This window comes from Molossus molossus, unplaced genomic scaffold, assembly GCF_014108415.1.
Source record: "Molossus molossus isolate mMolMol1 unplaced genomic scaffold, mMolMol1.p scaffold_m16_p_14, whole genome shotgun sequence".
In the NCBI taxonomy this organism is placed as follows: Eukaryota; Metazoa; Chordata; class Mammalia; order Chiroptera; family Molossidae; genus Molossus; species Molossus molossus.
The window spans coordinates 88,908,324-89,052,502 of NW_023425349.1; the positions used below are offsets into that span (position 1 = coordinate 88,908,324).

At 44.6% G+C, this 144,179-nt stretch overlaps 2 protein-coding genes and 1 pseudogene across 4 annotated transcripts; all 3 read right to left on the minus strand.

Annotated features, from left to right (window-relative positions):
* Positions 1-30,293: 30,293 nt before the first annotated feature.
* Positions 30,294-70,399, minus strand: LOC118629716 (F-box/WD repeat-containing protein 12-like). 3 transcript variants are annotated; one of them, XM_036261302.1, is made up of 10 exons: positions 70,273-70,399; positions 66,998-67,035; positions 51,232-51,389; positions 50,705-50,823; positions 42,181-42,390; positions 37,526-37,684; positions 36,522-36,729; positions 35,328-35,506; positions 35,116-35,243; positions 30,294-30,744 (listed from the first exon to the last, which is right to left on the minus strand). In XM_036261302.1, the coding sequence occupies exons 1-10, from the start codon at positions 70,360-70,362 to the stop codon at positions 30,558-30,560; spliced, it is 1,476 nt and encodes a 491-aa protein (XP_036117195.1). In that variant the 5' UTR covers positions 70,363-70,399; the 3' UTR covers positions 30,294-30,557. The 3 variants fall into 3 exon arrangements, with proteins under 3 accessions (XP_036117195.1, XP_036117198.1, XP_036117197.1); XM_036261305.1 differs by having other exon boundaries at positions 51,232-51,385; positions 70,273-70,342; XM_036261304.1 differs by having other exon boundaries at positions 30,644-30,838.
* Positions 70,400-73,409: 3,010 nt separating this feature from the next.
* On the minus strand, positions 73,410-82,225 carry CDK20 (cyclin dependent kinase 20). The gene is made up of 8 exons (XM_036262056.1): positions 81,945-82,225; positions 81,406-81,519; positions 79,048-79,236; positions 78,686-78,807; positions 78,446-78,508; positions 76,168-76,291; positions 75,571-75,726; positions 73,410-74,328 (listed from the first exon to the last, which is right to left on the minus strand). Exons 1-8 carry the CDS (start codon positions 82,017-82,019, stop codon positions 74,131-74,133), a joined length of 1,041 nt encoding a protein of 346 aa, XP_036117949.1. The 5' UTR covers positions 82,020-82,225; the 3' UTR covers positions 73,410-74,130.
* Positions 82,226-115,262: 33,037 nt separating this feature from the next.
* LOC118630285 lies at positions 115,263-116,964 on the minus strand (annotated as a pseudogene).
* Positions 116,965-144,179: the final 27,215 nt, after the last annotated feature.

Sequence of the window (144,179 nt, forward strand, 5' to 3'; positions counted from 1 at the left end):
AAAAGGAAAAAACTATTAAAAAACAGGAAGACAGCTTAAGAGAACTATGGGACAACTGGAAACGTAATAATATTCGCATCATAGGAGTCCCCGAAGAAGAAGAAAATGAGCAAGGGATAGAGAATATATTCAAAAAAATAGTGAGAGAAAACTTCCCTAATTTGGTGAAGGAAGAAGGCATTCAAGTTCAAGAAGCACAGAGAGTCCCAAGTAAGAAGAACCCAAACAGGCCCACACCAAGACACATAGTAATTAAAATGCCACAAATTAAAGACAAAGAGAGAATCCTAAAAGCAGCAAGAGATAAGCAACAGGTTACCTACAAAGGGAACCCCATAAGGCTCTCAGCTGACTTCTCACAAGAAACACTACAGGCCAGAAGAGAATGGCATGAAGTAATCAAAGTCATGAAAAACAAGAATCTGAATCCAAGACTACTCTACCCAGCAAGGCTATCATTCAAAATAGAAGATCAAATAAAGAGCTTCCCAGACAAAAAAAGGCCAAGGGAATACATTAGCACCAAACCAGCACTGCAAGAAATGTTAAAAGGACTGCTGTAATTAGCAGTAGAAATGGGAAGAAAAATAGAACCACACTAAACAAAAATGGCAATAAATAAGTACATATCAATAATCACCTTAAACGTAAATGGATTGAATGCTCCCATAAAGAGACACAGAGTAGCTGATTGGATAAGAAAGCATGACTCATCTATATGTTGTTTACAAGAGACCCATCTCTCAACAAAAGACTCACATAGGTTGAAAGTGAAGGGATGGAAAAAAATTTTCCAAGCAAATGGAAAGCAAAAAAAAGCTGGGGTAGCAATTCTCATATCTGATAAAATAGATTTCAAAATGAAGACCATAACTAGAGACAAAGACGGCCACTACATAATATTGAAAGGATCTATCCAACAGGAAGATATAACCTTGATAAACATATATGCACCCACTATAGGAGCACCAAAATATATTTAAAATCTTCTGGAGGACTTCCAAGGAGAAATCGACAACAATACAATCATAGCAGGGAACTACAACACCCCGTTGACACCACTGGATAGATCCTCTAGGTAAAAAAATTAGCAAGGAAACAGAGACTCTAAATGAAGCACTAGACCAAATGGATTTAATAGATATCTACAGAGAATTACACCCCAAAACTACAGAATTCACATTCTTCTCAAGTGCACATGGGACATTCTCAAAGATAGACCACATGATAGGACACAAACTAAATCTCTACAAGTTCAAGAAGATTGAAATCATATCAAGCATCTTCTCAGATCACAATGGCATGAAACTAGAAATCAATTGCAACAAGAACATGCAAAGACATTTCAACACATGGAGGCTAAATAGCATGTTATTAAACAATGAATGGGTCACCGAGGAGATCAAGGAAGAAATTAAAAACTTCCTGGAAACCAATGAAAATGAACACACAACAACACAAAATCTATGGGATGCAGCTAAAGCAGTTCTGAGAGGGAAGTTCATAGCACTACAGGCCTACCTCAAAAAACAAGAAAAATTTCTAATTGACTGTCTAACCTCACAACTTAAAGAATTAGAAAGAAAACATAAAGAAAACCCCAGAGCAAGTAGAAGGAAGGAAATAGGAAAGATCTGAGCAGAAATAAATGACATAGAGACCATAAAAACAATTCAAAGGATCAAAGAAACGAAGAGCTGGTTTTTCGAAAAGATAAACAAGATTGATGGACCCTTAGCTAGACTCACCAAGAAACAAAGAGAGAGAACCCAAATACACAAAATCAGAAATGAAAGAGGAGAAGTAACAACCGGCACCACAGTAATACAAAAGGTCATTAACAGCTACTATGATCAACTATATGGCAACAAATTTGACAATCTAAGCAAAATGGACAAATTTCTAGAAACGTATAGTCTCCCAAAACTGCACCGGGAAGAGATAGAAAACTTGAACAGACCAATAACAACTAAGGAAATTGAAGAGGTAATCAAGACTCTCCCAGCAAACAAAAGCCCAGGCCCAGATGGCTTCACGGGGGAGTTTTACCGAACATTCAAAAAAGAACTAACACCCATTCTCCTCAAACTATTTCAAAAAATTCAAGAAGAAGGAAGACTTCCAAACACGTTCTATGTGGCCAGCATAATTCTAATTCCCAAACCAGAAAAAGACACTACGAAGAAAGAAAACTACAGGCCAATATCCCTGATGAACATAGACGCCAAAATCCTGAACAAAATATTAGCAAATTAGATCCAGAAATACATCAAAAAAATTATTCACCATGACCAAGTGGGATTCATTCCAGGGATGCAAGGCTGGTACAATATTCGCAAATCAATAAACGTGATACACCACATCAACAAAATGAAGAATAAAAACCACATGATCATATCAATAGATGCTGAAAAAGCATTCGACAAAATCCAGCATCCATTTCTGATAAAAACGCTCAGCAATGTAGGAATAGAGGGATCATATCTCGACATAATAAAGGCCATATATGAAAGACCTATAGCCAACATCATACTCAATGGACAGAAACTAAAAACATTTCCATTAAGAACAGGAACAAGACAGGGATGTCCACTTTCGCCACTCTTATTTAACATTGTACTGGAAGTCTTAGCCACAGCAATCAGACATGAAGAAAAAATAAAAGGGATCCAAATTGGAAAGGAGGAAGTGAAACTGTCATTATTTGCAGATGACATGATATTGTACATAGAAAACCCTAAAGACTCCATCAAAAATCTATTAGACTTAATAAATGAATTTGGCAAAGTAGCAGGATACAAAATTAACGTCAAGAAATCGAGGGCATTCTTGTACATCAATGATGAACTCACAGAAAGAGAAACTGAAAAAACAATACCATTTACCATCGCGCCAAAAAAATTACGATACCTAGGAATAAACTTAACCAAAGAAGTAAAGGACCTATTTGCAGAAAACTACAGGTCATTGAAAAAAGAAATAGAGGAAGATATAAAAAAGTGGAAGCACATACCCTGTTCATGGATTGGAAGAATTAACATCATTAAAATGTCCATACTACCCAAAGCACTCTATAAATTCAATGCAATCCCCATCAAAATACCAACGACATATTTCATAGAAGTAGAACAAACACTTCAAAAGTTCATATGGAACCAAAAAAGACCCCGAATAGCCACAGCAATCTTGAAAAAGAAGAACAAAGTAGGTGGGATCACAATACCAGATATCAGGTTATACTACAAAGCGACTGTAAACAAAACAGCCTGGTACTGGCACAAGAACAGGCATATAGACCAGTGGAACAGAACTGAAAACCCAGAAATGGACCCAAAGCAATATGCTCAATTAATATTTGACAAAGGTGGCAAGAGCATACAGTGGAGTAAAGACAGCCTCTTTAATAAATGGTGTTGGGAAAATTGGACAGCTACATGCAAAAAAATGAAACTAGACCATCAACTTACACCATACACAAAAATAAACTCAAAATGGATAAAAGACTTAAATGTGACCCGTGAATCCATAAAAATTCTAGAAGAAAATGTAGGCAACAAAATTTCAGACATCATACGGAGCAGAATTTTCACTGATACATCACCTAAGGCAACAGAAATAAAGGAGAAAATGAACACATGGGACTACATCAAACTAAAAAGCTTCTGCACAGCAAAAGAAACAATCATCAAAATGGAAAGGCAACCCACTGTATGGGAGAACATCATTGCCAATGATGTATCAGATAAGGGGTTAATTTCCAATATATATAGAGTGCTCATACAACTCCACAAAAGGAAGACAAAGAACCCAATTAAAAAATGGGAAGAGGAGCTGAATAGACACCTCTCCAAACAGGATATACAAATGGCCAAGAGACATATGAAGAAATGCTCAACATCACTAATCATCAGAGAGATGCAAATTAAAACAACAATGAGGTATCACCTCACACCTGTCAGAATGGCCGCCATCAACAAATCATCAAACAACAAGTGTTGGCGAGGGTGTGGAGAAAAGGGGACTCTAATACACTGCTGGTGGGAATGCAGACTGGTGCAGCCGCTATGGAAAACAATATGGTGCTACCTCAAAAAATTAAAAATTGAACTTCCATTTGACCCAGTGATCCCACTGCTGGGAATATACCCTAAGAAGCCTGAAACACCAATCAGGAAGAATATATGTACCCCCATGTTCATAGCAGCACTATTTACAATAGCTAAGATCTGGAAACAGCCCAAGTGTCCACCAGTAGACGAATGGATAAAAAAGCTGTGGTACATATACACAATGGAGTACTATGCAGCGGTAAGAAAGAAAGATCTCTTATCCTTTGAGACGACATGGAGGGTCCTGGAAAGTATTATCCTAAGTGAAAGAAGCCAAGCAGAAAAAGACAAATACCACATGATCTCACTTATATATGGAATATAATGAACAAAACAGTCTGAGGAATACAGTACACCCAGACACATGGAAGTAGGGCACAGACTGACATCCCTCAGAAGAGGGGATGGGGGGTGGGGGGGTGGGATGAGATAAACCACAGAACTTATATGCATGTATGCATGACCAATGGACATGGACAACTAAGCCGGGGACAGGGTGGAGGGGGGGTGGGGTGGGCGGTGCCAATGGGGTAAAAAGGTAAAATATCTGTAACAAAAAAATAAATAAAAATTCATAAAAAAATAAAATAAAATAAAAGTTTATTCCTAGGTATCTGAATTTTTTTTGTGACAATGGTAAATGGGATTGTTTTTTCAGTTTCTCTTTCGGTGAGTTCATCATTGGTGTATAAGAATGCCATCAATTTCTTGACGTTAATTTTATATCCTGCTACTTTGCCAAATTAAATTATTAAGTCTAGTAAATTTTTGATGGAATCTTTGGGGTTTTCTACGTATAGTATCATGTCATGTGCAAATAATGACAGTGTCACTTCCTCCTTTTCAATTTGGATCCCTTTTATTTTTTCTTCTTGTCTGTTGCTGTGGCTAAGACTTAAAGTACTATGTTAAATTAGAGTGGTGAAAGTGGGCATCCTTGTCTTGTGTCTGGTTCTTAAGGGAAATGCTTTTAGTTTTTGTCCATTGAGTATGATGTTGGCTCTAAGTCTTTCATACATGGCCTTTATTATGTCGAGATCTAATCCCTCTATTCCCACATTGCTGAGCATTTTTATCAAAAATGGATGCTGGATTTTGTCAAAGGTGTTTTTGGCATTTATTGATATGATCATGTGGTTTTTATTCTTCATTTTGTTGATGTGGTGTATCACATTTATTGATTTGCAAATATTGTACCAGCCTTGCATCCCTGGGATGAATCCCACTTGGTCATGGTGAATAATTTTTTTTGATGAATTACTGGATCCGATTTGCTAGTATTTTGTTATGGATTTTGGCATCTATGTTCATCAGGGATATTGGCCTGTAGTTTTCCTTTTTTGTAATGTCTTTTCCTGGTTTTGGAATTAGAATTATGCTGGCCTCATAAAACGAGTTTGGACATCTTCCTTCTTCTCGAATTTTTTGAAATACTTTGAGGAGAATGTGTATTAGTTCTTCTTTGAATGTTCAGTAAAACTCCCCCATGAAGCCATCCAGGCCTGGGCTCTTGGTTTCTGGGAGAGTCTTGATTACATCTTCAGTTTCTTTTTTGTTATTAGTTTGTTCAAGTTTTCTATCTCTTCCCGGTCCAGTTTTGGGAGACTGTGTGTTTCTAGAAATTTGTCCATTTTGCTTAGATTGTCGGATTTGTTGCCATATAATTGTTCATAGTAGTTGTTAACGATCTTTTGTATTTTTGTGGTGTCGGTTGTTACTTCTCCTCTTTCATTTCTGATTTTTTGTATTTGGGTTCTCTTTGTTTCTTGGTGAGTGTAGCTAAGGGTCCATCAATCTTGTTTATCTTTTTGAAAAAACAGCTCTTTGTTTCATTGATCCTTTGAATTGTTTTTTTAGACTCTATGTCATTTATTTCTGCTCTGATCTTTACTATTTCCTTCCTTCTATTTTATTTACGGTTTTCTTTTTGTTTGCTTTCTAGTTCTTTAAGTTGTGAGGTTAGATAGTCGATTAGAGATTTTTCTTGTTTCTTGAGGTAGGCCTGTAGTGCTATGAACTTGCCTCTCAGAACTGATTTTGCTGCATCCCACAGATTTTTTGTTGTTGTGTGTTCATTTTCATTGGTTTCCAGGAAGTTTTTAATTTATTTGATCTCCATGGTAACCCCATTCATTGTTCAATAACATGCTATTTAGCCTCTATGTGTTCAAAAGTCTTCGCATGTTCTTGTTGCAGTTGATTTCTAGTTTCATGCCATTGTTATCTAAGAAAATGCTTGATATGACTTCAATCTTCGTGAACATGTAGAGACTTAGTTTCTGTCCTGACATTGTAGTCTATCATTGAGAATGTCCCATGTGCACTTGAGAAGAATGTGAATTCTGTAGTTTTGGGGTGTAATTCTCTGTAAATATTTATTAAATCCATTTGGTCTAGTGCTTCATTTGGAGTCTCCGTTTCCTTTCTAATTTTTTGTGTAGAGGATCTATCCAGTGGTGTCAACGGGGTGTTGAAGTCCTCTGCTATGATTGTATTGCTGTCAATTTCTCCTCAGAAGTCCTCCAGAAGATTTTTAATATGTTTGGTGCTCCTATATTGGGTGTATACATGTTCATCAAAGTTATATCTTCCTGTTAGATAGTTCCTTTCAATATTATGTAGTGACCTTCTTTGTCTTTAGTTATGGCTTAATTTTGAAATCTATTTTATCAGATATGAGCATTGCTACCCCAGCTTTTTTTGCTTTCCTTTTGCTTGGAAGATTTGTTTCCATCCCTTCACTTTCAACCTATTTGAGTCTTTTGTTGTTAGGTGGGTCTCTTGTAAACAACATATAGATAAGTCATGCTTTCTTATTCAATCAGCTACTCTATGTCTTTTTATCGAAGCATTCAGTCCATTACATTTAAGGTGATTGTTGATATATACTTGTTTATTGCCATTTTTGTTTAGTGTGGTTATATTTTTTTTCCTATTTCTTCTACTAATTACAGTAGTCCTTTTAACATTTCTTGCAGTGCTGGTTTGGTGCTAATGTATTCCCTTAGCCTTTTTTGTCTGGGAAGCTCTTTATTTGACCTTCTATTTTGAATGATAGCCTTGCTGGGTAGAGTAGTCTTGGATTCAGATCCTTGTTTTTCATGACCTTGATTACTTCATGCCATTTTCTTCTGGCCTGTAGTGTTTCTTGTGAGAAGTCAGCTGAGAGCCTTATGGCTTTTCCTGTGTAGGTAACCTGTTGCTTATCTCTTGCTGCCTTTAGGATTCTCTCTTTGTCTTTAATTTGTGGCATTTTAATTACTATGTGTCTTGGTGTGGGCCTGTTTGGGTTCTTATTTGGGGCTCTCTGTGCTTCTTGAACTTGAATTCCTTTTTCCTTCACCAAGTTAGTAATGTTTTCTGTCACTATTTCTTTGAATATATTCTCTAACCCTTGCTCAAATTCTTCTTCTTCAGGGCCTTCTATGATGCGAATATTATTACGTTTCCCGTTGTCCCACCATTCTCTTAAGCTATCTTCCTGTTTTTTAACCGTTTTTACCTTTTGGTTTTCTGATTGGTAGCTTTTTTCTACCCTGTCTTCTATATCACTCATCCGGTCCTCAGTTTCCTCTACTCTGATTTTTAGACCTTCCAATGTGTTTTTCTTGTTTTACTTTTTTTTATTAATTTGTTTTTGTTACAGATGTTTCTCATTTTCCCCCCATTGACACCCTCTTCCCCTTTACCCCTGCCCCATCTCCAGCTTTTTGTCTATGTTCATTGGTCATGCATACATGTATGTAAGTTCTGTGGTTTATCTCTTCCCCCACAAATCCTCCCTCCTCTGAGGCTTGTCAATCTGTACCCCACCTCTATGTCTCTGGGTTAATTTTGTTCAGCAATTTTCTTAGTTGAATATATTCCACAAATAAGTGCCACCATGTGATATTAGTCGTTCTCTGCTTGGCTTGTTTTGTTTAGCATGATACTCTCCAGGTCCTATTATGCCATCTCAAAGGATAAGAGATCTTTCTTTCTTACAGCTGCATAGTATTCCATTGTATACATGTACCACAGCTTTTTAATCCACTCATCTACTGATGAATACTTGGGTTGGTTCCAGATCTTAGCTATTGTAAAAAATGCTGCTGTGAATATAGGGGTACATATATTCTTTCATATATGTGTTTCAGGTTTCTTAGGGTATATTCCTAGAAGTGGGATCACTGGGTCAAATGGAAGTTCAATTTTTAACTTTTTGAGGTAACACCATAGTGTTTTCCACAGTGTCTGTACCAGTCTGCTTTCCCACCAGCAGTGTACTACAGTCCCCTTTTCTCCACACCCTCGCCAACATTCGTTGTTTGATGATTTGTTGATGACGGCCATTCTGACAGGTGTGAGGTGATACCTCATTGTTGTTTTAAATTGCATCTCTCTGATGATTAGTGACGAGCATTTTGTCATATGTCTCTTTGTCATTTGTATTTCCTTTTTGGAGAGGTGTCTATTTAGTTCCTCTGCCCATTTTTTTTTTTTTTTTATCCTCACCTGAGGACACTTTCCCATTTTTTGTTCAGGTAGAGTGGGAGGGAGAGAAAGGAACAGAGAGAGAGAGAGAAACATCGATGTGAAAGGAACACATCGAGTGGCTGCCACCCGCACGACCGACCAGGGCCGGGGACAAACTGCAACCGAGGTACGCGCCCTTAGCGGGAACCAAACCCGGGTCTCTCAGGACCGCAGGTCGACGCTCTAACTGCTGAGCCAAACTGGCCAGGGATCCTCTGCCCATTTTTTAATTGGGTTCTTTGTCTTCGTTTTGTTGAGTTGTATGAACACTCACATAAAAAAAAAGAAAGATAAAAACCATATGATCATATCAAGAAATGCTAAAAAAGTATTCGACAAAATGCAGCATGCATTTCTCTCTTTTTTTTTTTTTTTTATTCTCACCCGAGGACATTTTTTCCATTTTTTGTTCAGGTAGAGTTGGAGGGAGAGAGAGGAACAGAGAGAGAGAGAAATATCGATGTGAAAGGAACACATCGAGTGACTGCCACCCGCACAACCGACCAGGGCCGGGGACAAACTGCAACCCAGGTACGCGCCCTTAGCGGGAACCAAACCCAGGTCTCTCAGGACCGCAGGCCAATGCTCTAACCGCTGAACCAAACTGGCCAGTGCCAGCATGCATTTCTGATAAAAACGCTCAGCAATGTGGGAATAGTGGGATCATATCTCAACATAATAAAGCCCATATATGAAAGACCTACAGCCAACATCATACTCAATGGGCAGAAACTAAAAGTATTCCTCTTAAGAAGAGGAACAAGAGAGGGATGCCCACTTTCACCACTCTTATTTAACATAGTACTGGAAGTCTTAGCCATAGCAATTAGACATGAAGAAAAAATAAAGGGGATCCAAATTGGAAAAGAGGAAGTGACACTGTCATTATTTGCAGAAGACATGATATTATACATAGAAAACCCTAAAGACTCCATCAAAAATCTACTAGATTTAATAAATGAAGTTGGCAAAGTAGCAGGATACAAATTTAACGTCATGAAATCAACGGGATTCTTAAACACCAATGATGAAATCACAGAAAGAGAAATTAAAAAGACAATCCCATTTACCATCACAGCAAAAAACTTAAGATACCTAAGAATAAATTTAACCAAAGAAGTAAAGGACTTCTTCACAGAAAACTACGAGTCATTGAAAAAAGAAATAGAGAAAGATATAAAAAAGTGGAAGCATATGCCTTGTTCATGGATTGGAAGATTAACATCATTAAAATATCCATTCTACTCAAAGCAATCTACAGATTCAATGCAATCCCCATCAAAATACCAATGACATACTTCACAGAACTAGAACAAACACTCCAAAAGTTTATATGGAACCTAAAAATACACCAAATAGCCATAGCAGTCTTGAAAAAGAAGAACAAAGTAGGAGGGATCACATTACCAGATTTCAGGTTATACTACAAAGCCTCTGTAATCAAAACAGCCTGGTACTGGCACAAGAATGGGCAGATAGATCAATGGAACAGAATAGAGGACCCAGAAATTGACCCAAGACAATATGCTCAATTAATATTTGACAAAGGTGGCAAGAGCATACAGTGGAGTCAAGACAGTCTCTGCAGTAAATGGTGTTGGGAAAATTGGACAGCTATCTGCAAAAAAAAATGAAGCTAGAACACCAACTGACACCATACACGAGAATAAACTCAAAATGGATAAAAGACTTAAATGTAACTCATGAATCTATAAAAATTCTAGAAGAAAATGTAGGCAACAAAATCTCAGACATCATTCGCAGCTGGATTTTCACTGATACAACACCTAAGGCAAGAGAAACAAAGGAAAAAATGAACACATGGGACTACATCAAACTGCAAAGCTTCTGCACAGCAAAAGAACAAACATCAAAACGAAAAGAGATCAACTATATGAGAGACCATAATCACCAATGATTCATCAGATAAGGGGTCAATTTCCAAAATATAGAGATCTTGTTTGTTTGGGGTTTTTTTAGTTTATTTTTTATTTATTAATTTTTGTTACAGATGTTTCTTATTTTTCCCCCACTGACACCCTCCAACCCATCCCCCCACCTCATTTTTTCCTGTTTCTCTTGCCTTAGGTCTTGTATCAGTGAAAATCCTGCTGCATGTGATGTCTGAGATTTTGTTGCCTACATTTTCTTCTAGAATTTTTATGAATTCACAAGTTACATTTAAGTATTTTATCCATTTCGATTTTATTCTCGTGTATGGTATAATTTGGTGTTCTAGCTTCATTGTTTTGCAGATAGCTGTCCAATTTTCCCAACACCATTTATTGAAGGGACTGTCTTGACTCCACTTTTGTCAAATATTAATTGAGCATATTATCTTGGGTCAATTTCTGGGTTCTCTATTCTAGAGATCTTGTTTTTTAATGTAATATTTATAACTACAGATTTCCCCCTTAGCATCAGTTTTTGCTATATTGCATAAGTTTTGGTATGTTGTTTTCATTTTCATTCATCTATAAGTATTTTCAAATTTTCCTTGTGTTTTCTTCTTCAATCCACTGGTTGTTTACAGGTGTATTGTTTAATTTCCATGATTTTGTGAATTTTCCAGTTTTGTTAATGTTATTGACTTCTAACTTCATCCTGTATGGTCAGAGAAGATATTTTGTACGATAACTATCTTTTTAAATATTTAGGTTTAATTTGTTACCTAATATATTGTCTACCCTGAAATTTGTCCCATGTGCACTTGAGAAGAATCTGTATGCTGTGTTGTTGGGTAGAGTGTTTGCTTACATCTATTTGATCTGATTAGTTTATTGTGTTAGGTTCTCTAGCTCCTTATTTATCTTCTGTCTAGTGGTTCTATCCATTATTGTGAGAGGGCCATTGAAGTCTCCAACTGTTTTGGAAATGTCTATTTCTCATCAATTATGTTAGTTACTTTGTCATTAGATGTGTAAATATTTATCATTGTTCTATCTTCTTCCTGTATTGAAACTTTTATTAATATATAATATCCTTTGTTGTTTCTCATAAACTTTTCAAAATTTAAAATATATTTTGTTTGATATTAGTATAGTCACTCCTGTTCTCTTTTGGTTACTATTCACATGGAATAGCATTTTCCATCCTTTCATTTTTCAACCTGTTTGCTTCTTTGGATCTCAAGTGAGTCATTTGCAGACAGCTTATAATTGGATAATTATCTATCCAATCTTTGCATTTGATTTAGAGAGTTTAATTCATTTATATTTAAAGTAATTACTGATAAGAAAGAACATTCTTTTGTCACTGTGCTATTTGTTTTCTATATGCCCTACAGCTTTTTTGTTCCTCATTCCCTACACTCCTGACTTCTTTTGTATTTAGTTGATTTTTTTTTTGGTGGCAAAATATTTAAATTCATTCTTAATTTCATTTTGTTTATATTTTGTAAATATTTTATTTGTGGTTGCTCTGGAAATTACATTTAACATCATAAAGTTATAAAATTCAAATGTGAATTTATAACATCTTAATTTCAATAACATACAACTCTGCTCCTTTACAGTTCTCTCCACCCCTTTTATTTGTTGATGTTACAAAATTATATCTTTATACATAGTGTGCCCCAAAACATAAACTAATAACTTTTAAAATGCATCAGTTTCCTAAATTATGTAGAAAACAAGATTTGTAGTTACAAACAAAAGTTACAGTAATAGTAGCTTTTACATTTAATGACTTTTTTCTTTAAAAGTATAATTGGCCCAGAGGGTGCCAATGGGTGAAAAAGAAGAAACAACTGTTATAAAAATTAATTAATTAATAAAACAATTTTAAAGTATAGTTGGCCCTTTATACTTGTAGATTTCACATCTGCAGTTTCAACCAACCATGAATTAAACATAGTACTTTATCGACTCAACATATGCAAATCAATAAATGCAATACTCCACCTTTTTTTTTTTTTTTTTTTTTTATCCTCACCCGAGGACATTTTTTGATATTTTGTTCAGATAGAGTGAGAGGGAGAGAGAGAGAGAGAGAAACATCGACGTGAAAGCGACACATCGAGTGGTTGCCACCCACACGACCCAACCAGGGCCGGGGACAAACTGCAACCAAGGTACGTGCCCTTAGCGGGAACCGAACCCGGGTCTCTCCGGACCGCAGGCCGATGCTCTAACCGCTGAGCCAAACCGGCCAGGGCCAATACTCCACCTTAATAAAATGAAAGATAAAATCAACAACAAGCCCTGGCCAGTTTGGCTCAGCGGTTAGAGCGTCAGCCTGCGGTCCGGAGAGACCCGGGTTCGGTTCACGCTAAGGGCATGTACCTCGATTGCAGTTTGTCCCCGGCCCTGGTTGGTCGTGCGGGTGGCAGCCACTCGATGTGTCCCTTTCACATCGAGATGCTTCTCTCTCTCTCTTCCTCTCCCCCCCTCCCACTCTGTCTGAACAAAAAATGGAAAAATGTCCTCGGGTGAGGATAAAAAAAAAAAAAATCAACAACAATCATTTCAATAGATGCAGAAAAAAGCATTTAACAAAATTCAACACCTTTTTATGATTAAAAACTTTCAATAAATTAGTTATAGAAGTACTAAAATCAATATATGACTAGCCCACAGCTAATATTCTCAAAGGTGAAAGTTTGAAAGCTTTTCCTCCGAGATCAAGAAGACAAGGGTGCCCACTCTCACCATTCCTATTTAACATAGTACTGATAGTCTTCACCAGAGCAATTAAGCATGAAAAAGACACCCAAATTAGAAAGGAAGAACCAAGATTGTCTGTTTGCTCATGTGATTTTCTTTGCAGAAACTCCTAAAGACTCCACCAAATAAGCATGTTAGAACTAATAAATGTAAAGGTTCAGGATAGAAAACCAACATACAAAAATTAGGTGTGTTTCTATACACAACCATCCAAATATCTGAAAAAAGAAATAAAACCATTCTCTCTACAATTGCATCAAAAACAAGGAAATACTTTGGGATAATTTTTTTTCTTTATTAATTTTTAGAGAGAGAAAAAGGGAGAGGGAGAGAGAAACACTGATGAGAGAGAACATGGATTGGCCACCTCCTGAATGCTCCCCACTGGGGATTGGGCCCACAACCTGTGCATGTTCCCTGACTGGGAATCAAACTGGCAACCTCTTACTACATGGGTCAGTGCTCAATCACTGAACCACACCAGCTGGGCAACTTTTGGAAAAATTGAATCAAGGAGGAAAAGGTCGGTATGACAGTGATAAAAGAAATTGAAACTGACACATATAAATGGGAAAATATTCCATTTTTGTGGAAGGAAGAATTCAATTTTTAAATTTCCATAATACCCAAAGTCATCTATAGATTCTGTGCCATCCCTCTCAAAATTCCAATGGCAGTTTCCACAGAATTAGAAAGAACAGACATAAAATTTGTGTGAAAACACAAAAGACCGTGAAAAGCCAAAGCAATCCTGGGAAAGAAAGAACAAAGCTGGAGAACTCACACTTCCTAATTTCAAACCTTATTACAAATCTGTAGTAATCAAAACAGTATGGTACTGTTATAAAAACAGATACACAGACCAATAGAACAGAATAGAGTCCAGAACTAAACCTATGTATGTATAGTCATCTTATGACAAAAGCAGCAAGAATACATAGTGGAAAAAAGACAATCTCTCCAATAAATGGTGTTGGAAAACAGTAAGTCTTATGCAAAGAGTAAAACTGGACCCCTATCTTACACCATACACAAATTTAATTCAAAATGGATTAAAGACTTCCGGTCAAGATGGCCACGTAGGTAAACGGAGAATCATGTCCTACCACAACCACATCAAAGTTACAACTAAACTACTGAACAACCATCATTCAAAACCGCCTGAAATCGCACTGAATGGAAGTCCTACAGTTATGGAATTAAAGAAGAAGCCGCATCGAGACTGATAGGAAGGACAGAAGTGGGTGGGCTGGTCCCACACCCACGTGTGGCAGATAAAAATCAGGAGGACACCTCGGCTGGGAAGGTCCTCCCTGAGGACTGAGGGGTCCCCGTCCCACACCAGGCACCCAGCTCAGGGTTCCAGTGCCAGGAAGAGAATCCCCATAACTTCTGGCTGGAAAAACAACAGGAACTGAGGCTCAGGGAGGCTGAGGCGGCTGGAGCCCCAGGCAGCTCCTCTTAAAGGGCCCGCACACGGACTTATCAGACTCACTCCCTCTAAGCTTGGAGGGGAGGCAGCTCAAGGGGCGCCAGAGACATACAGGGAAGAACTGAGCTGTTTGGCATTGGAGCGGGGGCTGAAGAGAGGGCTTTCTCCGGGACAAACATGCTGTCAGAGGCCTTTGTTCCTTTGGTGAGTCATTCCCTGGGGCAGCAGACAGCTGCCATATCTGGGACTCCAGCAACCTGGTTCATACTGGTTGCCCCGCCTTGGTGATTCCCTGAGATCCTGCCCCACCCAACGTTCAGGCCCACCCAAGCTGTTGCTTAACCATAGGATTGGCCTGTCTTGGATCTTGCTTCAAGTTTTCCTAAATTCTTTCAAACAAGCAGCATCTGGTCTCAGCTAGCCCCATACCACTCATTAAGTAATACATATAGACAAACACAGGGAGACAGCCAAAATGAAGAGACAAAGAAACAGGTCCCAAATGAAAGAACAGAACAAAAGCCCAGGAAAAGAACTAAGCACAATGGAGATAAGCAACCTAACAGATGCTGAGTTCAAAATACTGCTTATAGCCCTGGCCGGTTTGGCTCAGCGGTTAGAGCATTGGCCTGCGGTCCGGAGAGACCCGGGTTCGGTTCCCGCTAAGGGCATGTACCTCGGTTGCAGTTTGTCCCCAACCCTGGGTTGGTCATGCGGTGGCAGCCACTCGATGTGTCCCTTTCACGTCGATGTTTCTCTCTCTCTCTCCCTCCCACTCTATCCGTACAAAAAATGGAAAAATGTCCTCGGGTGAGGATAAAAAAAAAAAAAAAAAAAATACTGCTTATAAGGATGCTCAATGAACTTAGTGAGAACCTCAGTGAACTTAGTGAGGGCCTCAAGAGCATAAAAAAGGACCAGTCAGAAATGAAGGAGGCACTAATTGAAATAAAGAATAATTTACACAGATTCAAAAGTAGAGTAGGTAAAGCCAAGAAGCAAACCATTGATTTGGAATCTAAGGAAGCAAAATACACCCAATCACAACAGCAAAAAGAAAAAAGAATCCAGCCCTGGCCAGTTTGGCTCAGCGGTTAGAGCGTCGGCCTGCGGTCTGGAGAGACCCGGGTTCAGTTCCCGCTAAGGGCACGTACTTCGGTTGCAGTTTGTCCCCGGACCTGGTTGGTCGTGCGGGTGGCAGCCACTCGATGTGTCCCTTCATGTCGATGTTTCTCTCTCTCTCCCTCCCACTCTATCTGTACAAAAAATGGAAAAATATCCTCGGGTGAGGATAAAAAAAAAAAAAAAAAAAAAGGCCCTGGCCGGTTTGGCTCAACGGTTAGAGCGTCGGCCTGCGGTCCTGAGAGACCCGGGTTCGGTTCCCGCTAAGGGCGCGTACCTCGGTTGCAGTTTGTCCCCGGCCCTGGTCGGTCGTGTGGGTGGCAGCCACTCGATGTGTCCCTTTCACATCGATGTTTCTCTCTCTCTTTCTGTTCCTCTCTCTCCCTCCCACTCTACCTAAAAAACAAAAAATGGAAAAATGTCCTCGGGTGAGGATAAAAAAAAAAAAAAAAGAAAGAAAGAAAGAAAAAAGAATCCAAAAAAATGAGGAGAGTGTAAGGAGCCTCTGGGACAACTTTAAGTGCGCCAACATTCGCATCTTGGGGATGCCAGAATGAGAAGAGAGAGAACAAGAAATCAAAAACCTATTTGAAACAATAATGGCAGAAAACTTTCCTAACTTGGTGAAGGAAACTGACATACAAGTCCAGGAAGCACAGAGAGCCCCAAACAAGATGAACCTCAAGAGGCCCACACCAAGACACGTCATCATCAAAATGCAAAAGGTTCAAGACAAAGAGAGACTCTTAAAAGCAGCAAGAGAAAAGCAGATAATTACCTACAAGGGAGTTCCCATAAGACTGTCAGCTGATTTCTCAAAAGAAATTTTGCAGGCCAGGAGGGAGTAGCAAGAAATATTCAGAGTGATGAAAAGCAAGAACCTACAACCAAGATTACTCTATTCTGCAAAGCTGTCATTTAGAATTGATGGCCATATAAAGACTTTCCCAGACAAAAAAAAGTTAAAGGAGTTCATCACCACCAAACCGTTATTATATGAAATGTTGAAGGGTTTTTTTGAAGAAAAAGATAAAATATATGAACAACAAAATGTCAATAAATACATATCTATCGACAATTGATCTACAAATGAAATGAACAGGCAGAACAGAAACATTCTCATAGATACAGAGAACATTTTGTTGGTTTCCAGATGGGAGGGGGGTTGGAGGAATGGGTGAAATAGGTGAAGGGATTAAGAAGTACAAATTGGTTGCTAGACTGACAAACCTCAAAGGGAAGGGGGTTGGGGGTTGGGAAGAAATAAACCAAAAAACTTATATGTAACCAATGGACACAGACAACAGTGTGGGAAAAGGCAGGAGGGGGGCGGGAGTGGGAGGAGGGGGTCAATGGGGGAAAAATGAGGAACATCTGTAATACAGTCAACAATAAAGATAAAAAAATAATAAAAAATAAAATAAAATAATGGATTAAAGACTTGAATATAAGACCTGAAACCACAAAACTCCTAGAAAAAAACATAGATGATAAGCTCCTTGAAATTGGTCTTGGTGATAATTTTTTGGATTTGACACCAAAAGCAAAAATAAACAAGTGGGACTACAGCACACACACACACAAAAATCAGCCTACACAATGGGAGAGAATATTTCTAAGCCATTTATCCAATGAGGGGTTAACACAATAGCAAAAAAACAAATAATCTGATTTAAAAATAGACCTGAACAGACAGTTTTCCAAAGACATAAAAATGACCAATAAGCACATGAAAAGGTTATATAACACTAATTGTCAGAGAAATGCAAGTCAAACCATGAGTTAATACCTCATACCTGTTAGAATGGCAATTATCAAAAAGACAGGAAATAAGTGTTGGTGAGGATGTGGAGAAAAATGGACCCTTGTGCACTGTTGATGAGAATATAAACTGATACAGACACTATGGAAAACAGTATGGAGGTTCCTTAGAAAATTAGAAAGTAGAACTACCATATAATTCAGCAATCACATATCTGGGTATATATCCAAAGGAACATGAAATCACTGTCTTGAAGTGATATCTGTACCCCATGTTCATTGCTGCATTGTTCACAATAGCCAGGACATGGAAACCATTGTCCATAAACAAATGGATAAGGAAAAGGTGGTAGTTAAAATACAATGGAATATTCTTCATCCATTAAAAAGGGAAGAAATCCTGCCACTGTGATAACTGGATGGACATTGAAGGCATCGTGCTAAGTGAAATATCCATCAGAGAAAGATATACACCATATGACCTGACTTATACATGAATTCTAAAAATAACTTCATAGATACAGAGAACAGACTGACAGCACCAGAGCGTGGGGGAAAGGTGTGTGCAAAATGGGTGGAGGGGGTCAAAAGATACAAACTTTCAGTTATAAAATAAGTCATGGGGTTGCATTGTACAGCATGGTGATTATAGTTAACATACTGTATTGTATATTTGAAAGTTGCTAAGAGAGTATATCTTAAAAGTTCTCACAAGAAAAACATTTTTGTACCTATGTATGGGTACAGATATTAACTAGAAATTGTGGTGATCATTTTGCAATATATACAAATAACAAATTATTATGTTGTACATATGAAATTAATATCATGTTATATGTCAGTTATATCTCACTAAAAACAAAATTAGTAATGTTATCCTGTTAGAAGCAAAAGGTGCCTTCCTATTTATTAGGAATGTTCTACATTATTCAGGTGTTCTGCTGATGATTAAAAAGGACTGAAGAATTACACAAGGTGAAAAGAAATAAAACAACATGATCACGGCTTAGGCGGAAGTCACAGCTAACACCCAAAAAAAGGGGCATAAAAGCTGTTGTCTGCCCATTCCAGAATTTTGTGGCCAAGAATAAATGGGGCTCAAACCATGTTGGGGAGAGTCACTAAATCCCAAGTCCCTAAGGCATATTTGGAGACAGTTTCTAGTGGGCCATTCTTCACAAGAAGTTATACTAATACATAGAGCCAAGAATTTATATTGATTAATAGAACCTCAAACTCATACTGATTCCTAGAACTATGCATTCGTACTGATTAATAGAATTATAAATTCATAATCATTTTTAGAACTGTGAGTTCATCTGATGCACAGAACCATAGATTCATACTGACATCTCCAATTCTAATTCAGTACCACAAAGTACATTATAGATTTCCTCCTTTCTTTTTTTTCTTTTTTTTTGGTAATTCTCACCTAAGGATATTTTCCCATTGCTTTTTAAGTGGAAGGGAGAGGTTGGGAGCAAGAGAGAGAGATACATGAATGTGAGAGAGACACGTTGATTGACCACCTCCCACACAATCCCTACTGGGGCCAGGGATCAAACCTGCAACCCAGGTACACGCCCTTCTCTGGGAATTGAACCCACAAGTCTTTGGTCCTTGGGCCAAAGCTCTCACTGCTGAGCCAAACTGGCCACGCTCCTTTCTTTATAGTTTCTCTCTCCAACAGACAGAACCTGGCTCTTGTTATCCACAGATACATTTACTTCTTGCTCAACCCCAGAATGCACATTAAAAGTAGGGGAGGTACCGCCAATCCATTTGATTTTAATAATTTTTGAGCACATGAAAAATTAACCTAGTTCTAAATGTAAGAACAATGAAAAGGTCTACGCAAAGAAGGGCCCCTCTTCCTGCTCTACCCTGTTCCACCCTGCTCCATGTTCCCACCCTTGCCCCTTGTCCCTTTCCATCTTGTTATCTCTTTTGTTTTTCACTCACTCTATTTCCTGAGGGGATTTGTGCACACATGAACAGATACATGTGTATTTCCCCACTTCCTGTCCTTTCTCCTTTCTCCTATAAAACAGAGAGACCTCATGAGGAAGTTCTTGACGTCCAATCCAGAACCTCGACAAATGACAAAATCTCAATTATTTAGCAACTTCAAGTGAATACGTATAGGAATGAAGAAAAGCTTCTAAAACTAAACTGAATTATTGAATCTACTTTCTATTTCTCTCTATCCATAAACAGTCTGGCCCTGATTATGAATACCTAAAGGCACTACCATTCAACCTAAGCGACTTACCCAACCTCAGTGTAAGCACAGAAAGGCAACAGGCACCCTGATGGCCATTCTGATCTATCAAAAGGCTCATCTGTTTCTAATCTAAGACTACATGCAAGCTTAAATTTTTCTGATCAGTCCTTAGGAAGGTCCGGGCTAAGTGAACCTCTGATGCCATTCAGCTCCAAGATTCTGTGAGTCTCTGTTCCCATGGTGCCATGGTGCTGACATTCCAAACTGCAGGACAGTCATTTCACTGAGGCCTTTACAGGCTGCCTCACTCTCATGTCTTGAACCTCCTCTGCCAAAGTGTGAACATGGGTGGAATGAGCTACACAGTGAAGAAAAGCACTATGAAAGCAGGAGACCCTTTGTACCTGCGGAAGGCCCTTGTGAACAACCTTGGAGAGGAGAAGAGGACCAAGCTCCATGTTCAAAAACTCCAGAAGGCTTTAAATATCCGGTTTAGGGAGATTGAAAAAGAAAAAACAGCTCTGAAGCATTTTCTGGGAAAGCTTCACAAGACAACTGGCTATTTTCCTCGACAGACTTTCTGGTGACCAGCGCCACTGACAGTGAAGAGTTCATGGAAAAGGTTCAACACAAAGCCCATCCGCATCTCCTGTTATCTCCATCCACCTAAGAAAGCAAGATAACAACCCACAGGATGGGTCAAAAAAGACAAAAAGACTATACAACTGAAGATAAAAATGGACCATCTACAGAAGAAGCAAAAAAGAGAATCAGGCGTTGTTTTTTCCCAGGTGACCACGTATCTTTACAACTTGAAGTGGTAATATGCAGTCCAAAGATTACTTCCTTTCAGACTTTCCTTCAAATAAAAATAAAGCTTAGCTATTACAAAGATATTTCTGATATTGATCATGAAATACATATATATGTCTTAATCCTGCTTTTGTCTCATTGATATTTTCTGTTATTTTTATAGTTTTAATAGCATGGATAGAGTTTGAGGCAAAAATTAGGATAAAAATAATAGTAGAAAATAAAGTTAGAATCGTGATTCTGCAAGGGAACTTGATTCAAATCTTGAGTTTGTCCTGTATTACCTGTGTGATTCTGGACCTATAAACTCTTTCCTTTTATTCAAGATGGAGATGATAATACCTATATAAAAAGATTGATTTAAGGATTAAATAAGAAATTATGTTTATACAGGGCATATTGCAGACACCCCCAAATTGATAATAATTAGTGTTATAATTGATTTTATTTTAATTATTATTTTTATTACTATATGATGGAGCTCAGGTTCTATTCCTAACTCTTCTGCCAACACCCTAGATCTCTAGGCAAGTCTGTTTCCCTTCCTCAGCCTTGTTTTTTCTTTAATATATTTTTATTGATTTTTAGAGAATGAGAGGGAGAGAAATATCAAGGTGAGAGAGAAACATCGATCGGCTGCCTCCTACACACCCCCTACTGGGGATAGAGCCCGCAACCTGGCATGTGCCCTGACCAGGAATCAAACCGGGACCTCTCAGTCCATGAGACAAGACCCAATCCACTGAGCCACACCAGCCGAGCAATCAGCCTTGGTTTTTACAAGGCTACATGAGAAGTGGACTGGATTATCTCCAAGGCCCCTTCTAGCTTTAAGTCCTTTGAAACTAAAACATCATAGTTCTACTTTGAAATGTGTTTGCAGGACACGAAAAGGGTCCAGAAATCCGAATTCATATCAAGGTGACTTTAGGGACTTGGGTATTTATTCCTATTTAGTCATGACTAATCTACCTATCTCATGTTTAAAGACACATGTTATGCAAGTATGATATATTTTTAGCAACCTCCCATGATATATTTGCTGGGTGAGTGCTGAGCAAATACAAGCCGTTTTTTACAAGACCTTGGGATTAAGTTTATGTCTTTATAACTTACGTAGGCTCTGCACTCAAACAGACGTGGGTTCTGCCAGATGTTGCTGTTTGACGCAACAGGCAAGTCTGCTAACATTTACAAACCTTTGTGTGTACTTCAAGTTACTTAGATTTTTCAGCTGTACAATGAGAATAACAGTACTTAACTCAGTAGACTGCTGTGATGTCTTCCTGTAATATCTCATATAAATCTGTAGAACTATGCCCCTGAAATATGTATAATTTTGTTAACCAGTGTCACCCTAACAAATTCAATAAAAAAGGGAAAAAAAAACATTATTTTATGTTAATTGTTCTCTTGCTTTCCTTTATAATTTTATTTCCAATATGTATAACTCTAACCAAACTATTTTACTCGTTTTATCGGTTTCTGAACTCAAATTTATATATTCCTGTAAAAATAAATAAATCTGTTAGCACAACATCTGATACACTAGAAATTCATTACAAGCGGTGGCTGTGGTTATTACTTTGGGGAACAGGCAACAGCTGGAGTTCTGAGCTAAGGACTGGTTTCATGGACCTGAGGTACAGTGACCGGCCTCACTAGATCTCAGCTACCTCTAACAGAAACGTGTATGGGTGTGTTCACAAAGGGGGTATAGAGATAGAATGTGGTGAGTTTGAGAATTTCAAGGTTGATCAAGGAAAAGATGTGACCAATAGATTGCACTAACACACGTGAGCTGTTATCTGGGTGGCCCTTTGATGGGATGCGTGAGAGGGAATGTCCCTCAGAGCAGGAGACCTTCCGAGACAGCAGCCTGGGACCACCGCCCACAGGGAAACGGGGCAGGAACTCCTGGAAGGAGCATAGGAGAGTCGGAGAAAGGGCTGAGGTGTCCAGGCGCTGCTGGTTGGCAGCAAGGAAGGGACTATGCTGGTTTGCTTGGGCTGCTGTAACAAAGTACACAGACTGGGCAGCACACACAATAAAATGTACCCTCTCCCTGCTGGAGGCTGAAATCTGAATCAGGGTGCCGGTAGGGCTGCTGGGCTCCCCTCTGTACACGTCTGTGTCCTAATCTCTTCCTGCAAAGACACCAGTCGGGCTGGATGGGGACCCACCCTAACAACGTCATTGTACCTTAATTACTTCATTAAAGAACCTCATCTCTGAATACAGTGCGATTTCACAGGGTATGCAAAGCAGGCAGAGTCTAGATGACTAAAAAGCGGGTTGTTGAGACAATATTTAAAGCAACTGGGTATGTAAACATATGGGTCGGTACCAGCAGGTTTCGGGCTGCTGTGAAGAAGGAGCAGCCAAGGGCCCACGCACAGGGCCCACAGCCTGCAGAGGCTTCCTCGTCCTGTGTGTACAGGGATCTATCCCCTGGCTCCAGCTTGTTTTTGAACCGTGTGTTACTTTGTAATGCCTGTGTTTGGAGTCAGTGATAAAGCATTGTAAGCTGTGTAAATCCTACACAGACACAAAGTAGAATTTCAAATCCCATTTGCAGCCAGTTGGCCCACTTGATGGGGGAAAACCAGAGAACAGATGAGAAAAGAAGACTGACTTGTTCAATCTGTTCAGTCAGTAGACCCTGACATTGTGGCCCCTTTGACAGCATGTCTCTGGCTGACTGTAAAACTTGGTGAGTGTCACCGAGCCACACGCAATGACACGTGTGAGCAGCTGCATGCTTCTCCTCCATGTCCCAGCTGAAGAGTCATCTAGGGCTGTATAGCACCATGGTCCCTAAAGTACACTGGGACTGCCCAGTCCAGTTCCTGAGCCATTTGTTCATTTCTGTGTGTGATTCCTTGGGTACAATTATCTGTGTTTCTTTTTGTTGTTGTGAGGTGTCCTGCACATAGTCTGTTCTCACTGTCCCCAGAGGAAATGGTCCTAGAGGGGTTAGTGCCAGGGGACTGCTGGAAGAGCTCGTTTGTGGTATTGGAGAGCCGCGGTCAGTGTGGCACGTGGAAACAAGTTGTTTGTGGTGGGCATGTCCTCTGTGTGTGCTGGGGCATCCACTGTGTGTGCTGGAGGCGTCCAGTGTGTCCTAGGGGCGTCCACTGTGTGTGCCGGGCTGTCCACTGTGTGTGCTGGGGGCGTCCACTGTGTGTGCTGGGGGCGTCCACTGTGTGTGCTGGGGCGCCCACTGTGTGTGCTGAGGCGTCCTCTGTGTGTGCTGGGGCGTCCACTGTGTGTGCTGGGGCGTCCACTGTGTGTGCTGGGGGCGTCCACTGTGTGTGCTGGAGCGTCCACTGTGTGTGCTGGGGGCGTCCACTGTGTGTGCTGGGGGCGTCCACTGTGTGGGCTGGGGGCGTCCACTGTGTGTGCTGGGGCGTCCACTGTGTGTGCTGGGGCGTCCACTGCTGAGAAGACATCTCCTGAGATTTTGAGCCAAATCCAGGTGCAAGAATATGTTGCCGGGTTGTTTGGGAGGGAAGCTTGTAATCGGGGAGGCACTTTGATTCTCTTTCAGGTGCACAGGCCCCCTCTATCATCTGTATACTCTGTCCCCATGAAAGGTGAGTTTGTGTGGCTTCGGTGCAATTTCAAGTGGTGGAAATAAGAACATATAGTGTTAGAGTCGAATGGCTTGGATGTTCTCCATCTCACACTCAGTACCTGGGTCAGCTAAGTAGGTGATCGCCCACCATTGCTCGCACATCTGTGTGACTAGCCTCACATAAATTCATGGGATTATCTGTGCTCTTATTGGATGTCTGTGGTGAGGGGAATAGGCTCATCTTGATGAGTGGTATTTACGAGAGAGGTCAGCTAGAGAGGTTTAATGCTGCTGAAATGAGGCCGTTGGAATCAAGCCCGGTATGCAGCCAGATCTGCACAGATGGGCATGGCTGTGGCTAAGGCTATATGCAGGATTGGCTTGCTGGGCAGTTGTGTCCCTTCTTGCTCGGATTGGTGTGCCTTCATGATTGAGTTTCCCTCCCATTGTCAATGGTAAGTAGCATCCGCATGTTCCCATGGGCATGGGATAGGTTTCACAAGTAATCTACGTGGTTTGAAAAGTAAAGTTCATTTAGCCGTACACCAGACTAGATCCTGAAATGCAGGGCACTCTCACACGGGATCCTCACAGGTGGCCAAGTTATTTCAAAAATGGACATCATACCCGGCCAGTGTGGCTCAGTGGTTGAGCGTCGACCCATACACCAAGAAGCCGCCAGTTCAATTCCCGGTCAGGGCACATGCCCAGGTTGTGGGCCAAATCCTCATTCAGGAAGCATGCAGGAGATGTCCAACTGATGTTCTCTCTCATCAATGTTTCTCTCTCTCTCTCCCTCTCCCTTCCTCTCTCTCTAAAAATCAATAAAGAACAAAAAAGGACATCACTGTACTTTGCATCTGGCCCATTTCTGTCCCTGTTTACTACAAAGTTAATTGTGTTTCACTGTGGGACCACCTGCTCCCTTGTCTCCATACTGAGGGAGACTTTTCTAGGGAAGACATTTATACAGCTTCCAGATCCTCAGGGATGGCCCCTTGAGAGGTAGTGACCACACCAATAAATTTCCTCCCAGGTTAGCTTCATTACTGGTCTTTTCATTATTGTTTCTATCTTCCGTAAAGTGAGATATATAGGTTTTTGTCAAGTTGAGATATAATTGACATATAACACTGTCTTGATTTTAGGTGCACAACATAATGATTTAAAATATGTGTATATACAGTTGAACTTTGAACAACACAAGTGTGAACTACATCAATGCACTTATATGTGGATTTTTTAAATCTCTAGTTTCTTAGAGGTGCCTAAGCCCAGGTAATGGTATGTTGTATACATTGCCTGCCTTGTACATATTGGCTAGCATCCAGGGAGGTGGTCTGTGGTAACGTGCCCTTAGCCACTTTGTTAACACAATCTCTGCCTCTGTAAATGAGGCTCATGCTGGAGAGGGAGAGAGACCATTGTAATGAATAGAAAGAAAGGCCAAGAGTTTTAAGAGCATATACATTGTTGGCAGGGTCTAAATGTATCATCATCTCAGGGATTAGTGGGAGACATAATTACTCTGTAATCCCATAAGATTTGTTGGTATTGGACTTCTGGTCAAGATGGCGGGTAGGTAACCGTGGTATCACGTCCTCCCACAAACACATTAAAGTTACAACTAAACTACTGAACAGCCATCATTCAGAACCGCCTGACATTGAGCTGAATGGAAGTCCTACAACTGCGGAATTAAAGCAGCAGCCACATGGAGACTGGTAGGAGGGGCGGAGGTGGACGGGCTGGTCCCACACCCACGTGTGGCGGATAAAAATCAGGAGGACACCTCAGCTGGGAAGGTCCTTCCTGAGGACTGAGGGGTCCCCGTCCCACACCAGGCGCCCCGCTCAGGGTTCCAGTGCCAGGAAGAGAATCACCATCACTTCTGGCTGGAAAAACCAGCAAGAACTGAGGCTCAGGGAGGCTGAAGCGGCTGGAGCCCCAGGCAGCTCCTTAAAGGGCCCGCACACGGACTTATCGGACTCTCTCCCTCTAAGCTTGGAGGGGAGGCAGCTGAAGGGGCGCCAGAGACATACAGGAAAGAACTGAGCTGTTTGGCACTGGAGCGAGGGCTGGAGAGGGGGCTTCCTCGGGGACAAACGTGCTGTCAGAGGCCTTTGTTCCGTTGGTGAGCCCTTCCCTGGGGCGGCAGACAGCTGCCATATCTGGGACTCCAGCCACCTGGCTCACACTGGTAGCCCTGCCCTGCTGACTCCCTGAGGCCCCTCCTCACCCAACTTTCAGGCCCGCCCAAGCTGTTGCCAGTTGCTTAACCATAGAATTGGCCTGTCTTGGATCCTGCTTCAGGTTTTCCTAAATTCTTTCAAACAAGCAGCATCTGGTCTCAACTAGCCCCATACCTCTCATTAAGTAATACACAGAAACAAACACAGGGAGGCAGCCAAAATGAGGAGACAAAGAAACAAGTCCCAAATGAAAGAACAGAACAAAACCCCAGGATAAGAACTAAGTGAAATGAAGATAAGCAACCTAATGATGCTGAGTTCAAAACACTGCTTATAAGGATGCTCAATGGACTTAGAACCTCAGCGAACTTAGTGAGGGCCTCACAAACATGAAAAGGGACCAGTCAGAAATGAAAGAGGCACTAACTGAAATAAAGAATAATTTACACAGATCCAATAGTAGAGTAGGTAAAGCCAAGAAGCAAACCATCGATTTGGAATAGAAGGAAGCAAAAAACACCCAATCAGAACAGCAAAAAGAAAAAAGAATCCAAAAAAATGAGGAGAGTGTAAGGAGCCTTTGGGACAACTTCAAGTGTGCCAACATTCGCATCTTGGGGGTGCCAGAAGAAGAGAGAGAACAAGAAATCAAAAACCTATTTGAAACAATAATGGCAGAAAACTTCCCTAACTTGGTGAAGGAAACAGACATACAAGTCCAGGAAGCACAAAGAGGCCCACACCAAGACACATCATCATCAAAATGCAAAAGGTTCGAGACAAAGAGAAAATCTTAAAAGTAGCAAGAGAAAAGCAGTTAGTTACCTACAAGCGAGTTCCCATAAGACTTTCAGCTGATTTCTCAAAAGAAACTTTGCAGGCCAGAAGGAAGTGGCAAGAAATATTCAGAGTGATGAACCACAAGAACCTACAACCAAGATCACTCTCTCCTGCAAAGCTATCATTTAGAATCGATGGCCATATAAAGAGTTTCCCAGACAAGGAAAAGCTAAAGGTGCTCATCACCACCAAGCCGTTAGTATATGAAATGTTGAAGGGTCTTCTTGAAGAAAAAGATAAAAAATATGAACAAACAAAATGTCAATGAATACATATCTATCAACAATTGAATCTATAAACAAAATGAACAAGCAGAACAGAAACATTCTCATAGATATAGAGAACATTTTGTTGGTTGCCAGATGGGAGGAGGTTTGGGGGAATGGGGGAACAAGGCGAAGGGATTAAGAAGTACAAATTGGTTGCTAGACTGACAAATCTCAAAGGGAAGGGGGTTGGGGGTTGGGAAGAAATAAACCAAAGAACTTATATGTATATATGCATAACCAATGGACACAGACAACAGTGTGGGGAAAGGCAGAAGGGGGACGGGAGAGGGGAGGAGGGGATCAATGGGGAAAAAATGAGAAACATCTGCAATACATTCAACAATAAAGATAATAAAAATAAATAAAATAAGATAATGTGTTAATTAAAAAAAAAAAAAATGTCATTGATATTATATACAAAATTCCCAAATACACATGGATCTGTTTCTTGATCTTCTGTGTGGCTCTTCATGCACTGACACCACTTTTTCTCAGTGACTAGTTTCATTTTGTCTCATAACTCACAGGGCAGTTCTCCTCCCCATCCAGTAGCCTTTTGTTTCTCCAAGATTGCCTTAGCTATTCTTGCACCTTTTACATACAAAATGTACGCATACATTTCATAATCATTTTTCACATTCTACTTTAAGAATTTTTTCAACCTTATTGCTATTGCTTTCAATTTACTTCCTCTGTAAAATAGTAATTTTATCCACAAACATGGAATATCTCCTATTCTTTAGAAAAGCTTTATGTGTTTTCTCCATAGTTTTTTGTTAAAGATAATGTCATGATATAATTTCTGCTGTTACTCTGATGGGATACTTTTCCTATCATATCTTCTAATTATTGGTACAGTAATTTTATTTTTTTTTATCCTCACCTGAGGACATTTTTGCATTTATCTTCAGACAGAGTGGGAGGGAGAGAGGGAGGAAGAGAGAGAGACATCGACATGAGAGAGACAGTGACTGGCTGCCACCCACACCAAAGGCACTCTTTTTTTAAAAAAGGAATTGCTGAATTATAATTAGCAATTCGGGTTTTGGAATTTGTAAAGACTTCACTTGTGGTCAATTGCTAGGGAGATTTATTTAATGTTTTATGTCTTTTTCATACAGAATATCTTGGGCTTCCTCAGGAGGTAGCAGAAGGACCCGAGGAAGGCTCAGAGACCTGTGTGCTTCCGTGGAACTAGAAGGCCACGCAGGCCATCGTCCCCAGCGGGCAGTGCTCACTGCGTGGCGCTGCAGAAGCCTTTCAGAGCTGCACTTGCAAGGCTTGCAAGCATGGCCTATTTCATGACCGCTCTTCGTGGGGCCTGGCACCACACCTCGGCAGACCACGCGTTTCTGGCAGGAGCCCATCTGCCAGACTCACAGGGGCTCCCAGAGCTTCCTGTGTTCCCGTGAAGACTCCCTACCAGGCCCCCTGCACCCCAGAGCAGGGATCGCTAGAGCTGCACACGTTCTTGGGTAGGGCCGCCGCACGGATATGACCTCAGCCTGGCGCTGCAGCTGAGAACAGAGCACCTGGACCAGACTGCTTTCCTAGTCATTGTGTCCAGACCTCTCAGGTGGACCGTACTCAGCTTTCCCTTATCTGATCCTAGTCTCTGGGCAAAACCCCAGCCCCTTTCCCTGTGTCTTCAGCAAAGCCCCTTGTATCTCCGCTTACCTGGATTTTTCCTTCATCTTCTTAACCTAACAGGCTTCCTTTCTTGCTGTGTGGTATTTACTGCAGCTCATTTCTCCTCTCCGCTCCTCCTCTGCTGCATCGGCACTGCGTCAGCACTCGGGCCGCGACTTTCAGGGTATCAAGCAAAACTGTGACAGACCCCGAGCTGGGACTTGAAGCCAGTTCCAGGAGCTAACAAACACCATGGGTTTTCAAAGGCGCTGGTTCTAAAAGTGTTAACATGAGGGGAAGTGGGTAAAGAGCAGATGGGAATTCTCTGTACTGTCATTGCAACTTCTGTAAGCCTGAATTATCCCCAAATAAACCTTATCTTTAAAAAAAGTCTGGATGTTCTCCTGGGGAAGTGACTGCCCCTGGTCTTGGCTCTGTAGAGCACTCTGGTCGCTGTTAGGGAAAGCATTGTTGTTAAAGTGCGGACATGGGAAGCAGTCTATCGGGGCCTTGGGCAGCCATAGTACTAGTAGCCTGGTACGGGATACCAGGAGACTGGTGTCCTGACGTTTCCGAGGAATCTGTCCTTCCTATTTTTAAAGGAGTTTTCACTGTGAGTCTTGGTTGGGAGCACCTACCACTGAAGCTGAGGGGCCAGACGCTCCCATCCTGGCCTTGATGTGGGCGTGTCACAGCCTTGGCAAATCAGAATGTGTACACACACACACACACACACACCTCTGGCATTCTGAGTCTCAAGAAGACACAGTCCCTCGGGGACAGCTGGGAAGGTTTCTGAGGGTGGCGGTGACAGAAGAACAGTGGGCACTGTGGCGGAGCCGGGGACGGTGCAAGCCAGACCTCTCTGGAGCAGGCTGTGGTTGCTGTCTGCTGCCTGGCTTCCCCAGCTCCACGCCTGCCTCTCCAGCCTTCCCCCGACCTAGGAGGCTACTTTCTACCTTCCAGTACATTCCTCTCCGGGTGTTCGTTAGCCAGCTCGCTATTCCTCTTGCATGCAATTAAAAACACTGCAGGATATGCCCACGACGCCATGTGGCCTGAGTCCAGGGGCACCACTGTCGAGTCACACCAGTCTCCTTGCAGCTAGGACGCGGTGCCATGAAACTCATTCACAGAACAGCGAGAACTATTTATTAATGTGTCTGAAGCACACTGCACAAGAATAGGAGGATAAGATATATTTACTTACATATTTGAACAAAACAATCATGTTACAATCCCAGCACTTTAAGCATGGGCCTTCCAGCCCCCCTCGTGCATTCTGCTTTCAGCACTGCCTATCTGAACAGCCCTGGCAGACGGCTCAGCTCAGCAGCTGGGACACAGCGACCAGTGGGTTACTGCCTCTCCTCTCACATTTCCTGTTCCTTGTCCGAAGAACAGAGAATATCACACCTGCTTCACTGGCTTGCTGCGACGATGCAAATAAACACATAGCACAGGGCCCGCCCTGGCAGGCATTTGAAAATAACTGCTTCCTTTCCCCGTGTTGATAGTAATTTTAGTCTTTGTATATATGCCGTTCACCAAGGCAAGCGGATCCTCAGCCAACGCGGTCCCCGCGGCCTCGCTGCACCTGGAAGTAATAGGACCTTAGAACACTCGTGCCGGCGCTTCTGGCTTCCACGCCTGCGATGCTCACGCTGTCACTTTCCACCTGGGTGAAGCCACTGCGAAGGGAGGGACATGCAGCAGGTTCATTTGAGACAAGGACACATGTTAGGCAGTTGGCCCTCCCACGCCACCTACACCTCTTCCACCACGTCCACCCAGCCACACTGGAGGACGTTCGCTTGTAACAATTAGCAAAGACGAGCACGTTCTGCGGGGAATGTCAGTTTTGGACCCTCCTATAGCAGCCTGAATCACAGGGGTCCCAGCTATGCTGGAAACGTCTCCGGGTACAGGAGGAGGGGCACCGAATCTGAACTTGGCAGATCAGGGTTGTTTCCCCGGAATTTAGAATCATCAGTTCCCGATCAGTCTCAGTGAAGACAGGAACACAGTGGCCAATGGGGTTGCCATGTCCCATGACGCCTAGACAAACGTACGGTGGGCTGCTCTGGGGCATGAGAGAAAAATGAAACAGGTATGTGCAAGCCAAACCAAACCGACCCCCCAAGAAAACCAGAGAAGGAACTTCTTGAGTTTCCCACAGAAACCCAGATGGGGGCTACACATCACTTCTGAAATCCTGCTGCTTTGGCCTCCATGAAATACCTTTCAGCTTAAATTCCATGCTGATTACTGAGTTTCTTTAAGTAGCAACTAAAGTTCTATTCAGCCTAGAAATTAACATGGAGAGTGGAACGTGGCTGTTTCCAGACTCTCGAAAAACTGCATCGTCGGCTGGTGAGTGGGGGTGAATGGGGCTGAGCGGGCGGTTGCTCCCTGATCTGCTCGGCGGGCCAGATGGATCACTGGGGTTTTTTTGGGCAAAGAAGGTTGAATTTGCATGTATTTTCCCTCTTTAGAGAATTCTTCCTCTTAGTTTTTTTTCTTCAGTTGATTTTTAGTAAATGTGGAGATGGTGCAGCCATCACCACGATCTAGTTCTGGAACATTTCCATCTCTCTGGAGAGATCCGTCTCACCTGTCCGCAGTGAACCCCACCCACTCTCGGCCCACAGACACTGCTTCACCTGTTCCTGCAGACCCGCCTTTCCTGGGTGTCGCATAAGTGCAGTCACATGGTACGAATGTTTCTGCAGTTCACCCATGTCAATGTATGTCCACACCATCCCTTTGTAGAGCTGAGTAATGTTCCCCTGTGTGGCTGTACCACCGTGGGTTTACCCATGAGCAGCTGGCACTGGCACTATTTGCACTGTGTGGGTGGAGTGACCTGCTGAGAACAGCCCCCACTCTCTGTGTAGATGTGTCCGTTTCTCTTGGGCAGATATGAACATTCACATACAGTCCCTGGGTACATATGAGCATTCCTGTCAAGTCTGCAGATGTCTGTGTGTCTCCTGGTAGATCCAACGGGGTGCTGCCAGGCAGCTGGTAAATTTATGTCTAATACATTTTTCTGGGGAGAATCAGAATTCACATTCAGAGATGACATTTTAGGAGCTAAAACACTCCTGGAAAGTGTTGGTTCTCTCTTGTAGCATTCACTAAAGTGCCAAAAGAGAGACAAAATGTTGCACGTTTGAGAACTTGCAGGGTCAAAAGCATGGAGCAAGACTTCTAGGTTTATTATCTCCAAATGAAGCTCCCAGAAAAGAAAGGACCACTCAACTCAGGGTTTCCGGAGGTATATGTTGTTAATCAGGAAAGGGGCAAAATGTGAGGCCATGATCCATTCATTCTGGAGTCCTGATTAAAACACGTTTTTGAGATGTGGCACTCACCTGCCACTCTGAGAACTGTGTCTTTCCCGCAGACGGATGTTTAGTTTTATAATGCGTGTAGTGCAATGATTAAAAGCACCTGTGCCCTGGCTGGTTGGGTCAGGAGTTAGAGTGTCAGCCCTCGAATTGAAGGATCGTGGATTTGATTCTGGTCAAGGGCATGTACCTAGGTTGCAGGTTCAATCACCAGCCCTGGTTGGGGTCGTGCAGGAGGCAACCAATCGATATGTGTCTCTCACATCAATGTTTCTCTCTCTCCCCCTCCCTCCCTTCCACTCTATGTAAAAAGCTATGAAAAAATATCCTTGGGGGAGGATTAACCAAAAAAATAAAAGCATACATGAAATAGAAGTTTCCAAAAATTCTACTTGCTTGCCCTGACGAGAACAGGGCAGCACAGCCAACGAATGGGTGTACACAGTGCAGTGTTTAAAAACTTCAAACAAGTAGAAGTGCTACTACTTGCTTGTCGTTATTCCAGTGAGAGGATGTTCTAACCACTCAGTAATGCGTGAAGAATGTAGAACGCAGTAAAAAATTCCTTAAAGACACAGATAAAAAGGGAACAAAAAGAGCACATTTGTGAGCGCAAACTCCAAGCACAATCCCCTGAAGCTGGCCTGGCAGAGGCCACAAGCAGGTCTGCATGTCCCCTGGAGCAGGAGGAGTTCCGGCCCTGGAGGGGATCATCTACTGCCCACAGGGCGGGACGGAGCGGCTCCACAAAGGCTGGCCTCGGTCAAAGGCAGGCACAGCAGAGCCAGGCCTCAGCCCTCTCCCAAGCACAGAGAACAAAGCTACAAGTGTACCCCAGGGAAAACAGCCAAAACACAGTCCTGCACCACCTGCAACGTGGACATGGAATGGCAGGGCTCCCAACAGTCTGCCTCGGCCCAGACCTCCAACGCCACAGGGCTTCCGCGAGGACTTCGGGGTGAGGCAGCCGTTGGCGCACACCGTGCAGAACACAGAGCACTGCGCTGGCCATCACGCTTTGTTTACAAAGTTGAGAGAGAGGGTTAAAATCTTCCTACAGACCAATTCTCGTGGAATTTAAGCTGCGTCTCTACTAATCCTCAATCTTACCAGAAAATTGCATTGACTCACTGAGGAGAACTAAGATTTTCCTATATTAGGAATATGCTTTAATAACTGTCTTCAAACAACTACTGATTCAGAAACTAGGAGGTTTTGTTTCAGGAATCTGTAGTTTTTGAAATATTCGGTTTGGGGCATTGTATTTTTTCCTTTAAGATTGTAAGATGTCCCTAAGAAGCATAAAACACCAATCAGAAAGAATATATGTACCCCCATGTTTGTAGCAGCACTAGTTACAATCGCTAAGATCTGGAAACAGCCCAAGTGCCCATCAGTAGACAAATGGATCAAAAAGCTGTGGTACATATACACAATGGAGTGCTATGCAGCTGTAAGAAAGAAAGATCTCTTATGCTTTGAGACTACATGGAGGGACCTTGAAAGTATCATCCTAAGTGAAACAAGCCAAACAGAGAAAGACAAATTTCATATGATCTCACTTATTTGTGGAATATAATGAACATAACAGTTTGAGGAATGGGGTAGTCCCAGAGACGCAGAAGCGGGGTACAGACTGACAATCCCCTAAAAAGTGGGGAGGTGGGGGAGGGATGAACCACAGAACTTATATGCATGTATGCATGAACAGTGGACATGGACAACAATCTGGGGAAGGGGCAGGGAGGGAGGGGGAGGGGGGAATCAGTGGGGGAAAAAAGGAGAAACATCTGTAACAAAAATTAATCAATAAACATTTGATGTGAAAAAAAAAAAAAAAACCCATAAAAAAATAAAAAAGATTGAAAGATGTTTCATGGACATGAACAACGGTGTGGGGATTGTGGGCAGGCAGAGTGGCGGGTAGAGGTGGGAGAGGGTATGGGTGAACAAATGGTGATGAAAAAAATTAAAATAAGATTTAAAAATAAATAAATAAAAGACTGTGAGATGTTTGTCACAGGAGGTGGAATTCGCGCCATACCTCGTAACAATGACTGAAAGGCACTCCAGATGGGATATAAGGTCTGGAAGCCCTGTCCTCTCTGTAGCATGTACTAAGGCAAGAAAGAACATGTGGTTCCAAGATACTCACTTGAAAACACAACGCAAAATTGCGTTCTTTCGGACGTTTACAGTCTTACCCCACTGCCGCCCAGCATCGCGAGGGTTTGGTAAATGAATCCAGGACCATGTGGGCTATGAAGGGAGGGTGAGGGCTGGGCTGCAGGCCTGTGTCTGGGCTGTGCAGGCCTCGCCAGGCGTCCCTGTGGGCAGAATGCCCACCTCTTTGGCCTCCGTCTCTTCTGGGCAACGTGGCCGACACCAGCACGGGTGGTTCTGCGATCACAGGAGGCCGTGCAGAGGGTGCACAGCATCTCTTTAAGAGGAGGAGGCAGATTCTGACCAGTGACCTTGCTAGGGTCAGACAAGTAGTGAGGGGCAGGTGGGGCTAGGACCCCAGCCACATCCTTTCCAATGGCACCCTTAAAAAGCACTGCTGGGAGGCCCAGCGGCCATCTCACAGGCAAAATGAAAGAACCAGATGCAGTTACCTGGCCCATCGGTGGGACCCCCCGAGCAAGTGATAGCAGCTCTTGAGGACAGGAAATTGATTGTCCTTTTTCCACATGTATACTCGCAAGGAGAGGTCGAAAGAAGAGGTGATGACTCGGCTCTGGTCCTGGAAATGAAAAGCTACATGAGGCAGGGATGTGGGCCCCCGAGGTAGGGCTCCCCGATTCAGGCAGGGCGGGGCCACACTCACCACGCACACGGACGTGATGGGCTTCTGGTGGTCCTGGAAGGCTGCCAGCTGCAGGCCGTGGATGGTGAAGAGCACCAGCTCGGACCCAGACACCAGCAGGAGCACTTTGGAGCCGTGGCCCTTCATGAGGTGAGTAGACATCATGGTGTCTGGCAGGACGAAACTTGCAATCTGTTGTACTTTTTGAAACAAACACACACAGACTGTCATTTCCTGATAGCAGCTGGAGTCTGGGGCAGGCAGGCCTCCCCTAAGCTGGTGCACTGAAGACAGCGATGGCGCAGTTACAGCAGCACCCCGGCTGAATCATGCTCCGCTCCTACACCTCCTCGCTGGCTCTGCGTACTGAGGACCGCGCCTGCTCGCGAGGAATCTGCACGTGGAAGGGACAGCGTGCGGCGCCCTTCCTTCTACCCCTCCCCATCTATGGCAGGGTGATGTAGAACATGGCCACGTGAGAACTGAGACATTTACGACATCTGCCAAAAACTGATGAAGACACGTGTTTTACACCGTGTAGCATCCCTTGTTTAAAAAAATCAACTCAGTCACTTCCTAATGGAGTGTAGCACCACGAAGAAGAAAAATACCTCTTTTGAAAAATTCATGCACTTTCTCATATCAGACAAGGGCTTATATAGTACACATCCTATTTTCCCTTTTTCCTCGGGTGCCAGGAAGCTTAATAAAAATGAAGGTCAAATAATGATATGAAAATGAGTGAACATAATACCAAAGAAAAGACTAAGGACCACAGGGAAGGCCTGTCCAGAGAGAGGCCGGGCTTAGGAGACAGGAGGAGAGGGCTCGTTTCCCTCGGGACCAGGAGCTCCTTGGGGAAGAGACAGCGAGGCTTTGACTCATCTTTTCCTGCCCTTGTGCTGAGAACGGTGCCTCTGATTCAGCTGTGAAAAGGGAGGTGGGGACAAATGGACGCAGAAAGATGCGCTAGGAGAGGGGAGACTAAGCTGACAGCAATCAGTGTCTGAATCTCAGGGCTACGCAGAAGGCCTGACCCAAGGAGGTGCTCGACCACCCAGCCAGTACATAACATCACAAACAAGGAAACATTTGTGGGTCACTGCATTCACTGAGGGAAGAAAAAGTGCCCCAGAGGAAACGAGGATCTGTGCTGAAGCATCCCTGCAATGCTGGTGACACGTAGACTCGTGGGTCCTGATATGGGAGCCTTACCCAGAATGTTGATTGCATCCCTGGACTTCTTAGCCCCTAGCTCGTAGGTGGTGACCAACTGCACGCCACTGTCATTTCTGTGCATCACCACCAGCCTGGCTGCCTGATCAGGGGCCCAGCAGGCTCTGGAAGTCAGCCCGATGGGGAGAGTGGTAGAGACAGGAGGCTCGTCTTCCAAGGGACACAGCAAGGAGCGCGTGTGGAACACCTGGGAACACCACCACACGGTCTCATCGCCGAAGACAGAGGCCTCCTCCGACCCTGGAGCGCTCTGCCAGCCCCTCCTGGCGGCTCTGCCCACGAACCCACACCCACAGTGACCTTCTGGTCTCATGGAGTGGCTGTGCCACTAAGGACCCTCCTTTCCAGATGGCGCGGACCAGGGAGCGAGGTCAGTCCCAGCCGCATCTGGCCACTGGAAAGACCGAGGTACACAGGTCCCAGTGAGGGCAGGGGGTGAATACATCCAGGAAATAGCTTCTCTGGCTGTGAGCAGCTACGCGTCACCGTCTTACTTTGCCTCCAGTGTCTGCCTCCGTATTCCCTTCCTATCTCCAGGCAGTTGGCTCCCAATGCCTCCTCTCAGTTCCCAGAACTGCTTTGTTGAGGAGTCCCGCTCCTGGTGACTGCTGCTCCCCCACTTCCTGCAGCCTCTCTCCTCCGCTCCCCTGCCCAGCCCTCTTACCTCCCCTGGCTGCCAGGTCCCAGCCTTGCTGACTGTCTTCCTGGCCTTCCTCACCCACCCACCCCAGCATGTCTCGGACCGTGACCAGCTGTCTGTTTCTAACTCTTCTAATTTTCCAGTTCAGTTCCTGGCACTCAGGCTAGATGTCTTTGTGCCCATAAATCATGAGGAAACTCCCACACTGCCCATCTGGTGGCCCTGAGCGGCCGCAGACCTGGTCCTGTATGACATCTGGTGTACCTGGGAAGACCAGGCACAGAATCACTGCCTGTGCACACAAAGCCTGGCCCCTGGGGCGAGGACACAGCCCAGCACTGACCTTGGGGCCCAGCTCTGAGTCCTGGGTCCATGCGAACACCCACTGGCAGTCAGGAGAGCAGAGCAGGCTGGTGGGGTGGTCTGGGAACACGCTCACCTTGGACCGCAGCTGCAGCCCGGGCACCGTCAGCGTGTAGAGTGCTCCGTCGGCACAGGCCACCTGCAATGCAAAGGTGTGGTGACCATCTGTGCATGTCCTCGTGTCCTCGCCCAAGGCGGCCGCTGCATACCTGCTTCCTCACTGGAGCGAGATGCCACTTACTAAGTCAAAAAAATGAGTTTACCCAAACAGTTTGAGAGCAAACCTGCTCTTCCCTCCACACAGAAGCGGGGGGTGGCCGCCAGCACCCGGCTCTCCATCACTCTCAGACGCTGTCTGCAGCTGCCCTGCCTTCTCTGCTTCCAGTACTCCTGGAACTCTTTGCACATCAGAGGACATGTCCCACGACTTTTTACTTCTCCTCATTATGATGAACATTTATGTTGTTTACAAATTTCACTACCACGAACCATCTCTGTGCGGCAATGCAATATTTCCTGAGAGATCCCTAGAACTGAAATTACTGGGTCAAAGAGTATCAGATTGAAAACTTCTAACAGAAAAAAAACAAGCCCTGGCCGGTTTGGCTCAGCGGTTAGAGCGTCCGCCTGCGGTCCTGAGAGACCCGGGTTTGGTTCCCGCTGGGGGCATGTGCCTCGGTTGCAGTTTGTCCCCGGCTCTGGTCGGTTGTGCGGGTGGCGGCCGCTCGATGTGTCCCTTTCGCGTCGATGTGTGTCTCTCTCTCTCTGTTCCTCTCTCTCCCTCCCACTGCACCTGAACAAAAAATGAAAAAAAAAAAAAAAAAAAAAAAAATGTCCTCGGGTGAGGATAAAAAAAAAAAAAAAGAAAAAAAACAAGCTTTCTTTCTTTTTTTTGATCCTCACCCGAGGACATTTTTCCATTTTTTGTTCAGATAGAGTGGGAGGGAGGGAGAGAGGGAGGGAGGGAGAGAGAGAGAGAAAGAACATCGATGTGAAAGGGACACATCGAGTGGTTGCCACCCGCACGACCCAACCAGGGCCGGGGACAAACTGCAACCGAGGTACGTGCCCTTAGCGAGAACCAAACCCGGGTCTCTCTGGACCGTAGGCCGATGCTCTAACCACTGAGCTAAACCTGCCAGGGCAAAAAAAAAAAAACAAGTTCTTTAAACACTTCTCTATCTCTATTCTTACTTGCCATGTATAAAAAATATTTTCCATCAGACTTATTATAATACCAATTTTTACGTCTGCTCATCCAGTAGGTGAACAGCCTCGTTGTGATGTCACGGTCTTGATTCCGAGTTGGGTTTCACACCTTTACATTCTATTGGCCATTTGTACATTTTTCTATGAATTGACTATTCATACCTTTACCTATTTTTCTACTAGATCTCTATGCGTTAAGTAATCTGATATTAAAGCTTTGTTAAATAAGATAAGAGTTTTTTTTTTTCATGTGTCTTAATTTTATAATACTCTATAGTTCCGATATTTTTAATTTCTCAGGTAAATCTGTGATTTTTCTCAATTCCAGGTTGTGTCTTGCCTAGCCAGGCCAGGCACATCCCAGACTGATGTTAAAAAACCACTTTATACATTCCTCAGATAACTGTTTAACTGCCTTTTACATTTAGTTTTTAATTATTCTAGTGTATTTCCACAAACAGAGCGGTGGGGGAGTAGCTCAGCTTCTCCCTTCTAATGGGCAGGTGCTCCATTTCTTGAATAGCTTGTCCTCCAGCTACTGTTTTAAAGGAACGTTTTCGGCAGACATTTGCCCATGGAACACAATCTGGACTTTCTGTTCAACTTACATAAAATCATCGGTTCTTACTTTCCAGGAAAAAACACAAAAACTTCAAAATGCGTAGAAAATGGAAATATTCAAACAAGGTCATGAAAAGTGAGAATCAACCATCTTAGCTGGGAAAACTATCCCACCCAAGAACAACCAGGAATCGGACTGGTAACCACCTGGACAGGAGTTAAATATCATAAAATAAGCATATGAAAGGACAGCTTGAATCAGAAATTCAACATTCAGGATATGAAATAAGAATTAAATTAATTCAGGAAAGATACTGATCAAAAAGTGATCTCGCCTTGGCTGAGGCGGCTCCGTTGGCTGAGCATTGTCCTGTGTACCAAAAGATCGCCAGTTCATTCCCAGTCAGGGCACATGCCCAGGTTGAGGGTTCAGTCCCTGGTCGGGGTGCCATATGGGAGGCAACCAATCGATGTTTCTCTCTCACATTAATGTTTCTGCCTCCCTCTCCCCCTTCCTCTCTCCCTAAATAATCAGTAAAAACATATTAGGGGAAAAAAGAACAAGTTATCTCAAAAATGAAGATAATACACCTAAAAGAGAAAACACACTGCTGAACAAATAAGGGCACTAAAAGAGGAGAAGAAAACAGGTAAGAGAACAAAAATGGAAGGAAAAGCTAAAACAAACAGGAAGTATCCCAGAAGATAGGCAAGATCTAATAAACACGAATAAAGTTCTTACAAAGGAAACATTCATTAACAGAGTAATATTTAAAATTCATATATAGTGAAACTTTCTAGAAATAAAAAAAAAGTCTGAATCTGTGATTAAAGGATTTGTATGTTCTTGGGAAAGATGGCGCAGGGTGATCACTGCAAACGGTGTCACGGTACAACTACCAGACTTTCAATATTGCAAACTATCTTTAAGGCTTTTTATTTTAAAAATCCAAGTGTCTAACGAGGGAAGTCAGAGTACCAGTCGACTTTTTGACAGGAAGAACAACAGTGAAATCGTACCTGGTGCCCAGCCAAGCTACCCCTCAGCATCAAGACGACAGAAAGGTGGTGCCTCACCTACTGCTGGGATAGCAAATACTACATTTTTTCAGAGATCCTTCCCGGCCTTGCTACCCAAAGGGTGGTCTGTGGACTAGCAGCTTCAATATTCCTAAGAAGCCTGTTAAAACATCAGCATCTCAGGCATCCCCAGGGACCCACTAGATCAGAAGCTGCCTTTACACACGAGCCCCGGGTGATTCATGTCTTAGAAGCACTGGTCTGCCAGGCTGGTGTGGCCTAGTGGCTGAGCATCGACTCAAGAGGTCACCAGTTCCATTCCCGGTCAGGACACATGCCCAGGTTGTGGGCCAAATCCCCAGTTGGGGCATGAAGGAGGTGGTCAGTCCATGTTCTCTCATCAATGTTTCTCTCTCCCTCCCTCTCCCAGGGAGGGAGGGAGGGAGGGAGGGAGGGAGGAGCACTGGTCCCCAGCTCTTGCCCTCCCTTCTGCAGTCACCACTCTTGATATCCCTGCTCTGTTGTTCTAGATCATTTCTTTTATCTTTCAGCTCACTAATTCTATATTCTGACTTTTTAATTGATGTATACAACACATATATGGCAAACTGCCCAAAACATAAACGTAGAGCTCAATAAATTACTATAAAGAAAACATTCAGGTCCCCACTTAAGCTAAGGAGTAGGATGTGGCAGTGCCCACCAGCTTCCTTCATCCACCCCAGTCTCTGGCCCACTGTCCACCCTGCCCACAAGTCCATTCCCCTTGTTATTCAGTTTTTCTGTTCAAGAGTATCCACTTGGGCCCTGGCCGGTTTGGCTCAGCGGTTAAAGCGTCGGCCTGCGGTACAGAGAGACCCGGGTTCGGTTCCCGCTAAGGGCACGTACCTCGGTTGCAGTTTGTCCCCGGCCCTGGTTGGTCGTGCGGGTGGCAGCCACTCGATGTGTCCCTTCACGTCGATGTTTCTCTCTCTCTCTTCCTCTCTCTCCCTCCCACTCTATCTGAACAAAAAATGGAAAAATGTCCTCGGGTGAGGATTAAAAAAAAAAAAAAAAAAAAAGAGTATCCACTTGGTTCTTTTCTAAATCCAATATGTCATTTTTTATAGCTTTAAAAAAATTTTTATTGCATTTATTGGGGTGACATTGGTTAATAAAATTATATAGGTTTCAGGTGTACAGTTCTATAAGACGTCACCTGTACATTGTATGGTGTTCACCACCCCAAGTCGAGTCTCCTTCCATCACCATAAATGTCCCCTTTACCCTCCTCTACCTCCCACCACAACCCGTTCCCACTGGTAATCACCTTACTGTCGTCCGTGCCTGTGTCATTTTTTATTACGTTCTCTGCTGAAATGTATCCCCTGATCACAGCGACCACTGCTACCTTGGTGTCTGTGCCCAATAACCACACTGCCTGAAGCTTCTGTGGTCTTACAACATTGTCTGCTGTTTATCCTGCCAGTTCTAGTTGGTACTATTCTCTTTTTTTTTTTATCCTCACCCAAGGATATGTTTTTATTGATTTTAGAAAGAAAGGAAGGGAGAGGAAGAGAGAGAAATATCAATGTGAGAGAGAAACACTGATCAGTTGCCGCCTGTATGTGCCCCAAGTGTGGATCGAACTCACAACCTGGGTTATGTGATCAGAAACTGAACCCGCCACCTTTCGGTGCAAGGTGCAGAGACTGTTCACTCTCAGCCCAGCCTTACTGTTAGGCTGCAACACTTGCTAATCCACCCAGGGCTCCAACCCGCTGTGGCCGGGCATGCCAACCTTCCTGTGCCCGCAGCTGGGAGACTGCTAGCACCCACACAGGCTTCTGAGCGCTGGGTACTCACCAGCAGGAAGGGACCCTCTGGATGGTCACAGGCCTCCAACGCAGACGAGTCCATAGGTAGGCGGAAGGAGGCTGACTCTGACCCATTCTCTGCTTTCCACACTTTGATTAGTCCCTCCTTGTCCACGGTGACAACCAGCTGCAGCTGAGGGTAAGTTACCAAATTCACCAGAGCAGCAGGCTGTAGAGGGCTGGACCAGATCTCTGTGCCCTGGGCAACAACAAAACTAATATAAGAACCTCTATAGGGCATGTTTGTTTCATAAACACATTCTTCCACTCGGCCCTCACCAGTACACACTGGGGACATGCAGATGCAAGAGCCCCATCCCCACCCCACAGGCTGACGGCATGGCAGGGAACACCGCGGAGGCGGCTGGGCGTGGGTGTGTGGGGACTTCCGGAGGGCTGGGTGGCATCACCAGAAGGACCAAGGGTGGGGTCCTGCATGCGCACTGGCCCGTATGTCTGATGCACTCCCAGTGGTGACCTACAGCTCCCTGAGGAAGGCTGGGCGGGGAGGCAGGATCCAGCCCTACACACGTGGCTCGGCCTGGCCACGCGCGGCACCAGAGCCTCCACGCAGAGCACCTCGTTCAGTCCTGGGCAGCTCCACAGGAAGCCAAGGGCTGTGGCTATGAACACTCTACGCTGCATATCAGCAGCTGCCCTGACTGGACACCCACTGCACAGCATACGGTGCACCCCGCAGCTCCACACGCAGCCTGCCAGGCCCACGCCCACGCCCGGGGAAAACCGATGGCCCCAGCGGGGTCGATTCCATGGTCTCTTCCCAGGATTCTGAGAGCTGCACTGGAGAGGTCAAGAGCCCGAGTGCCCGGGGGGCCACGGTACATTAGGTCAGGGTATCCGGGAACCAATCCACTAGTCACTGTTCCCAAGTCTCCCACAGCTAACACACAAGGTTTCTTTCCAAACCTGGGGGTTATCATGACCATTTTTCTATCATATGTTATCTCTTTATCATGGTTGGTATCTCTTTTCCACTCCTGATATCTCAGTATTCTTCCACTAGCTTCTTTCTTCCCCATCAGGTCAACAAATCAGCTAGCATGCCTTCCCTGGGATGGGCCACGCACCAGAACAGAGCCTCTGACCCCACAGCCCTCGCACGAGCCAAGAGCCAGCTGCCTCACCACTGCAGATGCCGCCGGGAGAGGCTAGCAGCCCTGGACGGGACTGATCCAAGATCTGACCCCGCCATGACCCGATGCCCCTGGACACACCCACCTCCACACGTGACCTGGTGCGCCCTGACTTATCGGACCGTGAAAATGGTGAGACAAAGAAACAACCGCCAAATGAAAGAAAAGGAGGAATCACCAGAAAAAGAACTAAATGAAATGAAGGCAAGCAAATTTGTCAGATAAGGAATTCAACGTAATGGTAGTGAGGATACTCAAATAACTTAGTGAGAATTACAAGCAACTTAATGAGAACTCAGTGGGAGCTTGAAAAAAGAGGTAGAAGCTATTAAAAAGAATCACATGATCTCACTTATTTGTGGAATATAATGAGCAAAATAAACGGATGAACAAAACAGACCTAGAGACATAGCAGTAGGGTTCAGACTGACAAACTTAAAAGGAGGGCAGCAGGGGTGAGGGAAGAGATAAATGAAAGAACTTATATTCATATATGCATAACCTATGGACATAGACAACAATGCTGTGGAGAGGGATCAGGAGGAAGGTGTCATTGAGAAAAAAAGAAGAAGCATCTGTAACAAAAATTAATTAATTAATGGAAAAAATAAAAAAAGTTTGAAATGCAAAAAAGGCACTTGTTTAAATATAAAAAAAAATGAACACTAAAATGGCAATGAATACATATCTTTCAACAATTGAATCTACAAACAAATTGAACAAGCAGAAAAGAAATAGACTCATAGATACAGAGGACATTTTGTTGCTTGCCAGATGGGAGGGGGCTGGGGGAATGGGTGAAACAGATGAAGGAATTAAGAAGTACAAATTGGTTGTTAGACTGATGAACTTCAGAAGGAAGGGAGGAGGGAGGACAGGAAGAGATAAACCAAAGAACTTCTATGCATATATGCATAACCAATGGACACAGACAATAGGATAGGGAAGGCAGGAGGGGGTCAGGAGTAGGAAGGAGGGATGTTCAATGGGTGGGAAAAGGGGGGACATCTGTAATACATTCAACAATAAAGACAAGTTTAAATTAAAAGAAAAAAGCTGCCCGCCAGCCAGAGAGAAATAAAAACCTCAAGACAAAGGACCCAGCGTACTCTCCTTCCTAGGAGCACACCTCTATGGCCCCACAGGCAGCATCTCCTAGACTCTAAGGGACCCCACGAGGCTTACAACCAGGACAGCATGGGCAGTGGCAGTTCATCCCAGGCAAACCCCCTGTCCCTGTCCCCAGACCCCCTTTTCTCTGACTTCTTAGTGAGCTGACACAGACCAGCCTGGGCTCATTTCTCCAGGCCTCCTGTTTCAGTGTCCCCAGCTTTCAACAACGGTCTCTAAAATTCACCTGCACCTGTGTTGTGACACTTTCTACGGGAAGTCAAGAACCCATACACTACCGACCCAGCCCTCGGCACTTGCCGAAGGCCAGGTCCCCTTTCTGGTAACACTTACAATTATTTTTTTCAAAATACTGTCATGGCCCTGGCCGGTTTGGCTCGGCAGTTAGAGCGTCACCCTGCGATCCAGAGAGACCCGGGTTTGGTTCCCGCTAAGGGCATGTACCTCGGTTGCAGTTTGTCCCCAGCCCTGGTTGGGTTGTGTGTGCGGCAGCCACTCGATGTGTCCCTTTCATGTCAATGTGTCTCTCTCTTCCTCTCTCTCCCTCCCACTCTGTGTGAACAAAAAATAAAAAAATGTCCTTGGGTAAGGATAAAAAAAAATTGTCATGACTTTTATAAATAAATAAATATTTAAAAATATATACTCCTGAGTATAGATCCAAAAAATGTTAAATAAATGATGGGCAACATGCTGACAAAACTTATAAGCACCCAGTGGTACCACAGCCAGAAATGAGACGAGAGCAGCATGTCCAGCAACAGGCAGCGTTAGGGCACTGAAATGAAAATTTAGAATAAATAATTTCCTAGCAAAATAGAAGTGATTCAACTTGAACAAAGAACAAGTAAAAACCTGGAGCGAACAGAGGAAACTGAACAGGCAGAGACAAAAGGCCCAGTTACTTCACAAATGACTCAATCCATCCCTTAAGAAATGTGTAATGCCTGTAATGTGTCTGTTATTTCAGGTTATATAAAATGTTATAAAGCTCTGTGATGTATTCCATGAAAGTAGCAACAAAACAGAATATAGACAAATATAACTTAGGAATAGAAATTAAATATGTTTAAGTATTGTTATTCAGAATCCCAGCAATACATTATTTTATATATATGTGTGTGTGTGTGTGTACATATATATATATATTTATTCACACACACACACTATGATCTATTAGGGTTGGTTTCGGAAATGCAAGGACAGTTCAAATAATTTATTATATTCTCAAATTAAAACTGGGGAACCATAGAAAATAATCATGAATGCCCCCAAAAGCACTGGCACCTATTGCCAAATCTCAACAGCCATTCCTGATTTTTAAAAAATCTCTAATTAACATAGGACAATTATATATTAAACTGATATTTATCAGACACTAAAAACAAATGTAAAATTCAAAAGACACCTGCACAGCAAAGGAAACAATGAACAACAAAAAAAAAGGTAAAATATTGAATGGCAGAAAATATTTGCAAACTATCAGATAAAGGGTTAATTTCCAAAGTATGTAAGGAGCTCCTATAACTCGAGCAAAAGAAAACAACCTGATATAAAAATGGGATAAAGACTTGAACAGACATTTCCCTAAGACATACAAATGGCCAACCGTGCTCAACGTCACCAATCATCAGGGAAGTGTAAATCAAGACCACGAGCTACCACCTCACACGTGGTTGTTATGAAAAAAAAGTGTTGGTGAGGATGTGGAGAAACTGGAACTCTTGTGCACTGTTGGTGGGAACATAAAGTGGTACAGCCACTACAGAAAGCAGTATAGAGGTTCCTCAAAAAATTAAAAATAGAATTACAGTACAATCCAGCAATCCCACTTCTAGGTATTTATTCTAAGAATTGAAATCAAGATCCTGAAGGATCCACACTCCCGTGTTCATTGCAGCATTATTCACAGGAGTCAAGATATGGAAACGATGGAAGGGAATCCTCCAATATGTGACAACATGGGTGAATTTTAAGAACATTATGCTAAGTGAAATAAGCTCACATAGGAGGGAAAATACTGTAGGATTCCACTGACAAGGTACTAAGAGAGTCAAACTCATAGAAGCAGACAGCAGAACTGGCTGCTGCTTGCCAGGGGCTGGGGAAGAGCCACGGGGAGCTGCTGTTCATGGGTGTAAAGTGTCAGTCACGCAGGACAAGTGAGTTCTGGGGATCGGCCAGCAGCACTGTGCCTATAGTTACTGTGCACTTAAAAACCTGGTCAGAGGGCAGATCTCATGTTATATGTTCTTACCCCAATAAAAGAGAAATCATACTTAGAGCCCTGGCCGATTTGGCTCAGCGGTTACAGCGTCGGCCTGCAGTCCAGAGAGACCTGGGTTCAGTTCCCACTAAGGGCGCGTATCTCGGTTGCAGTTTGCCCCGGCCCCGGTTGGGGTCATGTGGGTGGCAACCAGTTGATGTGTCTCTCTCACATTAATGTTTCTCTCTCTCCCTCCCGCTGTATCTGAGGATAAATGCAAAAATGTCCTCGGGTGAGGTTAAAAAGTTTTAAAAAGATACAAATACAAAAAAATCAATAGTTTTCCTTTATACTCACAATGTCAAGAGAGAAACAAATAGAAAAAAATATCCCACTTATACTATTACTAGAATATTACTTAGCAACTTACTAGCTATTATTAACAACAAAATGAATATTCTACTCCTCTTGCTAAACTTATTCTTTCCACAAAGACTGGATTTATCAACATGAGAACTGACAGATAGAAACAGCCCATGTTTCTCAATGGGAAGATTTAATGCATTATAAAATGTAAGCCCTTTCCAAAATGATTTATGAAAGTATGCAAATCAATCATAATTAAAATGTGATTTGTTTTAGACCTCAAAAAAATGGTTCCAGAGCTCAGGTGGAAGAATGACTATGAAAAAAGTTTTGAAAGCACAACTGTAGAAGAATCTGCCCTACAGACATTCAAAACTTCATGAACCTAAATTACAAGCTCCAAAGAACATGATACCAGCACAACAACCATGCAAATAAATAAAACAGAAAAGAGGTCAAACAGAGGCCCAAATATACATGGAATTTGATATATAAAATAGGGGGCACTATAAGTCAGTGCAGAAAAGACTGTTTATTCAAGAAACAATGCTGAGACAAACAGTTATCTAGTGGGAAGAAACTACAGGCAAATCCTACTTTCAATCATATACAGAAATAACTGTTGACGAATTAAAGAAAAAAAATGTAAAAAAATTACAATTGATCCATTTTATTATCGTTATTGCTAATCTCTTCCTGTGCCTAATTTATAAATTAACCTTTATCGTAGGCGTGTGTATAAGAAACTTAGTCTTTATAGGGTTCAGCAATGTCCAGAGTTTCAGGCAAACATGGGGGTCTTGGAAGGAATCCCCGGCAGACAGGGGGATGACTACAAAGGCATTCTGCTAAGTGAACGGAGCCAACCTGAAAAGACACATACTGCATGACTCAACCAGATGACTGACTTTTTATTTATCTATTTATGTTTTTTATCCTCACCCGAGGACATTTTTCCATTTTTTGTTCAGACAGAGTGGGAGGGAGAGAGAGAAAGAGAGAGAGAGAGAAAGAGAGAGAGAGAGAGAGAGAGAAGCATCGATGTGAAAGGGACACATTGAGTGGTTGCCACCTGCACGACCAACCAGGGCCGGGGACAAATTGCAACCGAGGTACGCGCCCTTAGCGGGAATCGAACCCAGGTCTCTCTGGACCACAGGCTGATGCTCTAACTGCTGAGCCAATACCACCAGGGCGATGACTAAACTTTTTAAAAATAAGGTTCAAGCAAATGCTCAGAAAGGTACTGATATTGGGAAACCAGGCCGAATGGGTGCAGAAGGTTCCACCACCCTGACACAGTTCCCACTCTGGAAGACCATGCACTAAGTCGAGTTTGGTAAACTATGGCCTGTAACCAAAACCATCCCACTGCCCATTCTGTATTTTAGTTTTTTTTAAAAAATCAAAAGAATATTTCATGACGTGAAAATTACATGAAACACACATTTCAGAGTTCACAATGCAGTTTTATTGGAACACAGTACTTTCCTGTGTCCCTGTTGTCAGTGGCTGCTTCGGCACGGCAGCAATGTAGCTGTGACAGAGCCCACGAGGCCTGCAAAGTTAAAATATCTCCACCTGGCCCTTAGAGAGCACGCGCCAACTCCCGCACCAAGGCTCTCAGTGCAAGTCAGACCTTCGTGTTCTGGCAACTATGGAACCACCCAGCTTTCAGGTCTTCCTCTTGCCCAAGGCCCCCTAACCCTATGCCTGCCGATGGCCATATGTCCACGCCCGAGGCAGGTCCTTCCAGGAGAGGCTTGTGGGGAAACACGCAACAGAAGTGCAAGGAAACACAAGCCGGCCACCCACACCAACCAACCACTGGGAATCACGTGTCAATCAGCATCATGGACACAAGTGCAAGGAAACACAAGCCGGCCACCCACACCAACCAACCACTGGGAATCACGTGTCAATCAGCATCATGGACACAAGTGCAAGGAAACACAAGCCGGCCACCCACACCAACCAACCACTGGGAATTATGTGTCAATCAGTGTCATGTGTATAAGAAAAAACAAGCACGTGACAAAGAAAAAACAAGATGAACAACTGAAAAACTAATCATGAAAGAAAGAGAAATGATGCAAATAACTGTATCCTTTAAACAAAAAAAGGGCAAGCAGAGAATAATAAAAAGTCCCTGGAAAATAAAAATGTTTCTGGAAAGCAGTCAGTCAACAGACTGTCTCTAAAGTATATAGATCAAGAAAAAGTATCTATTAATCAAATATAAAAATCAGTTTATTGATTGCCACCAAGAAAACTAAAGTCAGAAACGATTAAAAAGTGGTTGCCTCAGGGAAAAGAACCTGAGAAAGCAGTAGGAGAGCGTGCTTTTTACTTCTACGAAGGATCTTTTAGTTCCATTTTTCCTCTTATATAAAAGCCTTGACAGAGTTTTACTTTTATGATTCAAAAGCAAAACAAATGATAACTAACCATAATTCATTTCAAAACTGCTCTGGCCCTCCTGCCCCCCTGCCCTCACCCCGCCTGATTTTCCCTTTGCAAGTCCCTGCCCGGTTCCTGGAGCCCCTTACAGGACTGGTCTGGAACCCTGCACCTGCCGGGAACCCTGGGCGGGGTCCAGCTGGGACTTCCAGAGACTCACTCACGCATCCACAGCCACGAGTGGCCTCAGATCTCAGCAGGTCATTTCAAAGCACCGCCCGCCATCACCAAAGAAACAGAGTTCACACTCGTTCTCTCTCCTGGTTTCTGATATAGAGTCTGGGCAGGGCAGTCACCCAAGGCTGGACAAGGTACGAGAACGCAACTCCCATGAGCCAGCTACTCAAGCAGACTGAAAAGGAAGGCCCAGGTCACAACAGAGGTCGCTGAGAGCCAGGGTGCCCTCTTCACAGGCCAGAGGCGGGTGATCTGTGGGGAGTTAGGGGGAGCCTCCAGGAGCCCTGCTGGGGGACGCCCCTCTGCCCTGTGCACGGCATTCATGGGAAAGGACCTGTCACTTCCAGCAGAACTGAGCCACAGGGAGATAAGCACCCACCTCACCAGGAGGTACTAGGGGGGCTTTGCTTGTCTAGGGCATCCGAAAACGCAAAGTAACCTAGTTTTCCAGAGGACCCATTATAGGAGGTCGGGTTACTGCTATGTGTGGCCCAGGCAGAACCCCGAATTTGCAGGGAATCAGACTCCGAGACACCCCCTCTCCTGTCTCAGTGTATACTCGTATAAAATCAGGATGATAATAATACTGAGTAGTCTGCTCAGCTGCTGTGAGAATCAAATGAGAAAATGGATAGGGAAGCTTTTAAACTGTGAGCACCAACAATGTGTGAAATCCTAATCAAGTTTCAAGGTTTCCACACCAGGTTTGCCCCTGGGGGAGACCAAAAGCTGCAATTCACCAGGCACAACCGCCAGGGGGCCAGCATCAGCTTCAGTGTGGAAACCGCAGCCCGGGAGGCAGCTGCCAGCCCGAGGCAAACCGCACTGCGCGCAGGAGTGCGGGGCGTTGGCCATTGCTCAGACTGCGGTTTCAAGCGTGACCTGGCGACGAGCCTCTTGCTGCTCAGATTTCTCGTCTGTACAATGGGGCTCCCACTCCTCCCCTCAAAGTCGCCTGCGATGGCTACATGAGACTGAGGGCACTCGGTGCTCACCCTGGCCCCCGCCAAGCCTCTCACCTCACGCAGATCCCAGGCACGCACAGTGCCGTCCGCGGACACAGTGCACGCCACGGACTTCCCCCGCCCGTCGAAGCAGGGCTCCTTGGGTGAGAGGTAGGCCAGCTTGGCTATCGCTCCTGCAAGAGAACAGACTTGCCTCAGATGAGCACTCATGTCTGGAATGTGCACACTCCACCGGCGAAGGGCCGGTGAGACCGCCACTCCGTTGTCTGAGCAGCACAACGGGCATGATCTGGAGACCGCAGTGCCAGAAAGGGCTGGGGCTTCAGGCTTACAACGTGGGTTTCACGCCCAGGCCTGCCTACCACCTACCAGCCACGCAACCGTGAAACAGATGCAATGACCCCCTTCCTCACAGGGTTACAGTGACTGTTAAATGACTTAACACGGATGGAGAATCCAGCATGGTACATGCCCGTCAAGGGGCATTTTCCAACTCACTGGCTGAAACACAAACCCCATGAGACCGGACCAGGGAGCGCGGGTGGGGGAGAGCTCGCAGCTACCACATCCCCACGCCATACCTTTGTGCCCAGCAATGGCTTTGCAGACGAAGTCCTCTGGCCGCCCAGATTCCATCCGGAACTCCAGCTCCGATCGGCAGAGATAGTACTGTTTCCATGTTTGTGTGCCCAGCGTCATCTGGGAGTCTTTACAGGGCCAGCGTCTCAGACACAGCTGCCTGACAAACAGACCCACAGTCCCAGACAGGACAGAACAGTCATTAGAAGGTACTGTGGTGTCATGGGCCTAGCTTTAATTCCCGGCTTCACCATCTATTCGCTTGAACACCTCACTTTGCCTGCGTAGACCTCAATTTCCTCTCCTGTTAAATGGGCAAAATGATGCGAGACATAATGAGTGCTCCCCACGTGGGGTGGAAGTGCTGTGTGTCTACCCAGTCAATTCTGATCTCCATTCCACACACGAGGACAGAGGTCAACACTTACCCCAAGTTATGCAGGTATAACTGAAGTTCAAGGGTCTGCATATTTTGAAGAATCCAAATCTTACTGCTGAATCATCTTTTTCCCTTCAATTCTGTTAGCTCATCATGTAGTTTGTTATCAGGTGTATATATGTTTATAAATTTTAGACCTTGATAGATTAATCTGTTTATTATAAGACATCCTTCTTTGTCTCCAGTAATACTTTTTGCCTTCAAGTCTATTTTGTCTGTTATTAGCTTGGCATTCCAGGTCTCTTTTTGCATGCTGTATCTGTTTCCATTCTTTTATTTTCAGCCTGAGACTCTGAATCTAAAATGTGTCTACTGCAGACAGTATAAAGTTTTAATCCCTTCTGCCAATCTCTGCCTTTTTATTGGAATGTTTAATTCATATACATTCGATGTAACCATAAATAATGTATTTGCCGTGGCCGGTGTGGGTCAGTGGTTAGGGCGTGGGTCAGTGGTTAGGGCGTGGGTCAGTGGTTAGAGCATCTACCTATGCACTGGAGGGTCGCAGGTTTACTTCTCAGTCAAAGGCATGTACCTGGGTTGCAGATTTGATCCTCAGCCTGGTTGAAGAGCATGCAGGAGGCAACCAATCGATATGTCTCTCTCACATTGATGTCTCTCTCTCTCCTCTCTCTCTCTCTTCCCCCCTCCCTTCCACTCCCTCTAAAATCAGTGGGAAAAATATCCTCGGGTGAGGATTAACAACAACAACAAAATATAGTATTTACATGTCATTTTGCTTATTTCTACATTTCTATGTATTTTTCCTTCTCTTCCTCTATCACTGTCTTCTTTTGTATTGAATATTTTTTAGCCTATTTTATTGCCCTGTTGTTTCTTACACCATAGTTTTTTTAATTCATAATGGTCGCTTTGAAGATTACTATTAAAATATTTTTCTTTTAACTTTAAACAAAATTCACATTTTATTTATGCTGAAATAAGCTAACTCATGACAATCTACTTTTTTTTTTAATCCTCACCTGAGGACATTTTTCCATTTTTGTTCAGATAGAGTAGGAGGGAGAAAGAGGATAAGAGAGAGAGAGAGAGAGAGAGAGAGAGAGAGAGAGAGACACACACACATGAGTGGCTGCCTCCCACATGACCCCAACCAGGGCTGGGGACAAATTGCAGCTGATGTATTTGCCTTTGACCAGAATCAAAACCATGACTCAATGGTCTGCAGGCTGACGCTCTAACCACTGAGAAAACCGGTCAGGGCATGACAATCTACTTTTAATAACTACTTAATTTCAACAGTATTCAAAAACTGTGCTCTGATAAAGCTCCTGCTCCTCATTCATGCTGTTATTGTTATATGAATTACATCTTTATACATCATGTACCCAAAGGAGACTGACAATTACTGGCTTATGCAGTCTTTTAACTCACATAAGAGAAAAAGTTACAAAAAATACACTTATACCTCCTTTCATATATGCTTATATAGTCATTTTAAAGTGCTCTATATTTCTTCAAGTGGTTTCAAGTTCCTATCTAATGTCCTCAGTCTGAAGACTCCCTTTAGTATTTCTTGCAGGGCAAGTCTACTAGCAAAATAAGCTTTTGTTCATGTGGGAATGTCTTAATATTCTCCTTGATTTTGTTAGACACAGAATTCTCAGTGACAATCTTTTCCTTTCAATACATCATCCCACAACCTTCTGGGCTCCATGGTTTTTGAGAAATCACTGTTAATTTCATGGAGAGGGGGGTGTCTCTTAAACATGAAGAATTGTTCTCTCTGGATGTTTTCAAGTTTCTCTATTATTTTGGCCTTAAGCTGGATTATGATGTGTCTCAATGTGAAAATGAGTTTATCCTACTTGCTGTTCATTGAGATTTTGGATGTGTAAATTAATATTTTTCATCAAATTTGGACAGTTTTCAGTCATTCGTCTTTAAATACTTTCTTCCCTTTTCCTTTCTTGTCATTCTGGGACTCCTATTATGCATTATTGGCATGCCTGATGGTGTTCTACAGGTTTCTTAGGCACTGTGCATTCTCGTTCATCTTTATATTCACTCTGTTCCTCAGACTGGATAATCTCAATTGATGTAACTTCAAGTTCACTGATTCTTTCTTCTGCCTGCTCAAATCTGCTCTTGAATTTTTAATTTGGAATTGTACTTTTCTACTTTATAATTTCTATCAGGTTTTTTTTGTTGTTGTTGCAATATTCACTTTATTGAATGGTCTGGAACTGAACCCACAATATCTCCGAGGCACTCTGAGTAGTACAATATGCCTGTAGCACTCGTTGCAAGTTTTTACCCTTCAGCAATATCCTATTCCCCCACCTCCCATCCTCTTGTAAGTACCATTTTACTATGTTTTTATGAGCTTTTTTTAGTTTCCACATATACGTGAGATCATATAGTACTTATCTTTCTGTGTCTGACTTCCCTCACTTAGCCTAATGTCCTCAGGTCTATCCATGTTGTCGCATATGAAAAGCTTTAGAAATCCTGTTTTCTTATTGCACATTCATTAGTGTGTTAGAACACTGGAACATATTCTTTTTGCAGTTTCCAAGCAAGTGGCTCTCAGAGGTCTGCACTTGGGGAAAGCACCCATCTTCATTGGTAGGCAAAGAGGAAATTAAACCAGGCTGCTGCAGAAGCTTTTCCATGTAGTCTACTGGTGGATTTTTGCTTTTGTTGCTTGTGCTTTTGGTGTCATATCCAAAAAATCATTGCCAGGACCACTGTCAGGGAGCTTTTTACCTATGTTTTTTTCTATGAGTTTTATAGTTTCAGGTCTTATGTTTAGGTTCTTAATCCATTTCAAGTTAATTTTTGTGAGTGGTGTGTAAGACAGGGGTCCAATTTCATTCTTTCACATGTGAATATCCATTTTTGTCAGCACTTTTTATTGAAGAAACAGTCCCTTCCCCATTGAGTATTCTTGATTAGTTGACCCTACTTGTATAGGTTTATTTCTTGGCTCTCAATTCTGTTCCACTGACCAATGTCTCTATTTTTATGCCAGTACCATACTGTTTGATTACTTTAGCTTTGTAATAAAGTTTGAAATCAGGGAGCATAGTGCCTCCAGTTTTGTTCTTTCTCCAGATTTGTTTATCTGTTCAGGTTCTTTTGTGGATAGATACAAATTTTAGAATTTTTCTTTTTGATTTCTGTGAAAAATGCCAATAAAATTTTTATAGGGATTGCATTGACTATATAAATGACTTTAAGTAGTGTGGACATTTTTTTTTATTAATTTATTTTTGTTACAGATGTTTCTCCTTTTCCCCCATTAACACCCTCCTCCTGATCCCACCCTCTCTATTTAGTTATTTCTGTATTTGGCTTTATTGATATTCTATATTGAATGAGACACTGTCCTCTTACTTTCCTTTAGTTCTTTCCACATGGTTGGACATACAGTTGACCCTTGAACAACATGGGTTTGAAATGCATGAGTCACTTATAAGTGGATATTTTTTAATATGTTTTTATTGATTTTAGAGAGAGAGGAAGGGAGGGGAGATAGAGAAACATCAATGTGAGAAAGAAACATCAATGGACTGCCTCCTTCACGTACCTCGACCGGGGATCAAACTCACAATGTGGTATGTGCCCCAATTGGGAATCACACCAGCAACCTTTCAGTGCTCGAGACGATGCTCAACCAACTAAACCACACTGGCCAGTGCTATAAGTGGGTTTTTTTCCCAATAAGTATGTATAGTACTATTAATGTATTTTCCCTTCCTTATGATTTTCCTAATATTTTTTCTCTAGCTTAGTTATGGTAATATAGAAATACACTTAACATATAATATATGCATTAATCAACTGTTTATATTATTGGTAAGGCTTCTGATAAACAGTAGGCTATTAGTAATTAAGAGTCAAGAGTTATACATAAATTTTCAACTATGTGGGAGTTTGGTACTCCCAACCCCTGTATTTTTCAAGAGCCAACTGTTCTTAAAATAGCTGCTTTAGATCTAAAGGAAAAAAAGGAGGGACAGTGAGTATGTGAGAGAGTGAGCGAGTGTGTGAGAGAGTGTAAGTGGACATGAAGGTGTACAACAAAACTTGAGCAGTGCAGAGCCACTGAGCAGAAAGTTTCTGTGCTGTGCATGGGAGCAGCCAGCTACTGTGGTTAGCGGCCATTCAGGGCGCTTCTCCATGCGCTGCAGGGAGGTCCCACCATTTTGGAAGATCCCGGGTCATCCCTGAGAGGAGGCAGTGGGAGTGACTAGGGCCAACAACCTAAGCCCACCAGCACACCTGGCACCATCGGACCACTGGACACCCTGTGTTGTCACAGACCTGTGCTTAGTAGTAGAGCTCCCAAGGTGCTGGTCGTGGAAGCTGCAGACAGCCCAGAGCCCAGCACCATCCCCCATAGTATCAGCCTGATCAGAGTCGAGATATATCCCCAGCAACAGAGGCTGGGAAGCAGACATCCATCCTCAGGCAACACAAGCACAGATCAGCAGCTGAGACCCATCCCCAAAAAATACACCAAAAGCTGAGCAAAAGTTGAGCGCCACCAGGCGGCAGCACTCCCCAGCTGTCAGCAGCAGGACCTGGGGCTCCACAGAGGCCCGTGCAGTCCAGAGCCCACAAGTGCAATGGAAAGCCTGAGCCCGAGAGAGAGTGATGCAATCCAGCTGCCAGCCCGCAGGACCTGCAGGGTGTGGAGGCACCAGAGAGGTCTGTGCAACCCAGCAGGGACTGTGCAATCTAGTTACCCGTGGGACCTGCGGGGTGCTGAAGCACCAGAGAGGCCTGTGTGACCCAGCAGGGACTGTGCCATCCAATTACCCATGGGACCTATGGGGTGCTGAAGCACCAGAGAGGACTGGGCAACCCAGCAAGGACTGTGAAATCTAGTTAGCCATAAGGACTGTGGGGTGCTGAAGCACCAGAGAAGCCTATGTGACCCAGCAGGGACTATGCCATCCAATTACCCACGGGACCTGCAGGGTGTTGAAGCACCAGAGAAAAGTGTGCAACCCAGCAGGGACTGTGAACTCTAGTTACCCACGGGGCCTGTGGGGTGGAGAAGCACCACAGAGGCCTGCATGACCCAGCAGAGACTGTGCCATCCAGTAACCCGTGGGACCTGCAGAGTGCTGAAGCACCAGAGAGGACTGTGCAACCCAGCAGCCCACATAATAGGCATAGAGCTGGGTCCACAAAGGGATTGTGCAATCCAGTTACCTGTGGGACCTGCAGGGTGCAAGGGCACCAGAAAGGCCTGTGTGACCCAGCTGTGCACAAGATAGGCCTAGAGGATGTGAAAATGGAAGTGGAGTGAATAGAAGCTACGCAGACAATCACCGAAGACCAACCAGGAATTACAACTAAAATATAGACAAATCCTCAGAAAAAAGCAACAGAAAAGCAGCAGGACAGGACCATATAACCAGGGACATTGGTAGGATCTGCGGAGGCACAAGAGGGTGGCAGGCTGGGAGCCCAGGGACAGCAGCAGTCTTAGCTGTGAGCAGTGCCTTGGGGAATAAAGACCAAGCCTGCTCCACAGCACAGAGAACTGAGACAGACCACTGAAATAGCTACAACCACTCGAATGAGGCTCTAGCAGAGGGAGGGCAGACTGGGCTGGAACTCTGTGGGCACACCCAGGATTTGGAGGGCACTCAGAGTTTCGGCTGAGATGTAGCCACAAAGGATGGGGGCCAGTATGCTCCTTCCCCGAGCTGTGGGGAAAAGCAGCAGCACCCACCCTCAGAGATTCAGCCTTTCCCAGGTGAGGCAAAGAAATGCAAATTGAGGCTCATTAACAACCAGCATCTATCCCACCCTCTTGAAATCCTCTTATGCAGAACACCAGGAGTACATTCCGAGGCAAAGAGTAACCAAGACTACTAGGCATCAGGCAAAAAGCTAGAGGATAACTGAACCTTTCCTGGGCTTGCAAATCTACCCAGGAAAGTAAACTTAGTGCTATTTAACGTGGGCCCAACCAGGCTCATGCAAACCCAGCAGAGGGAGCCACAAACAACAGAACACCAACACCAACAGGAAAAATTTGGCAGGCTCCAAAACCCACTGAGATAGCCAAAATGGTGAAACACAGAAACAAATCCCAAATGAAAGAACAAGAGAACTCTATCGAAGATGAGACAAATGAAATGCAACTAAGCTAATTATCAGAGGCAGAGTTCAAAGCCATGATCTTGAGGAAGTTCAACAGCATGAGTAAGGACATCAGCGCCATGAGTAAAGATATAGAAATATTGAAAACAAACCAAGTGGAAATGAGGAATGACATAACAGAAATTAAGGACTAACCAGCAGAGTAGAGAAAACTGAGGACCGGATCAGTGAATTAGAAGACAGGGAAGAAAAAAATCAACCAATCAGAAAACCAACAGGAAAACAATTTAAAAAACAGGAAGATAGCTTAAGAGAACTGTGGGACAACTGGAAACGCAGTAACACTTGCATCATAGGAATCCCCAAAGAGGAAGAAAATTGGCAAGGGTTACAAAATTTATTTGAAGAAATAGTGATACAAATTTTTCCTAACTTGGTGAAGGAAGAAGGCATTCAAGTTCAAGAAGCACAGACAGCCCCGAGTAAGAAGAACCCAAACAGGCCCAAACCAAGACACATAGTAATTAAAATGCCAAAAATTAAAGACAAAAAGAGACTCCTAAAGGCAGCAAGAGATAAGCAACAGGTTACTTACAATGGAAACTCTATAAGGCTCTCAGCTGACTTCTCAACAGAAACACTACAGGCCAGAAGGGAGTGGCATGAAGTAATCAAGGTCATGAAAAACAAGGATCTGAATCCAAGACTACTCTATCCAGCAAGACTATCGTTCAATATAAAAGATCAAATAATGAGCTTCTCAGACCAAAAAAAAAAAAAAGGCTAACAAAATATATTAACACCAAACCAGCACTGCAAGATATGCTAAAGGGACTGCTGTAATTAGTAGAAGAAATAGAAAGAAAAGTAGAACCACACTAAACAAAAATGGCAATAAATAAGTACATATCAATTATCACCTTAAATGGGAATGGTTTGAATGATCCCATAAAAAGACACAGAGTAGCTGACTTGATAAGAAAGCTTGACTCACATATATGTTGCTTACGATAGACCCACCTCACAACAAAAGACTCACATAGGTTGAAAGTGAAGGGATAGAAAAATATCATTCAAGCAAACGGAAAGCAAAAAAAAGCTGGGGTAGCAATACTCATATCTGATAAAGTAGATTTCAAAATGAAGGCCATAACTAGAGACAAAGAAGGCCACTACATAATATTGAAAGGATCTATCCAATAGGAAGATATAACCTTGGTAAACATACATGCACCCAATATAAGAGCACCAATATATATTAAAAATCTTCTGGAGGACTTCAAATGAGAAATCAACAACAATACAATCATAGCAGGGGACTTCAATACCCCGCTGACATCATTGGATAGATCTTGTAGACAAAAACTTAACAAGGAAACAGAGACTCTAAATGAAGCACTAGATCAAATGGATTTAATAGATAACTACAGAAAATTACACCCCAAAACTGCAGAATTCACATTTTTCTCAAGTGCACATGGGACATTCTCAAAGATAGACCACATGTTAGGGCACAAACTATCGACAAGTTTAAGAAGACAGAAATCATATCAAGCATCTTCTCAGATCACAATGGCATGAAACTAGAAATCAATTGCAACAAGAACATGCAGGGACATTTGAACACATGGAGGCAAAAGAGCATCTTATTGAACAATAAATGGGTTACAATGGAGATAAAGGAAGAAATTAAGAATTTCCTGGAAACCAATGAAAATGAAGACACAACAACACAAAATCTATGGGATGCAGCAAAAGCAGTTCTGAGAGGGAAGTTCATAGTACTACAGGCCAACCTCAAGAAACAAGAAAAATTTCTAATACACTATCTAACCTCACAAATTAAAGAACTAGAAAGCAAACAAAAAGAAAATCCCAGACAAGTAGAAGAACGAAATAATAAAGATCAGAGCAGAAATAAATGACATGGAGACCAAAAAAAACAATTCAAAGCATCAATGAAACAAAGAGCTGATTCTTTGAAAAGATAAACAAGATTGATGGACCGTTAGCTAGACTCACCAAGAAACAAACAGAGAGAACCCAAATACAAAAAATCAGAAACAAAAGAGGAGAAATGATAACTGACACCACAGAAATACAAATATTTGTTAACAAATATTACGAACAATTATACAGCAAAAAATTCGACAATCTAAGTGAAATGGACAAATTTCTAGAAACACACAGTCTCCCAAAACTGAACTGGTAAGAGACAGAAACCTTGAACAGACCAATAACAACAAAAGAAATTGAAGAGGTAATCAAGACTCTCCCAGCAAACAAAAGCCCGGGGCCGGTTGGCTTCAAGGGGAAATTTTACCGACATTCAAAGAAGAACTAACACCCATTCTCCTCAAACTATTTCAAAAAATTCAAGAGGAAGGAAGACTTCCAAACTCGTTTTATGAAGCAGGCATAATTCTAATTCCAAAGCCAGAAAAAGACACAACGAAGGAAAACTATAGGCTAATATCCCTGATGAACATAGACACCAAAATCCTGAACAAAATACTAGCAAATCAGATCCAGCAATACATCAAAAAAATTATTCACCATGACCAAGTGGGATTCATCCCAGGGATGCAAGGCTGGTACAATATTTGCAAATCAATAAATGTGATACACCACATAAACAAAATGAAAGATAAAAATCATATGATCATATCAATAGACACTGAAAAAGCATTTGACAAAATCCAACACCTATTTCTGATAAACATGCTCAGCAATCTGGAAATAGAGGGGTCATATCTTGACACAATAAAGGCCATATATGAAAGACCTACAGCCAACATCATACTCAAGGGGCAAAAAATAAAAGCATTTCCCTTAAGAACAGGAACAAGACAAGGACGCCCAGTTTCACCACTCTTATTTAACATAGTACTGGAAGTCTTAGCCACAGCAATCAGACAGAAAGAAAAAATAAAAGAGATCCAAATTGGAAAGGAGGAAGTGAAACTGTCATTATTCGCAGATGACATGATATTATACATAGAAAACCCCAAAGACTCCATCAAAAATTTATTAGACTTAACAAATAAATTGGGCAAAGCAGCAGGATACAAAATTAACATCAAGAAATCGATGGCATTCTTATACACCAATGATGAACTCACAGAAAGAAAAACTGAAAAAAAGTCCCATTTATCACCGTGGCAAAAAAATTAGGATACCTAGGAATAAACTTAAACACAGAAATAAAGGATTTCTTCACAGAAAACTACAGGTCATTGAAAAAACAAATAGAGAAAGATATAAAAAAGTGGAAGCACATACAGTACCTGGTTCCTGGATTGGAAGAATTAACATCATTAAAATGTCTATACTACCCAAAGCAATCTATAGATTCAATGCTAACCCCATCAAAATACCAACAACATACTTCACAGAAAAAATACTTCAAAAGTTCATATGGAACCAAAAAAGACCCCAAATAGCCACAGCAATCTTGATAAAGAACAAAGTTGGAGGGATCATATTACCAGATTTCAGGTTATACTACAAAGCCACTATAATCAAAACAGCCTGATACTGGCACAAGAACAGGCATATAGACCAATGGAACAGAACAGAGAATGCAGAAATGAACCCAAGGCAATATGCTCAATTAATATTTGACAAAGGGCGCAAGAGCATACAGTGAAGACAGCCTCTTTAATAAATGGTGTTGGAAAAATTGGACAGCTACATGCAAAAAAATGAAACTAGATCATCAACTTACACCCTACACAAGAATAAACTCAAAATGGATAAAAGACTTAAATGTGACTCGTGAATCCATAAAAATCCTAGAAGAAACTGTAGGCAACAAAATTTCAGACATCATACGCAGCAGAATTTTCACTGATACATCACCTAAGGCAACAGAAACAAAGATGAAAAAAATGAACACGTGGGACTACATCAAAATCGAAAGCTTCTGCACAGCAAAAGATACAATCAGCAAAATGGAAAGGCAACCCACTGCATTGGAGAACATCAATGCCAACGATATATCAGATAAGGGGTTAATTTCCAATATATATAGAGTGCTCATACAACTCAACAAGAGGAAGACAAAGAACCCAATTAAAAAATGAGCAGAGGAACTAAATACACACCTCTCTAAACAGACATACAAATGGTTAAGAGACATATGAAGAAATACTCAACATCAGTAATCATCAGAAAAATGCAAAAACAATGAGGTATCACCTCACACCTGTCAGAATGGCCGCCATCAACAAATCAGCAAACAAGTGTTGGCGAGGGTGTGGAGAAAAGGGGACTCTGGTACACTGCTGGTGGAAATGCAGACTGGTGCAGCCACTATGGAAATCAATATGGTGTTACCTCAAAAAATTAAATATTTAAATTCCATTTGACCCAGTGATCCCACTTCTAGGAATATACGCTAAGAAGCCTGAAACACCAATCAGAAAGAATATATGTACCCCCATGTTCATAGCAGCACTATTTACAATAGCTAAGAACTGGAAACAGCCCAAGTGTCCATCAATAGACGAATGGATAAAAAAGCTGTGGTACATATACACAATGGAGTACTACACAGCTGTAAGAAAGAAAGATCTCTTGTCCTTTGAGACTACATGGAGGGACCTGGACAGTATCATCCTGAGTGAGGCAAGCCAAACAGAGAAGGACAAGTATCATATGATCTCACTTATTGTGGAATATAATGAACATAACAGTCTGAGGAATGGGGTAGTCCCAGAGACGTGGAGGTGGGGTACAGACTGACAATCCCCAGAAGAGGGGATGGTGGGGGAGAGATAAACCACAGAACTTATATGCATGTATGCATGAACAGTGGGCATGGACAACAAACTGGGGACAGGGCGGGGAGGGAGAGGGAGGGGGGATCAGTGAGGGGAAAAGGAGAAACATCTGTAACAAAAATTAATTAATGAAAAAATAATAAAATAAAACAAAAAGGAAAACTGAAGATTTTAAATGACATACATAATGTGGAACTCTGAAAATCTGATTCCCCCTGCCCCATGTTTGTTGTTTATTCTGTTTGTTATTATTGTTTTAGTGATATTTCTAAACTAATTCTGTAAAGTCTGTATTCTTTGTTATGTCTGGCCACTTAAGTCTCTGCTCGGTTAACTTAGTGCTCACTAATGACTAGACAGAGATTTCCTAAATGTCTAGAACCACCAAGTCTCCCAGTCATTGCCAAGGCTCTGTGTGTACGTTGGAGCATGCATTCAACATTCAGCCTTATCCTTCACTTTCTGCTCATACAGAGTCTCAAGGTCAGCCAGAGGCCAGTTTAGATCCCTCTTAGGTCTTTCCCAATTTAGCACAAAGCCTTGCATGTGTGCATGGCCTTGTAGATTTCTAGGCATATGTCTGAGCTTTCCAATATCCCTAAGATCATCACATTCTGTGCTTTTCGTTTTAAGCTTTTTGGTTATACTATTGTTTCTGTAACTGTCATCCATCAGCTCTGACAGCCACGAACTTAATCAGCTGTCTGTAATTATTTTTGACAAATGCCCCAAGGTAAAGGCTTTTCACGCTGGGTGAACTCCAAGTCAGGCAAAATAAAGGGAATCAGCACAAGGTCTTCTAAGAAACACCAGATAGGTCAAATAATGACAATTCTCTGGTAATGAGGTTTTAAAGGCTCTTTAATCCCATTCTTCCCCTCAATGAGTGCCAGGTTCCTGGTTTCAATGTGACTACGAGCTACTGACATTCAAGGCTAACACAGAGTTGGAGGGGGGTTATACAGCAAGTGAACGCTTGCTGTTCTTACTGATATTAAGACATTTTTTTCTTGAATAAACATTTCCCAGACTACTGTAAGTCTCCGGTTAATCTCCAGAGTTCTATAAAAATTGATTTTGACAATTTGTGTCAGTTTTCTCAATGTTTTTATGGAGAAAACTTTAAGAGATCATTAATCCACCATTTCCAAGAGTCTGCATTCTTAAGTTGTAAGTGATTATTATCAATTCTATGATAGCACCACTGTCACAAGATTGTTGAGGATGAAATATTAGCTCATCCACACTGCAGAGAATACTGAATCCCCACCTAGTCTGTGGGCACCAATGTGAGTGAGACATAGCTCTTGCCCTAGGGGCACGTTCAGCTAGCTGGTAGCAAGGAGGAGAATAAGCAAAACTAAAATTGAGGGGAGAAATGCTAAGTTTCAGAAGGGGCAGTTACGGTGCCGTGGGAGCAGAGCATAAGAATGGACATCTGGCTGGGAGGAGGTTAGGGAGACTCCCGGGACAGAGGATTTCAGCATTTCAAGTCACCAGAGCTGATGTGGCACTGCAGGGCTCTGGTCCAGCACTCATACCTCACAGAAGAGAAGAATGAGGTCAGGTAGCAAATAATTGGCTCACAGCCATGGCCTACACAAATACAGCAGAAGGAGTTTCTATCCATCACAGCCTGCAGTCACTGACCACATACGTGCCAGGTTCTGCATTAGGCACTAGGAACCTTCCAACACACAAAGAAAGGTAGACTGCCTGTGTTAGATAAAGGTTTCCCGTGCTTGCCAAAACTCTGATCCCTGTAACAGAAGTAGCATAATGGCAGGTTGTGGGCAGAAATGGATCCCAGATTATATTGTTTGGCCCGCAATGAAATGGCCCACATGAACTAACTGCCAACACTTAAAAATCTAGAGCTTTCACATAAAAAATCAGGTAAAAGAAGAAGATCTAACCATACTGAACCCAAATTCCCACCTGGCAAAATCTGTCTGGAGCCATACAGACAAATACCCTTTAGACAAGCATGAGCTCTCAGCTCTACCATAGTCTTCAACATCCGGTATATCTCCTAGACTCTGAGGTTGAGTGCCAGCTGCCTCGTATCTCCTTTCTTAAATGCTGTTGATTGTCTTTTAGCTGAAAAAAGAGGTAAGGAAAATTTCTGGTACCCATATCTCAATCTAAACAGTGTGAAAATAAAAGCTGGCCCAAGAAGACAATGTAGTTTAATAAAAAGGAGAGATGGCACATTTCTTTGTGGGAGTGACGTCTATTTCAACATACTTAACACCATGATGCATCAAACCATAAAGAGGACCTGTGACCAATATTTAGAAGAAGTGAGAAAATCAAATGATTTGACAAAAAAAAGAAAAGCTATAAATAAGGTTAAATTATTAAGTATGACTATCAGTGAAGTATGGGATATGCCTCTGAAACACAGTGATGTAAGTGAAAAAAATACAATGGCACCAAAAGCTTCACAGATGGAAATTAAAAACAAAACAATCTACTGTACACAACAGAAATTATGTACCTTAAACAAAAGCAAATGTTTGCAATTTTACTTCAAACCAAAAAGCTAACACTTAATGTGAAGAAACTGAAGAATTTAAAAGATCGTGAAGCATTTAAATAAGTCACTTGCAGCATTGTCAATTTAAATTATTAAGTACAGATTCAAAATATATGACCAGTTAACCACAATTATTTACCATGTCCATAAGAACTGTTCTGGGCCTGGAGAGCCCCCGGGCCTGGTGCCATGCTAAGCACAATGCCAGAAATGACACGTGCATGTGACGATGCTCCTGCCACACTGTTGTCCCAGCCCCAGAAACAGAAACCCAGTGTTTTTTTTTGTTTGTTTTTTTAAGAAATTGGTACGATCCCAAGGAATAACTTATACTAAAAGAAAGATTACCACCAAACGCTATGAAATAGTAATGAACCAAAACCCGCCTGTGACTTGTCTTGCTGACAGCTGAACAATCTACTTGAGGAACCAGGAAGCAGGACATGGTAACATATGACATTTGTGTGGAGGGTAGGGGATAAGCTGCTGAAGAGTTTTGTTATTTTGAACTGTTGACTGAAATATTAACTCATGTCACTCAAATGGAAATTCCTACCCCAGCTCACTAGCTAAGATGAGAAAAAAGATGAGGACTGGGGGTTGTTATCCCACCCATTTTAATAGGTGAACATCGCTCTGCAAGGGCTTCTACAAATAGTTGCACAATCCCCAGTCAATTAATTTATTCCTAATGACAAATGTCATTAAGAATCACATCTGACAAGACATAATCTTGTCCACTTACCAATTTCCAGAACTAAATTTATATCTACAATATAAATTTGTTGAGATAAAGACTGAAATCCTCCCTGGCCAGTTTGGCTCAGCAGTTAGAGCACTGGCCCAAGAACATAAAGGGTCACAGGTTCGATTCCTGGTCAAGGGCACATACCTGGTTGCAGGTTTAGCCTGGTCTGGAGAGTGCAGGAGGCAACCAATTGATGTTTCTCTCTCACATCAATGTGTTTCTCTCTCTCTCTCTCTCATCTCTCTCTCCTCCCTCCCTTCCATTCTCTCTAAAAAATAAATGAAAATATATCATTGGGTGAGGATGAACAACAATAAAAAAAAGACTGATATCCAATAAAAGTTCTCCTCCTTCAAAAGTTAACTAAATAGATTGATATAATTTTCCCAATGTTATTAGCAATAAAAAGAAATGAAAAGCAACAAAAACAACAATGCTACATTATACTGAAAACTAAATATGTTAAGAGTGGCATTCCATAATTACAAAATACCCCAATGAAAAGCTATCCTAAAAAACCCATCAGGCAAAGACTCCCTCCATGTCTGGAAGAGCTGTCATGTGTGAACAGCTGTTTTCCATCGCAAATTATTAAAATTAAACGCAGCTGAAAGTCAAGGATACGGTCTGTCCTCTATTCAACAAGAGGCAGAAGACCTGACACTTACATCTTGGGGCCAAAGAAAAGATGTCAAGTTCCAAAGAATAAATAAATAGGAAAGAAAAATGTAATAATTGAATGATTAAAATATTTCTTTTCAACTTTAAGTTTTTGAATTTTATTTAAGTTCTGATACCATACATGCTTATATAGCTATGTGGTTACACCAGAGATGAATGAAAATAAAAGTGTTTTAGTTGTCTGTTGACTTGTCTCCTGTCAGCCGGTTGTGTTCACTGCTATACATTCTCCCCCTCCCCATGAGTTTGGTACCCCTGCCTTGTATCAACCTCCAACTCAGTTAACAGAATTCCTTGTATTTCAGTATACTATGAAAAATAGAGTCTTACGCCCCCGATCGGAGAGCAGCTTCCTGCTGGTAGGCGCTAACCCTACTTGTGTACTCAGAGCCAGAGACACAGTGAGTGCTCCAAATACTTCTCCAGCGGACCCACCTCTGCTTTTCGGGTCACTGTTCTTACCACATTTACTCTCCCTTCACTCACTCACCTCCACAATTCCTTGGTCCTTGAAACCTCATTCCAAACCTAGAAGAAGAGAGAGAAAAGAGCTGTTCAGGCACCATGCAGGTAGCACCTAGCCTGCCAGCCCTGTGGAGGGGACAGACAGCTAAATCAGACCAGTGCCTGCACTCATGAAAACCGCCCCTGGGACACATTCAAACAAATACCACCAAATAATGAGAGAGGAAGGAGAAAATGTCCAATTCAATGGGGCCAAGGGGCTCAGAAATGATTACTGATCAAGCCCTAAAGGGTGGGTCACTAAGAGGAAGGCTGAAGCATTCCAGGGAGACAGAACCACCTATGCAAAGATTCAGAAGAGTGAGAGAGACGTGAATAATTTGCCTTACTCAGAGCATGAAGTTCTGGGGAGAGGGACGAGAGCCTGGCCTACACCGATTCCCAGAAGTTAAAATGGCAAAAACTGTGGAGGCTACTTGAGAACTGCAGATGGAGGAGCGGTGGGTCCAACTGTGCTCTAGGAAATCCCTCTGGCTGCTGCGAGAAGAATGGACTGGAAATGACAGCAGAGCAGCAGGCCCCGAGAGAAGGTTGCAGCAAAGGAGTAAAGTAAGGCACTGGCCCCAGGATGTCCGAGAGATGCCAAGATGATGGAAGGAACAGCTGCCAAGGGCAGGGCACTATGTGGGCCCTGTTCCACAAACTGTCCTAAGCAGAAGTATCTGGAAGATGCTCAGTGGCACCTGGAAGGCCCACACCTGCATCCTGGAGCTTCCTGGCCTCTGCCACCCTGGGTTCTAGAGCCTTCAAAGCTTCAGTGTGAACCACTCTGAAAATATCTATGGCCCAGTCCCTCTGAGGGTCCTATCCCAGAAACATGGCTTCCCCCTGGCAGACAAAATGACCATCCTATCTGAGCCCAAGCTCCCATTTCTACAGCCCTCACTCACCCAAATAACTTTCTCAGCCCTTAAGAAGTGTTTTTGGCCCTGGCCAGGTGGTTTGGCAGGTTGGAGCATCATCCCATACACCAAAAGGTTGGGGGTTCAATTTTCAGTCAGGACACATACCTAGATTTCGGGTTTGATGCCCGGTCGGGGCATGTACAGGAGGTAACCAGTGTCTCTCTCACATGGATGTTTCTCTTTCTCCTGCTTCCTCTCTCTCTAAAATCAATGAAAACATGTTCTTGGGTAAGGATTTTTTTTTTTTAAGTCTTTTTGGCAGGTAGGAATGTAATGTTTATATTTTGCAAAATCAAACCAGCCAAGAAAATGTATCTATTACCCTTTTATATAGTTCCCAGTTCAAAACACAACTGAGATCATCTTATTTCCCACATACAGAATTGTAAGTAATATAACCTTCAAAATATAATTGTAATTGCATGTAATATAACCTTTAAGGATCCCCTTGGGCCTGCCCTAAACCATATACCCTGAGGCAGGGATTACTGACCTCATTTTACCTAACAGGGAATCTAGGACCTGGAGAAGTCTGTGCTATAAAACAGTATAAGGTATATCCCTTTCAAACCATACCTCTATGCTATCTCTAGCCTGCTGCTGTGGAAGCAGGCAGGAATCCAATTCCATCCCTGTGTGGGACTACCTGGATGATCTTGGACAACACACTCACTAAGGTACTCACCTTAGTGGTAAGAATGGGGATGAAAACCCAGGATTCACTTGACACATTTAAAATTATAATTATCGAACTCTGGTAATGATCTGTTTATTAATCTTTTTGTAAAAATAATAAATTATTTTAAAATTTACTCAACAAAATACTGAGTATGGTAGGCAGTTAGACAGACATAAGCAGAGCAAGGACTATGGACCAGGTTCAGAAGATCACCAGGGTGGAAAGCCCCAGGTGCCTAGAAAAGGATAACTGTACGGTGGGACTTCATCCCCAGGGTGACTCTTTGTCCCCTAGCATATTGCTGATCATGCAGTTTGAACCACGCCCCCACTCCCGCCAACCCTGGGACTTTTCATATCTTTGGTCATTTGGTTTGGACCACCTGACCTTTCCTCCCTAGATATAACATCTAGGCCTCAGTTGTATTTCAGTTCCAGACCCAGAAAAGCAGCAAAACCAGACAGGGACACCAAGGCTGACCCCCTGCCCTAGCACTGGCCAATCAATCAGTGGAGACCTAGACCCTGAAAGGGCACACCTAGAAAGTTGAATATTCCACTGAGATCTTCCCCTGGGACCTCCCCTAAAATCTCCACCCTTAAAACCCTTATAGAGGCGCCTTGGCTGGTGTTGCTCAATGGTTAGAGCATTCGCCTGCCCACCAAAGGGTCTTGGGTTCGATTCCTGGTCAAGGGCAGGTACCTGGCTTGTAGGTTCAATCCTGGCCCTGATCCAGGCACATGCAGGAGTCAACCAATCCATGTGTCTCTCTCACATGGATGTTTCTCTCTCTCTGTTTCTCTCTCTCTTCCTCTCCCCCCTCCTTCCCACTTTCTCTTTTTAAAAAAGAAGGAAAAAAACCTTAGGAGGGCCACTCAGCTCCCTCCTGGGAGCAAGCAGGAGCTTTTCCCTTCTCCCTCCCCTTCCCCCCAGGCACATCACCTCTACCTTCCTCACTTCTAAGCTCCAAGGGCCCTTCCTCTGCCTCTACCTAGGAATTACTTCTTCTGCCTCTGTGATTTTCTAAATCTTCCAGTCTGAGTTTTGGCTCTGAATTCTTTCCTAGCCAGAACTCAAGTACTGAGGTATGTAAAAGACGAAATCCCTGTTCTTAGGACTGAGCAGCGAGGAAAGCAGTCCTTAAACAAATACACCCTACAAACAAGCACTTAGTTCTAGTTGTGTTGAGTCCCAGGAAGAAAAAGCTGAACACAGGTGTCACAAGGGAGGAAGCCCAGATGAGACTAAGGCACTCTACAGAAACAGCACAGGCAGGGCAGTGCCAGGAGCTGCTAAGAAACAGGAGGTCGCCACCCAAGAGGAGGGCTAGGGGCGTGGCCTTCCAGGCAGAGCCAGGGAAGAAAGTTCCAGACTATTCCATAAAAAGTGCAAGAAGAAGGAAAACCGCTCCCTTAAGTAGTCTCAGTTGTGAAACCTGACGGGAGGGCTCCTGCTTCTTGTTGCCAGGACCCGGCGCAGAGCACGCCGGCGTTCCGTAGGCGGGGGCTCTGACGGCGACCCCTCCGGAGGCCGCTGCAGTGCCACCGTGAGGGCCACAGCGCCCTCTGCCGGTCGCCGATCCCAGGCCGCCGAAAAGGAAACAGGCCCAGGAGGGCCTGCTCGGACACTCAGGGCTCGGTCCCAGGGGCGCACTACCTTGTCCACCTGGGCGGCAGAGAGCAGGTCTCGGGCGTCCAAAAAGGAGAAGACGTGAAGCAGCTCGTGGACCCCCAGCTGCGGTCCCATCGCTGCCACCGCCCCACCACGCCTTCTCTGTGCTTCCGCCCCGAAAGCCAATCCCCGCCCAGTCTGATTTCGCCCCGCAGGCCAATCCCCGCCCAGTCTGATTTCACCCCGCAGGCTAATCCCCGCCCAGTCTGTTTTCGCCCCTCCCCCCGGCCAATCCCCGCCCATCCGATTTCGCCCCGCAGGCAAAACCCGCCGTGTCCGTGCGCTTCCGCCTCATCAAGCCAATCCCTAACCAGTCCGCTGCTGTTCGGCCGCGCTCCTCCCGCTGTACTTCGGCCCCATCCTATAGCCCATTAGCTCCTCTGATCTCTGGCCTTGAATTTGCCTCTGAATTCACTCTTGGACCTCTCCTTTGTCCTCACCCCTATCCTGACAGTACCCAGACCCTCGCCCTGACCTTCGTCCTTGCACTGAGCCTCACATTGGACCTTATAGTGCTTCCAAACCCGCGCCTCTGGAGCCCTTGCTGTGGTGCTGGCCCTGCCCCTTGGTCTCATCTCTTACCAATATATGCGCCCAGTCCTACATCTCAACCTCACTCCTCCCCCTTTAAACCTGGCGTTTGACTTGGAGCTCTCATCTGGTTCATACCTGGCCTTCACCCTGACTCTGGTCCCATTTGCCCTTATCATCACCCCAGTCCTTACTAGCTAGCATCTGTCAATCACAGTACCCTCATTCCCTCACCTAACTCTGACCCTGATACTCACCCTCGGCCTGAACTTCACCCTGACCCTGGCCCTGACCCTCAATCTCCCTCTTATGTTGGCACTGGCATTTTCCCAGACCCTAGCCTTAACTAAACCTGGTGCCTTCCTCACCATGGCCCCTAACCTGGTCCTCACCCTTGCCTTGCACCCTGAACCCTGAACCCTAAACCTCACTCTGGACTTTGTCCTGGCCCTAGCCATGTTCAGATCAGTTAGTGTAAGGGTGAGGGTCATGATCAAGTTCAAGGTCAGAGTCACAGGCTGAAGGTAATGTCAGGGATAGAGTAACAAGGGTCAGAATCAGAGTGAGGGTGTCTAGATCAGGGTAAAATTCTGTATCAGGTTAAGGATCTGGATGAGAGATGTCAGTGTCACAATCAGGTTCATGGTCAAAATCAGTGTAAAAGAAATTTTAGGGCCGGGGTTATAAGTTCAGGATCAGTGTGAGAGTCATGGTCAAGGTCAGGATCAGGGTCAGGTTGAGGATCCATTAGAGCAGTGGTTCTCAACCTTCCTAATGCCGCAACCCTTTAATACAGTTCTTCATGTTGTATGTGGGCGTATCTGCATGTGGGCGGGCCCACCTGGAGACAGAGGAGCAGTGTCTCGGTTCCTAAGACCATCCGAAATATCTTTTCCAAAGGTCTTAGGCAACCCCTGTGAAAGGGTCATTCGACCCCCAAGTTGAGAGCCGCTGTATAAGAGGATCAGTGAAAGGATGAAGATCAGGGTGGTTATTGTCAGGGTGAGCAAAGACTGAGCGTTGCACTCAGGTTGACAGTGAATGTTCAATTTTGTGTAGGATTCAGGGCCAAGGTCAGAGGCTGATATTCAGGATTAGTTAGGGTCAGTGTCAGGTTCAGGGTCAAGACTGATGTGAGGATAGAGTCAGTGTCATGTTCAAGTCAGTTCAGGGAGAGCATGATGTTCATTGTCAAGGTCAATTAAGTCAAGGTGGGCTTCATGTTCTATTGCTACTGGAATTCCCACCTCCACTTCTCTCTTACATATACACCCACCTGGATAAGATACTTTTTCCAGATACTCTTCCATCTCAAGGTCTGTAACCTTAATAACATAGGTTAGAACATGGACATCTTTGGGGGTGGGCATTATTTGACCTATCAGTTATGTTCAAGGTCAAGATTATGTTCAAGGTCAAGGAAGGGTCCAGATGTGGGCAATGGACAGGCTGACAATGATGGTCAGTGTCAGTGTAAAGTCTGATTTCAGGATCAAGGTCCAGGTCAGGTTCAAGGTCATGATGGGATTAGGGTGACTCAATAACAATAGCCAAGTGTGAGTCCAGGTTCTGCTCGAAGGTCAGTATTAGGAAGAGGATCAGGGTTGTGGTAAGGTTTGGAGTGCAGGCTAGTTTCAACTTGAGTATGTGGTGTGGTTCAAGGTCAGGCTCTAGTCCAGGATTAAGGTGGGTCACTGTGACGGTACTTGTTAAGGTGAGAATTCAGTCTAGGTAGAGTGAAGTAGAGGGTCAGAATCAAGAGTCCAGAGTGCTAACCATTACACTATGGAACCAGGTCAGAATCAGATTAAGGGTGGTGAGAGTCTCATTCATGATAGTATTGAGTCATGACCAATGTGACTCACTGTCAAGGGTAAGTCAAGGTCAGGGTAAGTATGACAGCCATGTTAATGGTCAGCATCAGGATCAGGGTCATGATGAGCATCAAAGTGTGAATGTCAATTAGAGGGTAGTGTTAAGGTGAAAGTAGTGGGCAAGTTCATGGACAAGGTTAAGTTCTGTGTCAAGTGGAGTCAGAGTTATGGTGAGGGTGAGTGTCAATGCTAAGATCAAGGTCAGGTATAGGTAAGGGTCTGCCAAAGAATTGGGTGAGGGTGAGTGTATATGTCAAGGTCGGGGTGATAAATAAGGGTCAGGTTCAGTGTAAAAGGCTTAAGGACAGGGTAAAGGTCAAGATCAGAATGGGTTAAGGTTTACCGTTTTGTGTGAGTGGGGCTGGCTGAGGGTCAATGGTCAAGGGTGAGGATACAAGCTCCCATTTATGTAGAAGTGAGAGCTACCGGATATTGAGATAGACTGGAGCTTAGAGCCTACAGATGTGGCTAGAGAAAGAGGCAGGGGCCAGATCCCAAAAATATCTTTAAAGATATGAGACAATCAGACTTTCCCATGAAAGCAACAACTAGAGTTTGTGTTTTGTATTACCTCTAAAAGCAGTGACTTCAGTCGTCAATGCTTATAGAAGTTTATTCATACCGCCTTCTCTCAACCCTTTCATTTCCATATATATTTTACAATTGTCTTATCAAATTATTAAATAAAAAGCAAGAGCCAAATCGAATAGTATTGGGATTTACTGAATTAACATGAGTTTCAGGGATGCTGGCTTCCTTGTTTGCTCGGTATCGCTAAGGAAGATGGCACATCTGGTTCTGGCTCACCTTCTGCAAAGGGCTGAAGACGTCTGAAGCCAGGTTATGATGTTTGGTTCATGTCACCTCCAAATGGGAGCTCCATCGTATAAAGCCCGCAGAACGCTCCCAAGACTAGAGGAGCCATGAATGGGGCCACTTTCCCGGTGACCACAGAGAAGTGAGGACCAGGAGATGATGCCACATCAGCTACTTCTCTTGATTAAGAACAGAAGAAAGGCAGACACCAGGAAGAACTACTTGGGAGTTTTTCATAATAAATCTCAAAACAGAACTAGTGTTTATTATCACTGAGAACAAAAGCAAACCAAACCTCCCTTCTCACTTGGGTTTCCAAATCGAGGACATCTTTGTGCTCCCACAGATGGCTCTACCAGGACCATCCCTGACCAAAGGCAGCGCCTGGAGAAGCAGCACCACGGCCAGCATGGTAGTGGGCTCACTGTCTCTCTGCTGGGTATGTTCACAGCACACAGATGGGAAGCCAAGGGCACAGCCTCAGGTCTCCTTCTCTACTGGGGCAGGACCAGGTGTGGAGTGAGCCCAGAATGGTCGTAGTGTGGCCATGGGAGGCTGACGCAGGCTGGAGCAGAAGAACAGAGGCCCTGGAAGACAGGCTGGTGGGGCCTGGTCCAGCATCTCAGCCCTCTGGGATGAAGGGCCGAATCAGCTCCGGGTTCAACAGCAACTCCTCGAGGGGCCGGTCCACGTGGAAGTCATGGATGTTAGGAGGCCCCGGGTGGGCCTTGGGGGCCAATCCCCCTGGGCGCTGAGGAATTGGCAGCTCCGAAGGGTGGGCGGGTAGGGGAGCTGTGAAGAAGTATTGATGCAGAAGGGCCTGGGGGTGACAAGCAAGGAACAGCATAAAGAAACCAATCACCTCCCTGTCCCAGTCCCAGCTCACTTCCGAGGGGGAGACCGAACGCTGCCCTGCAGAGGCTCATTCCTTCATCTGCTCATCGGCCTCACGTGTGGGTACTGACTGAGCACTGCTCCAGAGGCTGGGGTGCAGCAGTGCACAGAACCTTCCATGAAGCCAGGAGTAGGGGACAGTAAACAAGATGAAGAAGCAGTCAGTGCGTCAGATGAGCAGTGCTTGAGGGGCGGCAGGCCTGTAGTGGTGAGAGGAGGCCCCTGGGCGGTGGCACTTGAGCAGAGACAGGAGAAGTGAGCAAGAGAGGTCCAGGGACAGAAGTGCACAGACTCCAAGACAGCGAGGGAGCCCTGGGCTGGAGAGCAGTGATTGAGGGGGACAGGAACAGGCAGGTGCAGCCCTGAGCGTGTGACACCCGTGGGCCACTAGGACCTGGGCTTCCCCTCAGAGGGGCTACAGGAGTGCCCTGCAGAGGAGGGTGTGCTGGCCTGTCTGGACAAGGTCACGCTCTCGGCCAGGTGGGAGGAGACACTGAATGGCAGGAGGAGCAGACTCTGGGAGGCCACAGGGCAGTTTAGACTGCAGGCAGCCGTAGGGGCTGAGAAGCGGAGTTGGTCTCAGTGTGCTCTGAAGGCACTGTGGACATGGGTGCCCACCAGGTGCATTCACGAACACACGCTCCTAGTGCCAAGGTGGGGAGGGCAGAGGTACAACGCAGACCCTGACACCACTGGTCCATGTTTTCCCTTCCTTCCCTGCCACAGCCCGTCCTCCTAGGTCCTCCTCTCCAGGCCTCTGCTCATCACCTCTCACAGGGAAACACCTCCCGGGCCTAAACCTGTCCTCCTCCAGGACGCCTCCCACTCCCACCGGCTGGACGCCCTGCCGCACCACAGGGTAAAGACCCCATGGGGACAGGGCCATGACCGCTTGCTTGTTCACTCTGGACCAAGGCCCAGGACAGAGCCTGGCATATGCTGATGCTGAACAAATACTTGCTGAAGGGATGAAGGGATGAAGGATGGAGTCACAGTCACCGGAGGTGTTGTCTTCTTGAGGTGGACACCCCTTCCCGCCCACAGCCCCTCTGGGGTCTGCTCAGGAGAGGTGTAGTGGCTTTGGGCTCCTCATCACACACGGTTCTAAGGGACCTTGACCTCCCGAGTCGCATGAGTGAGGAGGATCAGAGCAACGGGGTCACCCTACCTGGGAGGCCGCAATGCGCCGGCGAGGAGGGTAGAGGAGGAACTGCCCCAGCAAGTCCAAGGCCTGGGGAGAGGCGTCCGGCAGCACCTCCCCCAGGGGCACAGGCGCCTGCTCCTTGAAGGAGATCTTGTTGTAGTCAGGCAGCTCCGTGATCTCCTGAGGAGAACGGGGCGCCTCAGGGCCAGCACTGCCCGCCAGCTCCTTCTGTGCTCAGTCCTCGCTGTCACCCACCTGCTCAGGCTGGCTGGCTGGGGCCCACCCATGTGCCCCATTCTCACCTGATCACTCATGTCCTCATGCACTCACTCGGTCCTTCAGTCCCTCACGCCCCCACCTCCCAGGCACCTGCTCCATCCCCAGCTTGGTGAGACTGCAGTGTGCTAGGGGCAGGCAGGAAGGATAGTGGACAGGACCTGGCCTTCCTGCCTCCAGCACAGCAGAGAGGGAGGAGCCCCCGTGCTGGCCCAGAGTCATGGTCTGGGATTCCAGGGAGGCATGGGGCCACGAAAGAGAAAGTACGGGAGAGGGGAGTCACCTGTGACTGGGGGCAATAAAGGACACCTCCCCGTACCCCTCCCCACCAAGGGCCCTGCAAACCGGCCAGATCTGAGGGCTAGGAGTGCCCAAGATGCGAAGTACACAGCAAAGCTGGTCGATGTCGTTCTCCCCCGGGAAAAGTGGGGACCCATTCAACAGCTCCCCCAGGATGCAGCCCACAGCCCTGCAAATACAGAATCCAAACAGCTCACAGACCACACCAAGCGCACAGATGTCTCCACACCAGCTCCATCACTCCCCACCATGGACACCTATCTCCCCATACCAGCTACATCACCACACACCAAGGACACAGATGTCCCCACACCAACTCCATGTCTCACATCATGAACACAAGTCTACTCATACCAGCTCCATCACTCCCCACCATGGACACCTATCCCCCCACACCAGCTATATCATCTCACACCAAGCACACAGATGTCCCCACACCAGCTCCATCACTCCCCACCATGGACACCTATCTCCCCATACCAGCTACATCACCACACACCAAGGACACAGATGTCCCCACACCAACTCCATGTCTCACATCATGAACACAAGTCTACTCATACCAGCTCCATCACTCCCCACCATGGACACCTATCCCCCCACACCAGCTATATCATCTCACACCAAGAACACAGATGTCCCTACACCAGCTACATCATCTCACACCAAGAACACAGATGTCCCTACACCAGCTACGTCATCTCACACCAAGAACACAGATGTCCCTACACCAGCTACATCATCTCACATCAAGAACACAGATGTCCCTACACCAGCTACGTCATCTCACACCAAGAACACAGATGTCCCTACACCAGCTACATCATCTCACACCAAGAACACAGATGTCCCTACACAGCTACGTCATCTCACACCAAGAACACAGATGTCCCTACACCAGCTACATCATCTCACACCAAGAACACAGATGTCCCTACACCAGCTACATCATCTCACACCAAGAACACAGATGTCCCTACACTAGCTACATTATCTCACACCAAGGACACAGATGCCCTCACACCAGCTACATTATTTCACACCAAGAATACAGATGCCCTCACACCAGCTACATCATCTCACACCAAGAACACAGATGTCCCTACACCAGCTACATCATCTCACACCAAGAACACAGATGTCCCTACACTAGCTACATTATCTCACACCAAGGACACAGATACCCTCACACCAGCTACATTATTTCACACCAAGAATACAGATGCCCTCACACCAGCTACATCATCTCACACCAAGAACACAGATGTCCCTACACCAGCTACATCATCTCACACCAAGAACACAGATGTCCCTACACTAGCTACATTATCTCACACCAAGGACACAGATGCCCTCACACCAGCTACATTATTTCACACCAAGAATACAGATGCCCTCACACCAGCTACATCATCTCACACCAAGAACACAGATGTCCCTACACCAGCTACGTCATCTCACACCAAGAACACAGATGTCCCTACACCAGCTACATCATCTCACACCAAGAATACAGATGTCCCTACACCAGCTACATTATCTCACACCAAGGACACAGATGCCCTCACACCAGCTACATCATCTCACACCAACAGACACAGATGTCCCCACACCAGCTCCATGTCTCACAATGTGAACAAAGGTCTACTATACCAGCTCCATCCCTCCCCACCATGGAAGCAGATCTCACACCAGCGCCTACCTCTCACACTGGGATCAATGCTCCCACAAGGTAGCCTAGAGTGTTCACAGCTGAGAATACCAAGCCCCCGTATAATCAAAGACCTCAAGCCTAGAACGCAGAGCATATTCCCCTTTCCAAGCATCTCTCAGGCCGCAACTCTGGAACACACAACCACCACTCAACAGTTCTGAGACCTCTCAGAGCTTCGCACTCTGGGACATACAACCACCTCTTCACAGTCTGGGGCAGACCTCCAAAACAGCCACCAAATCTCAGATTCTTAGGCATGTCCCAAGTAAAGGCTTGGAGCCTTCACATCCAAGGACCTGGGCCTCTGGTCACTCAGGGACGTTGCATCCCGGGATATAATCCCTTGCCTAGTAGCTAAATGCATCACATCTCAGACCACCAACCCCAACCCACACGCCTCCCACTGGGACAACCTCTCCAATCCAACCCAAGTCCCACCCAGCTGCAAAATGTCGTAGAGAACACTGATCCCAAACTCTTCCCAGCCACCCGGGCAACCGAGAGCTCACACCCAAAACACCCCGAAATAGCTTAGAGATCCCAATGCTCCAGAGAAAAAGTGACTCCATGACCCACATTCCCCCCTTGCCCAGCCCACAGGAGTCTCACCACAGGTCGACCCCCTGGTCATACTGGCGGGCACCATACAGGAGTTCGGGGGCTCGGTACCACCTGTAAGAGGAGGGCAGCCAGGTCACCAGTCTGACAGAAGGCTGCCCCAGAAGGTCGCCCTGGCCCCCATACCAGCCTCACGAGCAATATCTGGAGAGGCCCCGAAGCACCTTTGGACCAGTGGGAGCGTTGGACCTGTCCATTGCTAGGTCCTTCCCGGGAACTGGCCATCCCTACCTGGTGGCCACCTGGTGTGTGTAGAGGCGGCTGCCATCTGGGGAAAAGACCCGGGCCAGGCCAAAGTCTGCTATCTTGAGCTGGCCTGAAGCACTGATGAGCAGGTTGGCTGGTTTCAGGTCCTAGAGCACCAAAGGAGGCATCAGTTCCTCCTGCGCACCCAGAGGAGAGGATCTCGGGGGCTTGGCAGGCTGAACACTGGGTCAGCCCTGGCCCCCACCCCCTGCAGGACCACACCCCAGAAGGCTTACCCACAAGGTCCCACCCCTCAGTCACCCTCTCCGGCCTAGCCTTCTTCAGGGCGGACCCACCCCCAGCCCAACTGGCCCTCAGGCCCCATCCCAGCCCATGTTGGGACTGACCCGATGCACAATGTTATTGGCATGGCAGAAGGAGACACCTTTGAGCAGCATCTGCAGGTAGCTCTTGACCTGTGCCTGGGCAAGCGGCCTCTGGGTGTGGCGGACCACCTCAGCCAGATCTGACAGCATGAACTCGAAGGCCAGCACGAAGCCTGCCCCGTGAGGGAACACGGCCTTCAGCTGCACCACCTGCGGGCAGGGCATCCTGTCAGCCTCAGACTCATACGGCTCAGACTCTGGGACCCCCAGCTCTTACTGCGGCAGAGGTAAGGCAGACAGAGGAGGTGACATAAGATGTGAGCTCGGAACCAAGGGCCTGGGTGCCCTCTTGTTGCTCCTGTCTCCTGAGAGAAAACATTCCCACTCTAACACTCCACTCACACTCAAGGAAAAGGGGGTCTAAGGAAGGCCACTTAGGGCAACGTCCAGTTCCCCTACCCAGCCCACATACTGGAAAATCAACTCTCTCTATCTCTCTCTCACACACACACACACACAGGAGCTCAAGTCTCCTCCCATTCCTCTAGGGCCATTTAACCCCAGCACTGACAAAAGACACTGATGATCACAACCCCCAGCACTGTGACAGTTGGAGACCTGTCATCCGTACTTTTTCTGAGGGCCCACGGGGCCACAGAGGCTGCACAGGGGTGAGCAAGGGCAAGGGTTGGTGGGTCCCGAAGGACCACAAGCAGCTCACAACACAAAGGGACAGACTATTGATCAATGACTGAACAAACCCACAGGGTACATCAGGTTCTAAGGAGGACAGAAGAGAAAGAATAGGGTGGAGTTGATTATGCAGGGAGCTAGAAAAAAACCCTGGGCAGGGGGACAGCAAGCACAAAACCCTGAGGCAAGAACAGAGAGCAGACTGGAGAGAGGGACCTCTCCATGAGCACATGGGGCCATTTAGGGGAAGGCCGTCTGCTCTGTTCTGCATCCCAGAGCCCGGACAGTGCTTGTCAGGGGAGACACTTCGGAAGTTGTATTGAATAAGTGAAAAGAGAGGCGGAGGTGGAAGGGGGCAGATGGTGACAATGCTCTCAGTTAAAGACAAGCCACTGGGAATGGACAGCTTCATCTACATTTTTTTACTGTGGGGCAGGGCAGCAGTGGGAAGGCTGCCGTAGTTGTTCTGGTGAAAGGAGACAGTGGCCCAGGCCAGGGTGAAACCTGGAGTGTGTTAAAGACAGAACCTCAGGCCTGCAGATCCATAGGATGCAGGAACTCGTCACCAGCCTCCTCATGGGCCCTCCACCTCTGCCACACAGGGACTGTCAGCAAGCCCTTTACCTTCCTCAAAAAACGAGTGGCTTATTGCTGTTTTTCTGATTTTGAGGCGACTACACAATCATTTTATAGATCAAAACACACACATATATTCAGATAACACACAAAATTATTTTTTTAAAGCAACAAAAGTAAAACCCTATCATCTATAATCAACCTTAGAGTACATTCCCCCAGACTTCTCAACAGATACGGCACACACAGACACACATTCACACACACATATATGTTTTCATACAAAACCAGTTTTATAGCATGTTTTTGTCACCTAATAGATCATGGACATCTCCAGACATTAGGGAACAAATCAGAGTATCGCCCACCCAAGGTCGACCTATCTTTATCACTCTCCAGGAAGTTGGGCACATTCTCTATTCCTGACATGGACAACAGAGAAAGCCACGAAGAGAATGAGGCCACAGTCCCGCCTAGTCCTGTCACAGCACAAACCACACCAGCTAGGCCCCCACAGCTTCTGTCCATCTCCCTTAGAACACCTACGTTCTCAAGAGCCAGGTGAGGGCCGGTTTCTCTCCATGTTGCCAGTACCCAGCACAGGGTAGGGCCTATAGAAGCCCCACGGTTAAAACACCCAGACTCCTCAATCAGACCTAAGCCAAAGCCTCCACTGAAAAGCGAAGCACCCACGAGTTGGTGGCTGAGCCTGCTCCCCTGGCCTGAGAGAGGGAGACCCTGAAACCCTTGCAGAGTAGCAGAGAAAATTCAGAAGGCCAATGTAGGGAAAGCAGTCAACCCAGCCTGCAGAACAGAACAGAAGTTCAACAGGTGGCAGTTATCATTACCATTAGAAATCACCACACAGTTTTGAGAAATAAGATGCAAGTTAGCGAATGAATGCATGAGTACGGGAAGAAATAAGTGTGTGAACAAGAAAGTGAATGAGGGAGGAATGAAGTAATTTGGTGAACAGAGTCGGTAAGTGGACAAGAAAGGGAGTAAGTGAGGGGTGGGGAAGCATATGAGTGAGCCGAGTGGGTGTGGGCCCCTCAGAGTGCGAGTGAGTGGAGGGCTGGACAGGTGCCTCAGAACCCCAGCCTCACTCACATACTGATTGTCCTCAATCTCCTGTAGGGCCTTGATCTCCCGCAGGGCCTGGTTGGGGATGCCATCCTCCAGCCGCCGCAGGGCCACCTTTTTCAGGGCGACGATCTCTCCAGTCTGTGCAGGACAGAACGCAGACACTGCCACCCCAACCCAGTCTGGGAAAGGCGAGTGAAGGGATGAGAAACGCGCCCTCTGGGTGGGAGGCAGAGGGCAGAGGCCTGAGGCCCTCGTGAGGATGGAAAGTGCCCCAACCCCATCCTAGAGGGACATCACAGGCAGTCTGGGACCCCGCAGTCGCAGGGCTGGGCAAACAGCTCAGAAGCATCCACTGCACGCTCCTAGGGTACTCTCGTGGGATGCACTGGCCACGACCTGGATGCCCCCAGCCCCACCCCTTAAAAGTATTAAAGTGATGAGCATACACCACGAAAGGGAGGGAGGCAAGGAGGAAATGGCCCAAGCCTGGGTTTGGACAATGGGTCCGTCTCACAGAAACGAAAGGAACCCGAGGCCTGGGAGGCCCCGCAGGGCCGGCTCACCTCCACGTGTTTGGCCTTGAAGACGATGCCGTGCGCGCCCTCCCCGATGCGGCCCAGGATGCAGTACTGGTCCATCGCCCGCCCCGCCCTCCGCGTCCGGACGCCGCTGCCTAGCAACTGGGCGGCCTCCGAGCGTCACGGGCCGGCGGCCAGGAGCAGCGGGGGACAGAGCGGGGGCCTCGTCTGTGCCGTCCCCCAGGTCCCCGCCGCCACGCCGCAGGACGCTTCATTTGGCGGAAGTTCTCTGCGAGCGGACAAGGCCGGCGTCCGAGCTGGGAGAGACCGCGACACACCCTAGTCCGCACCGCCCCCTCGTTATGTAACGCGATACGCAGGGCACGCCGGGAGGGCGGGGCGGTGGGGCCTGGAGGCGGGGCAGCAGGGCCTGGGGCGGGGCCGTTCGTCCTGCAGGGTTCTGAGACTGAGCCAATGATGAAGGGAGGTGTATGGCTGAGCTGTAGAGAGACCTTCAGTGAGGCACCCCTTCTGGAAGGTCAATTGGCAACATAGAGAGATAACTTTTCAAAGATGCAAACGCTGACTCAGAAAGTCTATGTCTAAGGGCTTCTCATGAGGAAACATTTAAAGGAATTTGCAGCTTGAGTGATTATTAGAAATGCATACCATCAAAGAAGGTTGACACAAAAAAAAGGACTTCTTAAACTTCTGAAAAGATGGTCAATCTCACACTAAGATAAATGCAAAATAATGTACAATTGTTCACCTATCGTCTGGCCAAAGATTTCAGATCTAACAGTGGCCAGGTTCTGGGAAAATAGAAGCTTTCATGCATTGCTGGTGGGAGTATAATTTACTTAGCCTCAGCAAGCCTACTTCTGGAAATTCCCCCAACAGATATAAAGCACACATGAGAAATGACGTGCAAAGTTATTAAATGAAGCATTGTTTAAATAGCAAAATATTGGAAACACCACAAATGTCCATCAATAGGAGATTAAATTGTGATATGCACATTAAATGAAATATTAAGCAGCCTTAAAACTGAATGAGGAGCCTGGCCGGTGTGGCTCAGTGGTTGAGCGTCGACCCTGCACCAAGATGTCACCAGTTCGATTCCCAGTCAGGGCACATGCCCAGGTTATGGGCCAAATCTCCAGTGGGGGGGCATGCAGGAGGTGGTCAATCGATGTTCTCTCTCATCGATGTTTCTATCTCTCTCTCATTCTCCCTCTCCCTTCCTCTCTCTCTAAAATCAATAAAGAAAAAAAAATGAATGAGGAAACATTTAAGTACAGTAATAGGAAGATTTCTAAACTATACTGTTAAGCTAAAAAGGCAAGATGCAAACAGCATACAGAGTGCCACTACCTGTGGAAAAGAAAAGAAAAGAATATAAATAAAAGAATGTAAAAAGCCAATAATGTGTGTTCATGCATTACAAGATATCTCTAACGATACACAAGTTTTCTTCATTGTGGTTACGTGGTGGAGGAGGGACGAGAAGCACTGGGGACAGGGTAGGAGAAAGACTTCACTGGGGTTCTTTGTATTCTTTGAGTTGTGAGCCTATAATTTACTAATTCTTCAGATAAGTAAATATTTTCTGGCTCAGAAATCCCACTCTTTTAATAATTTCAGAAGAAGGCCTCAGTGTCCATACAAAGATGTCCACCCGGTTTGATGACAAGAGAGGCCAGGTGAGAACCCAAATATATTTTGGCAACTCTGGAAATCAGATTATCTTCCCTCTCCAGGACTTGTTGTTGTCAATTTGCTCCTTTGTTTAGTGTATTTCCTGACCTAATTATGTAATGTCTGTTTTCTTTCTCGTGTGTGGCCTCTGAAATCTGCTCAGTTAGCTTAGCTGTCAGCTAATCACTGGGAAGAGGTTTTCAACAGTCAGGCTCCTTTCTGCAGCCAGTGTGGCCAGTGGTTCTTTCTTGACAGAAGAATGTGAGTGAATAGCAAACCTCGGGCCCTGGTGCCAGTTTGAATCCCCAGGCAGAAGTCATGGCAGAGGAGTAAACACAGAAATACATCAGCATTGGGCCTCTGCCTTCCCTCACTCAGCCACCTGCTACAGGCAGTCAAAAACGTCGTTGCTTATCTTGTTCCTCTCTGGCTTCTCTGACAGATTGGTTCTCAGTGACATGATCAGTTCAGGAGCCTAAAAATCACCCAATTCTCTCTTGTCTTTCAGCAGTAATGTCAATAGACCACTCATTTCTGGACTTTGTTTTCACTTACTTTATATCGTTTCCCTCCCTATCCTCCTCTTATTTATTATATGGATATGGCAAGAGATTCCCGCTGTGCTTCCCAATAGGGAAGCATGCTAGCCATCTTGCAGAGCTGCTGTGAGAATTCAGGGGAATAATGTGTGCAACTCTGACCAGTGCTCAACAGTGAGTTCTCTCGGAAACTGGTAGGTCTCATCTAATCATAGGGAGCTCTGTGGAACCCTACATTTTATGTATATTCACTTTCTCAGACAACTTTCAAGCCCAGTGGCTTGGATGGGGGAGGGGGCAAACAAGTGAGAAACCATATGACCCTTTGGACTAGTTACTCAAAACGGGGTCTGCAGACCGGCAGCGCTGGCCTCCCCTTGGGAGCTTGTTGCAATGCAGAGGCTCGACAACCTCAGACCTGCTGAATCTGCCTTTTTAATAAGGTCCCAAGTTGACTCAAAGGCACGTTAAAGGTGGAGAAGGACTGCTCTCTAAATTTCCCTTTGTGAAGAGGAGAAATGTTTACAAGTGACTGCTATTCCCTCAGCTAAAGGAAGAGGTGACAGCTCTCATAAAGGACCTTTGTGAGGATTAAATGTATTACCAGCCAAGGTTTTAAATACAGCTGCTAGTTCATCTTTCAGCTCCCCTCCACAGCTGCTCAGGATTTTCGTGATACTGAAACTGAATCACGGGCTTCCCACCTCTCTTAGCATCCACCAAGTAATAACCCAACAGCCTCTATGAGTGTCCACGCTGTGCCATCCTGGGAACAGCGCCGCCCACCGAGGCGCCCACCTTAACAAGCCGCAGTTGCTCTTGTAACGCCAGCGTGTAGATAGAGGCTTAGAGCAGGGATAAAGCAAAACTGGCTGCGGTGGGATTCTCAAACTGCGCAACTGCTTTTCACCAGCTTGGGGCCATGACAGTTGGCGACTCTCCTCAAGTGGGCAGATGACTGGAATGCGCCTCGGAGAACTGTTCCACAGTGTTTTAATGAGACCATCATGCTGCTACCTGTCCTTAATAAGTCCTTAAATCCTTGACACACATGCGTCATTTTTCAGTCATTACAAGCACAAAGAGCTTGACCAGCAGCGATGTAAGAATTACACATGAAGACTGCTAGATTCAGAAAGTTAAATAATAACATAGTTAAGGATGCAATGTGCTGTATACTAAGTGCTGAGCATGGATTTGTCTCTAAGTCTTGTAAATCTTTTGATCCCAGATCTCTTTGTAGTTCTTTGTACTGTGAAATAGCTCCATCTAGCGCTGGTTTTCTTTAAGCAGCCCTGGCACATGCCGTGTGCCACGTGGTCATTTTTAATGAGTGAAGGGAAGGAGGCCGGGACCTTCTCCTCAGTCCAGAATTGATAGGCCGGAAGCACTGGGAGGGCCACAGGATATCACCATGCTGCCTTCTTCCCTGTGGGCTCTGGATCAGCAGAAGTTTCAAGCATCAAGTGAGGGCATTAATGCATCAGTCCTCACACCTTGGAAGAAAATAAAGTAGCTTATGTTTATGAGCACTTAAGATGTCCCAGAGCCTTTGCATGTTAACCCAGTGAGGCTGCACAAATAATTATTACTGCTGTTCACATAAGAAGAATAAGGTTTAGAGAATTTTTCTCAATCTTCCCATTTTGGTGAGCTAAGAAGGGAGGAGCTAGAATCACAACAAATCTGCCTGGCCCCATTACCACACCTCATCCTTGGAAGGAAAGGGAGGGAAGTGGTGGGGCAGGAGCGGGGGAGGGGAAAAGGTGGAGCATAGGAGGAAAGAATGACAGTGTTGAGATCATTTTAGTCAACAGCAGAAAGCACAGCCTTGAGATTCCTACACAGGCACTTGGTGAAGACATGCTTGGAAAGAATATATTGGCAGACAGCCCCAAGTAAGAAGAACCCAAACAGGCCCACACCAAGACACAAAGTAATTAAAATGCCAAAAATTAAAGATAAAGAGACAATCATAAAAGCAGCAAGAGATAAACAACAGGTTACATACAAAGGAAACCCCATAAGGCTCTCAGCTGACTTCTCACAAGAAATACTACAGGCCAGAAGGGAAAGGCATGAAGTAATCAAGGTCATGAAAAACAAGGATTTGAATCCAAGACTACTCTACCCAGCAAGGCTATCATTCAAAATAGAAGGTCAAATAAAGAGCTTCCCAGACAAAAAAAAAAGGCTAAGGGAATATATTAACACCAAACGAGCACTGCAAGATATGCTAAAAGGACTGCTGTAATTAGTAGAAGAAATAGGAAGAAAAATAGAACCACACTAAACAAAAATGACAATAAATAAGTACATATCAATTATAACCTTAATGGTTTATAATGGTTTGAATGTTCCGATAAAAAGACACAGAGTACCTGACTGGATAAGAAACCATGACTCAAATATATATTGTTTACAACAGATCCACCTCACAACAAAAGACTCTCAAAGGTTGAAAGTGAAGGGATGAAAAAGGAATCTTTCAAGCAAACGGACAAAAAAAAAGAAAAAAAAAAAAAGCTGGGGTAGCAATACTCATGTCTCATAAAGCAGATTTTAAAATACAGACAAAGGCCCTGGCCGGTTTGGTTCAGCGGTTAGAGCATCGGCCTGTGGTCCAGAGAGACCCGGGTTCGGTTCCCGCTAAGGGCGTGTACCTTGGTTGCAGTTTGTCCCCGGCCCTGGTCGGTTTTGCGGGTGGCAGCCACTCGATGTGTTCCTTTCACATCGATGTTTCTCTCTCTCTCTCTGTTCCTCTCTCTCCCTCCCACTCTACCTGAACAAAAAATGGAAAAATGTCCTCGAGTGAGGATAAAAAAATAAATAAATAAATTTAAAATACAGATAAAGAAGGCCACTACATAATATTTAAAGGATCTATCCAACAGGAAGATATAACCTCAGTAAACATATATACACCCTATATAGGAGCACCAACATATATTAAAATCTTCTGGAGGACTTCAAAGGAGAAATCGACAGCAATACTCTCATAGCAGGGGACTTCAACACCCCGCTGACATCACTGGATAGATCATCTAGGCAAAAATTAACAAGGAAACACATACTCTAAATGAAGTGCTAGATCAAATGGATTTAATAGATATCTACAGAGAATTATACCCCAAAATGGCAGAATTCACATTCTTCTCAAGGGCACATGGGACATCCTCAAAGATAGACCGCATGTTAGGGGACAAACAAAGTCTCTACAAATTCAAGAAGACTGAAATCATATCAAGCATCTTTTGAGATCACAGTGGCATGAAACTAGAAATCAATTGCAACAAGAACATGCAAAGACATTTGAAAACATGGAGGCTAAATAGCATGTTATTGAACAATGAATGGGTTACCATGGAGATCAAGGAAGAAATGTAAAAATTCCTGGAAACCAATGATAATGAACACACAACACACAATCTATGGGATGCAGCGAAAGCAGTTTTGAGAGGGAAGTTCATAGCACAACAGGCCTACCTCAAGAAGCAGTAAAAATTTCTAATAAATTATCTAACCTCACAACTTAAAGATCTAGAAAGAAAACAAAAGGAAAACCATAGAGCAAGCAGAAGGAAGGAAATAGTAAAGATCAGAGCAGAAATAAATGACATGGAGACCAAAAAAACAATTCAAAGGATCAATGAAACAAAGATCTAATTCTTTGAAAAGATAATCAAAATTGATGGACCCTTAGCTACATTCACCAAGAAACAAAGAGAGAGAACCCAAATACACAAAATCAGAAATGAAACAGGAGAAATAATAACTGACACCACAGAAATACAAAGGATCATTAACAAATATTATGAACAATTATACGGAAACAAATTAGACAATCTAAGTGAAATGGACAAATTTCTAAAAACACATAGTCTCCCAAAACTGAACTGGGAAGAGATAGAAAACTTGAATAGACCAATAACAACAAAAGAAATTGAAGATGTAATCAAGACTCTCCCAGCAAACAAAAGCCAGGCCCGAACGGCTTCACAGGGGAATTTTACTGAACATTCAAAGAACTAATACACATTCTCCTCAAACTATTTCAAAAAATTCAAGAAGAAGGAAGGCTTCCAAACTCGTTTTATGAGGCCAGCATAATTCTAATTCCAAAGCCAGAAAAAGACACTACAAATAAAGAAAACTACAGGCCAATATCCCTGATGAACATAGATGCCAAAATCCTGAACAAAATATAGCAAATCAAAGCCAGCAACACATCAAAAAAATTATTCACCATGACCAAGTGGGATTCATCCCAGGGATGCAAGGCTGGTACAATATTTTCAAATCAATAAATGTGATACACCACATAAACAAAACGAAAGATAAAAATAATATGATCATATCAATAGACGCTGAAAAAGCATTCGACAAAATCCAGCACCCATTTCTGATAAAAACACTCAGCAATGTGGGAATAAAGGGATCATATCTTGACATAATAAAGGCTATATATGAAAGACCTTCAGCCAACATCATACTCAATGGGCAAAAATTAAAAGCATTTTTCTTAAGAACAGGAACAAGGCAAGGATGCCCACTTTCGGCACTCTTATTTAACATAGTACTGGAAGTCTTAGCCACAGCAATCAGCCAGGAAGAAACAATAAAAAGGATCCAAATTGAAAAGGAGAAAGTGAAATTGTCATTATTCGCAGATGACATGATACTATATGTAGAAAACCCCCAAAGACTCCATCAAAAATCAATTAGACTTAATAAATGAATTTGGCAAAGTAGCAGGATACAAAATTAACATCAAGAAATGGATGGCATTCTTATACAAAAATGATGAACTCACAGAAAGAGAAACTGAAAAAACAATCCCATTTTCCATCGTAGAAAAAAAATTAAGATACCTAGGAATGAACTTAACCAAAGAAGTAAAGGACCTCTTCACCGTAAAGTACAGGTGATTGAAAAAAGAAATAGAGGAAAATATAAAAAAGCACATACCTGTTCATGGATTGGAAGAATTAACATCATTAAAATGTCCATACTAACCAAAGCAGTCTATAGATTCAATGCAATGTCAAAACATGTCAATATACCAATGACATACTTCACAGAACTAGAACAAATACTTCAAAAGTTCATATGGAACCAAAAAAGACCCCAAATAGCCACAGCAATCTTGATAAAGAAAAACAAAGTTGGGGGAATTACATTACCAGATTTCAGGTTATACTACAAAGCCACTGTAGTCAAAACAGCCTGGTACAGGCACAAGAACAGGCAAATAGATCAATGAAACAGAACAGAAAACCCAGAAATGGACCCAAGACAATATGCTCAATTAATACTTGGCAAAGGGGGCAAGAGCATACAGTGGAGTAAAGACAGCCTCTTTTATAAATGGTGTTGGAAAAATTGGACAGCTACATGCAAAAAAGTAAAACTAGACCATCAACTTATACCATCCACAAGAATAAACTCAAAATGGATAAAAGACTTAAATGTGTCTCATGAATCCACAAAGAAATCCTAAAAGAAAATGTAGGCAACAAGATTTCAGACATCATACACAGCAGAATTTTCACTGATACATCACCTAAGGCAACAGAAACAAAGATGAAAAAAAATGAACACATGAGACTACATCAAACTCAAAAGCTTCTACACAGCAAAAGAAACAACCACCAAAATGGAAAGGCAACCCACTGTATGGGAGAGCAGAATTGCCAAAGATACATCAGATAAGGGGTTAATTTCCAATATATATAAAGTGCTCATACAACTCAACAAAAGGAAGACAAAGAACCCAATTAAAAAATGGGAAGAGGAACTAAATAGACACCTCTCCAAACAGAAGATACAAATGGCTAAGAGACATATGAAGAAATGCTCAACATCACTAATCATCAGAGAGATGAAAATTAAAATATCAGTGAGGTATCACCTCACACCTGTCAGAATGGCCACCATCAACAAATCATCAAACAAGTGTTGGCGAGGGTGTGGAGAAAAGGGGACTCTAGTACACTGCTGGTGGGAATGCAGACTGGTGCAGCCACTATGGAAAACAATATGGTGTTACCTCAAAAAATTAAAAATTGAACTTCCATTAGACCCAGTGATCCCACTTCTAGGAATATACCCCAAGAAGCCTGAAACACCAATCAGAAAGAATATATGTACCCCCATGTTCATAGCAGCACAATTTCCAATAGCTAAGATCTGGAAACAGCCCAAGTGTCCATCAGTAGACAAATGGATAAAAAAGCTGTGGTACATATACACAATGATGTACTACTATGCAGCTGTAAGAAAGAAATATCTCTTATCCTTTGAGACGACATGGAGGGACCTGGAGAATAGTATCCAAGGTGAAACAAGCCAAACAGAGAAAGACAAATATCACATGATCTCACTTATTTGTGGAATATAATGAATATAACAGTCTGAGGAATGGGGTAGTCCCAGAGACATGGAAGTGGGGTACAGACTGACAATCCCCAGAAGAGGGGGTGGAGGGAGACATAAACCATGGAATTTTTATGCATGTATGCATAAACAGTGGACATGGACAACAAAGCTGGGGACAGGGCGGGGTTGGTGGGGGAGGGGGCTATCAGTGGGGGGGGGAGAAACATCTGTAACAAAAATAAATTAATTAATTAAATAAAAATTAAATTAAATTTATGTGAAGTTAGAAAGAATGTGTTGGGTTATCTCTCAGTCTCTGTCAATCTTCATCTCTCTGTTTCTCTCATACACATTCTTTCTGTTCTCTCTTCTATGTCCAGCTATTGTCCTGTCACACTTTTGGAAAATATGCCATGATCCCTGGCCAGTTGCTCAGTGGTTAGAGCGTCAGCCCTCGAACCAGAGAGACCCGGGTTTGGCTCCCCCTAAGGGCACGTGCCTCGGTTTCTGTTTGTACCCGGCCCCGTTTGGGGTCATGAGGGTGGCAGCCACTCCATGTGTCTCTCTCACATCAATGTTTCTCTCTCTCTTCCTCCCTCTCTCCCTCCCACCCAATCTGAAGATAAATGCAAAAATGTTCTCAAGTGAGGATAGAAAAAAAAACAGAAAATGTGCCATGATTCTTGAAATACTAATCTCAAATAATCAACAAGTATTCGTTGATTCACAACTGTTATAAATTCTGTCATTTTTATAGGAAGAATTTATTAATTTATAAGTGTCTAACTCCAGTTTTTCATGTTATTTGTAATCATTTATTCACTTATCATCGTTTGTGGTATGGTACAGAGTTATACTTTTTCTACATGGAAAGTCAATCTTCCCAATGAGATCATAGATAGATATAGGTATAGATATAGATATAGATGATAGATATAGGTATAGATATAGATGATAGATATAGATATAGATGATAGATATAGATAGTTTATTTGTTTTTAGAAAGAGAGGAAGGGAGAGAGAGATAAAAACATTGATGTGAGCCCTGGCCGGTTTGGCTCAGCGGTTAGAGCATCGGCCTGCGGACCAAGGAGTCCCAAGTTTGATTCCCGCTAAAGGCACGTACCTCAGATGCAGTTTGTTCCTGGCCCCGGTTGGGGTTTTGCAGGTGGCAACCAGTTGATGTGTCTCTCTCACATCAATGTTTCTCTCTCTCTCTCCTCCTTCTCCCCATCCCAATCCATCTGAAGATAAATGCAAAAATATCCTCAAGTGAGCCCTGGCCAGTTTGGCTCAGTGGTCAAGCGTTGGCCTGCAGACCAGAGAGTCCTGGGTTTGGTTCCTACTAGGGGCACGTACCACAAAAAAATATATATATATCTTCAAGTGAAGATAAAAAAGAAAAAAAGAAACATTGATGTGAGAGAGAAACATCAATCGGCTGCCTCCTGCACGCCCCCCGTGGGAATCAAGCACACAACCCGGGCATATGCCCTGACCAGGAGTGGAACCGGGACCTCTCACTGCGTGGGGTGACGCCCAATCCACTGAGCCACACCAGCCGGGCCCTAATAATATTTAATGCACGTCCTTTATCACATAGTAGGTTATACAGTTATCACATAGTTAAGTTATATCACATGTAATATTATGTTAATTAATTGTTCTTGGTTCATGCTGGAATAAAATATAAACATTTATAGACCAATGTTCACTTTCTGGGAGGACAAAAGGAATTATCTGAAAAGGACTTTGTAAAACATTGTGTTTCGCCCTGGCCAGTTTGGCTCAGCGTTTAGAGCGTCGGCCTGCGGTCTGGAGAGACCCGGGTTCGGTTCCCGCTAAGGGCACGTACCTCGGTTGCAGTTTGTCCCCGGCCCTGGTTGGTCGTGCGGGTGGCAGCCACTCGATGTGTTCCTTTCACATCGATGTTTCTCTCTCTCTCTGTTCCTCTCTCTCCCTCCCACTCTACCTGAACAAAAAATGGAAAAAATGTCCTCGGGTGAGGATAAAAAAATAAAACATTGTGTTTCTCCTGTGTCAGGCAGTGGAGTCCTAAAAGTCTAAGATTTGAGAGGAAAGTTTAGTCTTTTGATGCTAATACTTAAGGCGTATCATAATGTTGTTTTCCTTTGTCCCAAGTTTCCTCAGTGTCATTACCAATAGAAGGAGAGAGCATAGAAACAGAACGTACATCAGCTATAAAACTGACTCCCAATCAACCGGCCATTCTAAGTGATGTGTTTGAGGAGAGTCCCTACATGGTCATCCTACCAAAGAACTGGCTGACGTTCTATAGTGATGGCGGCGGAAGTGTGTGTGGGTTCTGTGCTCCCTCAGAAGATCCCTGACATCTATAGGTGTAGTAACCATGAGTCACTAAGGGGCTACTCAAGACATGGAAACTGTACAGTAATTTAAATAGAAATTTAATATCAATCATTATTAACTATAACAGGGGATAAGAGTGATGAGAGATGGGCTAGGAAGAAGTAGAGAGAATTAAAAAGCAGGTAGGAACAGCAGGTAGAAGGAGCAGTCACTACCCTAGGGCTGAGATGGAGGTCCCCCCAGGTAGAGGTCCCCAGGGTCCCCCAGGGTCCCCCAGGGAGAGAGTCTGGCTGTGGCCCACTGAACAGCAGGGAAGTCCCTGGTGTGCCATGCTGGTAAAACTTGCCAGAATTCTGCCCTTTGCAGTTTGCCATCATCCCCCATCTAGGTATTAAGGAGCTGTTCATGGGAGGGGTCTCACCAGAAGGACTTTACTACAAAATCATCGAAGAATGATGCTGGCGGGAGCTGCAAGCCGCCGGGTGCCTCTGGGTGCCGTGCACAGCAGGACCCAGCTGCTGGAGAAGCCACCGCACCACATGAGCTGGACGCTGGACACTGGAGAAGCTGCAAATGCTGCAGGGGCTCGGAGCTGGAGGAGCTGTGTGTGCTGAAGGAGGTGAGCCCTGGAGAAAGCAAACAAACCGGAACCAGGAAGAAAAACCCCTCCTTCCATGTCTCTCCAGCGCCCTCTACTGACAAATATTACCGTTATGCCCGCAGTCAGAGGAAAACCAAAGGGCCAGCTCCATTGTCCAGGAGGGCAATGAGCGTGAATTTGGAGACTAGAGACCACAAACTGAAAGCTGGCAGGAGCCATGTGGCTGGAGAAGGGGACAAAGTAAGTTGATTCCAAAGAAGTGAAGATGTAGCAAAAATTAGCAATTTCATCGCCCAGAGAAGAGTGTGATTATTCTTTTACACTTTCTATCTTTATGATGACAGGAGTATGTATTTTACGTTGTATGCACACACATCATATGAGATATAACAGATGGATATTTTATTTATTCATTTTTTTATCCTCACGCAAGGATATTGTCCCATTTATCTTCATTCAGAGTGGAAGGGAGAGAGAGAGAGAGAGAGAGAGAGAGAGAGAGAGAGAGAAACATTGATTGGTTGCCTCCCACATGACCCCGACCAGGGCCAGGATAAACCACAACTGAAGAATGTGCCCTTGACTGGAATCAAACCCAAAACTCATTGGTCCGCGGGCTGGTGCTCTAACCGCTGAACCAAACCAGCCAGGGCAACAGGTGGACATTTTAAACAATTAGGATATTATTTACATATGGATACATAATGTCATTTATATAATATTATTCATATCATGTAATTCGTTTTCTTTTCTGGATGAAAGAAATGATTTTCACAGCTATTCATTGATTTGCCTAGAGTTCTGCCGCTGGCTGGGAAATTGTAGTCATGAAAATCCAGGTTTCCAGATTGTTTTCTAGGGACCTGATCATTATCCATCCACTCATGCCTAAGGGTGATGGGAAGTCAGGAGCAGGGAGGAAACGTATTTCTAGCTGAGGGACCAGAGAGAATTCAAGGATGAAGGTGACTTGATTTGCACTTGACTGAGGGCTTTCTCTGCCGTGGGAAGAGCGTGGGGAAGATTAAAGTTTCAGGGTGGAGGGTGCAGGGTTCCAAGGTGGTCTGGGTGGTGAGGGGCACATCAGATAGTCCTATACCAGAACAAGATAGGTGTGTGAGTAAGAAAGGGAAGGAAAGTGAGAACCTGGGGTGGGGGGGCAGGTTAGTAGGGCTGTGGCATCCTGCTGTGGCTTAGGCACTTTAAACTCCCCACCAGTCACTGTCCCCAGAGCAGGCTGTGCTTGGCACCAGAAGCTAGAGCCCCTGGGGGCTGGGCCCCCATCACTGGGTCAGTGAAAAAAACATTAAGAGTAGTGGTATTTCACTGGGACCCCTCAAGGCCTGTGCCCCTACCCTACCCTCTAGAGGGAATAGAGGGGCTGCGGGGGGGGGGGTATGTTAGGAGAGAAAGCAGATTCTTGGAGAAGACAAAGTAAAGAATGAGAGTGGTTGGTGAAGAGGGTGGAGCAAAGGTTAAAGCGGCATGAAGTTTAGATAGAAGGCCCCCCCTAACAGGGAAGGAGGCAGGCTGGTAACATTAAAAAGTGTGGACAAAGAAATGAGGGCCTAAAGAACAAAGGAGTGTCTGGTTGCCCTGGGTTGCAATATTTGGCCGTCGATTCCCACAGCTGAAACCCCAGAGTGTCGAAGCGGCCCCCTTAACTCAGGGAGGGCCGCGTAGGTTGTCCCAGATTCAACTGAAAATGAAATTGGCCTACCTGCTGCCATCAGAGTTACCCCAGGGTCGGAGTTCGAGATGACGGCCAGGGCGTCTGTTCCCGGGCACCTTCAGTCTTCAGCCACAAGGCCAATCAGCTCAAGGCCTGGACTGCCCAATCCGCCAGCCCGAGGAAGGGACGAGGACAGACTCGGTGCGTTGTTCCACAGTCCGACGGCCCACGGGGTCCTCCACGTGGAGGGCAGGGCTTAGGCGGTGGTCGGGCACAGGGGCATCGTCTCGCCCAATGGCCGGTCGGGTTACACTTAAAGCAGGGACCCAGGGGTCTGCTCTGCTGATTCTGGTGGGTGCTTTTTTCTGTCCATTGAAGAGGGTCTGTTAACCCTTTGATTATTGGGGGCTCTGATGGCAAAGGAAAGCATTTGGAATTCTGCTCTTCTCTGCTGTTTAGCCTCTTCTCGTAATTATTAAAAACCTTAAAGGCTAGATTAAGAAGTTCCCATTTAGGGGTTTGAGGGTCATCTTCCAGTTTTTGTAACTTTCTCCTAATGTGTGGGGCTGACAGAGATAAATCTGAGGCTTCTGGGCTAGTGGGACCTAAGTTAGTGTATCTTCTCGTAGCCTGTGTAAGGCGGGGTAGACAGGTTACAGGGTTTTTATTCCTTTCTTGGGTGATTTCAGACAGTTTTTCATAATTAACAGCTTTGTGTGAGGCTTTTTAAAGTCCCTCAATGTGAATATTACTATATGATCCCTGGTTTCTTATCCGCTCTGTTGTCCTGATAATTCCACCTGGGGTCCTGGCCAGGGACTACGTTGGCCCCTACCGGGTTAGTGGGGGCCTGTCGGCTCAGATTACCAGCATGGCCCTGGGTGTCAACCCAGACTCGAGTTTTATCTTCCAGATTAAGGGTGGAAAAGAGAATAACATGATTATCATTCCAGGTTCGATCATAGGACTGGGTAAGTCCTAGAATTCTTGAGTAAAATTGGTGGGATCCTCAGTAGAGGATCCTAGTCTTTTATTTATTTGGGAAAAATCTAAGAGAGAAGGGGACATGAACTCTGAGAGTCCCTTCCGCTCCCTCTGCTTCCCTCAGAGGCCTTCTAATGTGGGGCTGAGGTGGGGGATGGGCAGGGACCAAAGACGATTCGCAATCACGTGTGTGAGGGAGTCGTTTGTGGCGATGAAAGAGTCGGAGCCAGAGTGGAGGTGCAGGGTAGGGTGGGGGACCACAGAAAAGGCTGGAGAAGGAGACCCTGCTGGAGGAGCTGAGGGAGGAGGTGGTGGAACAAGGTCAGCTGGGTCAAAGTAGGACACAGGATAAGTTAATGCATCGTCTTCAGAGAAAGGTTTTGGAGGATTAGAATGGAGTAGGAAGATTTGGGAGGGGGAAGGAATCCCATAAAGAGGAGCATGACCTGAGTGCAAAGGGGCCTGGATGTAAGGAACCTCAGACCATTTTCCTTGCTTACGACAAAAATTGTCTAGGTCAGTAAGAGTATTGAAATCAAAAGTGCAGTTCTCAGGCCCCGCCGGTGTGGCTCAGTGGTTGAGCGTCGACCCTGCACCCAGAGGTCGCCAGTTCGATTCTCGGTCAGGGCTCATGCCCAGGCTGTGGGCCAAATCCCCAGGGAGGCCCTACAGGAGACAGTCCATCGATGTTTTCTCTCCTCGATGTTAGTATCTCTCTCCCTCTCTCCTTTCCTCTCTTTCTAAAATCAATAAAAAAAAATTTTTTTTTTTTTAAAAAGTGCTGTTTGCAGGCTACTGTGACCCATTGTTTAATTTGTACGGAGGCCACGCAGTGTTGCAGTAAAAAATGAGTTGCTAGGGATGTAAGTCCGGAGCGTGCCCTAGGGTCTGCAGATATTTAGGAGACATCCTAGGGGTGTTGTCCCATGTTGCAGAGTGAGATGTCACGATTGAGCGGTCTGAACGGATACACTGGTGGTAGAAGAAGGCGCCCCCTCTTCTCCCCTAGGGTAAAGTGACGAGCAGCTCCCTCTATCAGGCGTCCCTGGATACATGGTGAGCAGGGGGAACCCGGTTCCCAAGGAGCGACTCCGGACCAGCTCTGGACTTTGGAAGGGACGGTCACACAGACGTGACCTACAGACCTTGCTCTCTTATGTCCTGGATGGGGGATAACAGGACAGCCCGAAGAATCAGACCAGTAGGCAAAAACACTCACCAATGAATTAGTGTCCGGTGTTGATGTTGGATTGGCAGGAAAGGTTGGAGGTCCAGTATCTGGCTGAGGTTGGGATCAATCCTGGTCCAAAAGGAGGTCTGGAGGACTCCGGAGGCCCGTGGTTGTCCCCTATGCTGGTTCCTCACAGTCCCCCCTCCCCCCAAGTTTGGGCACCAAATAAGAGGTCTGAGCCAGCAGGAGATCACATCAAAAACACAAGGCCAATGTGAGCAAAACAACTTTTTTGCAAGAGCCTGGGTGCAGGCAGGCTAAATCCAAAAAGGGAGTCAGCCCCGAATAACATTTGGGGGTGTAGAGTATATACATAACATTTGGGGGTGTAGAGTATATACATAACATTTGGGGGTGTAGAGTATATACTCTGCTTGTAGCTTCCGGCAGTTCCTGCTGACCTACTCTGCATTGCCCAGCGTCCACTTGGCAGTTGGACTGGCCGGATACCTCATCCCGAATCTGCTGGGTGGTTTCTCACCCTGCACATAATCCGGATAATCCTCCTAATCTAGATAATTCGAATAATTCATTCTCAACAGAAGATTGAGCAAAGTTCATGCAAGCAACACATTTTTCACAGTTTCCACCTTTTGCAAGCTTTTACCTTCACTCTTTAAAACATTATTGCCCTTTCAATTATAAAGTATATTATTCTGGTATATTTTCAAGAGCTTAAAATACTTGACTTTTAAAATACTGTTGAGGTGACATTTTGTTAAAATTTTAACCAGAATATGGCAGGAACACCCACTTTTCTTTTAAATCCCTAAAGTCAAACTTTATTTCTCTTCTCCTTTAAGCATTTTTTTTTTTTTTTGGTACGTGCCCCTAGTGGGAACCAAACTCAGGACTCTCTGGTCTGCAGGCTGAAACCCCACCCGCTGAGCCAAACCAGCCAGGGCTCCTTTAAGCATTTCTAAGAACACACCCATTCTCCATTATCTGTCTTTAGCAGTTTCTATTTCTCATAATTTAAAAAGTCCTCATACACGACCAAGTTTCCTTTTTCTTTTTTGCCTCATCGTTTTATGCACCATAACATAGGTAAAGCACTGAGCCTAATTTCCTCATTTGAGTCAAGAAATGTCTGTTACTTTATCTCAATTGATAGAAACTATTTTCATTGTCCTTATTGAGGTTACAATTATCAGGAAGTTGAGAAGTCTTTTCCTTTATGGAAAGATTATGAAAGAAATATAGTTCATGCTATTCATTCTTTCTTTCTTTTTTTTTTTTTTAATCTTCATCCAAGGATATTTTTGCCATTGATTTTTAGAGGGAGTGGAAGGGGGTGGGGGGAGGTGGAGAGAGGGAGAGAGAAAGAAACATCAATGCGAAAGGGAAACACATTGGTTTCCTCCTGCAGGCTCCCCACAGGGGTGGGGATCTAACCTGCAACCCAGGTAAGTGCCCTTGACTGGGAATAAAACCTGTGACCTTCAGTGTGTGGGCAGACACTCTAACCACTGAGTCACTAGAGCAGGGCTTGCTATGCTTTTTGGGGCTGAATTTTCCATAAGAGATTTTAAAATATATTTAAAGGAAGAAAGTTAAAATGATCGGTCATCTTTTGTACCTTACATACCAGAGTAAATAGTATTCACTTTTGTTTTAAAACTTGTTTTTCACACAAGGTGCTCACTGAGCCACTTTCATGGGTCTCTAGCTAGCCTGAAGTCTGGAAGTTGGTGTTGGCATCAGAAAATCTAATTAGGCAAATTGCTCTGTGTGGGTGATCTTCACATGAACCAACTCATCATATTCATTTTGTATCAATTTATGTCAATTAATCAGGAAAAATAGTCTGGTTGCTTTTATCTCCAGATTCATGGTGAAATTCAAGTATGGTATTTCTTTAAAGGGTTGCACCTCCAAATATTTATGTTGAAGTCTGATATTTTTCGTATTCATCATTTTATGCTACTGCCTTTTATTTTTTTTATTTTTTTATTTTTTATCCTCACCGAAGGACATTTTTGCATTTATTTTCAAATAGAGAGGGAGGGAGAAAGGGAGGAAGAGAGAGAGAGACACATCCATGTTTCTCTCTCACATTGACCCGCATGACAGGGAAGAACTGCAACCCAGGTATGTGCCCTTATTGGAAACTGAACCTGGACTCTCTAGTCCGAGGGCCGATGCTCTAACCAATGAGCAAACCTGGCCAGGGTGCTACTGCCTTTTAAAAAGAACTAGTGTATCTTTGAAATGGCACGAAAATGTTTTTAAATTCATAATTGCAAAACGATCTGTGACTAACTTAATGTCTTCATATCTACAGGGTATAAAATATTGAGATTCACTGATATTTCACTTACTGCCAGAAAAAAAAAGTTCTCCATTTTTTGTAAAACAGAGGATTTTTTGTAAACACGTATACATGTTTACTGTTTAAATAAAGGCACACATGCTGTCATAACAACAACAAAAAAGTGATTGTATAATGTCCTGCTCTGCTCATCTCCAAGGTGAGAAAAACCAGCGACACAGCTTTCACCCTAGGTCTCCACTCCCTGCTTCCTCTCTGGTGCCTGCAGCCCCCGGGCAGGTCTCCATCCAGTGTTCTCTTTATTTACAAGGGTTTACACATTACTAAAAATAAACCCTGGGTCTTGATCACATCATCTAGATTTAAGGAGTCTCTGATACATGGCATAACCCTAAACCTGAATCTTTTCTTTTCCCCAATTTTTATTAATTTATTTTTGTTGCAGATATTTTTCCCCCTAGACTGCCTCCTCCCTATCCCGTTCCCCCCCAACCCCATAGCATTGTTGTCTATGTCCATTGGTTATGCATATCTACATATAAGTTCTTTGATTCAGCTCATCCATCCCCCCTGCTCCCCTACTCTGAGATTTGTCAGTCTGAATCATACTCCTTTCTATGTTTCTGGGTCTATTTTGTTTAACTGCCCACCTTGTTCATATATTCCACAAATAAGTGAGATCATGTGGTATTTTTCTTTCTCTGATTGGCTTATTTCACTTAGCATAATAGTCTCCAGGTCCCTCCATGTCATCTCAAAGGGTAAGAAATCTTTCTTTCTAACAGCTGCATAGTATTCCATTGTGTACATGTACCACAGCTTTTTTATCCATCTACTGATGGACACTTGGGCTGTTACAGATCTTAGTGATTGTAAATAGTGCTGCTATGAACATAGGGGTACATATATTCTTTCTGATTGGCTTTTCAGGCTTCTTAGGATATATTCCTAGAAGTGGGATCACTAGGTCAAATGGCAATTCAATTTTTAATTTTTTGAGGAAACACCATAATGTTTTCCTAAACCTGAATCTAGACTCACCATCCTCTATATGCTAGGTGGGCATAGTGAAAGCCAGTCCCTAAAAGCTCATTTTTTGGAGGATAGAGAAAACAGCAGGGGGTTCCACAGTCCCCAGGTAAGAAAGATGAGTCTCAGCCCACCTCCACCCCTGGGGGGTTTGCTGCCCTGGCCTGTAACTCAATCAGTAATTCATATGTGCTCCTCCCCCAACCCCACCTCGTCAGTGACCCTGTGGTCTGCACCTTCAGGGATAGGTCGGGGCTCTACAGCTGGGCGAGGCCAAAGCAGAGGATAGGCCCTAGGCAGCGCGTTCAGAGGAGGGTCTATAATTAGGGAGGGTCTTACAAAGTACTTTAAAGGTATTTAACCTGGCAGGTGTCCGCACTTCTGTACCGACAGCCAGTGAGGAAGGAGGCAACTCGTACCCAGGCACCCAGGTCTCTGCTGGTGAGCAGCGAGGAAGGAGCCAGCTTGCGCCCAGGCACCCAGGTCCCTGCTCCCTGCTGGTGAGCAGCAAGGAAGGAGCCAGCTTGCACCCAGGCACCCAGGTCCCTGCTCCCTGCAGGTGGGCAGGCCCAGTGCAGACATGTCCTCCGGTGAGTTCTTGCGGAGGCGGCGGGTCCGCGGCGGCCGGCGGAGCTGGGAGGTCTCTCTCCAGCCACGTCCAGTAGGTTCCGAAGGGCCAGTTCAACCCGGTGTGGTGTGAAGCTCACCGTTCACTGTGACGTGTGGCGTTGACACTTGCAAGGAAGCGGGGCAGGCTGGGCACTGAACCAGACCCTAGAGGCTGCCTTAGGGTAGGCGCTCAGGGTGGGAGTAGGTGCCCAGGCAGGAGCTGCAGGGTGCATTTCCAAAGTGTAGGAAATCCCATTCTGCAGGGTGAGAGGGCTGGGAGGGGAAGGGACCCTGGTTTCTCCTGGGCCTTGTCCTTTGCCCATTTTTCTCCATCGTGAGCTGAATGTCAGTGGGGAGCCCCGCTCTGATGAACCCCAGGAGCCCAAAGCTAAAAATGAGGTCAGGGGAGCTTCCCCGGCTCACAAGGGAAAATACAAATGTTAATGTATAGAAATTCGCCCATGTCAGCTTTTTATCGCATGGAATTTCCTTATGTTCCGGTTTGGGGCATCTGGTGTTTGGTGGACTTTGGGGCCAGCACAAGTCTTGGCAGACCCAGCTGTGCCCACGACAGTCTCCATCAGCTGTGATTACAGTTTACGTGCCCCCCCCCCCCGAATTGTTGGGGGCTGAGGGGGTTGGGAGCCAGGCAGCAGAGCCCCAGGAGGCAGGAGAGCTCTGCACGCGTGTTCCTTCCCGTGGGAGCTGCAGGCCCCACACTCCCGGGCTGGGGAGCAGTCTTATAGACCTACGGTGAGGCCGGGCACTAATGTCCTTATGCTGTGTGTTTGTCTGTCCCAGGGCCGCACGGAAGCCGGAGGCGCCAGAGGACCAAGTTCGACCAAAACCAGCGCAAGGTTCTCATCGAGGCCTTTGAGGAGGACCCGTACCCTGACATCAACGTCCGACAAGAACTGGCCCGACGAATCCAGATTCCCGAGCACAGAATCCAGGTGAAGCAGCCCTGTGTGCTCCTTGGCGTGGGGGGAGGCGGGGGGAGGAGCTGGGACTGAGTGAGAGCCGGCGAAATGCGAGTTTCAGCCCTGGCCCCTGCGGTTAGAGTCCGCCCGCGGGCAAAGGGTTCGACCCAGGTCCTGCACCTGGATTGCAGGTCCAATCCCCTCCCCCCTAGGGCGGGTGCGGGACTAAATATCTCCTAGGGTGGGGATTAACAAAAACACGTGGGCACTTGAGCTTTTACAGAAGCCCGTGAATTAAGTCTGCAAGGTCGCTGTGAGGTAGGTGTTCATCTAAATTGGGGGTGGGGGAGGGGGGTAAAGGTAACAGGTTTGGTAACAGATCACAGCTCCAGCCCGGGTAGAGTCTGATGGGTTATATGGGTTGTCCTTTCTGTCAACTGTTTACCATGTTAGAAATCAAAACTGAGAAATGTAAAAATATTCAGTGATTTCTAAATGAGCATAATAAACCCCTGCATGTTAACCTATTTTTTAAGAAAAGCAACCGTGTTCTCACAGCCAGGGAAGAGATGTGGTGACAGCAGTGGCCGTGGGGGGCCAAGGAGGCGGGGCGCCCAGGAGCCACGGGTTTGCCCTCCCTCTGTTGCAGGGTGTCCATCCTCTGGGAGTGAAAAGGGCAAAGGCAGGTCACATCTGAGTGCCGCTTTGTAAAGAAAATGGTTTCAACCTCACTGGGATCTTCAAAAGGGAGTCAGGGATCCCAGGGGTCCTGGGTCATTAGGTCCTCTGGGTCTCAACCCTTAGGGGCACTGTGTCATGGGGGAGGGGAGGAGACTGGGTCCCACCTCCAGGAAGCCTGCCTGGATGAATTTGAGATCTATGGCCCAAAATTAAAGGAGGAGCCCAGAATATTCACAGGTTGTTTGGAAAGCCCCAGGTGACTGAGGTGTACCTAGGACTGAAATATCTGTCCTGGGTGCTTTTCACCAGAATATCAGGGTCCCCCACAAGACGTTTGACTCAGAATCTCAGAGTGGGCCCTGGCTGTAGGAATTTTCAGTTCTCCAGGGAACTCCAGCATGCTGACCCCGCCATGCACCCACCCTTGGCCTGGACTGAATGTTATCACCTGGAGAGCTTTATGGTATTGACACCTGGGGTTCCTCCTGGGCGAGGGAGTTCCAAAATCTCCCAGGTGTTTCTCCTGTGCGGCAGCGTGCCTGGGCCGGGTCCCCCTCCCATCATTTCCTGTGCAGCCCCTGTCCCGGTGCTACATGAAGGGGGTGGACGGACTCAGGCTGCTGGAGAAGGAATGAACATCCATTGAGGGTTTGCTGTGTGCCAGGAGCTTTGCTAAGAATTGTACTTGTAAAAACGGGATGCAACCCCAGAAATAATTAAGCAGCCCAGAGGGGGAAGGGTTCCAGCAGTACCTGCAGAAAGACAAACATGGATGGCGAGGCCCTGGGGCTTCCTGTTTTTGGAAGCCGTGGGAACCTGAACGGAATTTCTCCCAATGAATGTCCATATTTTTCCTACAGTGCCCGCCTCCCACTCCAAACTTTCCAAAGTGACCTGGGATACCGAAAAGCTTAGTGACAGCTCTAGGCCAGTGGCATCTGAGAGGGAGAGAACCGAAAGCCTCGGGGCTCTTTCCAGCTGCCCAGGGGCCCTGGCTCTGAGGGAGGGGCAGGCAGCCTGCCAGGGCTCCACCACACCCCAGAGGAGTTAGACTTGCAGAGCACACCAAAGAGCTGCCTTGAACGTTCAGTCCTGGGGCGTGGGCTCAGTTCCTGGGGTCAGGATGGAAACCCTGAGGTTCACAGGCTCTGCTGGGAGGCACCTGGCTGACTCTGGTGACAAGCCAGCACCCAACACCTGCTGGCTGCTGAGCCCCACAGGTGGGACTGGAAGCCAGGGATCCAGGCTTGCCCTTGAGGGAGGCTTGGGACTGGGGCCCCACCAGAAGGGCCTCCTGTGTAGCAGTTTGGGGAGCGTACTCAGCAGCTAGGGCCGAGTTGGAAGGAGGCTGTAGCGGGGGCAGAGGGGGAAGGGACAGCGCCGGCATGTATCTGTGTGTGCAGGAATGTACAGGTGTGTGTGCAGGAAAGTACAGGTGTGCTCCCTGACACGTGCGTACAAGGTGGGCGCTCTGTGGAGATTTGCCCAGAAGGTAGGTTAGGCCACACTGTGAATGGTTTGAATCAGCCAAGGAGTTTGCTATTTTTGTTGCTAATCTTCATTCTAGGATATTTTTCTATTGATTTTTTTGTTTTTTTAGAAAGAATGGGAGGGACACAGGGAGGGAAAGAAACATCAGTGTCAGACACATCAATCAGTTGCCTCCTACAGGAGCCAAACTGGGGATGGGGAGGGAACCTGCAACCCAGGGCCATGCCCTTGAGTAGGAATCAAACCGGTGACCCCTCATTCCTCTGGCCGATGCTCTAACCACTGAGAAAAACCACCCAGGGCAAGATTTTGCTTTTACTTTTAAGCTCTAGTGGAAGTTTTATTTGACAACTGTTTATCTCAGATATCACATGCTACTTGGTAATAATTTTGATACTGGGCTTAATTAGGAAATATATTTTCTCTGTTCTCCCTTTGTCTCTCTCTGTCTCCCCCTGTCCACCCCCACTCCCAGGTCTGGTTTCAGAACTGGAGAACTAGAACACGAAAGAACACCCAGAGGAGGCCGAGTGGGGAGGCAGATGCTACGGCCTCAGGATCCCTTCACGGTGGAGGCTATGTCCCTGACATCTCTGGCCACCGGGGCCTTCTCCCCAGACGTGACTCCAACACTCTCCAGAGCTATTCTGGCCGATTCTCCTGCGAGGTGGAGGATCCTTCTGGTCAAGCAGTCCTCTCAGGGCATGCTGGTGTCCTGGGCATGAATGTGGGCTCTTCTGACCTGGACACTCCAGCCAGGGCACTGGAGAAACCTTCTAGAGACTTCCATTGCTCTCCATCCATGGGCTTCAGCTTTTCAGCTCTGGGTCAGCATCCTGCTCCCCAGCAACCCATCTCACAGGTGTCAGCTGGTGGCAGAGGGACTCGTCTGGGGGACCCCAGACCACTCATGGCAACTAGGGACTGGGTCCTGAAATGGTGCAGACAGCATCCTCCCTCTGATGAGCAACAGCCATAGTGGGGCGGGCAGCCCCCACCTGCTCAGGAGTCAGGGATGGTGGTGCCCCAGCAGCCACTGTCCACACACCCTGGATCCTGGGAGCAGCCAACTGCACCCCAACCCCCAGCCACTTCAGCCCAGAAACACTGCCTGAATCCTGCTGATTCGAGTCCTGTCGGGCTTCATACCCAGCCAGGGGTGCGGCCTGCTGGGCGTCAGGAGCAGGTTCCATCCCTCCTTTCATGTCAGGACCTTGGTGGGGGGCCCTCAGGCCCCCAGACCCCCGCCCACTGCAGCTTCAGGAGCAGCATTTGAAGCTGCCACCACAGGAAACTCTGGAAATGATCCAAGGAAGTGTGAGGGCACTGGACCAGTACATTGGCCGTGGTTCCCCGTGCATTTACTGCTATGCACAGTTGTACATTTAGTGCTATCTGCGCAGTTGTACATTTAATACTCTGCACAGTGGTGAGGTCTGGCGTGGAGAGCTCTCTCAGACATCTCCTCAGGCAGGCGGCCTAGAGGGTTTCCTGAGATGGGAGAAGGGATGTTAAGCCCTGGCCGGTGTGGCTCAGGTTTGGTTCTAGGTCAGGGCACAAGCCCAGGTTTCAGGCTTGATCCTCAGTAATGGGGGTGAAGGACGCAGCTGATCAATATTTCACTCTTCCATTAATGTTTCTCTCTCTCTAAAATCAATAAAAACTTAAAAAAAAATAAAAACACACAAAAAAAACAAAAAAACAAATTTAAAAAATCAGTGTATATTGACTTGTGAACATGGAGCACTTACAGTGTCCTGTACACTCTGGAAGAGAGGGGGTTGGGTCAGGGAGAGGGGCTGCTGTGTAGGACTGTAGCTGGCCATCAATAAACATGACATTCAGACCTCAGCTGTTTCTGTGCATTTCAAATGGTCCTGCCCTGAACAGATAAACCATAGAACTTATGCACAGAAGCATAACCAATGGACACAGACAACAATGCTGGGGGACAGGGCGCTGGAATGGGAGGAGGGTGTCAATGGTGAGAAAAAAAGAAACATCTGTAACAAAAATAAATTCAATAAACAAGAATGAATGGTCCTCCCCTGGGTGCAGGTGGCCACTGCCCCCGCCTGGCCTCACAGGACTGCCCGGTTCTCCCATCTCCCATGTCCAGCCCTGTGTGGCTCCTTTCTGAGCGCCGAGCTGCCTCCTCTCCCAGCTCACCTGCAGGGCTCCACACACACCTAGGTGGGCAATGAGCAGGTGTGAGATTGGGGCCATGAGTGACACGCCTCTCCTCTCCAGGTCAAGTCTGGGGCCTGTCCAGTACTCATCCAAGCCCAGAGAAGGGAAGGGGCTGGTGGGAGGGGGAGGGTGGGCAGCATGCATGCTCTGAGGTGGTCTGCTTGGCCAGAGGACTGATGGTGGTCCCTGGTGTTTACAGAAACCATAAGACCCTTTCATTCACCTGAGGGACAATGCACGCCTTCGAGGGTACAGCAAAGCAGGAGTGAGCGAGCTCTACCCTATTTATCTCCAAGGATCCAGTGTCCTCAGAGATGAACGCAGGGAGACGGGTTTCCCTGCACAGTCTCAGTCTAAGAAATACCATGAGCTGAGCACAGGCTGCTGGCAGTAGAAACAATCTGTCGATCACATTTCATCTTCCCTGCTACCTGACCACTCCATGGAGACAGGGCCTGTGCATGCCCACCTGTCAGGTGAATGACGATGCAGCAGCCTCTGGGTGCGGCCATGTCCCTCTGCCTGCGCCCCTTTCTCAGGTGAGGCCTGGGGAGGCCTCCTGACCCCCACCCCTGCGCCTGCCTCAGCCCAAGGGTCTAAAATCAGATCCACAGCAGGAGCTCGGGCTTTGATCCAAACCACTTAGAGGTTGATCAGCACACAACTTTCTAGCCTGCAATCCAGGGCATCCCCCCACCCCCACCCCAGATGAGTCTCAGCTGAGTAGGGGTAACTCCTGTTTCTGTTCCTGAAGGATATGGTGGCTCTCCCAGAGTTAGAAGGGAGGTGGGCGGGGATGCGTAGCAGGGGCACCTGGGCCGTCCTGTTGAGATGAGCAGAGTGAAGGCTGAAAGCTGACCTGAAGGGCGAGGTTTCCCCTCTGACTCGGTCTTTCCGTCTCTCAAACAACTGACAACATGGGAAATGCATGCCAGAATGTATTAACTGGCCCTTGGGTGTGCCAGATTGTGGAGGGGACTCGACAGGAAACTGGATCACCAACCACGCACCATACGATGGACACAGACTGCCTAGCTAAGGTGCTGGTGACTGATGTTCCTCTGAAATGAGACCTTGGCATTTCCCAACTTCCTGCAGAGGCAAAGGAACTACAAGGTGCGTCTCTTGCTTGCTTTCTTTATTTTTTATAGTCTTTGTAGAAAATTTGCTCTCTCTAGGGGGAAGGTCTTTAGGGAATTGGTATTTGGTAAGAACACGGGATGAGCCACAGGAAGGAGGGCTCACCAAGTGTCTGAGCTCCTGGTTTTCTCAGACTAGTGACTCCCTGGTCACCGCCTCCTCCTCTCTCAGGCTCCTCTGTGCTCTCTGCAGGGAGCTGATCAGTACACCTGAGGGCAGGGGAAGAGCCTGGGGTAGGATTGGGGTGGGGTTCAGCTCCAGCCCCCACATTTTCTAGCTGTAGGACCTGGAAACAGTTATCTTCTAAGAGCTTAGTGTCCTTAATTGCATGGTGCCATGTGAGTGCCCACTTATACTAAGACCATGGTTTCAAGCATACAAATAAACACAGAGAAAAGAGACTCCTCTGCTGTTGAGACAGGATAGAAAGTTGCTGTTCCTGGAAAGGGGACCAGCCCAGAGCAGCTCTATTTCAGGCCGGCCTGCAGTGTGCAGGTTCTTGATTTCATGCCAGAAAAATCACCACCTTAAGTGCAGGTGATTTTGAGACTGCATTTATTAAAGCTGGAGACAGGGAAACAAGGAAGGACCTAGGACAGGAGAAGCACCAGGAGAGAGCCTAGGGCTGCTTTGGCTCCTAGAAATGTCATGGAAAAGAAGTGAGCCCAGGTGGGGCTGCTGTCAGCTCACTGGACAGTCAGAGAAAAGGGGGCCTTGGGACAGGTTCAAGGGGTTTGCCCAGAATGAGCTGCTGCTGCCCGCTGCTCCCCTGGTTGCAAGTCTCCTGAGGACCCTTAGAGTTTAGGAGATGCCTGCCTGTGGGGGAAGAAGAGCGGGGAAGGGAAGGCGAGGGGGTGTCCCTGGAGAGAGCGCCTGATGGGTCTTCGGAATTTTCATGGAATTATCATGCTATGTGAATCCCCCATTCAAGTGTACTGATTTTCTCCTGTTGACCTATCTTTGTTAATTTGGCTATTAGCCCAGCCAGAAGAATTTAGAAGGTGGAAAGAAAATATTAGTATTTTTTAACCCCCACAGGAGACATCCCCAGAAGCTCCACGTTAGAATGACTTTCAGAGCGTTTTTATCAGGACACCATGAAAAACAATTGTTGCTAATATTAGGTCACCAACGATTTCCCTCCTTCTTCCCAATATTCCTCCTGTCCACTTCCCCTTTTTCTGAAAATTCTACATGACCACAGGTTTCTAAAGTTAGTCTCTCGCTTTTTCTTAATTTTTTCTGCTTTTCTTTTCTTTGTACTCTCCTTTCTGAGAGATTTTCTCAACTTTCTCTTCCAACCTTCCTGCTGAGTTTTTAATTACTCACCTCCAGTATTTTTTTGTTGTTGTTCTAAATGTTTTTTAAAATATTGTTCTTTGTATTTTTCATGGACATAGATCCATATCCATATATACTCTAAATATATTAGACATACCGTAATAATTATTGTGAGATTTTTCTTCTTTTTTTTTTATCCTCACCCGAGGACATTCTTCCATTTTTTTGTTCAGACAGAGTGGGAGGGAGAGAGGAAGAGAGAAAGAGAGAAACATCGATGTGAAAGGGACACATTGAGTGGCTGCCACCCGCACGACCAACCAGGGCCGGGGACAAACTGCAACCGAGGTACATGCCCTTAGCGGGAACCAAACCCGGGTCTCTCCGGACTGCAGGCCGGCTCTCTAACCGCTGAGCCAAATCGGCCAGGGCTGAGATTTTTCTTCTTTATACATACTTTTCTTTCTCTGAGTGGATTCTTTTTGCTTGCTTTGAGCTTTATCTTCCATTTCAGAGGCTTCTATTTTTTGCATGGTTGTCTGCTCATGATTACAAATATGGAACAAAAAGCTTGCTAGAAATTCTGAGTGGGTAGGTGTGGCTTGTGAACTTTGCCATTCACTGTGGGATGATCTTGGAACCCAACCCACCAGTCAATAGTATTGAGTTTTCCCTCATGTGCTGCTGAGAGTCTCCAGAAAATTGTATCCAGTTCCAGCTTGCAGGGTTGATACCTACATTTTAGCATTGTGAGGGCCAAGAGGTCTGGGAATCTCAGCAATTGGTTTGTATCCACTGAATTCCCTCCTTTTTTAAGATGTCCTCACACTCAACTGTTCTGCTCAGCCCTCAGCCCAGAGCTCCTCTTCTGAGAAGAGACCTCCAAGGTCTCTGGATGACATGGATCTAGTGAGCTGGCTCCTTCCTTTTTTTTTTTTTTTCAAATCTTTATTGTTGGATGTAAAATGTATTACAGATGTTCCACATTTTTCCCCCATTGACCCCCTCCTCCTCACTCCCGCCGCCCTCCCACCTTTTCCCACACTATTGTCTGTGTCCGTTGGTTATGCATATAAGTTCTTTGGTTTATTTCTTCCCACCCCCACCCCCACCCCCACCCCCACCCCCACCCCCACCCCCACCCCCCCCAACCCCTTTCCCTTTGAGGTTTGTCAGTCTAGCAATGAATTTGTGCTTCTTTTTTTTTTTATCCTCACCCGAGGACATTTTTCCATTTTTTGTACAGATAGAGTGGGAGGGAGAGAGAGGAAGAGAGAGAGAGAGGGAAACATGGATGTGAAAGGGACACATCGAGTGGCTGCCACCCGCACGACTAACCAGGGCCAGGGACAAACTGCAGCTGAGGTACGTGCCCTTAGTGGGAACCGAACCCGGGTCTCTCAGGACCACAGGTGGACGCTCTAACCGCTGAGCCAAACCGGCCAGGGCGAATTTGTGCTTCTTAATCCCTTCACCTTTTCCACCCATTCCCCCAACCCCCCTCCGAACTGGCAACCAACAAAATGTTCTCTGTATCTATGAGAATGTTTCTGTTCCACCTGTTCATTTTGTTTGTAGATTCCATTGTTGATAGATATGTATTCATTGCCATTTTGTTCATACATTTTTTTCTTCAAAAAGACCCTTCATCATTTCATATAATAACGGTTTGGTGGTGATGAACTCCTTTAACATTTTCTTGTCTGGGAAAGTTTTTATATGTCCATCGATTCTAAATGACAGCTTTGCAGGATAGAGTAATTTTGGTTGTAGGTTCTTGGTTTTCATCACTCTGAATATTTCTTGCCACTCCCTTCTGGCCTGCAAAGTTTCTTTTGAGAAATCAGCTGACAGCCTAATGGGAACTCCCTTGTAGATAACTAGCTTCCTTTCTCTTGCTGCTTTTAAGATTCTCCCTTTGTCTTGAACCTTTTGCATTTTGATGATGATGTGTCTTGGTGTGGGCCTCTTGGGGTTCATCTTGTTTGGGACTCTCTGTGCTTCCTGGACTTGTATGTCTGTTTCCTTCACCAAGTTAGGAAAGTTTTCTGCTATTATTGTTTCAAATAAGTTTTCGATTTCTTGTTCTCTCTCTTCTCCTTCGGGCACCCCCAAGATGCGAATGTTGGCACGCTTGAAGTTGTCCCAGAGGCTCCTTACAGTATCCTCATTTTTTTGGATTCTTTTTTCTTTTTGCTGTTCTGATTGGGCGTTTTTTGCTTCCTTATATTCCAAGTCGATGGTTTGCTCCTTGGATTTACATACTCTATTATTGAAGCTGTGCAAATTATTCTTTATTTCAGTTAATGCCTCCTTCAATTCTAACTGTGTATCCATGATTTCTAACTGGTCCTTTTTTATGCTCTTGAGGCCCTCCCTAAGTTCACTGAGGTTCTCACTAAGTTCATTGAGCATCCTTATAAGCAGTATTTTGAACTCAGTATCTGTTAGGTTGCTTATCTTCATTTAGCTTAGTTCTTTTATTGGGGTTTTGTTCTGTTCTTTCATTTGGCACCTGTTTCTCTGTCTCCTCATTTTGGCTGCCTCCCTGTGTTTCTGTGTATTAATGAGAGGTATGGGGCTCGCTGAGACCAGATGCTGCTCGTTTGAAAGAATTTAGGAAAAACCTGAAGCAGGATCCAAAACCGGCCAATCCTATGGTTAAGCAACTGGCAACAGCTTGGGTGGGCTTGAAAGTTGGGTGGGGCGGGGCAGGGCCTCAGGGAGTCACCAGGGCGGGGCTACCAGTGTGAGCCAGGTTGCTGGGGTCCCAGATATGGAGACCTGTCTGCTGCCCCAGGGAAGGGCTCACCAAAGGAACAAAGGCCTCTGACAGCATGTTTGTCCTGGAGAAAGCCCCCTCTCCAGCCCTCGCTCCAGTGCCAAACAGCTCAGTTCTTCCCTGTATGTCTCTGGCGACCCTCGAGCTGCCTCCCCTCCAAGCTTAGAGGGAGAGAGTCCGATAAGTCCGTGCGCGGGCCCTTTAGGGAGTTGCCTGGGGCTCCAGCCGCTTCAGCCTCCCTGAGCCTCAGTTCCTGCTGGTTTTTCCAGCCAGAAGTTATGGGGATTCTTCCTGGTACTGGAACCCTGGTGTGGGACGGGGACCCCTCAGTCCTCAGGAAGGACCTTCCCAGCTGCGGGAGCCTCCTGATTTTTATCTGCCACAGCTTGGTGCCCAGATGAACTGACTTTGGGCTTAGGATTCAGCTCTCCTAGGTTTGCAAAATAAGTTATTTCTCTTGATTTTTTTTCAGCTACCAAAGGTGATTGCTATTGTGTTGTTTCCTATGGTGGGAATGCTTTCTTTTCCAAAGACAGCTACCACAATATCTGATCCCACATGCTCTTTTTACAATAGTTGTGACCCTGCAGTGGTTGAAAGTGTGTGGGTAGACAGACGGGATCAATCACAACCATAACTTATAAACAATGTTTGAATCTGGGCAAGTGACTGACCCTCCCTGTGTTCAGTTTCCTCATTTGAAAACTGGAATAATAATAGGGCCATTGTGACAGTTAACACTGACAAAGCCTTTGGAGTGTACTGATGCATGGTAAGCAATCTGGGTTAATATTGCTGTGAGTATTGAAAAGAACAAAACCTTCTCTGACTCTGTTTTTGCTTCCTCCTGACTCCTAACAGGGAAGGAGTATAGTAGCTTACCTTTTCCTCTTGAACAGTAATTCTAGAGTTGGTTTGTTTCTTGTTTTATCCATTCCTTTGGTTCTCCTTAGAAGAACCAACTTTAGACTTTGTTGACCCTTTTAGGTATATCTTGTTCCATTTTTAATCCATTTCTGCTATTATTTTAATTATTTTCTATCTTCTCCTTTTTAGAAATGTTTTCTTTTATTGTATATTTATTTCTATGTAGTGCTTTTAGTATGTAGTTCTAATATATATAAAATTCAAGTTTTTTTTGCAACTTCTATTACAATTACTTCTTTAATTCATGAGTTATTTAGAGTTATTGACTGGTTAATTTCTAGGCATATGAGTATTGTTTCCTCAGTACAATTTTATTTTATTATTTTCTTTTTTAATGAGTTGTGATGAAGGAATGCAATCTGACACCCATCCTTTGAAATTTGTGAAACTAGCTTTATAATCCAGAATATGGCCAATGTGTGTATGTTTGGAAAATAATGTGCATTTTCTAATTCAGGGCACAGTGTTTTATATATGTCTAAATATATAGCCCGGCCGGTGTGGCTCAGTGGATTAGTGTGGACTCATGCACCAAAAGGTCACTGGTTGATTCCTGGTCACAGCACATGCCCAGGTTGTGGTCCCGATCCCCAGGGGGACACATGCAGGAGGCAGCCAATCGATGATCTATCTCTTTCTCACTCTCCCTTCCTTTCTCTCTAAAATCAATAAAGGAAAAAAAAATTTTTTTTAATATATAGATCAGGTTTTTTGTTCAAATATTTACTAGCTTTTGGTTTCTTATTTCAGAGATCACTGAGAAATATCTTATTATGATCATAGATTTTTCAGTTTCTCCTTGGATTTCTATGAGCTTTTACTTCATCTTCTTTTTCAAAATTTTTTTTCTTTATTGATTTCTGGTCAAGAAACCTGCCCAGGTTGTGGGCCTGATCCCCAGTGGGGAGCATGCAAGAGTCAGCCAATTGATGTTCTCTCTCATCAATATTTCTCTCTCTCTCTCCCTCTCACTTCCTCTCTCTCTTAAAAAAAAATATATATATTTAGGAAAAAAATCCAATAGATTAGATCTGTAGTCAATATCATTCACCAATTATGTACATACTTGATGCATCAAGGAGAAAAATGTAAATTAAAAAAGAAACTATAAAACAATGAAAATGAAATCTAACCCTTGCCAGTTTGGCTCAGCGGTTAAGTGTTGGCCCACAGACCAGAGAGGCCCTGGTTCAGTTCCCGCTAAGGGCACATACTTTGGTTGCAGTTTGTCCCTGGCCCTGGTTGGGGTCATGTGGGTGGCGAACACTTGATGCGTCTCTCTCACATTGATGTTTTTCTCGCTCTCTCTTCCTCCCTCTATCTCAAGATAAAAATGCAAAATGTCCTCAGATAAGGGTAAAAAAAAAAAAGAAAGAAAATGAAATCTAAATAGCTCTTTCTCTTGTGTGAGATGGGGAAAGGAATGTCTAAACAATGAGAAAGTAATCATAAGGGCAAAACCAAATAATTAGATTACATTAAATTAAATTAAATTATTCTCAATGACAAACATCAGAAATTAAATTAAAGGACAATGGACACATTTAGAAAACAGATTTAAAACATTATAATACCAAAATCAATTGATATAAAATCAGTAAGAAAAAAATAACAATAGACATTTTTTTAAGTTTGTGATTAGGCATTTAAATAAAGAGTAAAATGGACAATAAACATAGTTATTCAATGCTGAATTCCTCCAGCTGTAAAAAGATGAATCATAATAATATCTAATGCTCAAGGTTGTTCTGAATTTTAAAAGAAGTTAATGCAGCCCTGGCTGGTTTGGTTCAGCAGTTAGAGGGTAGAGTCCTGGGTTCGATTCCTGGTCTAGGGCATGTACCTGGGTTGCAGGTTCAATCCCTGGTCCTGGTCAGAGTTGTGCTGGAGGCAACCAATCAATGTGTCTCTCTCACATCAATGTCTCTCTCTCTCTCTCTCTCTCTCTCTCTCTCTCCTCCCTCCCCTGAGCCCCTCTCTCCCTCCCTCTCTTCCTTCCACTCCATCTGAAAATCAATGGGAAAATATCCTTGGGTGAGGATGAACAAAAAAAAGAAAAAGAAAAGAAGTTCCTGTGTGGTCAGATTTGAGTACATGTTTACTCTCTCTCTCTCTTTTATTTTTTTATTTTTTGGCTGTCGCCAACGGTATTCAAGTCCCAAACAGATGACTAGTAACATGCAGATCCCCTGGGCCTATGACAGATTGATCCCCATCACCAACCAGAGGGAAAGCCTGGGGCTCCCGGGGCCCCACAGGGCCAGCCAAAGGGTAGTGTCCTGCTGACTGCCCAGGGCCCAGCTCGGGGAAAGGGTGGGTGAAAAGTGGGGCTACCAGCGTCCTGCGCCAGTAGGCTGGCCCAGCACCCCAGTGCTAAGTGTAAGGGATGTGGCAGGCGGGGTGAGTGCATGAGCGTGGTGGGGATCAAGCCATCAGCTCCCTCCCTGCAGCCCCGCCAGACCCTTTCCTAAGACATTACTGCTGTGAGTTCTCTGCCCCCCAAGTGACCTGGGCAGCAGCTCAGCCGAGGGAAAAGGTCTCCATGGCGTCCTCAGTGGGCACCAGCAGCCAGAGGACACCCAGGGTGCTTCTCTTGGCCAGCGCCCCTCAGCGCCTCTGGCCGGCATACCAGGAGAAAAAGGGGCACGGGTGTGGGGCCTGGTGAATGCGCAGGGTGCTGGGCAAGCGCCAGGCTTTGATGGTGGCATCCTCGCTGGCCATCAGCAGAAGCTCCTGTTCCTGAGGGCTGAAGGCCACGGAGTTGACCACGTCCTAGGGCCACAGCTTGGCCAGGCAGATGTTGTCGTGGCGGTCCCAGATGTAGCTGTGCCAGTCCTCTGCCCCACTGGCCACGAAGTCCCTGCTCCCGTCCAAAAAGATGAAGCAGCATTGTTGTTGGGAGTGTCTGCGCGGTGCACGCAGGGCCCGCAGCACCTCCCGCCTGGACCTGAGGTCAAACACCAGCGGGTGAATCTCCTCCGCAACTGGTGGCAGCTGCATGGGGTCGGCCACCACTGAGCCACTGGCCCAGCGCGGCTGCTCACGTACAGGAACCTGGGCAAGGGGCGCTCCGTTGTGCGGTGACAAGCCCATGCGGGTGATGTGTCCTTAACGTCGATCACATGGCCCAGGGCGTCAAAGAAGGATTCAGAGCCCTCCCCTCTCCCAACACTGGCCGGGCTGAAAGATCCTCTGGTCCAAAAGATCCTCTCGATGCCCATGGGGTGTGGTGAGCAGGTGAGGCAGCCTGTGGTGAAGATAAGGAGCTTGTTCTGGGCACAGGCCGCGCTGTGCTCAGGGGGCTTGGTGCGGCCCTGGGCCAGCAGCTCCGCCACCTTGGTCTCCAGGGTGTGCTCTGCCAGCTGCGGCTGTGCCGCGTGTCCAGGAGCCGTCCAGGAGGCTCCGCAAGCCCTCCTCCGTGCGCACCAGGCCGCGCCAGACGCCTCTTGCTTGTCCTCATCGATGCCAACGCTGCCCAGGTCAAAGACACAGCCTGGGGCTGCACTGATGTTTAGCAGAGGGTCGGGGCCATCAAAGTGGCCACAGTCCGCCACCATCACTATGCGGATGGTGCTGGCATTGAGGTTCTGGATCTTAGAGAGCCGCTTCACCAAGTTGACATTCTCGGACTCAAGGTCCTGGAAGGATTGTTGAGCCAGAGCACCGAGCAGGAGGTGCTGTCTTCCATCCCGTGCAAGTTCCCTGCGATTAGGCTGGTCTCCGCGGTCCAGTCTCCGCGGTCCAGCCTCCGAACACGTTGCAGGCTTGTTCTGCACTCGGGACAGCTGCGCGTACTTGTCCAGGCTGATGACCACAATCTCGCCAGAAGAGGAACACCCACCCCCGAGGCCCGCAGCAGCGAGTCATCCTGGTTGAACTGGAAGAACTGGGTGTAGCTCCAGTGGTAGGGCCGCATGTCTGCGCCGTGCAGCAGCGAGATGGGCAGGTCGTTGTTCCAGATCGCCACAGGGCAGTCCTCGGAGCAGGAAGCAAACTGATAGCCAGTGGGAGAAGCTGAGGTGCAGGACCTGGGCAGTGTGTTCCCTGAGCGTCTGCACCTCCGCGCAGGGCACAGTGTCCTAGAGCCCTCGGAACTCCTCCTACCAGGATGTGGCTGCTGGGTGTCTGGCACATGGCGGGCCACCTGGTAGTAGCGGTAGAACTGCTCCCTCCATAGGAACTCATCTCCGGACACGGCCTGCCTTTGGCGGCACAGCAGCCCAACAGCCAGCAGGTCCGCAGGGCCCAGGCTCAGGAAGATCTGGTAGATGTGGCTGTCGGGGAACAGGGATGTACCCCCTTGGTCCATCCAGACATTCTGCTCAGGCTGCGCCCCCTCCCCATTTACTCTTATTATTTTTCTTTCTATTGTCATTCTCACTCACACAACCCAACAAAAACACAGGGAAGAAAATGCCAGGACCCTAAACAATATACTAGGAACAATTTTCACTAAGAGAAAAACTCACATAAATCAGAAATAAAACAGGAAAACAGGGCTGTTTTTAAAAGATAACTTTTTGAACCAACATTAAGAAAGAAAAGAGTCTACATTGTCCCCAGAAAGGAAAGTCAGCTCCAGCCTACCTCGCTCTTCCCACGTTTAGTTTGTGTCTCCCGCGGATTGATATGACTCATTTACATATATTGGTCTCATCACAGCACCTAATTTCTCTGAACAGTTTCTAGATATTCCATTAGTTTTAATTTCGGTTGCTTTATTGGTTGACAAACATCTTGAATGATAATAATGTGAAATAACATTTCTGTTGGTGCAGTTATTCTATTCGGTAACTTGCTGAATGTTTTACACATACCATTGCATTTAATCTTCACTCCACTCATGACATAGGCACGATAATTAACCTCACTTTATATATAGGTAAGTAAACCAGTTCAGAATAAAAGGTTTATGTAAGCTACTTGCCTCGGGTCACCCAACACTGGGACTGGAATTCAGAAAATGCCTGTCTGTGAACAGTATTTGAATACTCTCACTTGAGCCGGGTCAGTGTGGCTCAGTGGTTGAGCATTGACCCATGCACCAGGAGGTCGCAGGTTCGATTCCAAGTCAGGGCACATGCCCAGGTTGTGGGCCAAATCCCCAGTGTGGGGCATGCAGGAGGCTGCCAATCGATGTTCTCTCCCCTCAATGTTTCTATCTCTCTCTCCCTCACCCTCTCTAATATCAATAAAGAAAAATATTACCAAAAAAAAAAAAAAAAAAGAGTTCAGAAAAGAGAGACTTGTTTAAAGGGGAGGGTCAAGGGAACCTTCAATATATCAGTAAATCTTCCATTGGAATTGCCTGGAGTTGTTAAAGCAGCAGGGAGGGGCTGGGGGCGGGGGCGGGGGCGGGGGGTTGGGTGGGGCACAACCTTTATCTATTCATTGTTTGAGCAGAAAGACGGTTTGCATTTAGAGATGCCAGCAATCTCCAGGTTTAATTACCCAGTTGCTTTTCATAAACTGTGGAAAAATCGTAACAAAAAAGAGTGGCCTGTTTTCTGTCCTTACACAACTTCTCCTCAGAACTTTCACCCAGCGCCCCACTCACTCATCCCAACAACAGGCACAAAATAACATTTTTCATGTCTCGGAAAATCTGGAGGAAAAAAATAGTTACCTCATTTCGTAAACCAAAAAGATCATTTCAAGTACATTCCAGTGAAAAGTGAACCCCCACCCACCACAACATTGTTTTAAAAGGAGAGAAACGTGTCGATGGCACCGGTGTCTCAGGGTGGAAAGAACCCTCCAAAGAGCGACAGATTCTCATTCCTAATGTCAGAAATCGTCGTGAGGAGTTAAAACATACACAATTAAGGGACACATTTGTGACTAAAATGAGAGAGAAAACAATATATACACAGTTTGATGAGAAACAATTTTAATAAGAAAACAGCGCCCTGGCCAGTTTGACTCAGCGGTTAGAGCGTCGGCCTGCGGTCCAGAGAGACCCGGGTTCGGTTCCCGCTAAGGGCACGTACCTCAGTTGCAGTTTGTCCCTGGCCCTGGTTGGGTTGTGCGGGTGGCAGCCACTCGATGTGTCCCTTTCGCGTCGATGTTTCTCTCTCTCTCCCCCTCTCTTTCCCTCCCACTCTATCTGAACAAAAAATGGAAAAATGTCCTCGGGTGAGGATTAAAAAAAACAAAAACAAAAAAAGAAAACAGCAAAATCCTCATACACAATAGGTGCAGATCATAAAGAGAGAATAAAAATCAAATAAAAATTGTAACGTTTCACAAAAATGAGATGTCATCTTTCACCTATCTAAAGAACAAAACGTTATCAATATTTAAGACTCAGTACAGACGAGGTTCTGCCGGACTGCTGTGTCCACACTGTGTGGGGTAAACTTGTACAGTTTCTAGAAAGCAATGAGAACATATGCATTGGCCTCCAGACCTTTTCTTCCAATGAACTCAGCAAGTCTTTTTCTCTGGGCTACTTCTAAGGATATGATTAGAAATAGAGCCAAAGAATTAAGTACAGAGACATTCACGGCATAATTTTGATACCAGCCAGAAGAGAAACAGTTAAGTAGAAGAGGGACCATTGCAACAGGGTTATGTGTCCCTCTGGGCGAACCTGCTCCCTGGAGACCCTTGCACAGAGGGAACACTCAGAGTGACCAGGAGAATGAAATACTGTCCTGCATGGATGTCCTTTGCCCTGTGCCTAAGGTGCAGTGGGAATACAGGAGGTGCCCTGAATCCTGTGGGGTGGGCAGTGAGGGCTTCTTCCCCTCCTCCTCCATGGCCCCAGGCAGGTTCCCAGGTGAGCAGAAAGGCTAGCCAGACACCAGCTGAGGGCAGCTGGGAGGCCTGGATTCAGGCAGCGATTAGGGTGAGGAGAGGGAGGCATCCCTCGAGGGACAAAATTTAAGGGGATGTGGAAAACCTCAGTGATCAAGATGAATGATATTTTAATGTGATGTTTTAAAAATTAGTACAAATGCAAAGACAAAGCCACAACAACAAACCCAAAACACACAAACAAAAGCCCATAAAACCCATGATGAAGAAAGCATTAAGACAAGACCTCAGTGCTATGCTGAGCCATGCCAGAGCCTGAGGCAAATGGAGACTGTGTGTCTGTCCCTATACATACATTTTTATGTGGTTTTTATTTTATTTTTTTCATTTCCAAATATAAAATTATTTTATTTTTCAACACAGCAGCTTAAAACACAGCATTTTATACTATATATTCTAATTAAAAATGCAACTGGTCAACTAAACTCTTGACTTCTTCAAGGCAGGAATGAGAAACAATTTTTTACTTCATGTATTTTCTCCACCGTGCTGAGCACCATGCTAAAGGTTATGTCAGGTACACTAACGTCAAAGAAATATATAGAAGGAATACTCGTATAAAGTAATGGTGTACGTTGAAAAACTAAAATTATTTGGAGAAAATATGGAGGATTGACTGCAAATGTGTAACAGACTCTGACACAATTCCTAAAATGAATACACATTCCTAATCTGGAAAAGAAACTGCAAAGTATATTTGAAAACCACATGATGTTCAACTTTCAGAGACTGCCAGTCTCATCTGGAAGAAACCTCATCTGGACTGAAAAGTAGTTGCATATTCGGAATGCCTGGTAAACAAGCCAGATGAGTGTTTTCACCCGGAAGCTCTCCCTCCGCGGTGCACCCTGAGCGCTGGGGGCAGAGGTGCAAGGAGGACTTTCTCCTGCAGCTCTACCTCCTGGGCGGTTCTGGAGTCCAAGGATAAAGGGGCCCCCATCCTGCTCTTGCTCCATACTGCAGGGGCTCCGACACCCACAGAGGAGCCCAGCTTTGCCTTCCCGGAAGAAGTAGGCTCCTGAAACCTTTATGTGCTTTTTTAAATGGTCATTTATTTTTCAGAACTTTAAAGCAGTTGAAAAAATATTGAGAAATTTCAAAGAAGGTCTTTCAACATGTAGCTGAGAAGTTAGTGAATGATGATAGAAAGGCAGGTGGCATAATGCCCTGGGCTCCTCTGAGATGAGCTCAAACATAGAGACACAGGTAGGGAAGGAACAAGATTCCCCTTGAGCTAGAATATTAGACTTATAAACGCTTTCCCAGTGGGAGAACTTAATATAACAGAAGAGGGATCCAAAGAACGTTCATTTTTTTTTTCCTTTTTATTGAATTCGTTGGGGTGACACTGGTTAACAAAATTGTACAGGTTTCAGGTGCACAATTACACAGCACATCGTCTGTACAGTGTATTGTGTGTTCACCGTCCCAAGTGATGGAAGTCAGGTCTCGGTCTATCACCATTTATCCCCCCTGTACCCTCCTCCTCCCCCACCGCCTCCCCTCTCAGCTGTCTGCCTGCCTTCTGTGAGTCTGTCTCTGCTTGTTAGCTCGTTTTGTTCATTAGATTCCACATAGGAGTGAGATCACATGGTATTTGACTTTCTGATGGGCTTATTTCTCTTAGTGTAATGCTCTCCAGGTCCCTTCATGCTGTCGTAAAGGAATTTTTTTGGAAAATCTGTTTAAGATGACCAACCATAATAAACCTCTTAGAGGAAACTGTCATTCCACACCCCCTCCCCCATGAGAAAGAAAACTCTAGGTGGAGCCACCAGAGATACTAAGAAAAGGGGAAATAGAGGATTAAAAAATAAAAAATGTCAACAAACAGGGTCAGTGACAGAACAATGGAAAAACATAAAACACTGGGGGGTGGGGCACCTCGGGGTGTAACACTTAGGATACAGTTGCCATCTGGGTTCTCAGGTCAGCAACCAAGGCTCCTGACTGTCCTCACTGCTGGTCCCTCACGTCCTTTCGTCACCGTCCTGTTTTCCTACCTCCTTCACGGCCCCAAAGCCCTCAGCTTCTGCAGTCTGGTCATCACCCTCCCCAAACGCCTTCCTCTTTTGTGGGGACAAAGGACGTTCATGCCCAGGTGGGCACGTGAGGTATGACTTAATGTTATTTCAGATAACTTGGCTGAGAATCATGCCAGATGTGGTGGGGATGGGGAGGGGTCTCCTCTATGTCAATTTAACAACAAAGCCTAACAGAAAACAAAATCTCAATAAGTGGGTCTCTCCTACACATCATTACTAAGTGAATTCCAGGTGAACAAGAGGTAGGGAAATCCTCTGGACTAGAAAGTTCTGTGCTGAAGAAAAGCCGGTCTAAGCATGATTTCAAAATTAAATACCATACAGTAAATCACAAGCCGATGGAAAGATTTTTTGGTGTTTGTTTTGATTTTATCATAATATCACATGTACTCATTTTTTTAAGTGGAATCTTTTTTCTTTTTATTAAATTTATTAGGGTGACACTGGTTAACAAAATTATATAGATTTCAGGTGCACAATTCCACAACACATCATCTGTAAATATTGTATTGTGTGTTCTCCCCAAGTCAAGTCCCCTTTCATCACCATTTATCCCCCCTTTCCTTTCTCCCCCTTCTCCACCCTTGTTTTTTCAATACTTACAGAGACAAACAGCAGTGTCCTGCTCCAGCCCTGGACACTACTAATTCCTGTTCTTTAGAAGCATGATTTAAAATTCTTAGGAGTTCATTATGCCTTTATGTCTGTATTTATACACAATTAGCTTATAGGATTATTTCTTGGTAGCTAACTGTTAACTTCTTACTATGGCAGATGAAAATGTAAGTTTTTGGCACTTTCTCAACACTTTTTTTTCCTTTTTTCATCATAAACTGTCATAATTTATGGGTAAGTTACAGTGTTGGCATTATCATGATCATTTATCATGTAGGAAACAATATGCTAGTTAAAAGGTTTGAGCCAGCGGGTGATCACATCCACAATTCAGGGCCAATGTGGAGTAAAGAAGCTTCATTGCAAACACCGGGGTGCAGGTCAGCTGAGTACAAAAAGGGAGTCAGCCCCAAATAACAGTTGGGGTGTAGATTATGTACTTTGCTTCTAGCTTCAGGCAGTTCCTGCTGATGTATTCTGCATGGCCCATTGTCCACTTTGCAGTTGAACTGGTTTGATATCTCATCCCAAATCCGCTGGATGGTCTCACCCTGCAGATAATCCCGGATAATCTATACTCGACAGAAGGCTGAGAAATGATCATGCAACCAATGCATTTTTTAGTTTCCGCCTTTTACAAGCTTTTACCTTTACCCTTTAAAACATTATTACCCTTTCAATTATAATGTGTATTATTCTGGTATATTTTCAAGAGCTTAAAATACTTGACTTTTAGGCAGACGTCCTTTATGTCTCAATGAAATATATATATATATTTTGCCTCTTATCATTTTATGCACCATAACATAGGTAAAGCACTGAGCCCAATATCCTCAATTGTTTGAAGAAATGTCTATTACTTTATCTCAATTTATACAAACTATCTTCATTGCCCTTATTTTTAAAATCTAATATGCTTTTATTTATTTTCCCCCAATTTTTATTAATTTATTTTTGTTACAGATGTTTCTCCTTTACCCCGCTAGGCCCCTCCTTTCTCCCCCAAGCATTGTTGTCTATGTCCATTGGTTATTCATACATGCATATAAGATCCTTGGTTCATCTCTTCCATCCCCCACGCCGCCCTACCCTGAGATTTCTCAGTCTGAACCATGCTTCTTTCCTTGTCTCTGGCTCTACTTAGTTCATCAGCCCACCTTGTTCATTATATTCCATAAATAAGCGAGATCATGTGATATTTGTCTTTCTCAGATTGGTTTATTTCACTTAGCATAATACTCTCAAGGTCCCTCCATGTTGTCTCAAAGGATAAGAGATTTCTTTCTTACAGCTGCTTAGTACTCCATTGTGTATATGTACCACCACTTTTTTATTCACTCATCTTTTGATGGACCCTTGGGCTGTTTCTAGATCTTTGCGATTGTAAATAGTGTTGCTATGAACACGGGGGTACATATATTCTTTCAGATTGGTGTTTCAGTCTTCTTAGGGTATATTCCTAAAAGTGGGATCCCTGGGTCAAATGGCAATTCAATTTTTAATTTTTTGAGGAAACACCATATTGTTTTTCATAGTGGCTGCACCAGTCTGCATTCCCACCAGCAGTGTACTAGAGTCCCCTTTTCTCCACAACCTCGCCAGCACTTGTTTGATGATTTGTTGATGGCAGCCCTTCTGAAAGGTGTGAAGTGATACCTCATAGTTGTTTTAATTTGCATCTCTCTGATGATTAGTGACATTGACATTTCGTTACATGTCTCTTAGCCATTTGTTTATCCTGTTTGGAGACGTGTCTATTTAGCTCCTCTGCTCATTTTTTAATTGGCATCCTTGTCTTCCTTTTGTTGAGTTGTATGAACACTCCATATATTTTAGAAATTAACCTCTTATCTGATGTATCATTGGCAATTATGCTTTCCTATACAGTGGGTTGCCTTTCCATTTTGATGATTGTATCTTTTGCTGTGCAGAAGCTTTTGAGTTTGATGTAGTCCCATGTGCACATTTTTTCCTTTTTTTCTGTTGCCTTAGGTGATGTTATCAGTGAAAATTCTGCTACGTGTGATGTCTGAATTTTGTTGCCTAGATTTTCTTCTAGGATTTTTATGTATTCACGAGTCACATTTAAGTCTTTTACCCATTTTGAGTTTATTCTTGTATGTGGTGTAAGTTGATGGTCTAGTTTTATTTTTTTTTGCATGTAGCTGTCCAATTTTCCCAACACCGTTTATTAAAGGGGCTGTCTTTACTCCACTGTATGCTCTTGCCACCTTTGTCAAATATTAATTGAGCATAATGTTTTGGGTCAATTTCTGGGTTCTTTGTTCTATTCCATTGATCTATATGCCTGGCTGTTTTGATTACAATAGCTTTGTAGTATAACCTAAAATCTGGTAATGTGATTCCTTCTACTTTGTTCTTCTTTTTCAAGATTGCTGTGGCTAATCGAGGTCTTTTTTGTTTCCATATGAACTTTTGAAGTATTTGTTCTAGTTCTGTGAAGTATGTCATTGGTATTTGGATGAAGATTGCATTGAATCTATAGATTGCTTTGGGTAGTATGAACATTTTAATGAAGTTAATTCTTCCAATCCAGGAACAAGGTATGTGCTTCCACTTTTTTATATTTTCCTCTTTTTTTTTTTTTTTTTTTTTCAATGACCTGTAGTTTTCTGTGAATAGGTCCTTTTTTTTTTTTGGTTAAGTTTATTTCTAAATATCTTAATTTTTTTGCCCCAATGGTAAATGGGATTGTTTTTCTGGTTTCTCTTTCTGTGAGTTCATCATTGGTGTATAAGAATGCCATCGATCTCTTGGCATTATTTTTGAATCCTGCTACTTTGCTAAATTCATTTATTAAGTCTAGTAGATTTTTGATGGAATCTTTGGGGTTTTCTACGTATAGTATCATGTCATCTGTGAATAATGACAGTTTCACTTCCTCCTTTCCCATTTGGATCCCTTTTATTTTTTCTTCCTGGCTGATTGCTGCGGCTAAGACTTCCAGTACTATGTTAAATAAGAGTAATGAAAGTGGACATCCTTGTCTTGTTCCTGTCCTTTTTTTTTTTTTTTTTAATCCTCTCACGAGGACATTTTTCGATATTTTTGTTCAGATGAGTGGGAGGGAGAGAGAAAGAGAGAGAGAAACATCGATGTGAAAGGGACACATCGAGTGGTTGCCACCCATACAACCCAACCAGGGCCGGGGACAAACTGCAACCGAGGTACGTGCCCTTAGCGGGAACCGAACCCGGGTCTCTCTGGACCACAGGCCGATGCTCTAACCGCTGAGCCAAACCGGCCAGGGCTTGTTCCTGTTCTTAAGGGAAATGATTTTAATTTTTGCCCATTGAGTATGATGTTGGCTGTAGGTCGTTCATATATGGCCTTTATTATGTTGAGATATGATCCCTCTATTCCCACATTGCTGAGCGTTTTTATCAGAAATGGATGCTGGATTTTATCGAAGGCTTTTTCGGCATCTATTGATATGATCATGTGGTTTTTATTCTTCATTTTGTTTATGTGGTGTATCACATTTATTGATTCGTAAATATTGTACCAGTCTTGCATCCCTGGGATGAATCCCACTTAGTCATGGTGTATAATATTTTTGATGTATTGCTGGATCTGATTTGGTAGTATTTTGTTCAGGATTTTGGCATCTATGCTCATCAGGGATATTGGCCTGTAGTTTTCTTTCTTTGTAGTGTCTTTTTCTGGCTTTGGAATTAGAACTATGCTGGCCTCATAGAATGAGTTTGGAAGGCTTTCTTCTTCTTGAATTTTTTGAAATAGTTTGAGGAGAATAGGTGTTAGTTCTTCTTTGAATACCCAGTAAAACTCTCCTGTGAAGCCATCTGGGCCTGGGCTTTTGTTTGTTGGGAGATTCTTGATTACCTTTTCAATTTCCTTATTTGTTATTAGTCTGTTTAAATTTTCTGTCTCTTCCTGGTTCATTATTGGGAGACAACGTGTTTCTAGAAATTTGTCTATTTTGCTTAGATTGTTGTATAATTGTTGCCCTATAATTGTTCACAGTATTTGTTAATGATCCTTTGTATTTCTGTGGTGTCATTTGTTACTTCTCTTTCGTTTCTGATTTTGTGTATTTAGGTTCTCTTTGTTTCTTGGTGAGTCTAGCTTAAGGGTCCATCAATCTTGTTTGTTTATTGATTGATTGATTGATTGATTGAGTCATTCATTCTTTCATTCATTTATTTGAAAAACCAGCTCCTTGTTTCATTGATCCTTTGAATTTTTTTTTTTTAATCTCTATATCATTTATTTATGCTCTGATCTTTACTATTTCCTTTCTTCTACTTGCTCTGGGGTTTTCTTTTTGTTTGCCTTCTAATTCTTTAAGTTGTGAGGTTAGACATCAATTAGAAATTTTTCTTGTTTCTTGAGGTAGGCCTGTAGTGCTATGAACTTCCCTCTCAGAACTGCTTTCGCTGCATCCCATAGATTTTGTGCTGTGTGTTCATTTTCATTGGTTTCCAGGAAGCTTTTAATTTCTTTCTTGATCTCCTTGATAACCCATTCATTGTGTAATAACAGGCTATTTAGCCTCCATGCATTCAAGTGTTTTTGCATGTTCTTGTTGCAATTGACTTCTAGTTTCATGCCATTGTGATCTGAGAAGATGCTTGATATGATTTCAATCTTCTTGAACTGGTAGAGACTTAGTTTGTGTCCTAACATGTGGTCTATCTTTTAAAATGCCCCACGTGCACTTGAGAAGAATGTGAATTCTGTTGTTTTGGGGTGTAATTCTTTGTAGATATGTATTAAATCCATTTGATCTAGTGCTTCATTTAGAGTCTCTGTTCCCTTGCTAATATTTTGCCTGGAGGATCTATCCAGTGATTTCAGCAGAATGTAAAAGTCCCCTGCTATGACTGCATTGCTGTCAATTTCTTCTTTGAAGTCCTCCAAAAGATTTTTAACATATTTTGCTGCTCCTATATTGAGCATGTATATGTTTACCAAGGTTATACCTTCCTGTTGAATAGATCCTTTCAATATTATGTAGTGACCTTCTTTGTCTCTAGTTAAGGCCTTCATTTTGAAATCTACTTTATCAGATATGAGTATTACTACACCAGCTTTTTTTCCCTTTTTGTTTGCTTGAAAGATTTTTTTATATTCCTTAACTTTAAATCTATGTGAGTTTTTGTTGTGAGGTGGGTCTCTTGTAACAACATATAGCTAAGTCATGCTTTCTCATCCAGTCAGCTCCTCTATGTCTTTTGATCAGTCCATTTACATTTAAGGTGATTATTGATATGTACTTTTTATTGACATTTTGGTTTATTGTGGTTATATTTTTCTTCTTATTTCTACTGATTACAGCAGTCCTTTTAACATTTCTTGCAGTGCTGGTTTGGTGCTAATATATTCCCTTAGCCTTCTTTGTGTGTGTAAGAAGCTCTTTATTTGACCTTCTATTCTGAATGATAGCCTTGCTGGATAGAGTAGTCTTGGATTCAGATCCTTGTTTTTCATGACCTTGATTACTTCATGCCTTTCCCTTCTGACCTGTAGTGTTTTTGTTGAGAAGTCAGCTGATAGCCTAATGGGGGTTCCTTTATAGGTAACCTGTTGCTTATTTCTTGCTGCCTTTAGGATTCTCTCTTTGTCTTTAATTTTTGTCACTTTAATTACTATGTGTCTTGGTGTGGACCTGTTTGTGTTCTTACTTGGGGCTCTCTGTGCTTCTTGAAATTGAATGCCTTCTTCCTTCACCAAACTAGGGAAGTTTTCTGTCACTATTTCTTCAAATATATTCTCTAACCCTTGCCCATTTTTTTCTACTTCGGGAACTCCTATGATGCAAATGTTGTTACATTTCCAGATGTCTCACAGTTCTCTTAATCTGTCTTCCGGTTTATAAATTGTTTTTTCCTTTTGGTTTTCTGATTGGGTGATATTTTTTTACAAGTTTTCTGTCACTATTTCTTCAAATATATTCTCTAACCCTTGCCCATTTTTTTCTACTTCGGGAACTCCTATGATGCAAATGTTGTTACATTTCCAGATGTCTCACAGTTCTCTTAATCTGTCTTCCGGTTTATAAATTGTTTTTTCCTTTTGGTTTTCTGATTGGGTGATATTTTTTTACCCTGAACCCATCCTCTGCTTCCTCTACTCTGCTGGTTAGTTTTTCCAATGTGTTCTTTATTTCTGCTATGTCATTCTTCATTTACACTTGTTTGATATTCAATGTTTCTATATCTTTACGCATGGTGTTGATGTTCTTGCTTATGCTGTTGACTTCCTCAAGATCATGGCTCTGAACTCTACCTCTGATAACTTGCTTAACTGCATTTCATTTATCTCATCTTCGATAGAGGTCTCTTGTTCTTTCCTTTGTAACTTGTTTCTTTTTCTCACCATTTTGGCTATCTTAGTGGGTTTTGGAGCCTACAAAATTTTTCCTGTGGGTGTTGGTGTTCTGCTGTTTGTGGCTTCCTCTACTGGGTTTAGATGAGTGTGGGAAGACCCACTTTAAACACCACTGTCAAGTCCTACTTTACTGGGTAGATTTGCAAGCCCAGGAAAGGTTGAGTTTTCCTCTAGCTTTTTGCCTGAAGGCTATTAGTCTCAGTTACTTGATGAACCTTGGATAGTAGACCTCAGCTGAATGAAAAACTCCCTCAGGTGTTCAGAGTAAGAGGATTCCCAGAGGGTGGGGCAGATGCTGGTTGTTAATGAGCCTCAATCTGCATTTCTCTTGTCCACCTGGGTGGGGTTAAATCTCTGAGGGAGGGGCTGCTGCTTCTCCCAAGAGCTCTGGGAAGGAGCAAGATGGCCACCATCCTGGGTGGCGGAGACTCAGCAAAAACTCTGAGTGTTCTCCAAATCCCAGGTGTCCCAACAGAGTGCCAGTTCAGTCTGCCCTCCCTCTGCCAAAGCCCAAGGTGAGTGGCTGTAGCTAATTTAGTGATCTTTCCTGGCCCTCTGTGCTGTGGAGCCAGCTTGGGGTTTTAACCCAAGGGAGCTGCTCACAGCTAAAACATCTGCTGTCCATGGGCTCCCAGTCCACTCTCTTGCACCTCCACAGACCTACCAGGCTTGATTCAGTGTCATTTTTTCCTGTCCCTGGTTATATGGTCCTCTCCAGCTGCATTTTTGTTGCTTTTTCTTGATGATTTGCCTTTATCTTAGTTGCAATTTCAGTTTGGTCCCAGGAGATGATCTGTGTAGCTTCCATTCACTCTGCTGCCATTTTGGAAATGTCCTCATTGCCCTTATTGAGGTACAGTGATCAGAAAGTGGGGTCATCTTTTCCTTTATTGAAAGATTATGAAAGAAATATAATTGATACTATTCATTCTTTCCTGTGTTTTTTTTTTTTTAAATCCTCATCCAACAATATTTTTCTATTGACTTTTAGAGAGAGTGGAAGAGAGTGGGGGGAGATGGAGAGAGAGAGAGAGAAACATCAATGTGAAAGAGAAACATACATTGGTCGCCTCCCACAGGCTCCCCACAGGGGTGAGGCTCAAACCTGCAACCCAGGTAAGTGCCTTTGACTGGGAATAAAACCTGTGATCTTCAGTGTGTGGGCAGACACTCTAACCACTGAGTCACAAGGGCCAGGGCTTTGCTATGCTTTTATGTATGAAGTTTCCATAAGAGAATTTAAAATATATTTAAAGGAAGAAAGATAAAATGATTGGTCATCTTTTGTACCTTACATACCAGAGTTAATGAAGTGTTCACTTTTGTTTTAAAACTTGTTTTCCACATGAGGTGCTCACTGAGCCACTTTCATGGGTATCTAGCTAGATTGAAGTCTAGAAGTTGATGTTGGCATCAGAAAATCTAATTAGGAAAATTGCTATATGTGGTTGATTGTCATATTAATCAATTCATCATATTCATTTTGTGTCAATCTATGTCAATTAATTAGGAAAAATAATTTAGTAGCTTTTATCCCCAGATTCATGGTGAAACTCAAATATGGTATTTCTTTAAAGGATTGTACCTCCAAATATTTATGGTGAAGTCTGATATTTTCTATATTCATTATTTTGTGTTATTGCCTTTAAAAAAAAAAAGCAAAACTAGTGTATCTTTGAAATGGCATAAAAATGTTTTAAAAATCGAAATTACAAAACCTGTGAGTAATATAATATCTTCATATCTACAGGGTATAAAATATTGAGATTCACTGATATTTCACTTGCTGCCAGAAAAAAAGTTCTGCATTTTTTGTAAAAATGAGGGGGATTTTGAATACACGTTTACTCTTTAAATAAAGGCATGCGTGCATGTGGTCATAATAACCACAAAACAGTGATTGTGAGTGATGTGCTGCCCTGCTCATCTCCAAGGTGAGAAAAACCAATGGACACAGCTTTCCACCCTAGGTCTCCACTCCCTGCTTCCTCTCTGGTGCCTGCAGCCCCCGGGGCAGGTCTCCATCCAGTGTTCTCTTTATTTATAAGGGTTTACATGCTACAAAAAAAAAAAAAAAAAAAAAAAACCTGGGCCTTGATCAGATCATCCAGATTTAAGAAAAAGAGGCTCGTCCTGGCCGGTTTGGCTCAGCAGTTAGAGCATCAGCCTGCGGTCCCGAGAGACCCGGGTTCGGTTCCTACTAAGGGCATGTACCCCGGTTGCAGTTTGTCCCCGGCCCTGGTTGGTCGTGCGGGTGGCAGCCACTCGATGTGTCCCTTTCACATCGATGTTTCTCTCTCTCTCTCCCCCCCCCCCTCTCTCTTCCTCTCTCTCCCTCCCACTCTACCTGAACAAAAAAAAATGTCCTCGGGTGAGGATAGAAAAAGAAAAAAAAAAGAAAGAAAAAGAGGCTCTGATACACGGCATAACTCTAAACCTAAATCTAGACTCACCATCCTCTATATGCTAGGTGGGCATAGTGAAAGTCAGTCCCTAAAAGCTCATTTTTGGAGAGTAGGAGGAAACAGGAGGGGGTTTCACAGTCCCCAGGTAAGAACGTTAAGTCTTAGCCCACCTCCACCCCTGGGGAGTTTGATTCCCTTGCCTGTAACTCAATCAGTAATTAATTAGTGCTCCTCCCCCAACCCCACCGCCGTCAGTGACCCCGTGATCTGCACCGTCGCGGATAGGTCCGGTCTCCACAGCTGGGCGAGGCCAGAGCAGGGGATAGGCCCTGAGCAGCCAGTTACGAGGAGGATCTATCATTAGGGAGGGTCTTACAAAGTATTTTAAAAGTGCCTAACCCAGCGGGTGCCCGCAGTTCTGTACCGACCGCCAGTGAGGAAGGAGGCAGCTCGAACCCAGGCACACAGGTTCCTGCTGGTAGGCACCGAAGAAGGAGCCAGCTCGCACCCAGGCACACGGGTCCCTGCTGGTGGGCACCGAGGAAGGAGCCAGCTCACACCCAGGCACACAGGTCCCTGCTGGTGGGCAGCGAGGAAGGAGGCAGCTCGCACCCAGGCACACAGGTCCCTGCTGGTAGGCACCGAGGAAGGAGCCAGCTCCCACACAGGCACCCAAGTCCCTGCTGGTGGGCAGGCCCAGTGCAGACATGTCCTCCGGTGAGTTCTTGCGGAGGCGGCGGGTCCAGGGTGGCCGGCGGAGCTGGGAGGTCTCTCTCCAGCCACGTCCAGTAGGTTCCGAAGGGCCAGTTCAACCCGGTGTGGTGTGAAGCTCACTGTTCACTGTGACGTGTGGCGTTGACACTTTCAAGGAAGCGGGGCAGGCTGAGCACTGAACCAGGCCCTAGAGGCTGCCTTAGGGTAGGCGCTCAGGGTGGGAGTAGGTGCCCAGGCAGGAGCTGCAGGGTGCATTTCCAAAGTGTAGGAAATCCCATTCTGCAGGGTGAGAGGGCTGGGAGGGGAAGGGACCCTGGTTTCTCCTGGGCCTTGTCCTTTGCTCATTTTTCTCCATCGTGAGCTGAATGTCAGTGGGGAGCCCCGCTCTGATGAAACCCAGGAGCCCAAAGCTAAAAATGAGGTCAGGGGAGCTTCCCCGGCTCACAAGGGAAAATACAAATGTTAATGTATAGAAATTCGCCCATGTCAGGCTTTTATCGCATGGAATTTCCTTATGTTCCGGTTTGGGGCATCTGGTGTTTGGTGGACTTTGGGGCCAGCACAAGTCTTGGCAGACCCAGCTGTGCCCACGACAGTCTCCATCAGCTGTGATTACAGTTTATGTGGCACCCCCACCCCCAGAATTGTTGGGGGCTGAGGGGGTTGGGAGCCAGGCAGCAGAGCCCCAGGAGGCAGGAGAGCTCTGCACGCGTGTTCCTTCCCGTGGGAGCTGCAGGCCCCACACTCCCGGGCTGGGGAGCAGTCTTATAGACCTACGGTGAGGCCGGGCACTAATGTCCTTATGCTGTGTGTTTGTCTGTCCCAGGGCCGCACGGAAGCGGGAGGCGCCAGAGGACCAAGTTCGACCAAAACCAGCGCAAGATTCTCATCGAGGCCTTTGAGAAGGACCCGTACCCTGACATCAACGTCCGACAAGAACTGGCCCGACGAATCCAGGTTCTTGAGCCCAGAATCCAGGTGAAGCAGCCCTGTGTGCTCCTTGGCGTGGGGGGAGGCGGGGTGACGAGCTGGGACTAAGAGCGGGAGAAATGCGAGTTTCAGCCCTGGCCCCTGCGGTTAGAGTCCGCCCGCGGGCAAAGGGTTCGACCCAGTCACATACCTGGATTGCAGGTCTGATCCCCTCCCTGTGCTGGCGCATGCCGGACTAAATATGTCCTAGGGTGGGGATTAACAAAATCCCACACCCACTCACTGGAGCTTTTACAAAAGCCCTGAGTTAATCCTCCCAAAGTCGCTGTGAGGTAGGTGTTCATCTAAATTGGGGGTGGGGTTGGGGGATAAAGGTAACAGGTTTGGTAACAGATCACAGCTCCAGCCCGGGTAGAGTCTGACTGGGTTATATGGGTTGTCCTTTCTGTCAATTGTTTACCATGTTAAACGGAAACAGAGCCCTGGCCGGTTTGGCCTGTGGTCCCGAGAGACCCGGGTTCGGTTCCCGCTAAGGGCACGTACCTCAGTTGCAGTTTGTCTCCGGCCCTGGTTGGGTTGTGCGGGTGGCAACTACTCGATGTGTCCCTTTCACGTTGATGTTTCTCTCTCTCTCTCTCTCTCCCTCCCACTCTATCTGTACAAAATATCCAAAAAAAAAAAAAGTCCTGGGTGAGGATTAAAAAAAAAATACTTAGAAATGGAAATTGAGAAATGTAAAAATATCCAGTAATTTCTAAATGAGCCTAATAAAACCTTACATGTTAGCTTATTTTTTAAGATTCTCACAGCCAGAGAAGAGGAGTGGGGACAGCAATGGCCCTGGGGGCCAAGGAGGTGGGACTCCCGGGAGCCTCTGGCATCTGAGAGGGAGAGAACCGAAAGCCTCGGGGCTCTTTCCAGCTGCCCAGGGGCCCTGACTCAGAGGGAGGGGCAGGCAGCCTGCCAGGGCTCCACCACACCCCAGAGGAGTTAGACTTGCAGAGCACACCACAGAGCTGCCTTGAACGTTCAGTCCTGGGGCGTGGGCTCAGTTCCTGGGGTCAGGATGGAAACCCTGAGGTTCACAGGCTCTGCTGGGAGGCACCTGGCTGACTCTGGTGACAAGCCAGCACCCAACACCTGCTGGCTGCTGAGCCCCACAGGTGGGACTGGAAGCCAGGGATCCAGGCTTGCCCTTGAGGGAGGCTTGGGACTGGGGCCCCACCAGAAGGGCCTCCCGTGTAGCGGTTTGGGGAGCGTACTCAGCAGCCAGTCCTGAGTTAGAAGGAGGCTGTAGCCGGGGCAGAGGGGGAAGGGACAGCGCCGGCATGTATCTGTGTGTGCAGGAATGTACAGGTGTGTGTGAAGGAAAGTACAGGTGTGCTCCCTGACACATGCATGCAAGGTGGGCGCTCTGTGGAGATTTGCCCAGAAGGTAGGTTAGGCCACACTGTGAATGGTTTGAATTAGCCAAGGAGTTTGCTATTTTTGTTGCTAATCTTCATTCTAGGATATTTTTCTATTGATTTTTTTGTTTTTTTAGAAAGAATGGGAGGGACACAGGGAGGGAGAGAAACATCAGTGTCAGACACATCAATCAGTTGCCTCCTACAGGAGCCAAACTGGGGATGGGGAGGGAACCTGCAACCCAGGGCCATGCCCTTGAGTAGGAATCAAACCGGTGACCCCTCATTCCTCTGGCCGATGCTCTAACCACTGAGAAAAACCACCCAGGGCAAGATTTTGCTTTTACTTTTAAGCTCTAGTGGAAGTTTTATTTGACAACTGTTTATCTCAGATATCACATGCTACTTGGTAATAATTTTGATACTGGGCTTAATTAGGAAATATATTTTCTCTCTTCTCTCTTTGTCTTTCTCTCTGTCTCCCCCTGTCCACCCCCACTCCCAGGTCTGGTTTCAGAACCGGAGATCTAGAACACGAAAGAACACCCAGAAGAGGCCCAGTGGGGAGGCAGATGCTACGGCTTCAGGATCCCTTCAGGGTGGAGGCTATGTCCCTGACACCTCTGGACACCGGGGCCTTCTCCCCAGACATGACTCCAACACTCTCCAGAGCTATTCTGGCCAATTCTCCTGCGAGGTGGAGGATCCTTCTTGTCAAGCAGTTCTCTCAGGGCATGCTGGTGTCCTGGGCATGAATGTGGGCTCTTCTGACCTGGACACTCCAGCCAGGGCACTGGAGAAACCTTCTGGAGACTTCCATTGCTCTCCATCCTTGGGCTTCAGCTTTTCAGCTCTGGGTCAACTTCCTGCTCCCCAGCAACCCATCTCACAGGTGTCAGCTGGTGGCAGAGGGACTCGTCTGGGGAACCCCAGACCACTCATGGCAACTGGGGACTGGGCCCTGAAACAGTGGGGACAGCATCCTCCCTCTGATGGGCAGCAGCCATGGTGGGGCGGGCAGCCTCCATCTGCTCAGGAGTCAGGGATGGTGGTGCCCCAGCAGCCACTGTCCACACACCCTGGATCCTGGGAGCAGCCAACTGCACCCCAACCCCCAGCCACTTCAGCCCAGAAACACTGCCTGAATCCTGCTGATTCGAGTCCTGTCGGGCTTCGTACCCAGCCAGGGGTGCGGCCTGCTGGGCGTCAGGAGCAGGTTCCATCCCTCCCTTCGTGTCAGGACCTTGGTGGGGGGCCCTCAGGCCCCCAGACCCCCGCCCACTGCAGCTTCAGGAGCGGCATTTGAAGCTGCCACCACAGGAAACTGTGGAAATGATCCAAGGAAGTGTGAGGGCACTGGACCAGTACATTGGCCGTGGTTCCCCGTGCATTTACTGCTATGCGCAGTTGTACATGTAATACTATGCACAGTTGTACTTTTAATACTCTGCACAGTTGTGCATGTAATACCCTGCATAGATGAAAAGTTGTAAATACTATGTACGTTTACTACTCTGCACAGTGGTGAGGTCTGGCGTGGAGAGCTCTCCCAGACATCTCAGGCAGGCGGCCTGTGGGGTTTTCTGAGATGGGAGAAGGGATGTTCAGCCCTGGCCAGTGTGGCTCAGGTTTGGTTCTAGGTCAGGGCACAGGCCCAGGTTTCAGGCTTCATCTTCAGTAATGGGGGTGAAGGAGGCAGCTGATCAATATTTCACTCTCCCATTGATATTTCTCTTTCTCGAAAATCAATAAAAACTTTTAAAAAAATAAAAAACAAACAAAAACCACACAAAAAAAAACAAAAAACATTTTAAAAAACCAGTGTATATTGACTTGTGAACATGGAGCACTTACAATGTCCTGTACACTCTGGAAGAGGGGGTTGGGTCAGGGAGAGGGGCTGCTGTGTAGGACTGTAGCTGGCCATCAATAAACATGACATTCAGACCTCAGCTGTTTCTGTGTATTTCAAATGGTCCTGCCCTGAACAGATAAACCACAGAACTTATGCATAGAAGCATAACCAGTGGACATAGACAATGCTGGGGGGTGGGAGTGTGTCAATAGAGGGAAAAGGAGAAACATCTGTAACAAATTTAATTCAATAAACAAGAATGAATGGTCCTCCCCTGGGTGCAGGTGGCCACTGCCCCCGCCTGGCCTCACAGGACTCTGCCCGGTTCTCCCATCTCCCATGTCCAGCCCTGTGTGGCTCCTTTCTGAGCGCCGAGCTGCCTCCTCTCCCAGCTCACCTGCAGGGCTCCACGCACACCTAGGTGGGCAATGAGCAGGTGTGAGATTGGGGCCATGAGTGACACGCCTCTCTTCTCTCCAGGTCAAGTCTGGGGCCTGTCCAGTACTCATCCAAGCCCAGAGAAGGGGAGGGGGCTGGTGGGTCTGGTCCGAGACAGTCTGCTTGGCCAGGAGGACTGATGTTGGTCCTTGTGTTTGGAGAAATTATTCACTTGAGAGATGATACATGCCTTCAAGGTTACAGAGAAGCAGAAGTGAGCTTTATCAATTTATACCCAAGGATCTGGTGTAAGTCAGAGGTGAACATTGGGAGACTAAAATTTCCTTTTTTATTTTTTTAAATTAATTAATTTTATACATATTTTTTATTAATTTATGATTGTTATAGATGTTTCTCCTTTTTTCCCTATTGACATGGTCTTCCAGATCCCACCCACCACCCTCAGCATTGTTATCTATGTCCATGGTTATGCATACATGCATATATATAAGTTCTGGGGTTTATCTCTTCCCTCCCCCACTCTATCCCCCTCTTCTGAGTTTTGTCAGTCTGTACCCTTCTATGTCTCTGGATCCATTTTGTTCATAAGCTTTTTTTGTTCATTATATTCCACAAATAAGTGAGATCATGTGATATTTGTCTTTCTCTAATTGGCTTGTTTCACTTAGGATAATACTCTCTAGGTCTCTCCATGGGATAAGAGATCTTTCTTACAGCTGCATAGTACTCCATTGTGTATTTGTACCACAGCTTTTTTATCCACTCACCTCTGACGGACACTTGGGCTGTTTCCAGACCTTAGCAATTGGAAATAGTGCTGCTATGAACATAGGAGTGCATATATTCTTTCCAATTGGTGTTTCAGGCTTCTTAGTGTATATCCCTAAAAGTGGGATCCCTGTATCAAATGGCAGTTCAATTTTTAATTTTTTGAGGAAACACCATATTGTTTTCCATAGTGGCCGCACCAGGCTGCATTCCCACCAGCAGTGTACTAGAGTCCCCTTTTCTCTACAACCTCGCCAGCACTGGTTGTTTGATGATTTGTTGATGGCGACCATTCTGACAGGTGTGAGGTGATACCTCATTGTTGTTTTAATTTGCATCTCTCTGATGGTGAGTGACATTGAGCATTTTTTCATATGTCTCTTGGCCATTTGTTTGTCTTATTTGGAGAGTTGTCTATTTAGTTCCTCTGCCCATTTTTTAAATTGGTTTCTTTGTCTTCTTTTGTTGAGTTGTATGAGTACTCTATATATTTTGGAAATTAATCCGTTATCTGATGTATTATTGGCAGTTATGCTCTCCCATATGGTGGGTTTCCTTTCCATTTTGATACATGTTTCTTTTGCTATGCAGAAGCTTTTGAGTTTGATGTAGTCCCATGTGTTCTATTTTTCCTTTGTTTCTGTTGCCATAGGTGTTGTATCAGTGAAAATTCTGCTGCATATGATGTCTGAAATTTTGTTGCCTACAGTTTCTTCTAGGATTTTTATGGATTCATGAGTCACATTTAAGTCTTTTGTTCATTTTGAGTTTATTCTTGTGCATGGTGTAGCTGTTCCATTTTCCCAACACCGTTTATTGAAGAGGCTGTCTTTATTCCATTATATGCTTTTGTCACCTTTGTCAAATATTAATTGAGCATAATGGCTTGGGTAAATTTCTGGGTTCTCTCTTCTGTCCCATTAATCTATATGCCTGTTCTTTTGCCAGTACCAGGCTGTTTTGATTACAATGGCTTTGTATTATAACATGATATCCAGCATTGTGATCCCACCTACTTTTTCAAGATTGCTGTAGCTATTCAGGGACTTCTTCTGTTCCATATAAACTTTTGGAGTATTTGGTCTAGTTCTGTGAAATATGTCACCAGTATTTTTTTTTTATCCTCACCCAAGGACATTTTTCCATTTTTTGTTCAAATAGAGTGGGCGGGGGGGAGAGAGAGAGAGAGAGAGAAACATTGACGTGAAAGGGACACATCGAGTGGCTGCCACCCGCACAATCCCAACCAGGGCCGGGGACAAACTGCAACCGAGATATATATGCCTTTAGCGGGAACCGAACCCAGGTCTCTCTGGAACACAGGCCAATGATCTAACCGCTGAGCCAAACCGGCCGGGCGTGTCATCAGTATTTTGATGGGGATTGCACTGAATCTATAGATTGCTTTGGGTAGTATGGACATTTTAATGATGTTAATTCTTCCAATCCATGAACAAGGTATAGGCTTCCACTTTTTTTATATCTTCCTCTATTTCTTATTTCAATGACCAGTAGTTTTCTGCAAGAGGTCCTTTACTTCTTAGGTATCTTAATTTTTTTGCTAAGATGGTAAATGGAATTTTTTTTTTTTTTTAGTTTCTTTTTCTGTGAGCTCATCATTGGTGTATAAGAATGCCCTCGATTTCTTGATGTTAATTTTGTATCCTGCTACTTTGTCAAATTTATTTATTAAATCTAATAGATTTTTGATGGAGTCTTTAAGGTTTTCTATGTATAATATTATATCATCTGCATATAATGACAGTTTTACTTACTCCTTTCCAATTTGGATACCTTTTATTCTTTCTTCATGTCTAATTGCTGTGGCTAAGACTTCTAGTATTGTATTAAATAAGAGTGATAAAAGTGGGCATCCCTATCTTGTTCCAGTTCTTAAGGGAAGTGCTTTTAATGTTTTCCCATTGAGTATAATGTTGGCTCTAGGTTTTCCATATATGGCCTTTATTTTGTCAAGATATAATCCCTCTATTCCCACATTGTTGAGAGTTTTTATCAGAAATGGGTGCTGGATTTTGTCGAATGCTTTTTTAGCATCTACTGTTAAGATCATATGGTTTTTAATCTTTCATTTTGTTTATGTGGTGTATCACGTTTATTGATTTGCAAATATTGTACCATCCTTGCATACCTGGGATGAATCCTACTTGGTCATAATAAATAATTTATTTTTGATGTATTTCTGGATCCGATTTGCTAACATTTTGTGTTCATCAGGGATATTGGCCATCTGTGTTTATCAGAGATATTGGCCTGTAGTTTTCTTTCTTTGTAGTGTCTTTATCTGGTTTTGAAATTAGGATTATATTGGCCTCGTAAAATGAGTTTGGAAGTCTTCTGTCTTCTTGAATTTTTTGGAATAATTTGAGAAGAATGGGTGTTAGGTATTCTTTGAATGTTTGGTAAAACTCCCCCTTGAAGCAATCCAGGCCTGGGCTTTTGTTTGCTGGGAGTTTCTTGATTACATCTTCAGTTTTCTTAGCTGTTATTGGTCTGTTCAAGTTTTCTATCTCTTCCCAGTTCAGTTTTGGGAAACTGTTTCTAGGAATTTATCCATTTCACCTAGATTGTCTAATTTGTTGGCATATAATTGTTCGTATTATGTTTTAATGATCCTTTGTATTTCTGTGGTGTCAGTTGTTTCTTCTCTTTCATTTCTGATTTTGTTTATGGGGGTCCTCTCTTTTTGTTTCTTGCTGAGTCTGGCTAAGAGTTAATCAATCTTGTTTATCTGCTCAAAGAACCAGCTTTTTGTCTCATTGATCTTTAAAAATTTTTTATTTCTATGTTATTTATTTCTGCTCTGACCTTTACTATTTTTTTTCTTCTACTTGCTCTGGGTTTTTCTTTTTGTTTACTTTCTAGTTCTTTAAGTTGTAGGGTTAGAAAGTCAATTAGAAATTTTTATCATTTCTTGAGGTAGCCCTACAGTGCTATGAACTTTCCTTTCAGAACTGCTTTCACTGCATCCCATAGATTTTGTGTTGTTGTGTATTCATTTTTATTGGTTTCCTGGAAGTTTTTAATTCCTTCCTTAATCTCCTTGGTAACCCATTCATTGTTTAATAACATGCTATTTAGCCTCCATGTGTTTGCATATTTTTGCTGTAATTGATTTCTAGTTTCATGCCTTTGTGGTTTGAGAAGATGATGTATATGATTTCAATCTTCTCGAATTTGTAGAGACTTAGTTTGTGTCCTAAACTGTGGTCTATCTTCGAGAATGTCCCCTGTGCACTTGAGTAGAATGTACACTCTCCAGCTGTGGGGTGAAATGTTCTCTAAATATCAATTAAGTCCAACTGATCAAGTTTGTCATTTAAAGACTCTGTGTCCTTGTTAATTTTTTTTCTAGAAGATCTATTCAGTGGTGTCAGTGGGGTGTTAAAGTCACCCACTATGATTGTATTGCTATTGAGCTCTCCATTGAAGTCCTCCAGAAGTTTTAAAATATATTTTGGTGTTCCTGTTTTTTGTGCATATGTGTTTTCCAGGGTCCTCTTGTTGGACTGATTCCTTTAATATTATGTCGTGACCTTCTCTGTCTCTTATTACGGCCATCATTTTGAAGTCTATTTTATCAGATATGAGTATTGCTACTTCAGCTTTTTTCCCCCTTTTTGTTTGCTTGGAAAATGTTTTCCCATCCCTTCACTTTCATCCTGTGTGTCTTTTGTTGTGAGGTAGGTTTCTTGTAGACAGCATATTTATGGGTCATGTTTTCTTATCTAATAAGCTACCCTATGTCTTTTTATTGGAGTATTTAAGCCATTTACATTTAAGGCTATTATTGATAGATATTTTTTAGTTGCTTTTTAAATTTTATGTCTGTGTTCCTCTCTCTTCTCTATTTCTTCTTCTTACAACAGTCCCTTTAGCATTTCTTGCAGTGCTGGTTTGGTGATGATAAATTCCTTTATCTTATTTTTTGTCTGTGAAACTCTTTATTTCTCCTTCAATTTTGAATGATAGCCTTGCTGGATAAAATAGTCTTGGATTCAGACCCTTGCCTTTCATTACTTTGTATACTTCATGTCATTCCCTTCTGGCCTGCAGTGTTTCTATTGAGAAATCAGCTGACAGTCTAATGGGAGGTCCCTTGTAGGTAACTTTCTGTCTCTTGCTTCCTTTCAGATTCTTTCTTTGTCTTTAATGTTTGTCATTTTAATTATGATGTGTCTAGCTGTGGGTCTTTTTGGATTCATCTTGCTTGGGACTCTGTGTTTCCTAATCTTGTGTGACTTTTTCCTTCACCAAATTAGGGATGTTTTCTGTCATTATTTCTTCAAGCAGATTCTCTATCCTTTTCTCTGTTCTCCTCTGGTATACCTATGATACAAATGTTGTTACATTGTTCCATAGCTACCTTAAACTCTCCTCCTGCATTTTAGTTATTTTTCTCATTTGCTGCTCTATTTGGGTGTTTTATTCTACCTTGACTTCTAACTCACTAATTCGGTCTTCAGCTTCTTCTAATCTACTATTCAATCCTTCGGAGGTATTTTTCATAACAGCTATGTCATTCTTTATTTCCTGGTGATTTTTATTCATAGTTTCTACCTCTTCTTTTAAGTTGATGTAGTTCTAACTGAGCTCTTCATATTTCTTTTTTTTTAATAAATTATTTTTGTTACAGATGTTTCCTCCCCCCCCCACCCCACTGATTACACCTCCCCCTCCCTCACCACCCTGTCCCCAACTTTGTTCTCCATGTCCATGGTTCATGCATACATGCATATACGTTCTGTAGTTTATATCTCCCCACAACTGCCTCTTCTGGGGATTGTCAGTCTGTACCTAACTTCCTCATCTCTGGGACTACCCCATTCCTCAGACTGTTATGTTCATTCCACAAATAAGTGAGATCATATGATACTTGTTTTTCTCTGTTTGGCTTGTTTCACTTAGGATAATACTTTTCAGGTCCCTCCATGTCATCTCAAAGGATAAAAGATCTTTCTTTCTTGCAACTGCATAGTACTCCATTGTGTATATGTGCCACAGCTTTTTTATCCATTCGTCTACTGATGTACATTTGGGCAGTTTCCACATCTTAGCTATTGTAAATACTGCTGCTATGAACGTGGGGATACATATATTTTCTCTGATTGGTGTTTTAGGCTTCTTAGGGTACATCCCTAGAAGTAGGATCACTGGGTGAAATGGCAGTTCAATTTTTAATTTTTTGAGGTAACACTATATTGTTTTCCATAGTGACTGCACCAGACTGCATTCCCACCAGCAGTGCACCAGAGTCCCCTTTTCTCCACACCCTCGCCAAAACTTGTTGTTTGATGATTTGTTGATGGTGGCCATTCTGACAGGTGTGAGGTGATACCTCATTGTTGTTTTAATTTGCATCTCCCTGATGATTAGTGATGATGAGCATTTCTTCATATGTCTCTTAGCCATTTGTATGTCCTGTTTGGAGAGGTGTCTATTTAGTTCCTCTGCCCATTTTTTAATTGGGTTCTCTGTCTTCCTTTTGTTGAGTTGTATGAGCACTCTATATATATTGAAAATTAACCCCTTATCTGATATATCACTGGCAATTATGCTCACTCATACAGTGGGTTGCCTTTCCATTTTGATTATTGTTTCTTTTGCTGTGGAGAAGCTTTTTAGTTTGATGTAGTCTCATGTGTTCATTTTCTCCTTTGTTTCTGTTGCCTTAGGTGATGTGTCAGTGAAAATTCTGCTGCATATGATGTCTGATATTTTGTTGCCTACAGTTTCTTCTAGGATTTTTATGGATTCATGAGTCACATTTAAGTCTTTTTTTTCATTTTGAGTTTATTCTTGTGTACGGTGTAAGTTGATGGTGTAGTTTTATTTTTTTTGCATGTAGCTGTCCAATTTTCCCAACACCATTTATAAAAGAGGCTGTCTTTACTCCACTGTGTGCTCTTGCCACCTTTGTCAAAATTAATTGAGCATATTGTCTTGGGTCCATTTCTGGGTTCTCTATTCTGTTCCATTGATCTATCTGCCTGTTCTTGTGCCAGTACCAGGCTGTTTTGATTACAGTGGCTTTGCAGTATAATCTGATATCTGGTAATGTGATCCCCCCAACTTTGTTTTTCTTTTTCAAGATTGCTGTGGCTATTCAGGGTCTTTTTTGTTTCCATATGAACTTTTGAAGCATTTGTTCTAGTTCTGTGAAGTATGGTGTTATTTTGATGAACATTGTATTGAATCCATAGATTGCTTTGGGTAGTATGGACATTTTAATGATAATTCTTCCAATCCATGAACAAGGTATGTGCTTCCACTTTTTATATCATCCTCTATTTCTTTTTTCAATAACCTGTAGTTTTCTGCGAATAGGTCTTTATTTCTTTGGTTAAGTTTATTCCTAGGTATCTTATTTTTTTTTGCTGCGATGGTAAATGGGATTGTTTTTCTGCTTTCTTTTTCTGTGAGTTCATCATTTTTGTATAAGAATGTCATCGATTTCTTGACGTTAATTTTGTATCCTGCTACTTTGCCAAATTTATTTATTAAGTCTAGTAAATTTTTGATGGAGTCTTTAGGGTTTTCTACTTATAATATTATGTCATCTGTGAATAATGACAGTTTCACTTCCTCCTTTCCCATTTGGATCCCTTTTTTTTTCTCTTCCTGGCTGATTGCTGTGGCTAAGATTTCCAGTACTGTGTTAAATAAGAGTGGCGAAAGTGGGCATCCTTGTCTTGTTCCTGTTCTTAAGGGAAATGCTTTTAGTTTTTGCTCATTGAGTATGATGTTGGCTGAAGGTTTTCATATATGGCTTTTATTATGTCGAGATATGATCCCTCTATTGCCAGACTGCTGAGCGTTTTTATCAGAAATGGGTGCTGGATTTTGTCGAATGCTTTTTCAGCGTCTATGATATGATCATATGATTTTTATCTTTCATTTTGTTTATGTGGTGTATCACATTTATTGATTTGCAAATACTGTACCAGCCTTGCATCCCTGGGATGAATCTCACTTGGTCATGGTGAATAATTTCTTTGATGTATTGCTGGAATTGATTTGTTAATATTTTGTTCAAGATTGTGGCATGTATGTTCATCAGAGATATTGGCCTGTAGTTTTCTTTCTTTGTAGTGTCTTTTTCTGGTTTTGGAATTAGCATTATGCTGGCCTCATAAAATGAGTTTGGAAGTCTTTCTTCTTCTTGAGTTTTTTGAAAG

What these genes read in the sequence shown, in the direction of transcription:
- LOC118629716 (XM_036261302.1), bottom strand. Translation starts at nt 70,362, where the DNA reads ATGGGACCGCAGCTGGGGGTCCACGAGCTGCTTCACGTCTTCTCCTTT. An exon ending in AGGACCAAGGAATTGTGGAG is followed by an intron (nt 51,390 to 66,997) that starts GTGAGTGAGTGA and finishes TCTGTTTGTCAG; the next exon opens with GCAGCTGTGTCTGAGACGCT. An exon ending in GGATGCAATCAACATTCTGG is followed by an intron (nt 35,507 to 36,521) that starts GTAAGGCTCCCA and finishes TGTTTCAAAAAG; the next exon opens with TACAACAGATTGCAAGTTTC.
- CDK20 (XM_036262056.1), bottom strand. Translation starts at nt 82,019, where the DNA reads ATGGACCAGTACTGCATCCTGGGCCGCATCGGGGAGGGCGCGCACGGC. An exon ending in CCAATAACATTGTGCATCGG is followed by an intron (nt 78,808 to 79,047) that starts GTCAGTCCCAAC and finishes TTGGTGCTCTAG; the next exon opens with GACCTGAAACCAGCCAACCT. An exon ending in GACCAGGGGGTCGACCTGTG is followed by an intron (nt 76,292 to 78,445) that starts GTGAGACTCCTG and finishes CTGTATTTGCAG; the next exon opens with GGCTGTGGGCTGCATCCTGG.